Source organism: Podarcis gaigeae (assembly GCF_964106915.1).
Source record: "Podarcis gaigeae genome assembly, chromosome: 7".
NCBI lineage: Eukaryota > Metazoa > Chordata > Lepidosauria > Squamata > Lacertidae > Podarcis > Podarcis gaigeae.
In genome coordinates, this window is record NC_139683.1 from 45,890,751 (window position 1) to 46,012,646 (window position 121,896).

The window sequence follows — 121,896 nt, forward strand, 5'->3', positions numbered from 1 at the left end:
ACTGGGATAGGAATATGGGGGAGTGTCTTCTGCATTAGCTGGACCTAAATTGATATAAAGTGCTGCTTAATCTGGAAAGCTTAACATATGAAGTGCAGTAATAAATATTAACTGACACTGTGGAAGATTCCCAAGTGATAAGTGAAAATGCTTTAAAATGCACATGTGATTTTTGCCCTAAGCAAACTGACAAGGAAATAAATGCCACTGAATTGATGGAATTTACCTCTGAGTAAATATGGATAGGGTTTCACAAGAGTTGAAAATAATAAATAAATAATAATAATAAAAACATAGATCCCATATACTGTGTCCTGTGGGGATGGGAATCTCAGATCTCCAAACCAAATACCTGGTCCTCTGACCACAACAGCAATTACGTAAATGAAAGCTGAGTATGTTGGGACATCTTAACGTTCTTGCAAAAAACACCCCTGGACCACAAAAGAGTTTTCTGTTCAGCAGCTTCTTTAATGCCAGGTATACAGAATAAACATGTTCAGTTGGGCCTTAATGTTTAAAACTTCCAAATCATAAATATAAGAACAGCCACCAAGTGAATGTGGCTTCCTTTTAACTAAATGATAGGTGTATGAACTAATTAAAACAACTGATGTAAGTCAGGGGGCGGGGCGGGTAGGAGAACCAACTCAGATGCAGATGCCCTGATCCAGATAACTCATTGCATCTTCTTTTTTCCCACTGGCAGTTTTAAAAGCAACTTGAGACCCAGGGTGGAGCCAAGTTTGTTAATGATTGTCCGAATGGCAGAGGGGTAGAACTAGACAATGGAAGTGCAGGGGGACAGGATAGCAATCCTATCAAGTCAAAGTGCTGCAAGGTAAAATATACATAACACAGGCATTTGGAGAGAGACACCATGTATTTATATGCTAATGCTAGAAGCCTGGGAACCAAAATGGGTGAGCTGGAGTACTCTGATTTTAAAAGAAATCATAGGTAGAATGGTGAGAACTAGCAAGGCATGGTTAACTCAGGATACAAATTCTATTACAAGCTTTGTCAAATTGGTCTCCCCAGATGTTTTGGACCCCAGCCAGGTCCCCTTGTGTAATTTCTCTAGTACTGGGGAAAGTTCCCTGTTGTCATTAGACAACAACATTATTGTGTGTTGGTGAGATTCCAGTATTGTGTGATCTCCATATTCAGGACCAATAAGTCATAGTTGACTTCCCATGTTAGGCATGAGGTTTCGGGGGCAAAGAATCAGCAGCAACTGTATTCTTCTTTGGCAATCACTCATAGCCAAGTAACATTGTCTTCCATAAACACGGTTTTAACCGTGAGTCCGTAAGTGACTGTGGAGGCCAATTCTGGAACCGCACGTTCTTCCACAGTGGGGACATAGGTTTCTGGGCGGGAGTTGATCATGGTGAGGATTTGCCAAGCATACCTTCTTCTTAGCACATTTCTCCCTTTTGTCCTGATTACTGTACACACTCTCATTTTTTGAATAATAATAATAATAATAATAATAATAATAATAATAATAATAATATTTTTTATTTATACCCCGCCCTCCCCAGCCAAGGCCGGGCTCAGAGCGGCTTACAAGCAATAATAAAAACAAGTTGAATGATTACAACTTAAAAACAAAATTAAAATACAACATTAAAATGTTGAAATATTAAAATATTAAAATATTAAAATGTAGCCTCATCGCAGGAGGAGAAGGAAAGGAAAAAAGAAAGAGAGGGAGGGAATCAAATTGGCTCCAAGCCAAAGGCCAGGCAGAACAACTCTGTCTTACAGGCCCTGCGGAAAGAAATCAGATCCTGCAGGGCCCTGGTCTCATGAGGCAGAGCGTTCCACCAGGCCGGAGCCAGTGTTGAAAAGGCCCTGGCTCTGGTTGAAGCCAATCTAACTTCCTTAGGGCCCGGGAGAACTAGGGTTTTGCTATTTATGGACCTTGAGGCTCTCCGTGGGGCATACCGGGAGAGGCGGTCCCGTAGGTACGAGGGTCCTAGGCCGTGAAGGGCTTTAAAGGTCAAAAGCAGCACCTTAAATCTGCCCCTGTACTCTACCGGGAGCCAGTGCAGCTTGAAAAGCACTGGGTGAATATGCTCCCATGGCAGAGACCCCGTGAGGAGCCTCGCTGCAGCATTCTGCACCCTCTGGAGTTTCTGGGTCAGCTTCAAGGGCAGCCCCGCATAGAGTGAATTACAGTAGTTAAGCCTGGAGATGACCATCGCATGGATCACTGTGGCACAGTGGTCATTTTGTGACCCTTGGCAATGTCTTAATTTTTTATCATTAAAATTCAGGTAAAGAAGGGCATTTCTAAAACTTCACACACACGCACTATTTTTATGTCTACTTTTATGTTGAAAGTTCACTACAAATAGAGGAGGGAACAGCACAGGAAGGAGGAGGAGCAAGAGAGGCATTTTACAATTTTTCAATGTATGAATACCAGCACCACAATTTTTTACAAGCATTGAGGAGTAATGATGTAGTAGGCTTTTCTCTCAAATTCTAACCCGTTTCTTGCATCATTTGGGTGTGTAGAAGAAGCATGGGTTGTTGTTGTTTTTTAAAAAAGAAACAGACCCTGAAGGGATTGCCTAATCATTCCAACTGATTCTGAGTTAACTGGATTAGCTAGCAAACCAAATATTCCAGCTACTGACTAGTCAGGCTCCTAAACAAATGTTGCCAGAAATCCTGTCTTCTTGAAGCAGCCTCTTTAATCTGAAACTACAAGCACACACAAAGGACACGATAGACTGATGACAGATATGAAGAAATGTAAATAATCTATTAAAGCAAGGCGGCTGCCTTCCATGTTTTCTGTGATTAGAAGTATACAGAGGATATTTGCACGCGCTCAGGAATCTGTTTTCCTGGCGATAGAGCCTGGTTGTATCAGCTGTCATCTTTTTATGGTTTCAGTTTGGCACTAGCTTCCTTTCTGTTTCTTTACATGCATTTATTAGAAATGATAATATCAATCTGAATACATGCGAAGTAGGTCATTGCAAAGTAGAACAAGAGGAAGTTTTGGGGAAGCATTAAACTTTAGGAACGGGAGGGAGAATTATCACTGCGGCTTTAACTTTCCTTTCAGAGGTTTGAAATGATAGCTCTTAGATAGTTACACACCACTTCCTAATACAAGGATACAGTTATATATCAAGAAACATACACTCAGACGTATACATTGTTTACATTGTTGGGGTTTATAAAAGCAAAGCAAAACTGAAAGTCTGGTGTAGCATTTATGTAGCACTTTGAAAGCTAACATGTTTTAGATATTCGAAAATCCAGATTAGGTCAATACAACTTTTATTAGGCCAATTTTTGTAAGATGTACACTTATGGCTTTACCAGCAGCCAATTGCTCCACTTGTTTTCTTTACCATGTAGCCTGATAAGTCTGGAGAAGTTTAAAACTTGCATACTATTTTGTGAAATTTGAGTTGGCCTTATAAAAGTATTGTCCTAAAGAAGCTTTATTTTTCTTATGGACCAACACAGCTTCCTTTACTTGTTATCTATTATCAAGTTAACCTTACAACAACAACAACAACCTGCAGGTGCTGAAGGGAGGCTGAGCAAAAACTGTCTTGCCTCAGAACATAGGCAAACTCAGCCCTCCAAATGTTTTGGGACTACAACGCCCATCATCCCTAGCTAACAGGCCCAGTGGTCAGGGATGATGGGAATTGTAATCTCAAAACAGCTGGAGGGCCGAGTTTACCTATGCCTATGATGTAGGCAGTTAATGACATAGGTGAGATCTGAACTGGGAAATTCTGAGTGCCACTTTGCCACTACACTTCATCAGTTCATGGCACAACTAAGGATGACTACACTTCATTTAAGTCTATGGCATTTGAGTGCATTTAACTGGCTGCTGGACTGTACATATTCATGTATCGTGATACTGTTTAAAGTGGCTAGAATATCTGCCTTAATAAATGACTCTTGCTGTCTGTTTAACTGGGAATCAGTTATCCTTCCATTCAGCTTGATGAACAGATATAGGCAACCTGAAAATGCATATGTACATTACCTAGGACACCATGTAACTCATTCAGAAACCAGTAGGGCAACATTTTAATCTTCTTGGGAACTGAAAGCTGCAGTAAGAATTTCAAAGGGATTCCAGAGTGAGACAGCTGAACTGAAACTAATACACAATGAAGTTTGATTTTATTTGTCTGGGCCCAAATGGTGACATGGGACGCAGGTGGTGCTGTGGGTAAAATCTCAGTGCCTAGGACTTGCCGATCGTATGGTCGGCGGTTCGAATCCCCACGGCGGGGTGCGCTCCCGTCGTTCAATCCCAGCGCCTGCCAACCTAGCAGTTCGAAAGCACCCCTGGGTGCAAGTAGATAAATAGGGACCGCTTACAAGCGGGAAGGTAAACGGCGTTCCGTGTGCTGCGCTGGCTCGCCAGATGCAGCTTGTCACGCTGGCCACGTGACCCGGACGTGTCTGCGGACAGCGCTGGCTCCCGGCCTATAGAGTGAGATGAGCGCACAACCCTAGAGTCTGGCAAGACTGGCCCTTATGGGCAGGGGTACCTTTACCTTTACCAAATGGTGACAATGTCTTCCAATTCAAATGTTAATTTCCTCAGCTGTTCTAAGATGTTATCAGCAATGACTATTTAAATGGTCACAGAACATTTGCATACATTTAAGATTTGATTAAATTGTCAGACACTATACTTCTTGCATTTCATGGCACTTTGTGTTACTATTTTAAATTTTACACGCCCACCCCACCCATTGCTTTGGCAGAAAGGGAAGCTCACAGAAAGGCTACATTTTATCATTGTCCCCTTGTATCACGTGAATGTATACTGGCCAATTTAGGATAACACTTCAATGTATCCATTGAAATTGATTCTAGTCCATAAAAGCTTTGTTAGTGTTTAAGATGCTATAAGACTCTGCTGATTTTGCTACAATGGACTAGCATAGCACAGAAATAATTCTATATCACTTCACACAGTCAGAAGAGAATTTGGCCTTTTAATGTGCTTCTTTTTTCAGTAAACAAACAACCCATAATATATTAAGGGTAATTTAATCAGTGCAAAGCCTCCTGTCAACCAAATATTTAAAGTGGAAATGTGCAGATGTCCCACACTTTCTAGGCTAGTTTTCTGTCACTTTTCTTATCATAAAACATCAAATTTTGGGGTGGGGGGAGCAGGTGTGTTGTACAAGAGCACCAAATTCACTGTATTACACAACCTGAATTTGCAGGCATGTAACTGAATTAAGCTGCAAATCAGCAACAGTCTGAAGGAGGCTTTGGAAATACTGTATATGAAGTAATTATTTTGTTTTGTTTCAATAAAACATCTTCCTTCTAGGACAAGGAATCTCAAGGTGGCTTAGAGCCAATTAAAAATAATCAGCATCAAAAAGCATCAGCTAAAATATGCAACAACGAAAAAAACACACAAGTGCATGTCTAAAAATATTTTTTCCACCAGCTTTCTAAAAACCAACAAAGGGGTGAGTTCAATAGGGAGAGGGCAACAGCTAAGTAGGGCTTAATTTCTTACAGCTACCCACATTACATCAGAAGGTGGTTCATTTTGAGCAGGAATTCCCTGAAGGATCTTAAATCTACTGTATTTAGGCTACTAGGACAGCCTCATAGCAAGCTCCCCACTCTTCCTTATGTCAATAGAAACCTTGATGCAGGCCTGTGTTTAGAGCCCTGACAATGAGCTGTATATACCCCTAATACGCCTGTTACGTTACCCACACTTATACAGAAACTGATTGAGTAAGCAAGCCGCAACACACAACACCTGTTGCAATTAACTATATGTGTGGACTCTGTAAATGTGTTGTGTAAAACAGTATTTGAATTTTCTTTGCATTGGCCAGGCACGTAAGATATAGTCATTTGTCCAAGAACCTTGTAGCCATTTTTAGTCCATATTAGGCATGTAGGAAGCTGCTGAGTCAGACCATTGATCTCAGTATTTTCTACACTGACTAACAGCAGTTCAGAGTTTCAGGCAGGGCACTTTCCCAATGCTACCTGGGACATTTCGCATGAACAACAAATGCTCTACTACTGAGCTGTTCTTCCATTCTACACTGAAAACGAGGTCCAAGCAAAGAATGACCCGTGAGAAACCTGTTCTGGTGGGGGAAAGGGAGACTGAGTCATGCAAACAAACTCCCACATGACAGAAAGACCGGCTGGGTAAGGCACACATTAATATTGTAGAGAGGAAGCCAAGCACCTTTGCACATTGGGACTGCTTACAATGACTTTTGTTGCTGATGGCGCATGTTTGGCTCTCCTTGTTAAATGTTGTTAAGCAGGAAACAGGTTTTAAGGCAACAGGGTCCTTGGGAGTTCAAACTCCTGCCTCCAAATGTTCTTACAAGATGCACACTTGGCACCGACTTACAGGAAATATTTAATTAGAATCGGAAGGCGCTGGCTCCACTGACCTTGTATTTATATTCCCTGTGTACTCTGGGCTACAATGACTTCGGCTGATAGTTTACACGGGTGATTTATTTATATCAACCAATGGAGGGTTCTGGAGATTTGAGGAAGATGCAAGTGGACGGGGAGGGTGGGGGGGCTCAGCGAGCAGGGGATGAGGGAGACAGTCAAGGAGTCCTCTTCTAAAGGAGGGGGACCATGAATTAAACAGGGAGAGTGACATATTTATGAGTCCTGTATCAGTTGCCTGCACTGATAAGCCACGGTCATTAAAGGAAGGAAAAGTCACCTTTGTGTATATAAAATATGCAAGATACATAGCTTGAAAAGAGTGGACAGGAAAGCATTGGGTAAATAAAGGATATCCCATGAAGCATAATGTGCAAATGAAATTACCTCACCAGGCAGGAAACTTATCCATTTATGCAAAAGGCATTTAGGAAGCGAGGGGGGACCATGTCCTCTTATTATTTATTTCATTTGTATGCAGCCTTTCCTCCAAAGGAGCAAAACACAGCATTCATCTTTCTTCCCACCCATCCACCCTTTTATCCACACAACAACCGTGTAAGGTAGGTAAGGTGGAGAGGCAGTGACTGGCCCGAGGGCACCCAGCAAACTTCAGAAAACCCATAAAACAAGGGGATTTCAGCAGCCATCAAGCAGAGCAGTGAACAGCAACAGCTTCAAGCTACACAAAAACCACAACAGTTCTACAGAACAAATTAACGGAGAAGCAAAACCAATTATCACCGGAAGCCCAGGAAAATATTTGGATCAAAACAAGGAAAGCAATAGAAGATCATAGTAAAATAAATAAGCAAATAAACAGAGGGGTGAATTTTCAATGAAACATGTACTGGATTGTACTGGATTTTAGGGTATTAGCGCAAGCATACAACAAAGTTCAGTACTTTTATGTAATTTCTTGAGTTGGCATCACATTCCTGCAGTGCTCCAGAATCCCCTCTCATCTCCATTGGCATAGTGTCAGTCTGGCATATAGATAGGGAAGGATGACTAAAATAGGAGAGTAAGAACAAAGTACTGTTAAGGTTTATATACTGGCGGCATAAAAGAACAGCAGCAACACAGTTACTACATGACTCTCTATACTCCAGGACTCTCCGACTTCTTAGGTTGCATCTACTAGGCGCAGATGGTGCCAGATGGTATTGTAGGGCATCTGCTGATGGTCTAGACCTGTGTCCAGTTCTGGGCACTACACTTTAAGAAGAGAACAGTGGTACCTCGGTTTACAAACTTAATCCGTTCCGGAAGTCTGTTCTTAAACCAAAACCGTTCTTAAACCGAGGTGTGCTTTCCCTAATGAGGCCAGTGCCCTTCCACCATTCAGATTACGTTCTTAGACCAAGGTAAAGTTCTCAAACCAGGACAGTATTTCTGGTTTTGCGGAGTTTGTAAACCTAATTGTTCTTAAACCAGACTGTTCTTAAACTGAGGTACCACTGAACAGGGTCAGAGGAGGACAACAAAGACGGTCAGTGGTCGGGCAGTTAAGTCCTATGAAGAAGGTTAAAAGTAACTGGATAGTGTTTAGCATGGAGAAAATAAGACTGAAGACATGATAGCACTCTTCACATGTGGCCTGGAGGGCTGTTACATAGAAGACAGAATGTTGTTTTCCACCGCTCTAGAGGACAGGACTAAATAGAAGGGGCTTCAGTTACAGAATGGTAGTGAAAAATATATTGATGGTAAGATGAATTTGACAATGGAACCACTTTATGTAGAACAGGGCTCCTCAGAAGTTGCTGGACTACAACTCCCATCATTCCTAATTATTGGCCATGCTGGGAACTGGATTCCAGCAACATTGGAGGGCCAAAAGTTCCCTAGCCCTGACTTAGAGGGATGGTGGGCTCTCCCTTGCTGGAGGTCTTAAAGTGAAGGCTGGACAGCCATCTGTTTGGAGTGCTCTTGTTCTGGATTTTCTGCAGCGGGAAGCTGGACTTGGAGAGAGACCAGGGCCACTTCATGGCTGCTGCTGCTGCTGCTCTATTTGCAATGGGAAAGGAGATCCACTGGTAAAGTAGCTGGAAGAGAAAAGATGGATGTTAATGAAGCAGTAAATTAGAAGGCTAGATGGCAGACTCCTCTAATTCTTCTGAAGCATAGCCAGCTTAACAGTCACCACTGAGCAAACCACATTTTCATTTGGGCTCACACAAACAATGACATAAAAGGTGACTACAGGGATGACTCAAGTGCCCACTCCAGTAATCTTAGAAGAAGAACAATAGAACCTGAACCTCTAATCCTTTTCAAGAAAGAAGATAAACATTATAGCAGAGAGGACAAGCAGAAAGAACCACGACCCGTCTCTCCCTTAGCTTCTATAGAACTCTTCAGGAGGAGAGGTTGATGATTAATGTCAATTGGTGCAGTCCAGCCCTGTGGAGTATTGTCATCGATTTCAGTGGCGAAAGGATTGCGTTTATTCCACAAGGGCACGGAATTACACATTTTGCACGATCCCACTAGGTAACAATGCATCGCTTTTAGGAAACTTTAAACCACTCTCAAAAGAAAACTTCACAGCAGTTATCTGTTTGTTGCGCAAGTTGCAACTGGAACCTTATTTGAATATTCACAAACAGAATGTATATCCAGCCACATCTGAAGGGCCACAGCTTAGTCATCTCTAGTTTAGAGGCAATATCCGACCCTTCAAGAACACATTCCAGCCAGGTCAAAGCCCTTGAGGAGGGTGTCGAATAAGCTGGATGGGGGCAAGGCTGAGGAGGGAATGTGTTTCTTCTCTTTTGAAGGTGCCTCAGTGTCTGCCCTAGCCCAGGAGCAGGGTGTTTTGAATCTCCCCACCTCCTTCTCAGCATTTTCCTACTCTACCTTTCCCTCCAGTTTTCACCTTCAGCATTTGCGTATAGACACTCAAGGTCACAAACAGATAGGAGGGTTATGCCGATCAGCAATGAATTCCCCATAGTCACCTTTGACTGGACATAACCATCCAGGGGTCCTTTACCTTACCTCCCAAGAAAAAAAGGAAAAGCAAAAAACCGCATACAAGGAATCCAGGGTAATGAAACTGTGCATAAGATACACAGACACACAGTTATTGGGGAGTCTTTCCCTTGCACTTGATCCAGAAGTTGTGGTTAGTGCAGAATGCTGCAGCACAATTGCTGACAGGAATGAGACCTTATCAGCACACAGCAACTGTGTCCAGAGATCTGCACTGGTTTCTGATTTGCTACTGGGAAGGTTCAAGGTATTCCTGTTAGTATATAAGGCCCTAAACAACTTGGGACTAGTTTACCTTTGAGATTGCCTCACCCAATGTATGTCCCCCTGACCACTGAGATCCACAGAACTGGCACTGTTGTAGACACCACATAATACCCATTCCATATTGGTAAGGAATTGATATTTTAGTGTGACAGCACCTACACTTTCAAACTCCCTCCCTTCTGCTTATACGTCTTGTAGAAGTGGTATATAAATTTTATGAAACAAAAATATAAATAAATAAAGTCGCTAAATTCCTAGGCTCAAGTCCAGCTAAACAATTCTCACTGAAAGTGGTAGTTAGTTATAAGACTAATTTCAGTCCTATTTCTTTGAGTTGGATTTATATCCGACTAAGTCATAATTTGTTTTAATGGGTCTACTCTATGACTAACATTGAATGTCACCCAAAGTGACTACCTTTAGCTAGATTGGGGGCCTGATGTTTATTTTACAGGAGAAAGGAAAGTTTCAGAAGCAGAATGGAGGTAGAGGTAAATGGCATATTTTGTAACGTGCAGGTTAAGTAGCAAATGGTCAAGGGTGGTATTCAATTCTGGTCCTGCACAGAGCAGACCAACTGAAATTAATGAATCTAAGTTAGTCAAGTGCATTAACTTCAATGGGTCTACTCTGAGTAGGACTGGTGTTGAATACTACCTCAAGTATTAGAAGGTAAGAAGTAACAAGTCAAAAGATTCAAGTGCATGGACCAAGGGCAAAATAAATCACACACACGTTTTTCTTAAAACAAAACAGTGAACAGAAAAGGCTGTCCAAGCACAGGAGAGCTCTTTGTGGATATCAAATATTTACACAAGTAACCTCCCTCTGAACCATCTTGTTTTTCCTCATTCCTGGAATCTTAATGCTAATGTATTCATTGCTGAGAGGAATGAAAATTTTGAGGATTTCTTATTCGCAGCACAGAATTAACCCCCACCCAAGAAATCATAATCTAAAAGAAGGAAAAGATATACAACCACATGTTTGCAGAACAGTCATATATAAAATAAAACCATTTGATTTGATATAAATATATTCTGAATTTGGAGAAGAGAGGGTGCCAATTCTTTTAAAAATTTAAAACCACACAAATTTCTCACCAGTTTAAGAATCCAAACCTTCACCATCCCATTATAAAAAAATATTTTTCCATTTATTGTTGAAATTTATCTTGCCTCATGTCTGTCAATTTTTCCCATAACAATTAAAAAACACAGAAAGATATAACCAACCAGAGTTAAGCACTTTCAGTTTTCATTTATTTCAGTCAGAAAAGTAAGCAAGGTTATGATCCTATATAGAAATTTACCCGGGAACATTTCTGAGTTGACATATATAAGACTGCACAGAAGTCCCTTCTATTAAATTCAAAGGGACTTTAAGCTTTCTGACTTTGATTAGATCATACATATCTATTAAACAAGATATGAGTAACTGCAGCTTAAAAGTTTGGTTCTTGCCAGCTTGATCTTATTTTTCCATGCTCATACAATAAAATCTAGGGATTAAAATACTGGCAGATAATATATTTTTAACACCTATATTGGTTTCTTTGATAGTTCCATTTTTAACAGAGGATGCTTTCAAATTGTTGGGGTTGGGATGCAATCATGTACTGGCAAATTGAGGTCATGCAGGTAAAATGGATTATTATGACTTCTGACCATCTACAGTATCTTTTTATCATGCATTATTTTCCTTTTGATTTAGCAAATAGATCTCTTTCTGTTACTTTACACATGCTTTAGACATGGACGAGCACAAAAATACCTAGCCCAGGCTTACCATTGAAATGAGTGTACTGTGTTTGAAAATGTCAGAGGTATGCCATTAGACTTTGCGTAGTCCAGGGATCAGCAAACTTTTTCAGCAGGGGGCCAGTTCACTGTCCCTCAGACCTTTTGAGGGGTTGGACTGTATTTTTTGGGGGGGGGGAGAGAAAAAGAACAAATTCCTATGCCCCACAAATAACCCAGAGTTGCATTTTTTAAAAAAAGCACACATTCTACTCATGTAAAAACACGCTGATTCCTGGACTGTCTGTGAGCTGGATTTAGAAGGCGATTGGGCCATATCCGGCCCCCAGGCCTTAGTTTGCCTACCCATGCTGGAGTCCATAAAGGGATTCCAGTCTCACAGATATGACAAGGACTTTAGAATTTGGCTCAAAATGATGCTAGGAAAAAGACTGGTAAGCGTATGTCAAGCTATTCTTGAAAGGTGCCTGGAGGTTTGATTGCTGACTTCATTAAGATGTGGATTTCATTATTTTTCCCATTAGAGTCATACCTCAGAAGTCGAATGCCTTGCAACTCAAATGTTTGGGCTCCCGAATGCCGCAAACCCAGAAGTGAGTGTTCCAGTTTGCGAATGTTCTTTGGAACCCGAAGGTCCGAAGTGGGTTCCGCGGCTCCTGATTGGCTGCAGGAGCTTCCTGCAGCCAATCGGAAGCTGCACCTTGGTTTCCGAATGTTTTGAAGCATGAAGAATCTTGTTTTTTTTTATATATAATAATTTTTTATTGTTTTTACAAAACAAAAAAAAAGCAGGGAACAAGGGTATAGGAAAAACAAACAAATCACAAACAAATACATAAAACATGACTTCCCCATACCTCCCCTTCTCTGCATCATTATTTTATAATGTGTCAGCAACCCTTCAGTCAATTTCTCTATATATTCTCATTAAGTTTCCCCCTTTAATTTACGATTTACAGCTGTAGTTCTTTGTTTCTAGCCTCTCGACATCTTAACCGTCCGATATTTTACAATAGTTCTTAAGGTATACTTTAAATTTTCTCCAATCTTCCTCCACCGCCTCCTTCCTCTGGTCACGGATTCTGCCGGTCATCTCTGCCAATCCCATATATTCGATCACCTTCGTCTGCCATTCCTCCAGAGTGGGTAGTTCTTGCATCTTCCAATACTTTGCTAAAAGAATTCTTGCTGCCGTGGTTGCATACATAAAAAAAGTCTTATCCTTCTTCGGTACCAATTGGCCCACCATGCCCAGAAGAAAAGCCTCTGGTTTCTTTGAAAACGTCCATTTAAGGACTTTCTTAATTTCATTATAGATCATTTCCCAGTAGGCCTTAATTTTTGGGCAGGTCCACCAAAGGTGATAGAAGGTTCCTTCAGCTTCCTTACATTTCCAACATTTGTTATTGGGCAAATGATAGATCTTAGCAAGCTTGACTGGAGTCATGTACCACCTGTAAATCATTTTCATAATATTTTCTTTCAAAGCAGTACATGCTGTGAATTTCAAACCGGTGGTCCATAACTGTTTCCAGTCAGCAAACATAATGTCTGAAGCATGAAGAATCTTGGGAGCTGTAGTTTACCATTCACAGAGCTACAATTTCCAGCACCTTTAACAAACAAATATAGTGAAGAGTATGGGTGAAAAGCTATAATGACTGTATTCCCTGACCACTCTTTTCTTTTTTTAACTCCACATGATACTAAGGTAGCAGAATTTAAATGCAATAATAGACTACAAAACAGACTGCAAAAACTACTCAGAAACTCAGAACAAACAAACCGAAACCTTCACAACAGCAACAACGGAATCATCTTTGTTCTTTAGCAATGATTCTCCACTTTTTGGAGGTCTTCTGTCAACCGCCCCCCCTCTGCCCTGAACTGCTGCGGGGAAATGTAAGTGGAGGGTCAGAGGGATGAAGACACTGAGCAAAGCACTTGGGAGACGGAATATGTTTGAAGCCAAACCACAGGCCGCATTTGTCAAGCTCTTAAGAAACAGAAATGAAGGATCAAAGCAGGAGCCTTTGACAAATATTAACATTTGTCACCTACTATAACTTTTGATGTGCTTCTTTTTGAATTTTGTAAAGGCAGCCAAGTCCTACAGGAAAGAATCTTTGCGCATCCAGAAGAATAATATAATGGTAATGTTGCCATAATAAGGAAGTCCAAATTTAAGATAAGACACTTTATATGCTTCCCCCTCCCACCCTCCTCCGCCACCAGAAAAACAAGGCATCTATTCATTATGTCTGCGTAACGTATCTTAATATCCTACCCTAACAGATTCCTCTAATTTATTATCCATTTAAATGGAGTTTTTATAAAAAAAATAGTTTTTATTAAAGATTTACTTGTGTAACAAACAAACAAAGAAAAGTACATATAGCCTCTCCACTTTCAATTCATAGAGTCTTTTTCACTGTTTGTTTACATTTGGTATGAGACACTGTTGTCATAGACATTATGTGGTTAGGGGAAAGTGTTCTATTGCATTGCATTTGTGCAGGCGTTTTGTGCCAGGATCACGTGGGTAGGTTCGTTATTTATATATTTATTAAGGGTTTTTTTTTTTTGCACTGTAAGCAATTGGGGGGGGGGGGGTTCCAGAGTTTGGTTCGGTTGGTTGAGGTGGTTTGTTTGTATGTGTGAGGGTGAGAGGGGGCAGTTGTTGGGTCAGCTTAGCCATATTGATTCATATGCAACTGAGGGGAATAGGTCATTGTCTTGTTGTGCTGTACATGTGATAAAGGGGAGCCACACTGGGGTGAAGGCGCTTTCCTTTGTTAACCATTTTAATATTGATTAATATGCAATTAATGCTTGTTGGCTGTTGTTGAAAAGGGCATTCGGGTGTCGTTCTTAAATTTTGTATCCTGTCTAGAAAGAACCCCAGCCTGCAAAGGAGCTTACATTTTTTTTAAAAAGAAAAGAAAAGAAAAGTGAACTTTTATTATTAAATGTTTTATTATTAAATTTATTAATAAAACCAACCATTTAAATACTGCAATATTAATACCAGATTAATAGCTTTCTTTTTGACAATAGAACAAATACATTCATTCCCATGTCAATATTTTGAAAGTTTTCTCTCACCTTTTTATCTCCTAAGCAATGTTAAACAATTTGGAACAACAACCTTATCTGGTCCCTTTTCAAATCTTGAATCTAAGGTCCAATCCATACCTTGGCTTAATGTGGGTTGTGAATCCCTTATGTCTCCTTTAGTCTCTGCTTGTCCATTCAGCATTCTCCTCAAACTACTACTATCCCACACTTTCTCCTCCCTCAATCTAGAGATTCCCTATGCAATCAGTGTATCTTATGTGTTTGGATTTTCAAAGCATAGGGAATCTCCAGATTTAGGGAGGAAAGAGTAGTTGGAGGAGAACGCAGCATGGACAAGTGGAAATTAATTAAAGGAGGCAGAACAGATTGACAATCCACATTAAGCTGAGGGATGGATAGGCCCTTATCCTTAATCAATTTCCCTGCAGATCTTATTAAATGGAATTCAAATCTCTAATCTCTGAAAGCTACACGCGTCTCTGCAGCGATTCAAATCGAGGAACTGATATGCTAGAATAATTTGCATATCAATGGAAGATCACATAGCATTTCATCTTTGCTGACTTAAAGTATGTTATAGCTAGGCAGTTTTTCAACTCAAGATTGTCATATGCCTCCCCCGCCCCCCTTAAAATACAGCTCCAGTGGACACGCTGAAAAATTAGCAGAAAGGTTCAAAGAGGAATCTTCACGACTGGCTTTGTTTCAGTTTTCGAGCGGGATTTGTCAGCTACGCATTTCTTCTTCCAGCAGACTAAATAAGAGACAGAAAGCCAGATAATTTCTAGGGCCAGAGATGTGCAGAGGTTTCAACCGGCTGGGCGCCAGTTCTGTTTTCCTCACCCCCTCAATCAGGTGGCGTTCAACTCTATGCTGACATCCAGACCAGCAGAAATCCAATTTAGAAGTCTTGGCCCTGCTGCTTGTTTTATGAGCAACTTGAACCATCCTGAAAGATTTACTGGTCTAGGGCCTAGGTATTTCTCTGCATAATGTGAGATGCATAATAGTGACAATAGCTCAGCCTTAATTTAGGAAATCTAGTCACTGTCAAGTGTGGTAAATCATCTTTAAAACAAACACTCTTAACATTTTCAAGATAAAGTTCATTCCCTTGTGATGATGTGGTAGTATGGAATGCCGCGAGGATCTGGGCAGGGATTCAAAGCAGTAAAATCACATTAGGTAAGATATAGCTGCCTCTTGTTGCTGGGATTTCAGAGAATGTTGGCACCAGGGTGACAGGCCGGATAATCCTTAATGGGGCAAGTGTGTCTGATATGTGTTCTTTGTTCCAGCAGTTTCACCTTTGTATTTTAAAAATCTTTTAATAGTACACTCTTGGTTTTCCATGCAATAAATGCAAATAATTGCTATGTTATTTGTTGGGTAGTAGGGGAAAGGTTCTGGGGCCAGCCCTACCATTAAGCAGAAGGAGGTGGCAGCCTCAGGCTGTGGATGCTGAGGGGCAGGAAGTTGCAGTGACGTGTTGGAGCAGAGCTGTGTCTGTCCCACAGCTGGCTGTGCATTAGCGGGGGCAGCCGAGAACAGTGTCTTGTTGCCAGTGTTGAAATAAGATTCAACTACTAGTCCAGCTAGCTTCTGTACAGAGAATAGCTTGGGCTCTGCTTCATCTCAGGTAGCAAAATGTCTTGGTCTGGTCCTAAGAGGATTCAAATTGCTTTCCTCAAGGAAGTAATTGTGTGGCTTTATTTTCCTATACAGATATTATTATTATTATTATTATTATTATTATTATTATTATTATTATTAATTTATACCCTGCCCATCTAGCTGGATTTCTATTTTGTTACTGAGAAAATTAATATTTATTTTTGTTGGTCATAAAATATTTCCCTGCCCCATAGCTCTGGAGTAGAAGCTATTGCTATGCGGTACATGCTTATATGAGTATCAAAGGCAGCTATTGCATTGACAGCACCAGTGCCATAGTCATCTGTTTTCAAATGCTTCTCATTATTTCATACTGTCCAACTTTTCCCAATGCAAATCTGGGATGCACATCTTCCGGGACAGGCTCCCAGGTGAGTCACATGACTCATTGCTCTCACCCCCCCCAAAAAAGTGATTTTTCAGAGCAAGAGCGCAGTGCAAAAGTGCTCAAGATTGCAGCACCCAAATGGCCACTGGGATCTTGCAGGAAAAAAATTGGATGTGCCATTTTTTTCCAGTGCACCTGGAAGGTATGCTATTTATTATTATGAGGTGTATTTCATGGTTACCGTCTCAATGCAGGTCCCAGAGTGCTGAAACACACTGTTTAGAGCATCAGATTATAAAACCAGAGCTGTATGCATATTCTAAGGCACACTAGCACATTGAGGTGGGGAATGGTCACAGCAACAGATTAAAAAAAATAGCAAAACAAAGTAGTACAAATATTTAAATGCACAGCAAAAATAACAGATTCAAAAACCACCAGCAGCTGAAAAATTCTAAACGTAAATATATATTCAGAGTAGTTTGGAATAAAAAGGTATTCAAGTCTTATTTAAAAATCATCAGTGTAGGTCCCCCACATACCTGTCTAGGGAGGGAGGGAGGGAATTTCATAGGCCATAGGCTTATACTGGTGCAGGTGGTCATTCCAACAACCTGGCCCCAACTGGTATGGGCTCAAAAATGGGCCCAAAAATGCTTGTATCACTTTGTGACCATTTATAATGACATTATTGCTACTGTACTAGATAAGCACCAGTGTGAATACATTGTTAAGGCAAAAATAGCCTTTGCTTTACAATTTGGAAAGGCCCGCTATATGCAACAGAGCTTTCGGCTGCAACCATCCAATACAGTGGTACCTCGGGTTAAGAACTTAATTCGTTCCAGAGGTCTGTTTTTAACCTGAAACTGTTCTTAACCTGAGGTACCACTTTAGCTAATAGGGCCTCCTGCTACTGCCGGGCCGCTGGAGCACGATTTCTGTTCTCATCCTGAAGCAAAGTTCTTAACCCGAGGTACTATTTCTGGGATAGTGGAGTCTGTAATCTGAAGCGTCTGTAACCTGAAGCATCTCTAACCCAAGGTACCACTGTACTCCCTTACTTGGGAGTCAGCCCCTCTCAGAAATAGGACTTACTTTGAGGGATACGGGATCATGTCAACCTGTTTTGTGACTCTAATGAGAATACTTGGCTAATGCTGAAGTAAGACAAACATGTCGATGCTCTTTAAGTTATCTCATTTTGCTCAGATTCCCTTTATTAATATATGACTGGTTCTGGATGTAATCCCAGGCAAGCTAACTTCCAAGTAAACACACGGGTGATTTTGAATGAGTTCTTTATCTCTATTTTTCTTAATGAAAAGCGTAAAGGAAAGCACCATAGGTGCTTCCAACATAGTGATGGTTAGAACTGGCTCTGCAGGTTTATCCGTCTGCCTTTGCATAATGTTGCTCTTGTAAAACTTTGTACTCTAACATGTGCACTCCCAGTGCCCTCACAACATTCGGTTCATTTCCTCGATATCACAGCGAAACAGTTTCTCAGAGACTGTAAAACTGAAGGTGTAGGAAGACGTGACTCGAAAATTGTTCTCATCAAGGTGGAGAACATAATCATAAAAGTGCTTGAACGCAAATACTGTACATCAGAGGAAGTTTCTGAAAACTTGTTTCACACCTAAGCATATACCGTAAGGTGACTATGGAGCATAAAAGGCTACTTGCAATAAAACAAACTGGTTTATAACAGGGGAGTTATGCATGGATGACAATCATTGCCATCAAGAATAGCCCACAGGAACCTTGGTTGTATAGTTCTGTATTTGCCAAGATTCCTATTTTACCAGCGGCGGTGGTGGACACCTTGTAACATGAAAAATCCAAGAGGGTATAAAATCCAATACATGCTGGAATAGCCATTCTGTAAATAAAAGTGCTGTAAGAAGAAGGGGAATATGCTGGAAACACTTGAGATCAATTGTTTAGAAATGAAGTCCTTGGAATATTAACATTTGATTAACCTCATGAAGACTGTAACCAGCATAAAATGAACCAGAATAATCAGTTTACAAATATATGAAATCGCTGAAACATTTTTCTCTGATAACAATCAGGGCTATTTTTCTAGAACTCACCACAAATGCCTCCCTCGTTCTCTTAGAATAGCACGGTGCCTACCTGAGAGGTGCCAGAACTGAGTTCCAATGTGTTCTGGCTGAAAAAAAGCCCTGGTAACAATATTTTGGAAATATTAGAAGTCTGAACTGTATAGAATTCAGGTCCTGTGATCAGCAGTGGAGGAAGCCACTCAGACACCTGGGGCGGGGTGAGGGAGAGGTGAGTCGCCCATAGGGGCGGAGCACACTGCGAGGCCTCTGGAGTCTGCCTGCCTCCTCCCACTCAACTGCCCTGCAGCTGGGGGGGAGGCAGCGGGTGGACCGTTTGGGCAGCACGGAGTCTGCATGCACCCAAGCTACTGTGTCTCTCCCAGGAGAGACGCGTGGCTCAGGCATGCTGCAGGCCCTGCGGTGAGTGCCACCCGGCATTTTGTCACCCCCTCAGTGGTGACACCCGGGGCGGCCCACACTCACTGCACCCCCTTCCTCCGCCCCTGCCTGGGATAGAGCCCACTGTGGACCAGCAGCTCCCTGATGCAGATACAAGGTCCTGTAGAGAGGAAGAACATGTTGAAACATAATCTTGCCCTTGCTCTTTCCTGACCTACAGGTCTCTTAGCACAGCCTAGATGAGTTTTTAGGCACCTACCCAAAAGAAGGTCCGAAGACCTGAATTCCACCACAGGGCAACGACTAACATATTGAGCAAACAGGAATCTTTTCAGTAATAGGAAGTTGCTGGGGCTGAGGGGAGCTGGAGTCTGTCATCTTGTTGGCCACAGGCTTGCTACCCCTACTCAAGGGGAAATTTACCTCAGTGACAGAAATGCTGTTAAAGAATGGCCCAAGACCCGGATTGCTGGTACTGGGCCTCAGGTCACCTACCCCTTGGATTCCTAGAACTAGTTTTACATAGCTACTACTTTGTGGTTCTCCTGTTGTTTGAAAACCGAACCATTGATTTGTCCTTCCTGAAGAATAAATCAGGCTTCTCCCTCAGAATGCTACAGTTCCAGTAGGGTCTCCTGAAATCAGCTCGAAGGCTGAAAACCAAATAATGAAAGAGTGCAGAAAATGAAGATGGTGGGGCTCTACTGATATAATTTGTTAAAGAAATTGCAGTTGATTTACAGGTCAGGGGCCTTCATCAGTACTCTGCAGCTTTAAGACAAAATATTTCAAAAGTTACCTATCGGGGGTGGGGGATGTTTCTGCTGATCCAGGAAATGTTCTGAGGGTAATGATACATAACTGCAGGCAAGTAAAGCGATGTTCTCTTCTAAGCTGGGCAGAAGTACCTTTTGAAGGCTAACAACAGTTTACTAGGATTAATTCCTCAATTTCAAAAGTTGGGTTTCCTGAGATATTTGAGGGTGGGAGTATGGAGTTCCAACAAGAATGAGGAACTGTGGTCCTGCAGGTGTATAAGTCCAACTCCCATCAGACCCAGCCAGCATGGCCAATGCTAGGATGATGGGAGTTGTGGTCTATCAAAATCTGTAGGCTCACACATTCCTTCTTCGTCCTTGTAAATTCTACAATACAGGGACCCTCCACTTGCATCATCCCTCCACCAACTGGTTAGATACCTTTGGCACAAGAGGTTAGATATTTGTCCAGCAAGGAATGGGTCCCTTCTAAGGGAATGTTTCTCTCTTCCTCAAGGTGACACTCACCTTCCCCAAGACCCTCATTCAGGGGAGCTGTCAGTGTGCAAATGGGACACAGCAACAACGTTCCTCAAGGTTTCATCTACCACACACACTCTCTCTCTTACCTTTCCTAGTGCTGCCACCTTGGCCTCAAGGGAACGAACTTGGTACCCTGCTCCCGAAACCTCTAATGACAGCTTCTGATAGATGTTAAACAGCCTGGGTGACAAAACTGATCCTGTAGGTTAATTCCCACAGGACTGAACAACAGTCACCCAGTGCTATTCTCTGGAACTGCCCCAGGAGATAGGAGCAGGATCAAATTAATATGGTGTTCCCATTATCCATCTCTATGTAGCGGTCTAGAAGGTTACCATGGCCAATGGTCTCAAAAGCTGATGAGAGGTCAAGGAGAATCCAAACAGGGTCATGTCCCCCCATCCCCAATACAGAACATCCAGGTAATAAATTCAAAGCATTCAGGAATCTCCACAATATTGCAGTATTTGGGTGTGGGAATCATCTGCAAAACTCACACATCCCCTGTATTCAAGGCAGCACCTCAAGTAACGTTAGCTCTGCTAGCTAGGAGAAGACTCACCACTTCCTAGCACCAATCTATGGCAGCCTGGGTGCTGCAAAAATATGACCTAATAGTGTTTCTGTTAAAAAGATATGTGGCTCCTGTGGAATAAATGAGCCAAAATTCACGGTTGTGTTAACTGTTCAGAAAGGAACTCAGCAAATACCGTCTAACTGTGTAAAAGCAAATCACAAGTAACAGATATTTTATCTTGTTCAAATCTATCTAGCTCCCTTAGGCATGTAATCCAGCCTGAAAGCATTGAAACACCTTCTTATCTTTAATATATTTACACTCCCATTTGCAGATAGGGAACTCCTGGACATCATGCCCAAGGGAACACAAGTTGTATTCGGTGGAAACAATCACTGTGTGCAAGGGATGTTCAGCGAAGCTGGTGCATATTATACATGCCATAGAAAAAACCTAAGAGGTCCTGGTGGGATTTTGAAAAAATATAATCTACAGGAAACCAGAACTGGGTTATCTTCTCATATAATGAGAAAAACAAATTTGATCCCTTGTGTACACATCCTAAAAGAGGCTCCCATTTGGAGAATAACCAGCTAACCATGCAATCCTATACACACCATTACCTAGGGGTGTGCATCATGGAAAACAATAAGAATTACTTTGGAGGAGAATGGGTAGGATTGTAGCCTAAAGTGTTTTTATTCACATTCTGTTCATGCAGATGTATTTTTCTCTTTCTCCGCTTTCTAAAAATGTATATTGGTATCTTTCTTTATCCTTTAGGTAACATAACCAACCACAATCCCTGAAGCGCCAAACATCTCTTTGACATGATGAAGCAAGGTCTTCTACAGGTTTTTGTTTCCCCCCCTAAATAAGGTGGTCAAGAATTTCCCAACTGGCTCACGTCTCTGAAAAGATAACCTCTGGTCAACTGAGTCCCAATTCTTCTGTCTCCACTTTGTGATATATTTTATGATCTCAGACACAGCAGATTGTTAGCCTGCAATGTTTGGAAATAGTAGATGATTAAACCTTCTGGCCAGGTGTAAATGCAACCTTTGTCTTCCTCAAGCTATGTGAGAATTGCCTTCCTTCTCAAAATTCCCACCTGGCATTGAGCCTTACAAACAGCCTCATCATACAACCCAAACTCAACCTTCCACAATTTCTGATTTATGAACATATTAACGGAACATGTTCACTGGGTAACCCTAAGTTTTAGGGAAAGTGCTGAGCAAGCCACTAAAAAAATAGAAAGAATGTGCCCTTGGAGGATTGTGTGCCCCCCTCTTCCTCCACTAGAGAATTTTGTACCAGGTAAATAATAAAAAAGTGTAATGATTTACTAGGCTTTTAAAGTGAACTGAAGGTAAGTTTGCATTGCTGCTCTAAATATTCGCTCTGCGTCTATTTCCCCCACCTCCATCAGTGTCACATGACAGACTATTCCTAAATCCTAATGCACCCATAGTTCTTTAATAATATGACAACATTTTAAATCTTACCTTGAGTCCTAGAGTGCTCCCACCTTCTTCCGAAAGCTGAGAGAACACTAACTACACTTTGAGAAAGAGGTGGAAGGCTATAGGACCCTATCAGACCCCTCACACCTCCTTCCCAAAGCCCAGTGCCTTCCTTACTTGGTTTGGGGAGGGCAGCGTGAGGGCTGGGGGGGTCAAATTTTGGATTCACTCCCCCCCCATGTGACAAGGCAGTGTGTGGCCTGTGGGTTCCATGTCAAAGTACTCTTGTGGCCAACTAAGCAATATCCTCATATGCTGTATTTGACTTTCTCCCATCAGACTGAAGGTCTCCCATTCATTCATATAGGAAAATAATAAAGCAATATACTTATAATGGGACATGGGTGGCGCTGTGGGTTAAACCACAGAGCCTAGGACTTGCCGATCAGAAGGTTGGTGGTTCGAATCCCCGCGAAGGGGTGAGCTCCCGTTGCTTGGTCCCAGCTCCTGCCAACCTAGCAGTTCGAAAGCACGTCAAAGTGCAAGTAGATAAATAGGTACCGCTCCGGTGGGAAGGTAAGCGGCGTTTCCGTGTGCTGCTCTGGTTCGCCAGAAGTGGCTTAGTCATGCTGGCCACATGACCCGGAAGCTGTACACCGGCTCCCTCGGCCAATAAAGCGAGATGAGCGCCACAACCCCAGAGTCGCCCATGACTGGACCTAATGGTCAGGGGTCCTTATCTATACTTATAATGTAGTGAGGTGGGTAGACATTTGTTGGGTCTGCACAAACTCCACCTTCAGTCCAGTGGAGGTTGCAGAGTACAGAGGTATGGGTTGCATTTCCCTCTCCCCAGCCCCTGCACCCCTGCAGGGCTGGTCCAACCATAAGGCAAGGTGAGGCGGCAAATACAGCTTTCAAGGAATGCACCACCCATTGCTGCAGTGGAAGTGGAAATGGCAGCTGCAGCACGAAACTTGGAGGCCAGATTTGCCTCCTCCTCAGCAGCTCCCCCCCCTTTCCACCTCTGCAGTGGCCTCTTGGCAAATAGGAGGCACTGCTGGCTTCCTCACACCCTTGTTCCTCATGTAAATCTTTACCCCCCCCCCCCTTGTTCCTGATGTAGATCTTCACTCATCCCTTCTTCCCTGGCAGTGTCTTGGGCCACCCCTGTGCCACCCTGTAATAGTTAGATTCTTCTGCTGCCACTGTCCAATGTATCATCACGATAATCATTTTGCTAGTGTTAAAGAAATACTGGACAGAAGAAGCAAACATGCAGGATGGTTTTCGTCCACCCTCCAATCAAATTGTTCAGCCTGCTCTATATCTATCTTCAATGTCATTAGCAAACTCAGCCCTTTGAGGGTCACTGTCCAGAGGCCTTTTATTTGCTTTTTAAGGTAGAGTTCTCACCCACAGGCATATGATGCAGAGAGATTATTGCTGAGCAAATAATGGGCAGTAAAGGCCCTTGTCCGAGTATTTTCTCAGCACATTGGGGCTGACTACTATTCAAGGTAAAATGCAAAGGCAACAAAATGGATCTCCAAATACCTTTACTTCATTTTGGTCTCCTCCCACCTTTGGACCTCTGTTTGCTCAAACACTGTCTTCCTCAGGGTCATAAATTTTCTGACAGAAATTCTGGAGAATAGAGAGCAGGTGAAACTACTGAAAACAAGATACTCTTTTTGTCTAATTTCTGAGCCAAGAAGAGGCAATGCTCAAGTGACCAAAATGTATGATGGTGATGATGATGGTGATGATGATGATGATAAACAGTACAAGTGGTTTTGCCACCTCTTGTTCCAGAAGGTCTTCTGTGCCTTTGAAAGATGTATGGCAAGGAAAAAATGTCAATAGATAATATTTCCCTTGGTATTGAGATAAAGTGATGAGGATGGCTTGTTAAATTTCTGCATATCAAGAAGCTGCTAAAAGGTGTCTTGGCTGCTTCTCTACCTCCCAAAATCTCTTTCTAATCTCTAGTCATCTTCTGTGCAAGGTTTTTAATCCCAGAAAAATGGACAATGTTCCTTTGCCTCACAGAAGCTAGTTTACTCCATAAGCAACATTGTCCCATTATTAGGGTTGCCATATTTGAAAAAGTGAAAATCCGGACACAAAAGTTCTTGAGGGAATTCACAAAAATCTAGACTTCTGACATTGATCGACATTCATCAGTATTATCTCGGACATTTAAGAGATTTCCACCCAGACACTGCTTTGACTGCAATAATAATAATAATAATAATAATAATAATAATAATAATAATAATAATAGTTGTAATTTATACCCCGCCCTCCCCAGCCAAAACCGGGCTCAGAGTGACTAACATCAAATGTATAACACGTTAACATAAAATCAGGCAATCAGTTAAAATACATCCTAAAATCAGATCAGGATCAGAATAAAATCCAATCAGATGGCAACCCGCAGATGTTCTTCCTATATCCAGGAAATTCCGGATATATGGCTGCCCTACCCATTAACAACCAAACATTCCAAGCCACCACACCAGCCAATTTTACACATCCGTTGCACAAGCTTCACAGCCACACAGGAAATACTAAACAAACAAGAATTGCATTGTAAAATTCTGTACATATATGGAGGTTGCCCTGATAGATGTACCTACGAGTTTGTACCCCCAAGTTAAGTCTCAAAGTGGCTAATTGGAATCAGTAACAAAGGCATCAAAGTGACTCCAGTGTCATTCACTGTTCGTTCCATAATATATTTTGCGGTTCTGATTACTGTCATTTTAGCCCAATCATTTTACTCATCATTGCATGGACTTTGTGGCTGCTCTTCATAGCTGAGTGGCCAGCGCACAAAACCAAACCATTAGGCACGAGGAGCGGCGGCAACCAAGAAGTAGAATGAGCTCTGCATCTTCTCCATCCTCACAATTTACCATCTATTCTTTGCAAAGCAAACTTAACAGGAGAAATATGAATGCAGAACTGAACAAAGCAGCTGCATGAACAGTGTCAGCCAGAGGGTCAAGTGTTATGCGACTGACTGCTTGACAAAGACGGAGGATATACTCTGACCCAAAAGTGAGGAACATGAACATCCCCTACAGTTCATTTTGTCCTTGGCTCTTGTAACAGGAGTGAGGAAACTCAAGCTGAGCCAGGCAAAGCATCTGTATAGATCTATGTTAGCCTTTCCCCTCCATCTAGTCTTTGTTTTCTGGCTGTTTAACTGAGCTTAAAGCTATTTCCATTTTTCTATTTTTCTTCTTCTACCCACTTTTCTTCTCAGAACATTTCCCTCCTAATCCTTAATGCTGGGCTGGGGGCGGGGTGTGTGTGTGTTAAAATCTTTGTTTCTTAACTTCAGCCTTGGCAGCAGGCAGAGATGCTGGGAGCTGTGCCATAGTTTCATTCACGGGAATGAAATATGCACCATCCTGATAAGAATGAAACTGTGGAAAGGAAACTGGGCTGCACTATATACCTGTTGGTGAATAAAGGCAGGGTTTGTGACAAGATATTCCCTGCAGCGTCTCATGGTAGTTTTCTTCTCAGCACAAACAGCAGCCACTAGGGAAGCGATGCAAAAGTTGTTGTTGGCATCTGTCTGTCTCAAGAGACCATGGAGTGCATCTCTGGGGGAGAAGTCAAACCGCTGTGTTAGCAGCACTGAAGTGATCTCCACAGGGTGCAAGCCTGGGAAGTGCATATGGGGCCATGCACTGCCCAGACATGAGACCCCCCCCCTTGGTCTCACTAATGTGGTTTAAAGGAAAGCAGTGCAATACATTTGGCACCAGCTTGGCTGCAGGAACCGCCAGAAGGAGGCTAACAAGGCACCAGATTTGTGTAGGGTTTACTCCTTAATCTTTTCTTCTCCCAAAGATGTCCCGCAAGGCAGCAAAGGTTTAAGATCAGCTTTTTCCTTCTTCTAGATGGGCTGCTTTCCCAGGTTGATGAGACCCATCCACCTCTCACTTTCCTCTACAGCACGTGCCAACACTGCCTTCTTGACTGTTGGACCCACTATTGATCTTGTCCATTCAATCCGCCAAAGCCTGTCTTCACGTGCAGGGGAAGTCTCTAAATCACCAAGGGTTTGAGACCCATCAGCTAACCTCACCTGGATTAGCCAGCCAGTAGCAGTCATTCCAGGAGACACAGGTGAGAGCTGAGTGCAGAGTGGGGACCAAAGGTGGACAAAGTACCTCAGAAGGTGCATGGCACGCCCCCCCCCACCAGAGCTACTATCCCTCTCCTAATATACCCCCAAAAAGTATTGAATTAGCATAAGTGATGTATCTTCACTGTTAGGAGCAGAGCATTCACTATGGTTGATCTGAGATCAGAGTCTGTATAGTGTTAATGATCTGCTTCACTCATATTGAACAAAGGGAGTCTTTAACTTGGTTTTACAAAACCAAAAAGTTTGCTCTTAACCAACTTTGCTGCATCCTAGTTCTGTGGGCTGAGAGTGTCTGAGATATGTGTAGTGACACAAGTGATCCATTTTCAAGGGACAGTTTGCTCCTCCTGCTCCACTTGCCATTAGGGCTGTAAGACAAGACATATGTGGTTCAGCTGGCATTTGGCTGTCAAATTTCCCATTTATTTTGCTTATTATATTTTAAGCAATGTCTTTATCCACTTCATGGTGCCCTCCCTGTGGAACACCCTCCTTTCAGATGTCAAGGAGATAAAAAATCTCACAACTTTTAGAAGACATCTGAAGGCAGCCCTATATCGGGAGGTTTTTTTAAGGCCTGGTGTTTTTAAAATGTTTTTAGATATGTTGTAAGCCGCCCAGAGTGGGCGGATGATAATAATAATAATAATAATAATAATAATAATAATAATAATAATAATAATAATAATAATAATAATCTGCCTTAAACAATTTTTTGGGAAAAGTGAGCTTGGAAAAAAGTTCTGAAGGGAGCTATAGAGATGGATGTCTCTGGGGCGGGGGGGGGGCAGCAAAGGAGAATGCGGCAGAGGTATCTTTTATAGGAGAGTGATTGGATCAGGCCAAAGGTCCATCTGCTTCAGCATCTTGTTCTTACAATGAACAGCCGGGTGTCTATGAGAAGCGTGCAAGCAAGACCTGGGCAAAACAGCACAACTGAGAGAAAGTCAAGGTGGGGCACAGACACCCAGAAGATGAAAGAGAATTTTAGCTAAGGAGACATGCAGAGGAAGAGTCAGAAGTTTAGCACATTGCATAGGGAGAGGCAAAACGATTTGGCAATGGACTAAATATTAATTTAGTCAAATGTTTCTATTTCTCCTTTCCTGTCCCAATAACGGGATGTGCAAGACAGCTCAAATAATATTTGGATCAAGTGGGTGGGGTTTAAACATAAATACCAAGGCTATGTGCCTGGGCAACAGGTGGGTGGTGGCATTGCCAATGGAGATAAGGCAAAATCACTCATTGTAATCTGCTGTTTGTTCTGTTAGGAAATTATGCAGTGCCAACTGATCATAAAAAAACTTACTACCTAGATAGAATAACAACAACAACAATCCTTTCAGTAGCACCTTAGAGACCAACTAAGTTTGTTATTGGTATGAGCTTTCATGTGCATGCGCACTTCTTCAGATACACTGAAACAGAAGTCACCAGACCCTTGTATATAGTGAGAGGGTGGGGAGGGGTATTACTCAGAAGGGTGGTGGGAATGGGTGATTGCCTGATAGGTGTGGTAAACCTGTTGAGGACTGTTAACGACTGCAATTGGTCTTACAGGAAAAAGCAAGGGGTGAGATGGCTAAAAATAGCTTTATCATGTATAATGAGGTAAGAATCCAATGTCTCTATTCAGACCAGGTGTCTCCATGGTTTTAAGTTTGGTTATAAGTTGCAATTCAGCAACTTCTCTTTCCAGTCTATTTCTGAAATTCTTTTGTAATAAGACAGCTACTTTGAGATCTTGTATAGAATGTCCTGGGAGACTGAATTGTTCTCCTACTGGTTTCTCTGTCTTGTGATTCCTGATGTCAGATTTAATTCCTGAAGTAAGATTTAAAATGACTCTCTGTATGTAATGATTGACCTATTGAATCCAAAGTAACTGTTGAACTAAGTTCTTTTAAGTATTACCTATAATTTCACAGCTGTTGTTCTTTCTCTATATTTCACCTCCAGCTATTTTTAAACTTCCCTGCTGTAAACTCATTTGGGTACTTTCCTAACCATTGCTAGTAGTACATGTTGTTTTATGACATGTTCAGTCTGAGGCTTTTTACAGATGGCATAGTTTGTTTTTATAGTAGTTTTTTGTATCAACCAGGGTGTGTATTGGCTGGTGTTGATATGTATATAATATGTATCAATACTGATGTATATTTAGCAAAAACAGTATATATAAAATATGAATTATGTGCACATTAATGAGTCAATTACACATTATTAAGCTATCAGTGGAATTTTGCAATATAATTTAAATAAGAAGGTGGGTGAGAAATTCTGCTACTGTAACTGCTTCAATGGTTTTTTTTACTTCTAAGAGCATTAGTGGTTCTTGCCATTTCCTTATTTTTAGTGTTGAAACCTTGGGAAGATGTTATTCACTGCAGCAGCAGCAAAAAAGTAGAAACAAGATAGGCAAGGTCAGACATCTGCTGCTTTCCCCACTTTCTTATCCATGATGTCACAAACATCAAGGTCTTCTGGCTCATTTTGGCTCACATCCTCGCAGAAGACACAAAGTGACTCAATTTGCAGCCTTCTGTTTTAGTCATAATAGATGCCTACTTGTTAGAATATGAGGAATGCAATCCCGTCCCATTAGAACCAGTGGGAACCTTGCCATTTACCTCAAAGTTATATGAACTGCTTGCACCTTTGTTCTGCAGCTGAATCAAGGACACAGAGGCTGAAATTAAGAGCTATGTGCAAACACATGAAGCAGCCTGGGGCTCTTATTTATTCATTTTAGATTTATGACCCCAACGGCCTATCAGCAGATGCTGAAGACTTGACTTGTCCTAGCCTAGCCTTATAAAAGCAATGTACCAGTTTTTATATAATTGTGTGTGTGTGTGTGTGTGTGTGTACGTACGTGTGTGTACACATACTCACAAATGACCCACATGTTTTAAGATCTATTTCTAAGCTATCCCTTACCATGACCCAAAAGCACTACCGTGTGCCTGGGTGATACCATAATGAAGAAGAGAGTTTGTGACCCGGGAGCAACTACCAAGACTGTTTCTTTGCTTGCTCTTGCTACTCTAACACAGTTGTGGTGAACCTTTGACCCTCCAGGTGTTGCTGAACTTCAGGTCCCATCATGCCTTAACATCAGCCATGATTGCTAGGGCTGATGGGAACTGTAATTCAGTAACATCTGAAGGTCAAAGATTCCCCACTCCCACACTAACATGTCACAAAAATTGGCTACTCAAGGTGATCCTATCGGGTGATATAATGGAGACTGCAGACAAACACAAAGTAAGCAGGTATGAGGTTTAATGGATTCAAACCATTTAAGGCTTTGCAGATAAAAAATAGTGCATTGAATGCCCACCAGAAGCCTGGGCAGACACTGACCAGCTATGCTTCCAGTGACCAATCTACCTGTCAGGATAGTAGGCACTGTGTTTTCTACCTTCTGCTCACCATAGGATACATTAAAACAGCCCCATGTATAGTAGCCTTAGCACCTTGTACAGTAGTGTGATATATCAAAATGCTACAGCTGGAGATATGGAGTAAGAATTGAGCTCTTAGACCTGGGCCAGGTGAAAAGATACAGAGTAAATGGCATCAGATTCCATGTCTCTGTGGTTTCAGCCAGTGAACCCATATTCAATTGAAACAGTGGGAGAGACAGAATAGATACACAGGACGAACTGGTGAGTGGGAGGCAATATTGGCATTTCTCCATCATTTCCCCTGTCAATATTTTACTCACGCTGAAGAGATATTGGGAATGCCAGCAGCCATGTGGCCAATATCTGCTGGTCAAGAGTATTAAAGATTACAGAATTAACATGATCAAAAGGACCCAATTCATCCTACTTTTATTCTGAAAGAGAGATATTCTGATTTTTATCTTTATTTTTACATTTGCGCCTTATCTTTCGTCCAAGAAGTCTAGACAGAGTTCTGCCTCCATTTTGCTCTCACAACAATTCTGTAATGAAGGTTAGGTTGAGAAAGAATGAACTTCATGGCCAAATGGGGGTTCAAACCTGTCTTACTTTGACATCAGGCCTGCTATACCATCTTGGCTTATGCAAGCCACAAGCTCTGTCCCAGTATGACAAAAGCCAGGCTGGCAGAGATCTAGAGAAGTAGTGATATTCAAGTAGCCTTGAACCTGCTTTGCAGTTTTCAGCAGCTGATTCAGCAGTTTCCCTCCCAAAAGAAATCAACAGTCCACATCAAAGTTTGATTTTTTAAAAGCAACAAGAACAACAATAAAGTAGGGAGCCGGTACTCACCACCCTGAAGCCAAGTGATACATGTCATTTGGTCTGTCATTTGGTCTTGTAGACACATTTCACACGCATGAAATTACGGCACTTGATACTCAAAGCATTTTCCTGCTAGAATGACCTTCTCCACAATCCAACACATAATTAAGCACACATAACATACAGTCATAAACACACGGATATCAATCAGCATGGGCACTGCACCCCCGTGTTCGACTTGGCCCCTGTTTTTCCTTTTGAGAGATCAACACAGCTTCTAGCACTCTTGTAATTAAAATGGGAGATAAATTTTAGTTAATGTATACACACATATTTCTTAAAAAGGTAAAGGACCCCTGACAGTTAAGTGCAGTCGCAGGCGTCTCTGGGGTTGCGGCGCTCATCTCGCTTTACAGGCTAAGGGAGCCGGCGTTTGTCTGCAGACAGTTTTTCCGGGTCATGTGGCCAGCATGACTAAACCACTTATGGCGCAAATGGAACGCCAAAACCAGAGCAGCGCATGGAAACCCCGTTTACCTTCCCACCAGAGCGGTACCTATTTATCCACTTTCACTTTTTTTGGCGTGCTTTTGAACTGCTAGGTTGGCAGGAGCTGGGACCGAGCAACAGGAGCTCACCCCACTGCAGGGATTTGGGGATTTCTTGCTTTGTATTAAAACCTAAAACTGTGCTTGGTTTTTGACCTTACAGTTACAAGCATCAAGTGACGCAGCATTTTTTTATAAATATAGATCGTTCTGCTCTATTCAGTGTAAGACAGGAAGCGTGTTAAAAGTGTTTCCAAAACATTATTTAGGGGGGGGAAATCATGTCTTTGCTTTATTTTAAATTAAAACCTTGTTCTGCAACTGATAGGGTGTTTTATGACATTTCTCATGTGACAATAGCAAAGAGTCTGTTCCACTTCAGTTTTGTAATATTGCCTACCGATTGAATCAGAAGCACATGATTAAGAGCTGGCCAAAGACATTTTGGCACCAGAGGCAAATGACAAAATAGCATCTCCTCCCTGCCAGCGAAGAAGGGATGAGTGAAAATCTACATTAGGAACAAGGGAGGAACATTGGGAACGAGGGTGGGAGGAGATGGGCAGTGCCTCCTATTCACCAAGAGGCCACTGTAGAGGTGGCATTGGGGAGTGCTGCTGAGGAGAAGGGAGATCCAGCATCCCAAGAGTTGCAGCAAGGTGGGGAAAGACTACTTGTTTTCTCTAAACAAAGTTTCAGAGTAGTAATACTGGCCCAAACAAGGCCCATATCAGCATGTTACTGAAATTCAGTACAGTGGTACCCCGGGTTACATACGCTTCAGGTTACATACACTTCAGGTTACAGACTCCGCCAACCCAGAAATAGTACCTCGGGTTAAGAACTTTGCTTCAGGATGAGAACAGAAATCGTACTCCGGCGGACCGGTGGCAGCAGGAGGCCCCATTAGCTAAAGTGGTGCTTCAGGTTAAGAACACTTTCAGGTTAAGAACAGACCTCCAGAACGAATTAAGTTCTTAACCCAAGGTACCAATGTACTTTGATTCCCTACTTAATTTTTAGTGCCAGTTCCTTCCATTGTATTTCCCTGTGCTGAAATTACAAAGGAAGACAGAAACTATGTTTAAATAATAAAACCATCCATCAACTCCAAAAGGGTCAACATTTTCTTAACCACACTATTAAAAATTCAGCAAGTCTGCCCACATCTCAGCTCAGAAAGGCGGCAATGAGGCAAAAAAGAAAGAAAGAAAAAGAAGGTAAACCCGAACAGAAGGCTATAACAAAACCTTTTTGTGTTATTGGTGGAAATGAAAGAGAAGTGAAGGGGGAAAACAGCGGAGGGCTGGCTAATCTGCTTGCCATCGGAAAAGAGCCGTCACAGTGTTTTCCTTTCTACGTAACACATGGGTTGCTTAGGGTGTACAATACCAGGCCGTGCAAAGGCCTTGTAGCCTTCTGTTTCAATGGCTTGTTGACATAAGGTGGAGTTTTGGGTTACTGTGGTGGAGGCAGCTTCCTGCCACAGTTTCTGATAGCCATAAATCAAAACATTGTTACTGGCCGTTTTGTTCGCAATCATGCTAGGCAGAAGTATAAGCTTTTTACGGCCCCCGCCCCCTTATGTTATCCATAAATATCAGAACGCTTCTCCAGAGATGAAGTCCTACAACTATCTCCTTTTTTAAAAGTATTAGAAAACTCATTTGGACCTCTTTCAATCTCTTGTCTCTCTCTTGCTTTCAAAGGAACATAGGAAACTGCCTCATTCCACTTTCATGGGACAATCTTCAGCCTAGCTCGTGTGTGAATGCCTCAATACAGTGATACCTCGGGTTAAGAACTTAATTTGTTCTGGAGGTCTGTTCTTAACCTGAAACTGTTTTTAACCTGAGGTACCACTTTAGCTAATGGGGCCTCCTGCTGCTGCCGCGCCGCTGCCACACAATTTCTGTTCTATCCTGAAGCAAAGTTCTTAACCTGAGGCACTATTTCTGGGTTAGCGGAGTCTGTAACCTGAAGCGTCTGTAACCTGAAGCGTCTGTAACCGGAGGTACCACTGTAAATGGTTTCTGACCTCTGCATATGCCATAGCAGCTAACCTTTTGGAAACTGAGGTAGAGCTTATTGGAGCACACCATGTTCCTTTGTTTTTGTGGGACAAGGTATCATTCTGTGAGAGGAAAAGTGTGTTACAAAAAGGAGCTTTCAGTCAACAATGTCAGGAGAGAGAGATATCACAACCAACAACAACAAAAAAGCTAGTTCTCCACAGCACAAGTAAAAAAATTAACTGCTTCTGTTGTGGATGGAACCAGAAGTCAAACTTGCTACTCTTCCAGTCAGGGGACTCAGCTAGGTAAAGGTAACGATACCCCTGACCGTTAGGTCCAGTCACAGATGACTCTGGGGTTGCGGTGCTCATCTCGCTCTATAGGCCGAGGGAGCCGGCGTTTGTCCGATGACAGCTTCCGGCTCATGTGGCCAGCATGACTAAGCCGCTTCTGGCGAACCAGAGCAGCACACAGAAATGGCATTTACCTTCCTGCCAGAGTGGTACATGTTTATCTACTTGCACTTTGACGTGCTTTCGAACTGCTAGGTGGGCAGGAGCTGGGACCGAACAGCGGGAGCTCACCCCATCACGGGGATTCGAACCGCCAACCTTCTGATCTGCAAGCCCTAGGCTTTGTGGTTTAGACCACAGCACCACCCGCATTTCAAGTGTGTTGTAAAGTGCATTATACTATTGTGACACTAGATGGCGATGGTGAGCTATGGCAAATTTAATATTTTTTCAAAACCTTTTTTTAAAAAAAAGCATTTCCACTGTGTTTTTTTCTATGTGTCTAGATTCCACCAGGTTCTCCTAACTCTGCCTTCAAATAATGGAAATTATATTAAAGTTACTCTAAATAAATGGTATCACACCTTTCATGGTGCCGGAAAGAAGTAGGAGGGAGGCTTCAACTTCTATGGAATTCATTTGTCTGGTCAACATTGTTCTCTGGTAAGTAACTTTCAGAGAAAAGTTTCACTAAGGAGACAAAAAAACTGACAGCTGTAACTTTATATATCTAAATGTTTGCAGATACTTTGTAAACTACTCTAAGGGAAAGATCCCTTATGCTGCTTGCACTGTGACTGTGTAAAGGAGTTAATCTCTGAGGTACACAGAAGGAAAAACTCTACTGGCTTACTAGAGTCTTCCAGGGAGATTCAGCTAGAAAATTATGGAATGATAGTATACCAATGTTGCATACACACAATACATCGAAAACACATGGCTTCCCCTAAAGAATCCTGGACACTGTAGTTCAACCCTCAAAGAGGTACTGTTCTGAGCACCCTTAACAGGACTTTCTCTGACCCAAAAGATTGGACCCCACTTTGCATGTCTGAATTTCTATTTTATTTTCTTTAATTTGTTTGTCTATTGCTGTTCCAACTGGTTTTTGTTTGCATGCTTTGACAGCATATTGTGTGAAATATTAAATGGTATATAACTGCTTTAAACTAATATATATATTCTATGCCTGCATGGACTAGACAAATGAACTTGGAATGTCCAGAAGATCCCATATATGAGCGATGGCAGACCTTGGGGTCTCAAATGTCAGCGGTACCTTGTGTGACTCCAAAATTCGGTGGTGCCCCACCTCTTGCGCACCATTCTGCATCATAGTTGTGGCACCCCCAAGGCTTCGCATTCAGTGCGACCAAACCAGTAACACACCCCAAAATGCACCTTTGATATGAGTTGTAATACAAGATATAACATATTAATCATTTTGATATTTTATTCATAGTTTATTTTATACATTCTGTTGACGTATCCTACTTTAGCACGCCATCTTTATCAAGGGAACAAAAATGCATCTTAAAAGATGTAGCCACTCTGCATTAGGATCATTTGCGCCAGTCTTTTGTAACATTCCAAATTACAGTGGTACCTCAGGTTAAGTACTTAATTTGTTCTGGAGGTCCGTACTTAACCTGAATCTGTTCTTAAACTGAAGCACCACTTTAGCTAATGGGGCCTCCCGCTGCCGCCGCGCCACCGCACAATTTCTGATCTCATACCGAAGCAAAGTTCTTAACCCAAGGTACTATTTCTGGGTTAGCAGAGTCTGTAACCTGAAGTGTATGTAGCCTGAAGCATATGTAACCTGAGGTACCACTGTACAATGACACTTGGATATTATTCCTTTGAAGTGCTTGATTTATTTCAACCATAATTTTGGGATACTCCAGCAAATGAGTAGATGCTGCTGCTCTGCTCACATTTAGCACTTTTCCTGTCAATATGTTTGTGTGTGTTTCAAGTCCTGTTATAGTATCTTTCAGCTGTGGGTACCTAAACCTTCTGCTTTCTCATCACCCATGTGATAAAAGAGGCACTTGCCTATCATAGTTCATGCTATAAGAGCCTCTAATGGACTATGGGCCTTTTTGCGCTTGCTGACAACAAGATCTCTCCAAGATTATTTTATCTCTCCCTCCACCCCCCCCCCACCAGACTACTTCTACAACCATGAATCTGAGGATCAGAGTTTTTCACAGCATCTCTTTGCCTTTGCCCAGTGGGTAAACAGACAACCAAAATATCCAGATCTGAGGCAGCTTGACCTTTTAGTGACCCTTAGGCTGACCTAACACAAGTCACTCTCACCGGCCAATTTGTTTATCTTGGTTCCTTGGTGCTCTGAACCCTAAAGCATCAGCATTCCCAGTCTGTAAACTCCCAAGTCCCACTGCGACCACTTGCTGGTCACAACTTAAGTGCCTGCCGCCAGCTGAACGACAAAAGCAATTCTTAGTTTCTACTCCCATCCTTGAGATTCAAGCGGACTGGCGGTGACACAAAGTTTCCACAGACGGCGAAAGATCCCAAAGGCCTTCCAGCTTACACCCCCCCCTCTGCCATACTGTTATCTCTCTGCCTCTGATTAGCAGTCTCTTTCTCTCTCACTCTATAAATTAAACATGCATCCTCTACACAGAACTCGGTGTCAGTGCCTGGCTTCCTGACATGCTAAGTGAATACCGCAGTTGAAGTGATGCTCTGATATCAACAGAAGATGGTCACCCAATAAAGAGGTCATGTGATGTCTCTTTAACTGTTTGCAGTTTTTAAAACTTTTTTTTAAAACCCACGTATTTCTCCAGCCTTCTCCTCAAAAAAATTGGACCAAGAATAAACATTCATTCATGTAGCACCCATTCAGTTTGTTTTTATATACAGTGGTACCTAGGTTTTAGAACATCTCAATCGATGAACATTTCTGTTTTTGAACGCCGTAAACCCGGAAGTAAATGCTTCGGTTTTCGAACATGCCTCGGAAGTTGAACATGCCACACGGCTTCCGCTGAGTGCAAGATCCTGAGGCCTAGCCGTCGGCTACTGAATTTTCAGTTTTTGCATATTTCAGAACTTGAATGGCCTTCCAGAATGGATTAAGCTCGAAAACCGAGGTAGCACTGTATATATATAAAAAATGAATGGGTGCTAGATAAATGAATGCTCATTTGCACATTTTCTTCCTGTGAGGATACATGGGATGAGTCTCATTAAGCAATTTAAACATATAAACCAGGGATAGAGAACCTGAGACCAATGGGCCATATGGGTGACTGTGGGTGCCCAGAGCCATGGGTGCCATGCAGCGTGCATGGCCCAGCACCAAAATTTGTGAGTGCCTGGCCCCTTCACTGGGAATTTTGAGGGTGCTTGGGCACCCGGGGCCCTAGGGAGTTGTCACCTATGCCTCCACGCATCTCTGTCAGGCCTTCCTCAGGCCTTTCACCCTGTTTCCCAGTCGTACCTCTCACAAGCCCTACTTCACACCTCGAGAGTTTTTGCCTGGCTGGAATGTGTCCTTGAGCTATGATAATGCTTCTTGGTTATCTGGTTGGAGGAGGGAGAGGGTTGTGTGAGTGTGTGTACAAATTAGCCAACTGCACCAAGGTAAAAACTGTATTTGCTGCTCTTCCCACTTTTGCTTCTGGCACTGTCCACCTCTGACACGTGTCCCACAGAAGGATATGTGGCCATTGGGCTGAAAATGGCTCCCCACTCCTGGTATAAACAGAACTTCCTCTAGGAAAATGGCTTTGTGGTAATAGTTAATTTTTAAATAAAGAAAAGAAAAACATGTCTTATGTTCACAAGGGCATAGCCAGGGGCATAGCCCTGCATAGGTGGGGAGGGGGGGGAGCTGCCCTACCCAAATCAGGTAAATAAATAAAAATACTTAAATAAATGTAGAAATTTTAGAAACATTTTGTCAGATTTTTCTGAGCACGTGGGGTCAAAAGAAAGTACCGGTAATTTAAAACAACTGCTGTTGAGTCGTTTCATTCCAGATGTGCTAGCCTGAGCCAAACAGAGAATGAAGGCAGGTAGGTGTGCTGCTTCCACCCCAACATAAATCCAGGCTAAGCCCAATGTATGTTCATAACATTACATTGGTATTGAGCTGTGCAAGAGGAAAGAAACAAATTGCCTTTCTTCCAAGTGGGTGCATGATCCACCAGAGAACATCTGGAATGCTAATGTGCAAATTTACCTAGGAATGTAGTAAAGCACATTAGAGGTAACTTCAGATTTGGTCATTGTTCCACATGTAACAATTTCATTGAGGCTAAGTGGTTCGTGAATCCTGTTGATATCAAACAATATACATGTATAAAGAGTTCTGTGACTGTAGTACCAAGGGAGGGCTACACATTACATTCAATATGCCTGAGAACACCCGTTGCTGGGGAACAGGAAAAGGAGAGTACTGTTGCTCTCATAGCCTCAGGGTAGGAAGCTGGCTGGAAAGTGTGAGAAGAGAATGCTGGACTAAGCTGGGCCTTTGGTTGAACCTAGCAGGGTTTTTCTGATGTTCTTGCCTCCCAAACTGTAAGTCAAAAGCATTGATACCTTTCTATAAACACATAACTGTACTACTCTGGGCCAGCCAATTAGAATAACAGATTTCAGAATACAGACCAATCTTTTCCATAATGATTGTGTGAGAGAAAGTGGGCGGTGGGGGAGGGGGAGGGGGATATGTCATGCCAGGGAATGTCTCCTCTTCCAAGAGTGACTAGAAACACCCCATCTCAAATACAGGCCCATTATCAAGCCCAGCTTAAATAAACTTCACTGTGCATTCAGTGATCAACCTCCCTCAGAGCTGCTGGCTCCATTCATCACTGCCACGTTTTCAAAGTGACTGCGATGACAGCTCATGATCATTAACCTAGTAATGGTGTGCTTTACATTAAAGTGAAGGCACATCAAACAACAGGCCCTTACAATTCAAAAAGGTAACTAAATGATAAAATAGACATTCTCCAGCTAACCACATACAGATGGTGACAAAAACCTGAGGAACGAAAAAGGAGGACTTTGGGAGAGGAAGAAGAGCCAGCTATTTATGCAGCGATTGGTTGTTTACCCCCACTTTTTAGCATTATCATTGATTATTATGATTGATTTGGGAAGATGAAAATGATTAGGATTTTGAGTGATAGGGTTTTGAGTGACTTATGTCATAGGCATGCATGCTACATCACTGAAACTTTTCGTGTGACAAGATTAGAAACTCAGTTCTGGACCTGAAAACAAATTCCTGAACTGATCATGTGCTCAGATATACCACGTTCTTTAATTCTATGCCTCTCCCCCCCAGACACTATTTTGCACCTGGCTTCAGTTAATGGATCTTGGGGTAAAACCTGCAAGTCTGAAGTCTGCCCACCCTGGGATAAAGATAAAGAAGCTCATTGGGTGATCTTTGGCCTTTCACCATCTCTCAGCCTTACTTACAGTGTTGTGAAGAGCAAACAGGCAAGCGGGGGAAGGGAAGCCTTCGCATACCCCTAAGATACTAGGATAAAAGGTAGGGAAAATATGAAACAAATAAAAATAGTAAAGAAAAATGCTGCCATTCCCAGTTGAAAGAATATTAAAACTATTGTTCTTTGAGGTGAACATGGGACAGCCAAAAGCCCTCCATCATCAATACCAGCTTTTGAGATATTTACATGGACCCTCATCCAGCTCTAGCCATGGTTAGCTAGTTGGACATAATAAACTCTCAGTATGTACATTCCCATTTGCCCTGCCATATCCGCTCAGTTCAATGGCCCTTGGATGACCATGGTGAGAGGATGGGCATACACATCAGAGTTATCAGAGATATGTAAGTTAGAAGTGATAATAATAATATGTAAATCAATAATCTTTTAGTTGAAATGAAGCACTAATTTCAGTGCTTCACAGCTCAGAGATAGTGCTTCCATAACACTGGAAGTGATGTTGGTGGGGGGAAAAAGATGAGAGAAAGATCAGAGAGATGCAGCAGCCTGTCCCTTTCTCTCACCTTGCACAAGAGAACTGGCTGTGCACAATTAAATTGGGTGGTCCATTGGAATTACCTTAGATGCACCCAGACTGTGATCTGTCTTGCCACCGTATTCTAGTTGAATCTGTGACATGGTGCTCATGTAATAATTTTACCACAAGTACACTTTTTGGATCACCAAGCCGTGTTTTCTGAAAACGGTATAATAAAAAAAGGAGGCAGCAAAATTGGTCCATGGGGGGAGGGGGCAGAACCAAACTGCACAATACCTTTATTAGGACCAGCTAAGCAAAAGGTGTGAACAAGCTTTCAAGTTCATAAGGATTCTAAAGAAGAGTTCTGGTAAACTTGAAAGATCCCTTCCTGCTTTGCAACTTGTCTGTAGGTCTTAATGATTTTTTATTTTTATTTTTTTGAAAATAAACAGAGAGATCTAGTATGTTACAATAGTAAAGGTATTCATTATTTTCATTGCCATGGTCCTACACTTTGTCGAAAGGAAACTCTGCACCGGAGTAGAAATCATATATCGAACAGATGGAAAGCTCTTCAATCTGAGCAGGCTGAAAGCAAAGAGTAAGGTTACCGTAACTTCCATCATAGAGCTTCAGTATGCTGATGACAACATAGCGTGCGCACGCTCAGAGGATGACCTCCAAACTATCCTAAATATCTTTGAAGAAGCTTATGAAAAGCTTGGCCTATCACTCAACATCCAAAAAACCAAAGTGCTGCAACAAGAACAAAATAACCCCTCTGCAGTGCGACAAATCCAACTCAATGGTGTAATGTTGGAAAATGTTGATCACTTCTCCCACCTAGGCAGTTATCTTTCCACAAGGGCCAACATTGATGCCGAAATCTAGTATCACCTGAGCTCTTTCTCCCAATTGAAGTGAAGAGTGTTTGAGGACCGGGACATTCCCAGGGAAACCAAAATGTTTGTTTACAAAGCTATTGTACTACCAACCTTACTATATGCTTGTGAAACATGGACTACTTATAAACGCCATCTCCAACTCCTTGAAAGATTCCATCAGGGGTTTCTCCGAAAAATTTTACACATCACTTGGGAAGACAGGTGAACTAATATCAGTGTACTGGAAGAAGCAAAGATCACCAGTGTTGAAGCAATGATTCTTCCAACATCAGCTTCATTAGACTGGTCATGTTGTGCAGATGACTGATGATCATTTTCCAGTGATCTATTCTGAACTTAAAAATGGAAAGCATAGTGCTGGTGGTCAACAAAAGATGTTTAAAGACTGTCTCAAGGCAAATCTTAAAAAAATGTAGTATAAACACTGACAACTGGGAAACACTGGCCTGCAAGCGCTCCAGTTGGAGAACAGCCTTTACCAAAGGTGTCATGGGCTTTGAAGACACTCGAACTCAGGATGCAAGGGAGATCCACACTGTGATCAACTCCTGCCTGAAAACCAATGTCCCCACTGTGGAAGGATGTGTGGATCCAGAATTGGCCTCCACAGTCACTTATGGACTCATTGTTAAAACCATGTTTATGGAAGACAATCTTATTCGGCTACGAGTGATCGCCAAAGAAGAAGAAGAAGAAGAATGGTAAAACTAGGAGTAATGTAAGCATTATCAGAAGACTGGTTTTCAACAGTTTCAAAGCTTGGTGTACTAAGAGGGTCATGTGAATGAATGAGTTTGCTTAGAAAAACAAGTGAGGTTAGTGAGCAATGTGAACACTTAGCTCAGCACAAGTAAATATTATTCTTAGCACAATCTGTTGTTGAACAATAGAGTCTTAAAGAGCAGGAGCCCCAGCACAGAGTGACTAAGGAAAGCTATCATCCCAATTAAGTCACTGGCATTTTGCTTTTAATCCAGCAGGGCTATTTATTTGAAATACTGTATGTACATGCCAGTCTTACTTAAAAAAAAAGTCATACAATAAACATTTCTCATAAAATGTTTGTTTTTCTACAAAAAAATCAAAACAAAATCCTTCTAACAGCAGTGATAAACAAAAAGCAGTATAAAATCAGAAGAAACATAGCAGCCACCAATCACTCAAGGAATTAAAAAAAAGCCTTGACCTGTCAGCCAAATAATAAAGGTGTTGGTGTGAACCAGACCTGGGGGGGGGGGATATTCTATAGCCAGGGCACCACTACTGAAAAGGCCCCCTCCTCAGTGTTATACAGTCTAGACAGGGGTCTCAGGATGACGTAATACAGATTTCCTAATCAAGTAATGTAAAAATGTAAAATTATGTAAAAGACATGCAAAAGCATAACTGTCAACTTTTCCCTTTTCTTGCGAGGAATCCTATTCGTAATAAGGGAATTTCCCTTAAGAAAAAGGGAAACGTTGACAGCTGGGTGCAAAAGTCAGATACAGTGGTACCTCAGGTTACATACGCTTCAGGTTAGATATGCTTCAGGTTACAGACTCTGCTAACAGAAATATTACCTCGGGTTAAGAATTTTGCTTCAGGATGAGAACAGAAATCGTGCAGCGGCAGTGCAGCGGCAGCGGGAGGCCCCATTAGCTTAAGTGGTCCTTCAGGTTAAGAACAGACCTCCAGAACAAATTAAGTTCTTAACCCGAGGTACCACTGTATAAGCCTGGGTCTTCATGTCTGCAGGGAGTGGGGAGTAGGATCACAGCAGCAAGCCACACATCCCATCTCAGGAGTGAAAATTTACACATCTGCAGCTTGCCTACATGTGTGCAAACTATGAATTGGGCTCCAAGCACAGTCAGAGACCCTGCAAAACATCTAACCATGTGTAACAGTCTACGTGTGCACAGGTTTTATGTGGGTAGTGCAGATGTGCAAACAAATACACATTTGCTAGTGGACAGTGTCAGAGCCCAGCAGGGTCAGAAGAAAATGCTGTGGTCCAAGGCTGGCACAGGTCATCTGAAAGCAACAACTAAGAAGCCGAAGAGCCAGAGGCAAGCAGCATGGGCCAGAAGTGAGGTTCTACAGCCAGCAGACAAAAACTAAAAGGGCTGTAGCATAGTTGTCAAAAGACAAGCCAATGCAAGTTCTGAAACAGACAAAAAGGTATGTCTTCTTTGGCGGTTACTCATAGCCAAGTAAGATTGTCTTCCATGAATACGGTCTTAACAGTGTGTCCGTGACTGTGGAAGCCAGTTCTGGATCCACACATCCTTCCACAGTGGGGACATAGGTTTCTGGGCAGGAGGTGATCATGGTGAGGATTTGCCAAATGTCCCTTCCTTTTAGCATGTTTCTCCCTTTCATCCTGAGTTTGTGCTTCTTAAAATCCATGACACCTTTTGGTAGAGGCTATTCTCCAACTGGAGCACTCACAGACCAGTGTTTCCCAATTGTTCATGCTTATACTGCATTTTTTTAGATTTGCCTTGAGAGTGTATTCAAGCTTCTTTTGTTGTCCACTGGCATTTCACTTTCCATTCTTAAATTGGGGATAGAGTAGTTGCTTTGGAAGACAATAATCAGGAATCCAAACAACATGACCAGTCCAACGAAGATGATGTTGAAAAAGGTATGTATTGGCTTCTTGAGTGAAGAACTGCTCAGGCTGAGGAACCAGGCCTGTTCATGTCCTATATTGTCCCAGTTATATCAAATCAGAAGAGAAGAAGGGAAGAGGAGAAATGCTTGTGCAAACCTGAATAATTAAGATACTTAAAACAAATGCTCCTTGGCACACTGTATAGGCATGTAACATTTACAAAAATCAATAGCCCAGCATGCATGAATAACCCACTATTTGTGCTGCTTTGTTCCTTTGAGATCTCTCGCATTGAGTTTCAAATTGTTCCCTCATTTTATACCTCAAAGGGGTAATTTTTTAAAAAATGCATGCACACAACACACACACACTAATGAACATCACAGCTGATTTTTTTTTAAAGTGAAAGGAACATAATAATTTAAGGAAGTTACTAGTAATTATCCAGGGAGCCAACAAATAGGGGTGCATTGCTACAGGTAGAATGTGAATTTATTGGGATCAACTGTATTCCAGCTTTAAGCTTTTGGGTACAAGCTGTGTCTCTGATGTGCCTTCCACAGTAGGGGGTCTGTTCTCAGCAGGGGACAACCGACAACACTGGGTGAGGGTGGTGTTTGTTGTTTGTATTATAGTTCTCTGATATTTATTTCATTTCCCCCTCTCAGCTTCCATTGGATTAAGCCTCCCTCAGACAATAGAGCCAACTCTGGCTGTTTAGGTTAGTTTTTAAAGGTCAATAAAGTTCTTTCTTTCCCAGGAAACCCTCTTCCTTCCTCTTCAGTCCTGGGCGTTCCCTGGGTTAGAACCTCATGGTTGATTTCAGCTTCACTGGGTTTGGCTATTACCCTCCCTCCCTCCTCCTTCCAAAGTCATCTCTTTTATGCAAAGGGGGTCCTTAGATTTTGTAAATAATAGACAGATGGGGAACTGTGCCAATCAGTTACTTGGAAAATATCCAAGAGCACCTAGCCATGATTTTAAGTAGAATCTAAATGACTGTTCTGCTCTCATGTAAAGTATTGTTTCCTACACCAGTGGAAGAGGGAGGAAATCCCAAACATACCACCTTAGGCTTCCAAGAATGTGCATTTTTGCTCGCTGCCCTTGCAAGAAATATGACTAAGGCAGAGTAATCTGCTTCTCTCTTAGTGAGGGTTGCTTAGCATTGCTTATGCTGTATTTGCATCTAGTGCTTTTGGCTTTGTATGCTCTCATAGAAAGATTGCACTGTTCCTCACAGCTTTAGATATTTCAGGGTTTTTGCACACCTCTCTTCACTAGCATTCTACATGCTTACATCTAAGCACCTGTTTTTTAAAGCTACCTTTCTGTATCTTTCAAATTCACCAATTGCACAGAATATGAAAGGAACATAGGAAGCTGCTGCTTTATATTAAGTCTGACCTTTGGTCAGTCTAGGGACACAGGTGGCGCTGTGGGTACAAACCACAGAGCCTAGGGCTTGCCGATCGGAAGGTCGGCGTTTCGAATCCCAACGACGGGGTGAGCTCCTGTTGCTCGGTCCCTGCTCCTGTCAAACTAGCAGTTCGAAAGCACGCCAGTGCAAGTAGATAAATAGGTACCGCTCCAACGGGAAAGTAAACGGCGTTTCCGTGCGCTGCTCTGGTTCACCAGAAGTGGCTTAGTCATGCTGGCCACATGACCCGGAAGCTGTACGCCAGCTCCCTCGGCCAATAAAGCGAGCTGAGCGCTGCAACCCCAGAGCCGGCCACGACTGGACCTAATGGTCAGGGGTCCCTTTACCTTTACCTTGGTCAGTCTAGCTCCTTCTACAGTGACTGGCAGTGACTTTCCAGGGTTTCAGGCAAGAGTCTCTCCTAGCCTTTACATGTAGATATTGAGGTTTGAGCCAGGGACCCTCTGCATGCAAAGACCTTGCTCTACCACTTAGCTCCGGCCCTTCCCCAAAGGGAGATGAGGGGGGAAGGATCTCATTTACAAACTAGAATAGGCAAATCTTATTTTGGAAGATGATATGGAAGGAACACACCAAGCTCAGCTCACAGAAAAATCACATTACTATTGCAAAGGATAGCTGTTCCTACCAGTACGATAAATTGCAGAGCTCCATACTGGTTACACACTGGATATAATTTGGCAGTTGTTGCATACCATAATTACAAATAAAAACAACACTCCTCCTTATTATTATTTCTATGTGTACCTTTCCAAAGGCCACATGTACTCTTCCTTACATGCAGAACCATAAGGCTGGTTCAATGCACTTTTGGTTGCGAAAGAATGCTACTGCTACTGATATTTTATGAGGAATAACGACTCTGGTACTTCTGTAGTTCTGTCTTAAGTCTCTCAGTTTTGTTTTGGTTTTGTTCTTTTGCAGTGAGCCTGCCCCCCATCACAGCTTAGTGAAAACAATCTGTTCCTTGTGTTCATCAAAACACCAGTCAAGTACAGCCATCAACAAAATCACAAGATAGAGATGCCTCCTTCCCAAGTAATTATAGGATGTTCCACTGTCTTCATGGAAAACTGGAGTGGTCCACAAGTAACAAGAAGCATCAGAGAGCAAATGCCATTACAAGCAAATAGAGCTGGGGCCAGGGGCAGGGACGACTCCTGAAGTTTATTTTTAAAATTGACACATCTGGGTCGAAATAGCAAGAGAGGTACCATATCTTTGCTGCAAATGGGCATTTTGAGCCAAACTCTTTTTTTTTGCAGCGCTCTTTGTAGCCATCTGGTCCCAATCCATGTGCAACAGATTGTGTTTTAAAACACTGCTTGCTATGCCAGGATAGATAATGTAATTCATAACATTATTGTAATTAATTCACTGTTCTCAGAGTGGGAGGGATGGGGATTGGGGGAGGGGTTTTTACTCCACACCTCTTACTAAAAACCTAATGAGGAATTTGCAAGTGAATGGAAGGCCATTGCTAGCTGTTATTTTAAAACAGGGAGAGAGGTTGCAGACACAGATTCCCTGATAAACACTCCATGCAGAGCAATTTGGCTGCTGAACTAACAAAGTCTGCAGCAGTGAGAGACAGATCAATTAATTAGCCGCCACCAGTCATTACCTGTATGAGGATTGTTGAGCATAAAGCCTAGTCTGGGGTAATAATTCATGAGCACCCACTTCCAGATCTCTTAACGCCCTTCTAAGCTATAACAATGAAACTGCTACCTGATCAGCAATTAGTAGGGACCAGATGGACCTTTTAAACGCAGAGAGACAAGAGAGGTGGGCTTCCTGGTAGCATCTTGGCAAAACAGTTTTATGGTTTTCTAGGGGAGTCTTGTTGTTGTTTAGTCGTTTAGCCGTGTCCGACTCTTCGTGACCCCATGGACCAGAGCACGCCAGGCACTTCTGTCTTCCACTGCCTCCCGCAGTTTGGTCAAACTCATGCTGGTAGCTTCGAGAACACTATCCAACCATCTCGTCCTCTGTTGTCCCCTTCTCCTTGTGACCTTTCCCAACATCAGGGTCTTTTCCAGGGAGTCTTCTCTTCTCATGAGGTGGCCAAAGTATTGGAGCCTCAGCTTCAGGATCTGTCCTTCCAGTGAGCACTCAGGGCTGATTTCCTTAAGAATGGATAGGTTTGATCTTGTTGCAGTCCATGGGACACTCAAGAGTCTCCTCCAGCACCATAATTCAAAAGCATCAGGGGAGTCTACCTTCATGTTTACTAGAAGTACATGGAACTAATGTTAACAGTGATCACCTGGCTGATGGCATTTCCTTCCTCTGGTACCTGAAACACATACTTTTAATGGACTCCACCCAAGCAAGATTTAACACTGAACTCCTGTAAGGACAAACTCCACTGCCAAGTGGTACATACATACATGCACACCTCATTTTATTTCTACACCAACTTTCTGTGGTTCAAACCATGCTCCAGGCAGCTTACAACATGAAAAACACATGACTACAACATAACAAAAGTAGTCATAAATAAAACATTGAAAGACACACAACCAAGCTGAACCATTTCCACATAGATCACAAGATCTAAAAATAAAAATACAAAAAAGCCAATAACAGCTACAACAACCCCCCCCAAAAAAAACCCTAACAACACCCCAGTACAGAGGCTCCCCCTGCCCTAGTTTTTCCAGCAGATAATCGGGTTAAAATACTGGAGTGAACTCAGCCCTGGGAGTGACACATCCACCCCACCCTCACTGGAGACACACTGGCTTTATTGTTACTACACATCTTTTAGTAACTCTACCATGGCCAATATTTGGCAAGACACCTTGGAATGGCTTTCAGCATCTGATGAAATGCATCTTTTGCCAAGTGAGCATCTAGGAGAACGAAAGGATTAAAGACAGATTTTTTTCCCTTTTAATCCCCTGTAGAGGCAGGTGACCTAAGCCCATTGCACTCCTTTATATGCCACTTTACAAGTAAAACATAATGGATAATGCACCTATTGTTAACCAAAAGCAGTCATTATAGCTGCCTCCTTAGGTTATGATAAAAAGGGAAATTGCAAAACAAATTAGCCAAGGTCCATTGTCTTGATGTTTATTCATCTGCTTGACATCTAGGCATGCAATTGGTGCTGCTCAGTTTATTAAATGTTCTTCCTATTTATTTCTTCTTGAGTACAAGAGCAGGACTATTGATTATTTATTACTTATTGTATTTATTTTATCCAGCTTTTGATTTATATCCAGTTCATAATCCAGTGGATTTATATCCACCTCCCTGCCAGGATATTTTCTGTCTTCCCAAGTTATGGACTATTCTACCCAAGCACGAGAAGCTGCCATTTGGACTGCCAGGATCCAAGTTGGAGAACATAATCTCTTCCAGCAACCAAAAATAAAGCAACTGTGACTTCTCCTGCCCATTTCCTCTTTGGTTCTGTAATGTTCCCCCTCTCTCCAGCGTACTGGAATTGATCAGGGCTCCAAGTATGCCACACAGAGAGCCAGTGAGAAAAAAGGCAGGCAGTAGACATTGCTATCTTACCTCCTGCAACATTCGGAGATGTAGCGTTCTGCAATTTTGATTCTGGCAGCTGCAATGTTTAGAAGTCCACTCCATATTTTTCTAGTAGTTCTAACACTGCATAATCTGGAACAGATCCAAACTCTTGTTTCAGTCAGGACTCACACTCCCTATAAAAGCTAACTTGCTGTGAATGATTCCTGGTAGACCTCATACCATATATGTGCTGCTACTAAAATAATTTTAATAAAACCATTTTATCTGGCTTTCCTTGGCCTCTGAAGAACCATACAATAACGCTCCCCCAGATAGATATAGCAGAATTAATAACAAAGTCTACTTATATAAATGTTTACTTTTGTAAACACGGAGAGAGACACTGGAAGCAATACACAGCTTTCTGTAATGTAATCATAATGTAATACGAGATAATAAGCACCATTAGTGTGCAAGCACTGATAACATGGCGCTGTGGGACGCAGGTGGCGCTGTGGGTTAAAGCCTCAGCGCCTAGGACTTGCCGATCGAAAGGTCGACGGTTCGAATCCCTGCGGCGGGGTGCGCTCCCGCTGCTCGGTCCCAGCGCCTGCCAACCTAGCAGTTCGAAAGCACCTCCGGGTGCAAGTAGATAAATAGGGACCGCTTACCAGCGGGAAGGTAAATGGCGTTTCCGTGTGCGGTTCTGGCTCGCCAGAGCAGCGATGTCACGCTGGCCACGTGACCCGGAAGTGTCTCCGGACAGCGCTGGCCCCTGGCCTCTTGAGTGAGATGGGCGCACAACCCCAGAGTCTGTCAAGACTGGCCCGTACGGGCAAGGGTACCTTTACCTTTACCTTTACTGATAACAGTATTATACTCAAACTATATAGTCACATGCAAGTCAAACAACTGAAAACCATTTCCTACAGATTCAAATCAAATCAAAATTTTATTTACGGCCGTAGGCCCATACAATTAAAACAACACATAAATAACAACTTGTGCACGTGGGAAAAACAGCCGCTAAAACACCACTATAGCAATAAAATACAATAAGATAGAATGGCATACTACGCCTTAGTTTGCTTGTAGTGCTCCTTGGCGTCTCTTTTGGCTAAGGACAGCGACCAGGAACCTTGCCACTTTCAGGGTCGTATGAGTATCCTTATCTTGCAAGATTTGGGCGAGGTGGAATTTTGGTGGGGTACCCTCTAGTTTCTGTATGATTGGTCCCAACAAATTTGCCCGTGGCACATTGAACAGGGGGCAGGTGAACATAATGTGGTGGAGCGACTCCAGTGTCTGCTTATCACATTCGCACATGGCGGAGGCTTGGCCCTTTGAGAATCTATGTCTCAGGACATTGGAGGGAAAAACGTTGAACCTCGCTTTGGTGAAGGCTAGTCTATGGGCAACAGTCGAAAGGGAGGAGAGGTATGATGGAACGCAGTAAGTTAAAGTGATCCCGATGTTCTGGGGTGAACAAACACCTCCCCCCAGCATATAATTTCGCTGTAGATCGATGTCATCCAGTCTTTGGCGGATCAGTCTTTGAGCAGTAATTTGGTCTAGTTTTAGGGAATCTGAAGGAGAAATTCCATAACTCAGGAGTTTGGCATGAATTCTACTAGTCCAAAGGCTAGAGAATTCATCTCGCCATAAGCATTGGACAAGGTAGTGGTTTGGTAATCTATGCCACAATGATAACCAATAATTGAAGACTTGCTTCCACAGGCAAGTTTCTAAGGATGCGATCTTCAATTCTAGTCGCATGGCTGCATTGCTTACGCACAGGGGGAGCATTAGGAGCCGGCGTAGGAATTGATTTTGCAGCGTCTCAAGAGGAGCAAGATCTGTCATCACAGCCCAAAGCGGGGCAGTGTAAGCAAGCACAGCAACCACTTTTGCCTTGAACACCTTTAGGGCTGAGGGAAGTCCTACAGATTAAGAATTCACACTTTTCATCAAAACAGTTGCATTACTCTCCAAACACGTGCAAAACAGACATTAATTGACTCACCCAGATGAATTGTTTCAAAAGCAGGAATAATATCTTGCTGCTGATTTGAAATTCTGGACTAAGGCTTCTTGGATCAAATCTGGAGTTATTGTAAAGGTAAAGGGACCCCTGACCATTAGGTCCAGTTGTGGCCGACTCTGGGGTTGCTGGCGCTCATCTCGCTTTACTGGCCAAGGGAGCCGGCGTACAGCTTCCAGGTCATGAGGTGAACCAGAGCAGCGCACGGAAACACCATTTACCTTCCCGCCGGAGCGGTACCTATTTATCTACTTGCCCATTGATGTGCTTTCAAACTGCTAGGTTTGCAGCCCTAGGCTCTGTGGTTTAACCCACAGCACCACCCGCGTCCCCTGGACTTATTATATCTCATATCATATGACAAAAGCCCATTAATGTCATATTAGAAGCCCTTTGATTACATATAGTACAGGTCTAATTTCTAAACTTGCACACTGCAGAAACCCTCCCTTAACGATCAGATTCAAGGTCAGACTTCATACAAACCAAATTCAAATATGGCTAACTAGCACTTACTGAGGAGCTGTGTAGCCATTTGTCAGGGAACAACTGTTTATGCTTGCTTAGATACAACTATTGTGCATAAATTAGGGAAACGGCAGCATCATATTTAAATTGGCACTATTTAATTCCCATGTTTTTTCCATAAAAATGTAAAGGGACCCCTGACCATTAGGTCCAGTTGTGACTTGCGGCACTCATCTCGCTTTATTGGCCGAGGGAGCCGGTCATGTGGCCAGCATGACTAAGCTGCTTCTGGCAAACCAGAGCAGCGCATGGAAACACCATTTACGTTCCTGCCGGAGTGGTATCTATTTATCTACTTGCACTTTGATGTGCTTTCGAACTGCTAGGTTGGCAGGAGCAGGGACCGAGCAATGGAAGATCACCCCGTCGCAGGGATTCGAACCACCGACCTTCTGATCGGCAAGTCCTAGGCTCTATGGTTTTTTCCATAGCGCACATTAATTCTGTGCAAGGAAGAAGTTTGATTCTCTCAGTGTGCTTTGCAGATGGTGGCTTTGTGTGTTATTTCTGTCCCGCTTTTCCGTTTCATATCTAAAATGCCCAGTGCAGCTTACATTATACAATACCACGTCAATCATAAAAATACTTTTTTTAAAAAACCCAGCAAAAACTTCAAGCTAAAAGCCAAGGGCTAATAGGGAATTTTCAGCAAGTATCTTAAGACTGTCAAGGAGGAAACCATATGCTTCTCCCAGGACAGGACATTCCATGGCATGCTTGACATATAAAAGGCAATACCTGGTGAAATCCAATCTCTGTGTGTTATGTATATGTGGCAAACAAACATCACATCTCACAATTATACTTTTATATTTACAACTTTTGAAATGGGCTTATTCTAGTCATAGACAGAGATAGATACATGGAAGTTTCTTATTTTATCTGTATCAGAACTTACACCAAGCTTCTCTAGGTTTACCAGTGCAATCTTATTAATTTTTATTCAGTAGTTAGTCTCACTGACTTCTGTGGAACTTAACCCCTGGTAAGTGTGCTTAATATTGCAGCCTCAATACTGCACACCAACTATCTACTTCATCGCATGTATTTTTACAATAGGTAAATTAATTACCTGAAAGGTAATTATACCAACAGTGTGCTTAAGTTCAGATAGCATGCATGTACCCTTACAAAGAGCAAGCATGGGAAATTATTCTCCATAAATGATAAGGATTGTATACTTATTGTGATTTTTACAATGCGATGTATACCACATTGTGATTGTTATATACAAAGTGGTATAAACAGTGCTTTTTCAAATAAAAAATGTTTAGGGGTATTCTCATTTTGACTCAAGAAAATCACCATTTTATAGTTCAAATTGGGGAAAATAAATATAGTACATGGACATCGGGGTAACAACGGAACTGATGATTCAGCGTGCTAGAGAAGAAACTTCTTTAAAAAATTAGTTTCTTCTCCTGTTAGAGTCACAAAATGTTTAAGAGTATGCATACCCCTGCGTACCCCCAGAAAAAGCACTGGGTATAACAACATTTTAAAATAAATAATATATCAGTCAATTTTAGAGCTGATTCAAATTTGCAATGGTGCAAGTCTATATATTAAAAAATAGTGCATAGAACACAAATATTGAGTGATTGTTTTTAACCTTGTGTAAGTTACACAAAATAAAAACATGACATTAAAAGTAACAAAAGAAGCTATAAAACAGCAGCAGATAAAACAAAATCAGAAACACCAGATTAAAAAGCCAGACATAGCAAGCGCTAAAAACTCAAGAACCAAAATGTCTAGATATCAAAAGAAGAGGAGTTTGGTGTATCCGCTGAGAGAAAGGAATTTGAAAATCATACTGCCACCACCGAAAAGTTGTCATGGGTCAGATTTCCATCAGATTTCCATCAGATTTCATGTATGGGCAGGACCATGATCAGAGCCTCAGATGTGACCTGTACCCCAAAGGCTTTCAAGGTTAAAATCAGTGTTTGAGCAATCCCTCAAACAACAGCAATGCAATGCAAGACAAGAGTAATATGGAATGCAAAAAGCTGTCATATGCAGAAAGTGGAGTATTGGCCTCCATCTGGCAGTGACTCTCAATGCAGAATTTTCCCCCAGCCTTACCTGAAGAAGCCAAGGATTGAATCCAGGACATTTTGCTTACAACACATGTGCTCTGCCAGTGAGCGACAGCCCTCTCCGACGATTGGATGGAAGCAATAGCACAGGAACCTCCACATGAAGCAGGGAAAACCTTCTTATCTGAAGCTGCGAGTCAGTGTAGAAAATACCAGATAGAATCTGATAGAGTTAGACCAATGGTCTGGCTTTGCATAAGTAAACTATTAAAATAAAAGATTGGAAAGATACTTGGTTGTTGGGGAGTTTTTTTACGGGAAGGGGGGAACTTCCAATCAGTTGGGTGAATTAAAGCGCACAGAACCAGCACAGAAAAACATTTGTGAAAGCCTTCCAACTAATATCAGTGTTATTACCCTTCATCGTTTGGAGAAAACAAACATAATTTTACTGCCATATGAAACCTGTCACTGCATTGTTAAGTAAGCAGTTATGATAGGCTGTGATATTAAAGATAATTATGCTTGTCAATTGAGCTGAAGCAGTTAATTAGATAAACAAAACATCTCATTTTTATTTCCTCCTGAACAGCAAGAGATGGGTAGAAAGTAGCGTGTATTAATGATATTATTTTCCCTACCATGGACGAGTGTTTTAATAAACATACAAAAGCAACTTTATCGGTCCTCATAAACCTTGATTGAACACACAGTGATAAGGTCTGTTTAAAATGTCATCTTCACAATAACACACACAGAGCCAACTCGAGCCTTAGCAATGACCTGTGTAAAAGAGGCCGCTCTGGAAAGTGCAGGCCCCGTTGTGCGATGTATATCATATAAACAGTTCAAAGCTTCTGTGGCTGTTCTGTGTGTGCGATTATGGGTGGCTAAAAGGTGGGGGTTGTCAAGTGTGTATATACATTTTTGTGGCACCAGCTTTAAAGGCTATTTTCTTCCGAAGAAGTCTGGCTTTGGTAAAAGGTGAATAGCCTGAGAGGGCTGGGTCCTTTGAGCCAGAATGACCTTCAGCACTTAGATCTGCAAATAGAGACAATTTCACAGGGCTTTCTGAAGGAGAAAGGCCTCTCGTTTTAATCACCATCATTATCATCATCAATGCTAACACACAGCCTATGAAAATAACCTAATATGCATGGCAGACTATTTCAAGTCCCATGAATGGAAGGAAGTGACAGAAGAATTTTGTGGAATGAAGAGCCTTGACACTTTTAATTTTCTTTTAAAAATGCAACTAGTCGTACTAATTCCAACTCCAGTAAATTGTTGTCTTTTTCTTTCTTTTTTATAACCTCATTCTTGTCATCTGTGCCCTGGGAATATTTAAATGTTCCCAGTTTCCCAAAACCAGTGGCAACAGTGACACCCAATGGTACTAAGAAGGCAAAGCCCCAGTCAACAGATACCATAATAAATTCCAAATCTTTTTCAAATGGAGAATATTGGAATAGACAGGAACAGCATCTGAATGGAAGGGTAACACATAAGCAATTTCCTTTTGTAGTGGAGGCTTGGTTTTGATGTGGACAGTGATGTATTGGACATGTGAAGATATTGCACTTCAACACACTTTCATTACATAAGCTTTACATGGGACACCATTTTATAGCTCAGTTACATATACATTTTATCTGCATTTAGCGCTTAAAAGCTTTTGGAGTGATAACCCTTTTAAAATATTAGTGAAAAACTGCTTAAATGAAAGAGTATTATATTTCTATGATCCTATATGGTAAATTAAAACAATCCGAATGGTCACCACCATTTTATTATTATAAATTAATTTTCTTCCATCATACATAAAACAGAAATAGAAACAGAACAACAAACGTAATAATACAAAAATATCAGAAATAACTAAGGGAGGCACGAATTAATTATTGTAATTGGTCAACAAAATCTGAAGATATGAGGAGACACCAGTTAATGAAACCATTAAAAGCTCTGCATTTTCTGTGCTTGCAGCACCAAAGAGTTCTGGTACTGAATAAGAAATAATAATAAACCTTTATTGTCACTACACCACCTGTGTGCAGTGAAATTAAACGAGCCCCCCCCCCCCCAGTCTTGTTCACACTGTGTGTGCTTGTCGGAGGTCAATTGCACCGCTAGTAAATAACCCGTTGGTAAAAATAATAGAAGTCCAACCACAGTATAGAAATGTTCTGGCTCTTCTAAACTTTTGGAAACCTTTGTATTGTGGGTAATCATTCCTGTGATTGCAAGGCTACAAAAATGTTAATACTGTAGATTTTGGCAGGCTCTGTAGTCTTCGTTCATAGTGCTATTGAATATCCTAGCTCCACCATTCCCACCACCATTTTAGCTAATTGTGCCCCCCCCAATTACGGTAAATACTTTCAGTCTTGCACTTTTGATCCAAAACATTAAGGACTCGTGTTTCTTCCTCTTCTTCTTCTCACGTTCCATGGGTAATTATGGACATCGTGCTTAAATGAATAAATGCTTATTGCAAAATTATCTTCTTTTTTTAAGATCCTTGGTGCAGTATTTCCAATTGTATGGAAAGTCCATTGCAGCTCTGCTCTCAGTTTATGTTGCAAGATCAATTAGTGTTAGTAGTCATCCACCTTAAAGCAGACTTGGAGAGAAAGAACGGAAGTCTTCTAGCTCACTCTCATTTAGGCACAGATAAGATTAAACTAATAACTTTGCATTATGATATGATCTTCTTAGCAGTAAAATACATTACTGCCCCCTAGTGGACTCTCTCTCTCCCCACAGAGAGAAAGAGAGCTATCAAAGTGATCCAGGTTTCATTTCAACTACTGTACTGTCATTTCTTTCCTTGTTTAAAATGTCACCTAATCCTTAAGTGCTTTTGGACTTCGGAGATGGGGTGCATAACCTTTATTAGAGATTCATCTTTATTCAGATTTTTTTGTTTTAAAAATGTGCACTTTTTAGAAATGCTCAGATAAAGCATCAGTCAGAAAACGCTTTCTTGCTGTGACAGAACACCTAGCTCTGCTTTCATTTTTAACCCTTCCTTTGTGTCATAGGGCTGTCCTAGATAAAAAAAGGCACACGTCTAATACTGAACTCTTTATTTGCAAGAGAAACACTTACAAGCAGCTACCACGGTGCTCTGGACACGCACACATTTCTAGTCTCCAGGCATCTGTCCACAGATCTGGGCCCTATGGAGCAGTTGGAGCAACAGGGAGACCCTACTCTGCTGCTGGCTTATAAACCCTCCCCAGTCGGGTTGCATGCCCACAACCTGAGACTGTTCCTGCATGTAAGGCGCCACTTTTCTTCCCACCTCAAGATCCTCATGGTTCGAGGGAGACAAGAGGGACAAGGGAAGGTCAGCTGAACAGCCTCCTCTTCTTCCTCCTCCACATCTGACATGCCTTCCTGTCTCAGCCTGCCTTGACTCTCCCTTCTCTCCTGGCTCCGGCCTTGCGGGCAGCCAGACCCCATAAATCAGTGGTCACCTCTTCTGGGTCACTCCCCTGGTCCCCTGCCTCAGTCACACGTTCTTTGGAGCCCTGCCAGTCCCTGACACTTTGCAATTCGAAAGAGGACGCGTACCGACCTAGAAATAAGAGAATTCAATATGCCCCACTACTGCATCTTCTATACCACCAGAAGCTGACCACCCTCAGTACTCATAGTAACACTGAGTCTAGAAATACTATACTATACTGTTCTATAGTCTAGAAATACTATACTGTTAGTTGGTAAGCTGGAATTAGTCCAGTTTTAGAGCCACATTAGAGTTTATTTTGTAATCTGTTTTGACCTCTTGCCTGCTTTCCCCTACCCTTTCATTCTTAGTAGTTTCACAATTTGACCACTGAAGTGTGATTGCCAACCTCTGGATTCTGGAATCCCCACATCTAGACACTTGGAATCCATGCTACAGAAAGTTTAAGATCAGAGGCATGAGAAACCAGCGCATTCTGTTGAACTCTGCAAGAGATAAATTCAGTTTTCCACAAGCTGAAATAATTGATGTTATCCACTTTGTGACCATCTCCAATTAACCCATCTTAGAATGCATCTCTAGATGTTCATAGGACATTGTTTATATACATCATACTAAATCCTTCTGCAAAACAGAATCCTTGGGTCATTTTGTTCACTTTTGTTGGGCAGAATAATGTCTGGGTCCTCTCTTGCTAGGTTGCTCAGTGCTTGCATTTGTTGAGTTTACAGTTCTCTGAATTTGGTGCCTCCTAATGTAACAACTCAGTCTACTCAAGCAGTGGCCACAAGTGCAGGCATTTTCAACAAATGCACCATTGCAACATGGGTGTCAGGTAGCTACTTGGCTGAACCCAAGTACCGTATATTCACAAAATATTGCAAAATAGATTTGTACTCTTTTTCAGAGGTTGTGCTTCAGAGGTGTCTCCTCCAGCAGGTTATTTCAAATACGTACTTAATTTAGCTGGTACTCACTTAAGTCAATAGGAGCAGCTTAAGAACACTGCTGTTGTCCTAGTGCCCACTCAAGAACCACTCTCCTCACTTGAAGGGTGTTTCTGAGGGAGCACTAGGACAAAACCAGGACTCCACCCCCATCCCACGGCTGACCAACATACATGCAATAATTGGAGACCCAAATGTCTAGAGTGCAGCCAGTGCACATATGTATTTGTGTTATTGTGCTTTTATGGATGTTGCATTGTAATTCCTTGAGGATTAGGTATTCTTCTACATCTGGTTAGAAGCCAAACTGACTCCAAGGAAGGAGTGTGTCAAAGATTCTGTTGGCAGTGATGACATTTTCCTATCTTCAAGCAACAGGATGACTACAGCTGACTTGGTAGTTTTAGGGCCCATGTGAGAAATGTACCGTATTTTTCGCTCTATAAGACACACTTTTCCTCTCCTAAAAAGTAAGGGGAAATGTGTGTGCTCTTATGGAGCGAATGCAGGCTGCGCAGCTATCGCTGAAGCCAGAAGAGCAAGAGGGATCGGTGCGCAGCGATCCCTCTTGCTCTCCTGGCTTCAGCAATAGCCACAAGAAGCCTATTGAGCGCAGCGGGAGCACTCCTCCCTCTTCGCTCAAGAGGCTTTGCGTTGCATTCTTGTTTCTTGTTTTCCACCTCTAAAAACTAGGTGCGTCTTATACGGCAAAGAAATACGGTAGTTTCCTGCTGCTGTATTGCACAGCTGCTCTTTTCACCTATTGGCTGTGAAGTACAGTGGTACCTCGGATTACATACGCTTCAGGTTACAGACTCCTCTAATCCAGAAATAGTACCTCGGGTTAAGAACTTTGCTTCAGGATGAGAACAGAAATCGTGCTCTGGCAGTGCGGTGGCAGCAGGAGGCCCCATTAGCTAAAGTGGTGCTTCAGGTTAAGAACAGTTTCAGGTTAAGAACGGACCTCCGGAACCAATTAAGTACTTAACCCGAGGTACCACTGTAGTGTCCTACTTCCGGTGGCCCTTGGCAACCCTCCTCACCCCCAGCTGCTATACAGCAGAGGCACAGTGCAGAACATTGGAGTTAGGGCACTGGCTGCACAGCCAGAAGGGAGCACACGGCTAGTTTAGGCAGCTTATTACTGGAACACTATCCATAGGAACCCTTTTACCATAGGTGTTGGGCCCTATGCGTAGTTCTCTGATCAGGACTGCAAGTACTGTTTCTAATATAGTGCAGATTAGAATATAGTTTGACACAGTCATACACTTCAGGTTTATATTTACAGTTTAATAAAAGTATAAATTCAAGTCTCAACATCTGTCTTCTATACTATAAAGGTTTAACAAACTACTTATTAAATAAATTAAGAAAGGTTTAAACAAATGTAGTTTTCTGTTGGCTAAGGGACGTTAAAATAATTTTGTTCTCTACATTGTGAACAGAATGACATAAAATAGCATCAAAGCAACAAAAAGTAAGATTTCTAATACAAGTGCCCTACTTCCTTCTACTAGATTTGAGGTCAATGCAGCACCTCGCGTCCATTCTCTTAGACAATGAATAACTTAATTGACCTGCTTATAAGACTAGTCATGCTATGAACGTGTTTTGTAGAACGGAGAAAAGGGACAGAGGATACAAAATGATTTAATAACTTTATCATTCAACTTTTCCAGCTGTGCTAAAATAATAGAACATAGAATTACACCATTGTATACCAGAAACCCCTTTGTCACCAAAGCATTGACATTTGCCCTACCTATGACATACAACATTCTTCCTTTACTTTTCGGCATAAAATGCCTCGTTTGTTTTAGTTCCTTATATAAACTGGGTGTTCAAAATCAATGAAAAGTTCTTTGATGGCAAACTCCTGGAAAAAAAAAAACTACCTCATGTGCCACATTATTTTATTAATTATGTTACTATTAATAAACTCTCTAAGATCTTTTTTCTGTGCATATGCATGCACAATTTCAGAAGACCGTTTGTGGAAATAGTTATCCAAATTGTTCTTGGAACTAGCTATTTCACTTTTGAAATACTGCAGCAACTATACAATTAAATAGCCAGCAATTTCAAAATCAGAACAGAAACAAGTATTTTATAAATGTAAGCATGCTTGTCTAAGAAGTCAAGCAGCTCACACTTATTTAACAAATTTATACTTCATTCTAATACACAATCATATGCATCTTTTTTTGAAAGATAAATGTAAGGGATCCAAGACCCGTTTGCTTTTGTGGAACTTCCAGATGGCTGTGCTTAGGAATTGCAGCACAATCCTATATACCATGGATATTTTTATGTATGCAATGTTTCTGTACCTTCTTTCATCACAAACCATTCCTAAGACATGATTAACTTTGTTCCAGGCAATTTGCAAACTTCTGCATAAAATAAAATAAAAATCTCAACTCAAATTTATATGACACAGATTATATTTACCAAATATAGTCTATTCCTGCAAGTAATTCCCTTTGAGTAAATTTAACAGGAATCAAATTGTTAAAGGCAATTTTCTTTCTAATCTAATGTTTCACCACATGCTTATAAGAATTTGTCTGAATTGGAGTTAAATACAAATAAATGGTGTATCTGTTAATTATAAATCCAAAAATTAACTTATTCTCTGCAATCATGCACCATCTAAAATATGTGATTTAATCTTTGGGAGACTATCTACAGCCTACTGCAGAATATTCAGAGCAAGATGCTTTTCCATATCCTTGGATAGCATTTATATTAACCCATCATTGCCTTATCCTCCCTAAACAGCCCCCCCCCCCAATTTATAGAAATCTCACAGACATATCAAGCACTGTCTTGGTTATTAACTGAATGGTCCCAATGAAGTTTCAGAAAAGAAAAGTTCATGCATACTGCGAAGTCTGCACCAAAATGAGTAATATTCATATTACAGAAGCTATTGTTCCTATTTATCTTAAAACTCTCTGCTGTATATTCCCTTTTTGCAAGGTGGCATTTAAGTCCAATTACTAGACTTAAAATGTTAAATTCTAGCCTACAGATAGAATGGTTTTCTTTTGCAAGTATACAAATAATAATGTCTGTCACCATTCTAAAAACTGTTCTCTCAGTTGAAGGGATTATGGCCGAGATCCTGAAGGCCTCTCAGGCCGAAAGAAGGGCTTGCTATATTATGCAGTGCATTTTCTTTTCATTACTAGCAACAGCCTGTACTATCTTCAGCACCATCACATTGGGAGTTTTCCCCATTTGTGGAGGCGGCTTTTCAGGAGGCCAAATCTAGAAGGCACCCCTGCTATGTATGTGGAGGCTACAAGCAGCCCTTTAAAATCAGCAACTTTTGTAATAATCCTCATTCTCCTTTAAACTAATGTGGGACAATAAGACAACCATACAAAATTATAGGCTTTCAGATTTTAGAGGCATTTTGTAATACTGAAACACTATTCCTTTATTGTGCTGATTTTTAAAAATTCCTGTACTTAGCTCCGAGGCTTAGCTTGCTTTTGCAATTTATTACTGACACTACTATGAAAACGTATTTAAAACAAATACCATTTAGAGAATTAAAAATATTTATACATGAAAGCAGCTGACAGTATAAAAATCAACAGTGAAATTAGAGATCATACATATAAAATAAAAATACCAACAGGAAATTGTCCCTTTAACATAAAGGGGTTGGGGAGAAAAAGAAAGGCAAAAGATATAAAAAAGACTGCATTGTTAATTAACCTAAACTTGGTTTAGCGTTCTTGATAGGAGAGGTTGACCACTCAAATACTGATTTGTATTGTCAGTCTAAGCACTTATAATGCAACAACTCCATAGCATTAGAAATGTTTTCAGGACAAACTTTAGCTGCCACTAAAGCTTATGAAGATTCAATGAGCAAAATGTAGTAATAATATGACAAGCTACTGTAAGACACTTTATATTTTAATACAAAAGGATTCTTCGTTCAATAGCCTTTCGGCAAATAGGACATTCACTCATTCGATCGCCACAAAGCTGACATGTTCCGTGACCACAGAGAAAGATCATATTCTTTAGACGGTCCAAACACACGGGACACATGGTCTGTAAGAGACAAAAATGAAACTAAAGAACTGTCTGGAGGCAAATAATAACCAAGTATTATACCTTATTAGCTTACTACGCCTAATGTAAATACCATTTTCAGAAAGTGAGGCTGGTGAAATAAATACCATAAAAAACTCTGAAGGATACTCATCAACCACCTGCCTTAAAATAGTGTTGCTAAAATTTAACTCAGCAATTAAAAATTCTCAAAGCACTTAACATACATCTTTAGCGTTCCTCACAGAAAGATACACCAGAATCATTTTGTGTTGTATATGGGCTTAGGCCAACTTCACATTTGCTAAATACATTCAAAGTTTTGAAGCAATGCTACATTCTTCATATTTTTATTATCATGACCATCATTGCTAAGGACATAACTGTCTTTGTAAATGACATCTATTTTATACAATTAAAAGGTATAGTGAAACATGAAATAAATCTGTCACACAGAAACAGACTGTGAAGCTCATTTAAACACTTCTGAAAGTTTGGAAACACACAAACCCTTTCGGAATTTCTAATGGCAACTAAAAATGAAATCTCCATATATTTCCAGATATTATGACCCCTTTGAGTCTGTAGAACTCTGTCTGATGTGATATTAAATAAAAATGGAGGCCGTGACTTTATTAGAACGCCCAAGTGCTGTCTGTACCAAAGGAGGCCAGAAAGGAGACTGTTGGTCCTGCCTACAGGACAGAAAGGAAGGCAGAGTCTAGTTTGGATGACTTAGCTGATTTGTCCTTGGAAGGATAGACCATTCAGGAAACTCACTGCTCAGTTGGAGGATCACTGCTGTCCTGAAAATAAGTTTAAATATAAGTTTGGGGGCGGGGAGGGGAACAAACTAAAGGTGGCTTTTGGCTTTTTATCTGCGCATTCATCTTTCTCCCCTCCTTTTTAATAAAAGCATAAAAATTAGGAATGCTTTTGAAAGCAGGACTAGTAGTAGTTTCCTGTGGATTTGTTCTCTTTGGCTCTTGTTCTGTTCTCTGGTGGCAGGGGAGAAGAGACTATGGATTATATCCAGCACTGTACAAACAGTTCCACTCATGCAATGGGATTTCCCCTTCCTCTTCTCTCCCCGCGCACCCCTCTGCCGTTTACGTAAGAACCATTGCTGTTTATACTTTCTGCAGTGTTTATGCTAGAAAGTGGGCAGAGGAGAGGAGAAAGAATAAGACATGAATAGATGAGGGAGTGCCTTTGCAGTGATTGTCTTAGCAGTAGCACCCTACTGGCACTTTCTTGCTGCCCTGATTCGAGGGAGCTGAACTCAACACTACTACCTGGAACTACTCTCTTACTTTTATCACTGTTATTTATTTTTACCATCAGCTTTGTGGATAAGGGCTGGGTAACAAAATAGTGGACTAATAGATAAAGGCTGATAAAGTCCAAATAGAAATGTCATTTCTAATAAGGATTTTTTTTATTTTAAAAAAACCCTTCTACATGGCAGGGTTTCACTATTTGCAGAGGTTTAAAACCCATATTCAATCTGCCATAAAGTCTGAAGAAAAGAAATGTAATTCTTTCAAATGATGAGGCTTTTGTCCTACATTCCAATTGTTAAACATACGTGAAATGAGTTGCTTTTCCGCAACATACATCCATGCATCATTTTTTAAAAATCCAGTTTGTGTCTGTGGACATTTTATGTGAAAACAGAAGAAAGAGTACGTCCTGAATCTTTTTCCATTTTTTTATAAAATTTATTACTGAACCTAAAAGATGCTTAGGGAGATATTCTAGAGTTGATGACAATAACTGCAGCGTACAGTATGCCTACTATTTATATTCCTTTAATTGTTGTTTTAATTAGTGTAACTTGCCCCATGACGTTAAGATGAAGGATTGGTGATAAAATAAAATAACAATAATAATATTCATAACATAAACCTTTATATTGATAACTTGCATATAATGCCTTAAAAAAACAAAGCTTTCTTTTGATATTGATCATAAAAGTTATCTATTTTTTTTACCTGTTCCTTTATGTCCTGCAACTGCTGCTGCAATTTCTGTACATCAGCGTTGACATTGGTATTGTCCTTGTCTTTCTGCAGAACAGGAATGTTTCCACTTGCTACACAATGCAGAGAAAAGACAATGGTGACACGAAATACTTACAAAAGAGCTGAACCAATTTAAAAATTACTACTAGCCCCTTAATTGCATCAGAACAATGGTTCCAATGCAATCCATTTCCTGAATCAGGAAGGAGTTTGCAAATTGAAACCACTGCTAACAGAAAAATAAACTCACCAATGTCATCTGTGGAGTCTTCTGTACCTTTCCCACCACAACACATAATGAAAGGCACTCTTCGCTCTACCACTGCCCGACACTGTACACATTTTTTCATCAGGCTGGCACAATCTGGAGGGGGGGAAATTATTCAGATTGATGCAGCTTTTTTTACTTATTTAATGTAAAAGTGGAATGTAATGAACAGATTAACAAGAAAATATCGTAGGGAGCCTAGAACACATAGCACACCCGTTTTGCATAGTCCTCACCAGTGAATATTGATTCATCCATGTTAGGAACTCGAGACAGTTTTATCATCTAGCGCAAGATAGTTTCAAAAAGGTATGCTCCTCCCACCCACCAGCATGTACAATCAGTTATTCACTTTTATAAGCAAAGGGATAAATCTCACACTAATCTGGGACTAAGCTTTTCCTCTTCTCTGGTAAGGGGGTGGGCAGAACATCCCTTATACATCTGAGTGAGACAAACTCAGAAACTGACTTTTATATTTTAATACATCCATCTTCCAATAAACTCGATCTACTTCAGTAAGTGAATTTAATCATCTTATTCCACAGTACAATTGTTAGCCACCAAAAGAACTTACTTTCACAAGCACACATGTGTCCACACGGCTGAAAGAGCACAGCTGCTTTTTTGTCTGAACATACTACACATTCTTCAATCTACAAAGAAAAATTACATAGCTCTTCAACTTTTCATAAAGAAGCTTTTAGTTTCTCAATTGTAGCTTAATCAGCTTAATGTCTGTTCTGGGCACATTAGTTCAAAATATGATTAAATATAACACTATAAAGCATATAGAATAACACGTCTTGCTAGGAAGACACAATGGCTCCAGTCTCACAACATTTGATCATTCTTTGAGTGTGTCAGCACTTAGGAAAGGATGATTACCTGACATTCAGAAGACATCTTAAGGCAGCCCTGTTCAGGGAAGTTTTTAATATGTAATGCTGTACTGTTTTTAACACTGATTGGGAGCCGCCCAGAGTGGCTGGGGAAACTCAGCCAGATGGGCGGGGTATAAATAATAAATTATTATTATTATTATTATTATTATTATTATTATTATTATTATTATTATCTGATAGACACAATACGCTTGTATTTTTTTTTAAAAAAAAGCTTTTCACAAATCCCTCACAAATACTCCTGAGTTAGCTTAGCAACAGATTGGAAACTGGTTAAAAAAAAGAATGACTAAATGGACAGTCCTCACAGTGGAGTGAGGTGAGACAGGGTCCCCTAAGCAACCAGTGGTTTTTAATTTTTTCATAAATGATTTGGACTTAAAGAGGAGCAGCAAGGTGGGCAAGTCTGCAAACACCAAATTCTTCAGGGTGGTGAAAACCAAAGGAAACTGCAGAGATGCAAAAGGATGTCTCCCAAAACTGTAGACCTAGTAAAGGTGCAGAGAAAGTCGATCAACATAGTCGTGAGGGTGGAGCACATTCTGTACAAAGGAAGGTGAAAATAATAATAATAATAATTTATTATTTGTACCCTGCCCATCTGGTTGGGTTTCCCTAGCCACTCTGGGCGGCTTCCAACAAAGATAAGAGATACACTGAAATGTCACATATTAAAAACTTCCCTGAACAGGGCTGCCTTCAGATGTCTTCTGAATGTCAGGTAGATGTTTATCACTTTGACATCTGATGGGAGGGCATTCCACAGGGCGGGCGCCACTACCGAGAAGGCCCTCTGCCTGGTTCCCTGTAACTTGGCCTCTCGCAGTGAGGGAACCGCCAGAAGGCCCTCGGAGCTGGACCTCAGTGTCCGGGCAGAACGATGGGGGAGGAGACGCTCCTTCAGATATACTGGACCGAGGCCGTTTAGGGCTTTAAAGGTCAGCACCAACACTTTGAATTGTGCTCGGAAACGTACTGGGAGCCAATGTAGGTCTTTCAAGACCGGTGTTATATGGTCTCGGCGGCCGCTCCCAGTCACCAGTCTAGCTGCCGCATTCTGGATTAGTTGTAGTTTCCGGGTCACCTTCAAAGGTAGCCCCACGTAGAGCGCGTTGCAGTAGTCCAAGCGGGAGATAACCAGAGCATGTACCACTCTGGCGAGACAGTCTGCAGGCAGATAGGGTCTCAGCCTACGTACCAGATGGAGCTGGTACACAGCTGCCCTGGATACAGATTTGACCTGTGCCTCCATGGACAGCTGTGAGTCCAAAATGACTCCCAGGCTGCGCACCTGGTCCTTCAGGGGCACAGTTACCCCATTCAGGACCAGGGAATCCTCCACACCTGCCCGCCTCCTGTCCCCCAAAAACAGTACTTCTGTCCTGTCAGGATTCAACCTCAATCTGTTAGCCGCCATCCATCCTCCAACCGCTTCCAGACACTCACACAGGACCTTCACCGCCTTCACTGGTTCTGATTTAAAAGAGAGGTAGAGCTGGGTATCATCTGCATACTGATGAACACCCAGCCCAAACCTCCTGATGATCTCTCCCAGTGGCTGCATGTAAATGTTGAAAAGCATGGGGGAGAGGACAGAACCCTGAGGCACCCCACAAGTGAGCGGCCAGGGGTCTGAACACTCATCCCCCACCACCACTTTCTGAACACGACCCAGGAGGAAGGAACGGAACCACTGTATGACAGTGCCCCCAGCTCCCAGCCCCTCAAGACGGTCCAGAAGGATGTTATGGTCGATGGTATCAAACGCCGCTGAGAGATCCAGCAGAACTAGGAAACAGCTCTCACCTTTGTCCCTAGCCCGCCGGAGATCATCAACCAGTGCGACCAAGGCAGTTTCAGTCCCATGATGAGGCCTGAATCCCGACTGGAATGGATCCAAATGGTCCGCTTCTTCCAGGCGTGCCTGGAGTTGTTCAGCAACCACTCGCTCAATCACCTTGCCCAAGAATGGAAGGTTTGAGACTGGGCGATAATTGGCCATCGTGGCCGCATCTAAAGATGATTTTTTAAGAAGCGGTTTAATAACCGCCTCTTTCAGCGGGTCTGGGAAGGCTCCCTCACGGAGGGAAGCATTCACCACCCCACGAAGCCCATCGCCCAGTCCTTCCCGGCTAGCTTTTATAAGCCAGGATGGGCAAGGATCCAGGAGACAGGTGGTTGGCTTCACTCGTCCAAGCAGCCTGTCCACATCCTCGGAGGTAAAAGCTGGGGGCGGGCTTTAGCTTCAAAAGCCAACCAGTGAGAGTTGGAAAAGGTTTATAAAATTCTGCAAAGCATGCAGAAAGTGGAGAGAGATTTCTTTTCTTTTACTCATATCACCAGAACTTGGGATCATCTAATGAAAACAATTGGCAGAGGATTTAGAACAGTCAAAAGTAATTTATAAGAATATAACAGTCTGCTGCTTAGGACTATGAAACAGACTGTCATTTGCTTAAGTGTTTCTGCTGTTTGATTCTAAGAGCATCATTTAAAATGCTCGAAGTTTAAAATGGCGCGTAAACACTTATATTTTAAGGTATGTCATACTAAAATGAGCTGGAAATAAAAGCACGCACCTTTGTCCTGGATTGAACTTGTTCTTTGCAGATAAGGCATTTCTTGACTCTTGGTGAACAGAGAGAACAGGTAGCAATATGCCCACATGGACCAAATAGAGTATCTCTCTTCATATCAGAACATACCATGCATTCTTCTAAGGTTTCTGAATCATTGCTGATCATAGAAGGGCTCCGGGAACCAACCTGACCACTAAACACAAATATTCATTGAGATATTATATAAATATTCAACATAATCTGCATAGTTCACCTAACCAGCCATGTTAGTGGAAGCCGTGTACAATGACTTCCACATGCGTAACAGGGCTTTCCCCTCCTCTCCACCTCCTGCATCCCCCAAAATTAGCTTGGGATGAGAACCCCTAGAAGAGAGTACATGGGAGGGGAGAGGGGGCATCATTCCATTTGGTAAGTTGCAATGCTTTTGCAGGTTGAATGATTGGAAAAAGATGGGTGTTCAATTCCACCCTATACAGTGGACGCTCTGGTTGTGAACGAGATCCGTGCGGGAGGGACAGTCGCAACGCGCAGCACCGTGTCTGCGCACGCATGGGTCATGATTCGGCGCTTCTGCGCCGAAACCCGGAAGTAAGCCGTTCCGGAACTTCCGGGTTTGGTGCGGTGCGCAACCTGAAACACCTGTAACCCAAGGTATGACTGTATATGTAATCATTTTGCGTTATATCATACTTTGTTGTATTGCGTCAAGATTAATATTTACTCATCTGCATTGGAAATTCAGGGGAATAGTAAACAATGCACCCTGCCATTAAGGCAGAAAGAACTAGGTAGAAAAAGGTGGCTATTCTATAGTGCTTAAAATCATGCCAAGGGCAAAAAACCTTAAGCTTGGTAAGTATATTATTATTTTATTTTTTTACATTCCTCCTGGACTGTTTTAACACTTAGAGCGGCACTGACATTTAGTAAAAATGGAAAACAAATAACAGAAGAATTTCTTTAATACTTCTTAAAATGTCACAAAGTGTGCATGTAAAGCTGAATTCATCAAAACTCAATCAGGCTAGGTATTATGCAAAAAAAAACCTGACAAATGGTCTTAATAAATATATTACAGAACAGTTTCTTCTCTGAGGTTCCCCTCCCTTAACAGGAAAACATGGCTATATGCACTTTCGACTGACATTTAGTTAAATTTATGTTGGAAAACTGGCAAAACCTTGGATTATTATTTAAATATTTCAAAAACCTGTGAGGCTCACTGAAGAATAAAGAGGCAACAGCTGGGATCTAAAGTGCTGCAGACAGAGTTCAGATTGGGCACAGGAACCTTTACCTCATTCCTTCAATTGGCAAGTTTCCTAGGCAGCTCAAAAATCCAATGCATGGTCAGGGGCTTTCTACACCAATATCCCATGACACACAAGGTGCTGCCCCTGGGAGAATATTTGCAACAGTGTGTATGTGGATGGAAGAGCCGATTTTGATCATGGCTCATATTCAAAAATTCCTGACTTCCTGTGTGATCTGGAACAGGGAGCATGCATTAAGTAATTTTCTATCTCAAAGTTCTGACCAATTTCAAAATGTTGCTGAGGGCACAGAATAGCCACAGTGGACAGTGAATTCAAAATTCAAAAATGAAAACATTGTATGAAATGTTAATTAAAAGTAAATGGCAAAATAAAATAAATGATTGAAGAAAAGGCTTCCACTAGCCCTGGGGTGGAGAAAACATTTTGGCTCCAGGGGCTGATTTTTTTCAGGCCCCATCCCGCAGGACAACTTGTGGGCAGAATAACTCACCTGTGTATCACATGTCATTATGATGTCATATGGTTGTCCTGCCTGCCCATTCAAATCCCCTGCATATGGTGTACCCCAAGCATTTGAGAACCATAGCTCAAGGTACATATCTTAAGGGGCATTGCTGCCCCATGTGTTGCACCATGGGAATGAAAAGGAGAAAGTAGTCTGCACTTTGCAGGCACTGACAGCAAGTGGAACTTCTCATTGTCAATGCTTGCAAAAGGAACCTTTCTCCCCTCTCGGTCAGCCCTATGCTTGGCGCTTCTCCAAGTGTTTGACATAGGGCTAGCAAAGGCTTCTTTCTCCCCTTCTGATCAAGTGATCAGGAGCAGAGAAAGAAGCCTGAATTTTTCAAGTATTGACTGTATACAGGAGAAATCCCTCTCTCAGTCAATGCCTGCAAAATACCAGGGCTGACTGTCTTTGCAGCCAAACTGAGCTGGACTTAATCCCTTGCTTGTCAGCTAAACCAAGGATTGTATACATTAAAACATTAAGAAACTTAAATGAGAACACCACTATTCAATTTAGCTCACATGAAACTAAATATTGTGAGAATGCAAATCTACCTTAATTTTATTTGCTTCTCTTAGAATTGGGATAAACGTACTTATTTATTTACCAGGTTTATTACCCACCCTTCACCCCATAATGTCCCAGGGCAGGTTACAACATATGTGTGTGTGTGTACTTTATCAGCTGTTCTATAGCAAACAGAAAATTGGAAAGGAAATGTGGGTTAATCCTATTGCGCTGCTACAATACAAACCTGACTTTTTCTTTGTGACATTTAGCCAATGCTTTACAGAGGCTAGGATCAGGACACAAGTCAAGGGGCGACTGACCCTTCTTATTACGAATACCAAGGTCAGCTCCGTTAGCTGCCAGGAAGCAGGCAATAGATGCTGCACTCTTCTTTTCTGCTCCCTGAGTACCCAGTCCCATTATCAACTGAAAGAAAGTAAATTCGCAACTAATGATGTACCTGAAAAATAATATCTTATGAGAAAACAAAACCAACAAGACAAAACTGTATCATTAATAGATCTGAGCAAATACTAGCCCTGAAGTGTAACTTCATGCAGTTAGTTCTTTTCAAAGTTCCTTGAACAGAGTGAAAGACTGTATCTTCAGGTAGTATCAAACACTGCACGTGCAGAGTTACAGTGGCATAGTGAGTGGGACTACCAGGTTGCCTCAGAAGATGGCGGATGGTGGGTTTTGCTCCGGTTGAGCAGCTCACTTGCTGTGAGAGCTGGGGGGGGGGGGAGAACAGAGGCAATGTGTACCCCCAAAGAGAGCCCAAAGGATAAATTTGGGCATCTAACAGTCTAGCGCCATCAAGGTTTTAAAGCTCTCTCAATGCTTTCTGGATCAGGAAGTGTTGCCCTTCCTCTCCCTCTCCCCACATACCATCTAAATCTGCTCCTTAGAGTCCTCCTACCCCATGGAGCTGATTTTGAGTATGCATGGGGAGCTGCAGAGAACATGAGAAGAGGAGGAAATCCCACGGGGAAAGTCCACTGCACTAGTGGAGCACTGGTGTTGGATATGATGCATGATGTTGACAGTTCTTTTGTACCAAGTCATTCATCCCACATACCAACCCTTCATGTGCAACTCAGCACAATTCTGGCATTTGCCATATTTTTAAGTTCAACTCTAACCCCCATCTGCTGTTAACACTACTGCCATAAAAATCACATAATTTCTCTGTAGTTATTTTTTCCTATTGTTCTGCCTCAATAAAACTACTTGAATAATAAAAATTAACTCACTTTCCTAGCATATACAACCACACAGACAAATATGCTCAAAATACTATCTAAAACTTATATATAAATTCTATTGTCAGTTTCTATCGTTTAGTACAAAGCATACAACTGAAAAGTTAGAAGCCATGCATACTATAATTATTTAGCTCATTTTTGTTCTGGATTACTGCTTGTTAATTCAAATGACATTTTATGAACTTTTAAAACGAAATATAAGCTGATTACCAAAATCAGAAATATTTGGGGATTTTAAAAAAATGTTTTTCTACCAAAGTTGTCCATGATAATATGCCAAACTAATTCTCAATTGGCATTTATATTTAATGGAATATTATCTTTAAATAATTGCTTTTCAGAAAACAGAAAGCAGTCCAAAACAAAACAGGATCTTGCAACATACTGCAGAGAGAAAGTATAGTAGAGAAGAAATAAATAAATTCAAATTATTTACTGTGTTCTTCGATGGCTCCCAAGCAGTATCTACCTTGCCCACATCTTGCATGTCTTGGAGCTGACGAAGCTGTGACAAAGTATGATGCCTCAGGGCTTCATGGAGGGGTGTATCCCCGTCTTTATCCTGAATATCCAGTTTAGCACCTGCACGAACTAGAAGCTGAGGAGAAACAATTCAACATTTTGAACATTTATTTTCTCACATAATGAGTCATAGACACATTAGAAACTCTGAAGTGCACAATAGCACATAAATTTGCCATGCAAAGTCACTTTAATTATGTTCAGACTTATTTGTATCTTTTACGCTATACAGTGGTACCTCTGGTTACGAACTTATTTCGTTCTGGAGGTCTGTTCTTAACCTGAAACCATTCTTAACCTGAGGTACCACTTTAGCTAATGGGGCCTCCCACTGCCACCATGCCGCCACCACACGATTTCTGTTCTCATCCTGGGGCAAAGTTTTTAACCCGAGGTACTACTTTCGGCTTAGTGAAGTCTGTAACCAAGGTGTTTGTAACCCAAGGTGTTTGCAACCCAAGGTACCACTGTATACTTTAAACTCCGTTTTTACCAAATCTAATTTTAATCTCAAGAAATATAACTAGCATACAATTTGATATGTCAGAGTTAAGTAACAAGCTGATAAGAATGGGCTGCATCTAATAGTTGAATGGCTGGGGGAATGCAGCCAGATGGGCAGGGTATAAATAATAAATTATTATTATATTATTGTTATAGTTGCATGACCAGAAGGCAGGTCAGACAACCAAACCTGCTCTTCCTCTTTCGCTGAAGCCCTAACACCCCCTCCAAAGTCTCTCCATGGGGTTGGGGACAGGGTTCCAGAACAGTGCAGGCCACAATGTACAGGAAGAGTGAGACTGCACTGTGCAGGCTTCCCCCATCTGATTTCAGATTATTTTCCCCACCTCGCACTACACCATAGATTAGGATGATAGGAACAAGCTACAACAAGCCTTAGGAATATTTCATCCCGAATTTTCCTCTGGGACAGCCACAAGGCATAATTCAGAAGTGTTGTTGTGCAAATCAATCAATGTACCCTACTTTTCAATCTACAATAGAACTAGCGAGAATATCAAAAGCAAGTGTATATTTCATTTTTTTAATGTTAATATAGCAACAGACAATATGTGTTTGAACAGAATTTAAGCATGATATATACTAGAGAGAATGAGCAAGCATATATATTGCAGGGTCCACACAACAGGAATTGTGTGCTTGTGGCCTGGTAAAATAAAAAAGCACCAAATTGTGCAACTGTAACCTACAGTCTGAGAAACTGCCTTATGGTCTACTATTGGTACCTTACCCGCACTATTTGGGTGTGCTGTCGTTCTACAGCAAGGTGCAGTGCAGTTTGTTGATTTACATTCTGGATATCCAGGTTAGCATTGCCCTGAAAGAGATGTTTCAATTGTTACTTATTAAAATTAAAACCAACAAGAAATCCTGAACTGGACCTTTTCTTGGGACGTGCATGGGCAAGCAGTGGGGTGGACAGATGAAGCCACCTTGCCATGTTCCCAAAAGCCAAAAAATATTTCATCTACATATTAGTTCATGAGGCTAAAACCAAATGAATATCTAACTATTTATAATAGCATACATTAAATATTGATCATGTGACATGAAAACCACATTAGATCTTTCCATTAGTCATCTTTAAAACCCAATTTATACATAAGAGCATAACACTACTTGCAAATGGAATTAATGTAAGCAACAACCCTCAAAATGTCTTACTAGATTAGACATTCAGTTGGTAACTTTCCCACTTGCTTACAATAAGGACAGCTGCTTCTGAATGAGCACCTTACCAAATGCGCAACTTAAGCTGCACTGGGACTAGCTGGTAAAATGGAGTGGGGGAGCCTTTCTTCCTGCAAGGTTAACTAGTGTGCGGCGGCTGTGAAAAGTGCAAATTCCATGGTAGGGATAATTAGGAAAGGAATTAAAACTGCCAGCATTATTATGCAGTTATACAAATTTATGATGTAACCACATTTGAATACTGTTCTTGTCACCTCACCTCAAAAAGGATATTTGTAGGGGCTAGAAAAGGTTCAGAAAAAGGTAACCAAAATGATCAAGGGGATTGAGCAACTTCCTTGTGAAGAAAGGTTGCAGTGCTTGGGACTCCTTAGTTTAGAGAAAGTGGAGAAAGTGGCCTGGGGAAAGTGGGTAGATAAAAGTTTCCCCCCTCTCTTATAATTATAGAGCTCATGGACATCCAATGAAGCTCAAAGTGGAAGACTCAAGACGGATAAAAGAAAGTACTTCTTCATGCAGCACACAGTTAAACTCTGGAACTCGCTTCCTTAGGAGGCAGTGATGGCTACCAGCCTGGATGACTTTAAAAGAGGATTCAAAAAATCCTAAACAAAAACATGAGAGGGCTATCAAGGGCTACAAGCCATGATGGCTATACTCTGCCTCCACAGTTGGAGGCAGCAATGCTTCTCAATGGCAGTTACTAGAAGCCACAGGAGGGGAGAGGGCTCTTGTGTATGAATCCTGATTGCAGGTTTCCCATAGGCATCTATCTGGCCAGCCACTGTGAGAACAGGATGCTGGACTGGGTGAGTTATTGGTCTGGTCCGGCAGGCTCTTCTTATGTTCTTACAAAAATGTTAATCACTAAAAAATCAGGGTCACCGTAAAATACACTTATATAACGTAGAAAATATAACTTTGTCATATCTGAACTGGCAAAACAGATCCCTCAGAATCTGTGTGTATTCCATTGATCTACCTCTGCAAACAAACCAGTGTTGCATGGATTATGGACAGGGCAACAGCTCTCTAGAAGAATAGGTGCTTTGCGTGCAAAAGATCCTAGATTCAACTTCTGGTATTTCCACAGTTGCCTCAAGTAGCAGGCAATGATAAAGAACTTTTCCAGACACCATGGAAAGTCAGTGACAGAGTAGACAATATTCATTGTACAAATACTCATGTACAAATGATCTAACTCATTAAAAGGCAAACTGGCATAGAAAAAAAGTTTTGGAGATATCTTTTAAAAAAAATATTGCCAAAGTATATTTTTTAAAAAAACAACCCTTACCTGATGCACCAAGAGTTCTGCCACTTCCACGTGATTATTAAGTGCTGCCAAATGCAAGGCAGTATAGCCATCATCTTTTTTCTCATCTACAATCCATGGTCTTGGGAGCTTAGACAGTAACACCCTCATTGCACTGAAATAAAATATAAAGTACTGTATTGTTATCCTGTAATGGTCCAATGGTCAAGTTGCAGATATTGGGCAACATTCCTCCGGTTTCCATAACGGAAATCCATTCGTGCAAAAGGACTCCTGTTTTTCTTTGTGCCTACTCTAGTATCCACATACTCCCAAAATCTGTTGGGATTCTTTTCTAAGTAAGTTATTTTTAATCACTTTAGCGAGATTCTTTGAATTTTACTAAATTTTCATCCTAACTTTCAAGGTCAATGAGAACTATGCAAAAAGGACATTATTACATTCCAGAAGTAATAAATTATAAACAGCTTCCCAACATTTATCATGAAGATGATGCTGCACCAAAGTCCTAATTATGCAGTGATATGGGGTTGGCCTGAAGAAAGAAAATACTTTTTTTACAGAAGTACATATGTAGAATGTCTACTTCCAACCCTGCCCTCAATCTCAGCTTCTTCCCTGTGATTAAGTTACTTCACATTCCGGAATGATGTTCATGCAGCTCATGTACCACCTGGTGTGCTTCAATCTGCTAGACTGACACTACATATTTTCTTCCTATTAACTTATATGAATGGAATTCAGATACAAGATTCTATGGCAGCAACAGTGCTCCACTGCTTTTTTCTTTAGAAAATTTCCCCAGCCTTTAAACTATGATAATTTCCCAAGAACATACATGGAACCTAGTACTTTGGTTAGAACAGAAGGTGCTGCTAGGGGAGTACAGAAAGGAAATGCATGTGTGTTATACCTTACATATATTTAATTAATATATTTAAACAGTGGAGGGACCTAGGCAGGAGAATCCAAACATGGGGTGCCACCAGAGAAAATAACCATTATCTATCTAATTATCATCCATCTGAAATTTGCAGGTTGCAACATGGAAAAAGGCATGCACAGGTAATACCAAGAAATCCTTGTGATATAGCTAAGGTTAAATAATTCTTATTTGTCAATTATTTTATATTGCACTTACATATTGTATTTCTAACACATTATTCCTTTCAAATATTTTAAAACATTTAATAAGGGATGCTGTCCCCCACATCCTCTCTACCCCCTTTTCTGAACGCTGCATGTTGGGAGTTTCCTGCAACAGCAATAACTATCCTTCCCTTCAGCAGTCCTTCCATAAATGGAGAGCTGTGATTACAGGAATACTGCATAGAAATTACTTGTCCATCTGATTGGAGTCCACCCCTAATTGCTTGCAAGAAGGTATTTTATCAAGAGATGAATAGGAAACACCATCTTTTTAGCCACGTTTAATATATTGTTTTGTCTGCTGTTTTCACTATTCATAAGATATACTGCAGTATTTCCTAAGCTCAACTGCCCTTGCACCACGAAATATTTTAAAATAAAACTAAGCAGTTTTTCCATCTTGCTTATTAATAGATTTCGGTTCAATTCTTCAAATTTTAATTTTTCACACACAGAAGTATTTCTAAAATGGCATTACATTTAAATGCTGCTTATTCCTTAGTTTTTCCTCTGTATCTTTCCCCTCGTTTTGATGTCTAATGCCTCAAAACAGAGTCACAGATGCTCGAGGCTTGTGAATTCAAGATTAAAAAAATCTAGAAAAACCTAAGTAGAAAGAGAATACCTCACTTTATTTGACATTGCTAAAAACATATCAGCACAAATGACTGAGCACTGTTGGGACTGCAGGATGAACAATCAATAGAGAAAGAAAGATAGAGCCACGTTCTGCCCCTGGAACTGCAACCAACAGCCGAGATACTATTTTTTGCAATGGTTGACTAAATATGGTCAGGGAAGAGAGAGGCAGAAGAGAGTCTGTTTGCCTGGGAGTGGATGTTTTGAATGCTTAGCTGCCTATAAAGCTGAAACAGTTTTGCTCGCTCACTCTGAGAGGCAAATAGATCCAGTCGAAATAGCATGTATGTGGGAGCCCTGACCTTAACAACATCTATTCGACATCTGAAGACAGAAAATAGCTACAACAAATCTGGCTGGAAACTAAAACCCAAGGAAGAAGAGAGACGAAGCGTAACATCTGAAGTGAAGGAAGGGGGAAATACTTTATTGGGAAGGGGTGGGGGAGATGCAGGTGCATGCTTAATTTTTAAGATTTTGTGAACATTTTTTCCGTTGTTTTCAACTGACAAACAAGAAGACTTTGTCCTGCTTTGGGTTTCCTAGCAGCCTTACCCTGGATATTTTACTTTCAGTCTTGCAGCCACAAGGAACTTGTTTCCACGCATCCACATAGCAGATACCTATTAAAATGCCTGTTTACGTTTTAGATGTAACTATTTTAGAAAGTGAAATATGTATTCACTTTCACCTTCTCACTGCTCCCCCTCCCACATAACGAAGAGCTGAATCAGCGAATAGAGTGAACGCTCAAGATGAGATGGCTGCTGCTGATGTCTCTCTCTAGGTCACTACCTCTCTTCCAACTGCAAATGCTGCATGATAAGCTTACAGGTAACAGAGCATTAGAAGTCCTAAATTATTCCACATGTTTAAAGGATTCCTGTCTGCATGTATCATTTAATGGACTGTTTTTGTTAATCTCTATTGTAGTTAACACTTATTGCCAGTGTGTTTAAGTATCAAGCATCTGTAAAGAGTAAATTTGGAAAAATCCTATTTAACCTAAAACCATAGACAGGTACCTGTTTGACAAGAAATCTTGTCTTAGCTGTATTTTAGAACATTGCATCCATTGCTATCTAAGCAATTTCTAAAAGTATTAATTTTAGAGAAATGCATCACCTCGTTCTCCCTTTCAAACCACATCTAGCTAGCATTTTGTGACCATTTTATTACAGTAAGGAAAAAGGATGGCAATGCATTAATTGCACAACACTTTTACTAAAAGAGAACATTAAAGGTATTTTATTCTTAAGCATTATTACAATCCAGTTCAAATCTGAAAACAAGCAAGTTATAATTCTTATGCTGCATTGCTGTTCTTCCTTGTAGTACTGTGCTAGCTACTGCTAGGCTCTGATTTGCTCTCTATCAGCTGCACTAGCTTTTTGTCATGGGCTGCAGAAATTGAACATACATGGTTTTGCTCTTGCCTGACTACCATTTAGATGTTTTACCCAAGCTTTTCTCTAAATTAATACTTATGAGAACCTATTTCCTTGTTCAGATCACAGATCAATGTCACAAATGCAATTAAGCATCTTTCAAAACAGTTATTTATACATTTCACCTCTTAAAAATAGCTGACCCCACAAACAAATTTTATAGGTTTTTGCCACCTGATCTTGTAATTTCTATGCCACACTAACAGATTCAACAGAAAGAGATGGAATTAATTAGATGGCTAAATATTGCAATATATCTGATATAGTAAATGTAGTAAGCTGGCGAATGACTCTGTATTGCAAATATAGGAACTATTGCATGAACTTAACTATTTCCTAAGTGTTCAGTAAGGACCAGCTCACAATCCATGAACTAGAGCCAACTATAGGCCAAATCCTAACATTTAGAAGATTTCCCGTCACCCGCTTTGAATTTTGTACTCAGCATCATCTTCAATAACCCGATAAAAAAAATTGTGGGAGCTACAACAAACTACTAGCATTGGGATTTTTACAAAGAAAATATTTCCATTTCATTTGGATAATTGCCGTCAGCTTCTAGAATGAACAGAATTAAATATGGATACAGACAGCCAACAAACCAAGCTCGAAGTGGAGTACAACATCCCATTTCATGGATATAATTGGTACAGCCAACTTTTGATGAAGGCACATTATTCTTCATATGCAAGCTTAATTGACAGTAAGAAGAAACAGAAGTCCAGACAAGTACTTGAAATCCTCATAGACAAACAATGACTTTTAATATGCTTTGAACTGCTGCGCAGGTAAACTACACTGTGAATTTTAGCTTCACCAGCAGATTAAAACAAAAACCAGTTCCTGAAATTAATTGGGAACAATTATTTTGCACTTTAGGATAAAGAAAAAATGTTTTCAGTTTCAACTGGCAATTAGCAGCTGTTAAAACCTGTCCAGAGCACATACTTCTTTATGTACCCATATGCAGATACAATATTATGGAATGTAAAGAAGTATGTATTTTTGGCAGGTATGAACTACAACTAAAAGAAAACTGAACTAAGCGGATCAAAAAATGAGGAATCCACTTTAGTCGTATTTGGGTGAAAGGATCAGGTGAATAGTAGTACAATTTGTGAAACATTAACATTTGTCTAAGTGTTGCATATATCTTCATTGCCAGAGTAATATTGGTTGTAGAAGCAGACACTTCATTTCCTATCCTAAATCTATCCTAAGAAAATAAAATCAACATCTCTAGAATAAACAATAAAAACATGACACTTGTGTAAGCATGTAGGTGTGAGAATATCACTACTAATCAATTGAGGGTCATAACCTTTTTAAAAAAAAAAAATAGCTGAAAACTCAGGGTAAGTGGATTTGATATTATGGCACAATGCCATCTAAGCCATAAGGCATCATATACTTGCTTATGTTGCAAGTAGCCATCTCTAAATTCTCATTCATTTCATGTGTAAAGCTTTCATATGTCAGCAACCTTATGTCTTTAGTTCCCAAAGGCTTGTTTTCAAAAATCAGAAGAATGCTAATTAAAGTTTTGAGAAATTTAAAGATGGTAGATTAAATCTGAATATCATGAGGGAAAATTTGAACCTCAAAATATGAAATTACCTTGCTATTTGTTAAACAGGTTTTCTGATTAAGAGTTAAGAAATGAAATGCTTGCTCTACCCCTAAACTATTACTTGCAAGAACCAAGTAAAATCTGAAAAAACAAGAGCTGAAGCCTTAAAGAAACATTCATAATACATATATTAATTCAGCTCATATTAACATTTCATATATCAAACAATTCATAAGTAGTACAGATTCTCAAAAGCAAATTCTAGCTGTTACTAAATGGAGTAATGTTAAAAATATCAAAAGTTTTCAAATTCAGATTATATTAAAGATGTGAATGTTTCTTATTATATAGATTTGAAATTTAAGGTTATAGTTTTTGTGTATGTTGCAAGCACATTTTGTTTTAGCCAGCAACCAATATTTAAAGATAGTTTGTAAAGCAACACTGGTATTATAACTAACACTACAATCAACCAATTTATAATCTAAGAGAAGAATTCACTAGCAGTAAAGGAATCAAACCTTGCTTATTTCTATGAAGCACTGCTCATTTCTAGAAATAGGGCACCTGAGCAACAAATTAAAGATTAACTTTTGAAGGCTCACATTCTTAAAATTGAGCATTAACATGAGTCAGACTTTGCACCTTTTCCTGCACCAGTATTGTAAACAAGCAGCAAAACAAACCTTAGATAAAAATCGCATAGAACTCGGTAAAGTCTTGTTTCTCTTAGAACATAGCCACACTATAATGTCATCCCCATCACTTAGGTCAGCTGTTGAATTCTAGCTAAGCACAAGCTGAACTCTGGACATCTGCTGACACAGTTGTAACTCAAACATCTCAACCATTTGACTGACAAGGATAACAGATGCTGACATTATCAAATGCTACCATGCTTCTTTCCATGGTCACTTTTTATCCTGATATAGCTAGTACATGAAACTATTGCCATCCAAAAGAACACTTGAGCAGCTGGACCTGTACAACAGTTTCCATATAACTGATAAAAATAGATACCAGTTTTATTGCTGCTCAAGGTTTAAGCCAAATATTTGCCGTTTCTGTATATAAAAACAAGGAATGAGTGCATATTTACAGAAATCTCATCACCACCAGGGCACTCTGCAACAAAGCTGGCAGGATACATTTAATGTATGCATTATTAATATATAAGTTGAATATTACCCTTCCTTTCGATTGGCTCAGTGTAAGCCTTTAAATATCATATTGATTTACTGCATGTACTGACATTTCTTCAAAATCAAAAGTGTATGCACTTTTAACTCTGATATCAAGGGTTATGTATTATGATAATTGAAACAACAAGGAGAGGTAAGAACTGTTTATGTAAACACACACACACACACACACACACACACACACACACACAGAGAGAGAGATGTTCTATATTGAATGAACATTACTACAGAAAAGGCCTTATAGAACACGGAAATATGAACCAAGGTTGTTCCAAAGTACAACTATAGAAGCATTTGTCGAACACCACTAGCAAGCTAACATTGCTCCTTCTTCACCTTCCCGTAATCAGTTCTCTGTCAACAGCTGCTGTAATTAAATGTGGCAGTAGCAAACTAATATAAAAATAGTATTCTCTTTAACTGAAGTAATCCCCTTGGGAGATAAATATGATACCTGATAGCCAAGAGAAACACATTACTAGTATTAAATAGTTCAACATTCACGAGAACATTCAATTTTAAGGCCATGACTTAAAATCTTCTTTTATGAATCTTCTATTATGATTAGAAGTTACGATCACAAAAAACATACAAAGAGAACAAAATCAACTATTGCAAGCCACGAAAGTGTTTTCTCCTATTGTTTAACATTTGGAGTTTCACTTTTTTGAACTTTTTATTATAGAAAGATGAGCCATTTAGGGAAACTTTGGAAAATTGTAAATTTAAAAAGGAATATATACCGCATACAGCTCTTGTATTCACACAATAACACTTTAATGAACACAACATGGAAACAATTGTATGCCTCTTAAACTTCAATGCTTTGCTAAAGCTGGTAAAATGGAACCAAATCACTTGTTTAATGGATTTGGTCCCCTTCAACCAGCTGTAGCTATGTATTGATCACTACAGGACAAATGCTTTCATCAACAAGATATGTTAATAATGGAAATAATATTCAAGAAAAAGAAGGCTTTTTAAAAGCAGTCAAGCACATGAATGCAAACAAACTATCAAAAACTGACCACCAGCATCTATTCCTGGCAAACTTATAGTAGGGACCTCACTTCCAAACCAAAATCCACAATATTGGAAATTGTGTCTCATCCGCACATTCTTATTGTATATCAATATGAATTTGAAGTTAATAGTTCCTCTTGCTTTATGTCACTGTTTTTTTTTTTAAAGAGTAAATGTATGTCAGTTTTTATAAAATAAATGCAAAATACATGTAAATATATTTGTGCTACAATTCCTCTATTTTAATACTATCTTTGTACAACTCAAATTAAGTTTAAAGAGTAGCAAGCATTCACTAAGACCTCTTTTCTATTGTGTTCTACAAAAACTAACAAAGATGAAAATGAAACTACAGTGTTTTTTCAACACCAAAGGGCCAATACAGATATCAAGCACCACTATAAAAGCTTAAGATGAGATGAATCTATGATAGTAGTACTCTTCCACAAGGGCATTATGGGATCAAAAACTATCCTATTAAATCAGATCAAATTGATACGGTTAACATGCAACTATTATATATCAAGTCATAGTCAAAACAAAAAAAAAATCCTTCCAGTAGCACCTTAAAGACCAACTAAGTCAGTTCTTGGTATGAGCTTTCGTGTGCATGCACACTTCTTCAGATACACTGAAACAGAAGTTTCCAGACCCTTCTATATAGTGAGAAGGTGGGGAGGGGTATTACTCAGAAGGGTGGTGGGAATGGGTGATTGTTTTGACTATGGCAGACCAACACGGCTACCTATCTATATCAAGTCATAGTTTGGAGAAAGTAACTACAAAGGTACCTTGGGTTAAGTACTTAATTCGTTCTGGAGGTCCGTTCTTAACCTGAAACTGTTCTTAACCTGAAGCACTACTTTAGCTAATGGGGCCTCCTGCTGCCGCTGCCCGATTTCTGTTCTCTTCCTGAAGCAAAGTTTTTAACCTGAGGTAATATTTCTGGGTTAGCCGAGTCTGTAACCTGAAGCATATGTAAACTGAGGTAGCAGTGTAATGGCATTATTCCAGGGCTGAAGCACTAGGATCTAAAGACTGAGTTGATAAGCTTGTTAATAAATTCAAAGAAGAGCAGGGGAAAGCATTGCAGGCAGTCTAATTTTATAGTTATCACATGACTAGAAGTACAAAGTAAGTAGAATAGCTTTTACTAAAGCTTTGGGAAAGCAATCGGTGTCCAGATAAAAAGTAATTGTGTAAGCAACGGGAACAAATTAAGCAAACTTAAGTACACTGTAAACTTAAGTACATCTTTCTGGAAATAAATCCCATTGAGTTTAATGAGTTTAAGTTCTGAGCAGACATGAAGAGCATTCACTTTTAAATTAACTATGACCTGGTTTGCACATAATACTAAGACAGACTATGACTTAGCACATGAAGCGAAGACTGCAGCTGCTTTGCTTCTCTATCCAGTCATGCTGGTGCTGTGAACTAAAATGTGGTTTGGTTTAACATGTCATCTGAAACCAGGCTCATAGTTTCTCTTTCTTGACAAATCACAAGCTTCAAACCTTCAATAAACTTTGTTACAGCTCATGACTTGTATGGAACTAAGCCAAACCATGCCTAAATTCACAGCAGGAAGAAAACCAGAGGAGGAGAAAAGCAGCTACAATCTCTTCTCCAGGAACCAGCATGCAAAGCAAAGCTATACTTCTAAGAAATGCTAAGATTTATAGAAAAATATTAAATGCCAGGACTCTGGCATTTATTTAAACATCACCTTCTAGGATACAGTTATAGGACCAAAATTAGAATGGGAGAGATGAACTAATATTTCTATTGAAATACATTGTTGTGAGTTCGTGCAGCAAAGAAACAATACATTTACAACATAGTTAAAATATTGCTTTCATTTCCTCTGAACAGTAGCGCGCGCGCACACACACACACACACGAGTCATACACAAATGGTTAATATTTTTTTAATAAAAAATGAGGGCCGGACCACACAGATGCAGAGATTGCCTATGCCAAGCAAAATGACCTGAATTATTTCTTGCCCACTGGGTCCAACTATCCCAACTCTGGGCCCATAATGTAAGCATGACATTTTTACAGGGTCGATGTGCATAAAACTCAGTGAATACATAACTAATGATATAAGGATCTTGCTAGTGTAATTATTTAGCTACAGTAACTTGTGGACTATTGCAATGCACTCAATTTGGGGCTGTCCTTGAAGACAATTCAGAAACTTCAATAGGTCCAAAATGCAGCAGATTACTGGCTGGGATTCTATTTAGAAGTCTTATAACCTCTGTTTTAAAACTGCTGCAGTGGCTGCCAGTTCATTTACAAGCGCCCAATTCAAGGTGCTCATATTAGTGTTTAAAGCTCAACTAAGGGCCTTTCTTTCTACCAACCTCCATCCTTACAGACTTTTTCAGGTGTTAAGATATGCAGAGGAAGGTCTCTTTGTAGTTCTATCACCAGCTGCCATATAGGGGCATAGAATCTCCTGCTCAAGAGCAGGGCAGCAGGCCATCCAAAGCTATAAAAGTTTCCAAATGCTGTTTTGCACAGTGCAGGTCCCATATAATCTCTTCTAGTATATATTTTTCTTAGGCTGTCTTCACACTAGTTTGCAGTGGCATCTACCAACAGGTGGCACTGTAAACGACAGTGTACCTACAGCCTTCTGAGAGCTGCAGAATTATGGCAGCAGAGAGTTGTGGAGGAATGAGGTGCTGGGAAGCATTTTCTTATGCAACTCTAATACTTGGGAAATGTGTCTTTATTTCTAACTTTGAGGACCAGTGTCATGGTTTTGATACATCAGTTACTAGCTATTTCATTCCAAGGCTCTTCTATATCAATCCTCTTCATGGTTTCTATCAGCATGCCTCAAATATATCACTTCTCGACCTATTCAGTTACCTGAATTTTTAAGCAATGAGAATACAATTTCATTCTCAACACAATAATATGTTATAGCCATGTACTGGTAGCCTAAGCAGCCCCACATGATGGCTATTATCAGAGTCCAAAAAGAAGGAATTATGGTGGCAATCAGATAAACATGGGCAGCAGTTAACAACACAGGATAAAAATAAAGGATTGAGGTGGGATGGAAATACAAATGCAATTACACATGAAACATATCATAATATAAACTGCACATGTGTACACAGGCCCTGCATTGTGTCTGAATAGCAGCATATATTACAGTGGAACCTTGGTTCTCAAACTTAATTCGTTCCGGGAGTCCATTTGACTCCCGAAACCAGTTCTGCAATGCTCACTTGGGCTGCTGGGAACATTTAAACCACCTAGCAACAGAAAAGCCATAATGTACAAATGAAACTTGCATCTGAAAAAATGTATAGTCTTTCCCACAATGAAATCTATTTTTTTTTCTTGCTGAACTTTAGGAACTAACAAATGTTTACTGTACCTTGGATTTCCTCTTAGTGCAGCATGATGGAGAGCATTAAATCCATTGTTATTTGTAATAGTAACATCTGCTCCAGCTTCTAAAAGTACGGCCAAGATGTCATCACGTTTTTTACTTATTGCATCATGAAGGGGTGTGTCACCCTCAGAATCCTAAAAATAGGCATTAGTTAATTCCTGCTTATACTGCATATTTGCAGAGAAAACGTCTGATGCGAAAGTTACATTTAGTAATTTGTGTTATATAAAGATTACATTTACTGTATACAGAACATAAAAACACGAATGTTAACTTGATCAATGCAAAATGTAACTTTTGATAAAATACTATGATCTTTTAATCCCTATGTTTCAGCTGAGGTTGCTTTCCCCACTCCAATACCACCACTGGGCTATCTAAGGACTATCATGCCATGAGGGGAGAAGGAAAAGATAGAAAATACTGGAGAGCTGTCCATCATCTAGCATCTAGCTCCCTATATTTCAGCTGAAGTGGTCCTGCCTTCTCCTAAACTATTCCAGTAGGCTACTGGAATACCTATCTTGCCCTGAGGGGAGGAGAAATACAACTTTCAATATAACTTTTCCCCTTTGTAGCTTCCTTTTTGTTGCTTCATTCTACAATTTAAATTTATGCTTACTGTTTCTATGTAAACCGCTTTGTAAGGTTCATCTGAATAGCAGCATATATTACAGTGGAATGATGAAAATGTCTAATACATTTCCATCTATGTTTGAGGAATTCCAATAGTTATTTTGTCATTTGTTTGGAAATTGTATCTGTAGTATCTGTAAATACTAAGTGTAGTTTCCACACACTATTTAAAAGACACCTCTTGTATAGTGTGTTGAAATAGTCCAATGTCGACATAATCAAAGCATATACCAAAGCATGCTTCGCTACAGCCATAAACTGGCCTGCAGGAGCACAGCTGTGAATGGAAGTGTCCCCAGACTGTAAACCTGATAAAGTGATACCTATCCCATCCAGAAGAGGTTGAACACCCATTTCCAGATCAGCTTGTTCACCCTCATCCAGTTCATTACAGCCTCTCAACATTGACTAAGAGTTTTCCACTGCCTTCCTGGCATCTGATGGGAGAGCGTTGGGTGCCATCAGTATACCGATATGATTGCACTCCAGATTGCACCACAGCTCTCCAGATCTCTAGATAACATCTTGCAATGTAATACATCAACACACCATGCTATCACTGAACATACATGCACTCATTAATAAACGATGAAGCCCTTACTATCAGAGGAAACCAACTTCATTGAAATTTGAGAGATACTGTTTCAATCAATAGCAGAAGATCCCCGAGATTACAAAAGTTGTCTGTCTATGATCTAAACTATTAAACACCACAGAAGAGCAACAACTGAACTGATAGTAACATGTTCAAGTCAAATCGAAGAAATAATGGCAACAAATCAAGGTTATGATTGCATAGATCAATGTTATAATGCATGTTAAAGGTCATAATTGCATATATTTCCATATACATATCAATGTATACAACAAGAAAAACTGCTCAAATCTAACAATTATATGGAAATTTGGAGGCAGATCCCATTTTATAACTTTAATGTTATTTATGTACATTCAAAAACTCCACATTTCCATACATTTTATTGTATCAAAACAAATAATAAACAGGAGCTTAAATTACCTGGAGGCTGGGGTGGCAACCAAAGTCCAGTAATGTCTTTACTACTTGGAGATGACCTTTATTAACAGCAATATGAAGTGGTGTCTGTCTACGTTTATTGCGAGCATTAAGATCTGCACTGCCTCTGTGCAAAACTTCTATTACAGCTCCTTCATCACCAAAAGCTGCATGGTGAACAGCCCTGTCTCCATCTTTGTCCTAAATGATCAAGATTCAGTGGAATTAGTCATATTACTCTTGAACTGGACAATAACTCTGGCTCATGATTAAGCACTTTCTATACCAATAGCGGGACGCGGGTGGCGCTGTGGGTAAAAGCCTCAGCGCCTAGGGCTTGCCGATCGAAAGGTCGGCGGTCCGAATCCCTGTGGCGGGGTGCGCTCCCGTTGCTCGGTCCCAGCGCCTGCCAACCTAGCAGTTCGAAAGCACCCCCGGGTGCAAGTAGATAAATAGGGAATGCTTACTGGCGGGAAGGTAAATGGCGTTTCCGTGTGCTGCGCTGGCTCGCCAGATGCAGCTTTGTCACGCTGGCCACGTGACCCAGAAGTGTCTCCGGACAGCGCTGGCCCCCGGCCTCTTAAGTGAGATGGGCGCACAACCCTAGAGTCTGTCAACCCTAGAGTCTGTACGGGCAGGGGTACCTTTACCTTTACCTTTATACCAATAGCAAAACTGTCTTATACAGGTCTTCACAACATGAATTTCGTTATTGAACCAACCAATATCTACTGATGTTTTATTTATGTTTTATGGATACTTTTACTGTTTTTATTATATTGTACAGGTTGTATACTGCCTATATATTTCTTTTGAAAAAGAGGTTTATTAAATAAATAAATTGCCACAAAGGAAAATGCTGCAATGGTATAAAACATCACAATTATCCTAATAGTTAGAAAAAGAATAAATGAGAATACTGTATAAAGTACAGTCCATGTGACATTTTGGCAAGATGTGAACAACACAAATTGCACTACTTATGCATCACACCAGTTATTTTGCTGTTAAAATGTACAACTATTCCATGTAATAGTCTAGTGAAGTTACAATGCAATGACTAGGGCAGAACTCTATGGTTTAGTAGGGCAGCACAAGCAGCAGAACATGGGTTTTGTGCCTCTTCACTTGAAAGTGCAGTCCCTATCACAATATGGATGTCTCATCTCTTGAATGGCCGCTGTTAAACTATGTAATTATCACAATTCGTATTTTTCTGCATTTCATTTCGTTCTGACCTCACTGTTTACAATCCTCTCCCCAAGGTACAGGCATATATGTACATACCTGCAACTCAGGATAATAGGATAATACTGAATACATCAGATGAAGTGGACAATAGTCCACAAAAGTTTATTAATATGTCTGTTAGTCTTTTAAGATGCCCCAAGGCTATGGTGTTTTTGCTTAAAAAGACTGAAAACAATCAAATTAAACAGATTGCAATAAAAGGAGTCATAAAAAGTAAAAATATTCCTTAGCCAGAAACATTTATAAATGACTGATCTGAAAGTTTAAAATCAGTATGTAACACTAAGTGACTTCTATTAGTAGCATTTAGTTGACAAATTAAATATTTAAATACCTCAGCTTCTACATCCACATTCTGCTTCAGAAGCAATTTCAAAATATCAACATGCCCATTCTGACTAGCAGCTTGCATAGCTGTGTGTCCTGCACACTGCCCATTCACCTGGAAATACATGATAAATCAAGTCAAGGCAGCTTACAAATACAGCATACATTTATTATATGTACATATGCTCAAGAACTGCACCAAACTATCTAGAGAACAAATTCAATATTGAATGACAAGTAAATAATCTAACATACTTTACAAATAATGTATTGAACACATTTTAATACTTGTCATTTGATGAATTGTCTCTTCAAATTCCAGTCTCTCTTTCACTTACCAGCTTAGCTAAAGTAATGCACCCTAAAGACCTTTAAATCTACTAAAGAATTTAAGATTTAAATTAAAATTTAAAAAATTCCAAAGGATTATGGAATGGAGTGTCAATGATCATCCTTAAAGTCATTTGGCTAGCTCGAATCAAATTCTGACAAATTATTATCTATTAAAACAGTACCAATACAACTACTTTTTCAAGACATTTTAAATGTGTATCTGTAGATCCCAAGATACAGGGAAATCCAAAGCAATACAATCAGGTGAAGGCTACATGTCATAATTCCCCATTTCTTCTCTTGGATGAACCAGGGCATTCCACCCAAATCCTAGCTACTTGATAATTATAACAAATATTTCAGGATAAAACTTCCTCTTGTGAGTTGAAACAATATAAAAAGGCTTTTGACAACAATACAGTGTACAGGTAACTAATGAAAGCAACAAGCTGAAGAACACCAGAGTTGGACTGATTTTCCCTTTTAAGCACTGTACAATTAAACTTCTTCCTTTCACTCAATGCCATTATAGCTCTAGCAGCAAAGATCATGAAAGAAAGGCCTATCTTTGTTTTGACCATTGAGAAGTGCCATTTAAAAAAGAAAAACCTAGAAAGGAATTGGAAGTATCTTTTTGCATTAACAGTTAAAACATAAAGTACTCACATCCACATCTGGTCTCTTAAGCAAATCTTCCACTTTGGCTACATCTCCATTAGCAGCTGCTTTAACCAGCTCTTCATTAAGATCCCCAGACTCTTGAGTTTCAAACAGTTTCTTCAATAACTGGGACAAGCGCTCTGTGAATATTGTAACAATTTATTTTAATACAAATCACAATATCTGAATGTTGTGATGCACTTGAATGAACTTCTGTGTATTTATAACTCAAAAACACGTAAACCAAACAAATTATCTACTTAAAATGTTGCAAATTGCTCCAGAAAAAATAGCGGCAAAAACAGATCCACCACTATATTAAGAAGCATTCCCTCTAGTAGTGAACATGGGTGGGTCAAGTGCATATCCATTTAGAAGTAAAACATGGCCAGCAAACAATACAGTACCACTTCTATATATTGAGGGTATTCATATAGCATACAGAACTATAGGACTGTACATTTAAAAACACATATAGCCCTGTGAGATTCCATGACTTACAGAATGTTGAGGAAATAGAGATAAGAAAACACTCATTTCATTGAGTGTTCAGAATGAATGGCAAAGGCAGAGAATTCTGCCTTTGGCTCCTACCTTTAGGTGTGGCTGGACAGCAGCACAGTATGTATCCTCCCACTTAACTCTAAAATTATGGATTTCTCTATTCCTTTCTATGGACAGCATTCACTTCTACTCCCCAAAGACAAGAAAAGGAAGGTTCTAAAGGAACCTAAAGTTGAGCAGACTGTGAGAGTTTAGAAATAGGTGTATAGCTGAGCGCAGCTGAGACATGAAATGGCACCTGACTTGTCTGAGTTGCCAGTGGTTCACCCACAGAATTTGTCTTACCAAGATTAAATTTCAGTTTATTGGCCTTCAATTAGCCTGACTGAGAACATGCAAGGAATTACTTCCACTGAAACTGCCTACAAGCTTTCTTGCACCATCTTGTGGACTGTCTAGTGCTTACTACTGATGGAACATTTTAGGTGCATCTGACCTAGTAAGGTTGCAGTCCTACAAATGATTACCTGGAAGTAAACCCCATGACTTCAATAGGGCTTTTTCTAAGGAGGCATGTTATTTATATCCACAACCTGCTTTTTTATTCTTCTGAAGCCATTTAGAACACCATATAACAAAAGTATCTTCTAAAATCAATTCATGTATAAAGTAAAAGCACCCAATTATCCTTCCACTCTCCTCTGGAAACAGAATAATTGACAGAACTGTTTTACATTAAGAAAATTTTATTTCCCTGAAAGTTAATGTAGTACTTTCACTAAATATTTTTCTCTTAGATAACACACCTTTCATAATTTCACATCGGGTAGACACTAACTTTCTAACTTACCCCCAGATGCATTGCTTATAGCGGAGCCTGCTGATGCTACCTTTGACACAGCAGCTGGATTGTATGTCCAAGAAGTTCCACAAACCTCTACTTTTAAGTCACTATCTGAATAGATCTGCTGGACCCTTCCAACTTTACCTAAAGTCTACATTGAAGACAAGACAGTCAAACACATTTATTATGTTACAGCTTTGTAAGTACAGATTGTCACATCCCATAATATATTTTCAATCAAGCTGAATATACCCTAGCCTCCCCCAGTCTACTGTCTTCCAAAAGGTTTGGACTATGAGTTGTATCTAATGCAAGCCCAACTCAGAGTAGATGCACTGAAATTAATGAACATGACTAACTTAGGGTAGTAGACTCATGAAATTAATTGAAACGGAGTTTTTAAAGCAACTCCCCCACACACAACTCCCATCATCCCTGACTACTGGCCATGCTGTTTGTGGCTGATGGGAGTTATAGTCCAAAACTTTGATAGTACCATGTGGGAAAAGGCACCACTATTACTTGAATCGTAACAATAGGCAAAGATGAAAGCTAGAAATGTGCAGAATAATCATTAAATTAAAATCTAGTTAATTTCTGTTATGAAGTTGTTCAGAAAGACATGTTATTTTCCAATAATTCCAGGTGTTACTTATGTGGTCCTACATCTTCCAGACCATTATAGCCATTCAAGCGCCTACTGTTGGAATTTTTTGTTTCAAATACCTTAGAGCCAGAAAATTAAGAATTTCTAAGAAAATCCATTGTTACAGCATTGTATAGTTATCCAATCCTTAGCATGAACTTGATAAATGGGGAGAGGCCAGAGAATGAGAATGACAACTGTCAGTGCTCCTCTAAAAAAAGGACATGCTTTTCCACCAACTTGTCCCTTACTCGCATCACAATGGCAAATGTAAGTAAATAGCTTGAAAATACATCCAGCAAAAGACACATACTGTATTCTCCTTCCACTGGACTAATTATATGGGGATGGTGGTCTCAATTTCCATAGGAAAAAGACCTGCCACACTTTTATTTCAAAGGGTATCACAAATATCCATACAATCTCATTGAAGGTGTTGTTAACAGAAATTAATTATGTTCTGGGATAGGCTGTGGTTGTAAAAGAACAACTAGAACAATTGTCCAGAAAGAGGGAAATGACACGTCTTCTTCACATGTTGATTTAATGAGGTATCAAGACTAACATTTCACTATCAAATTCTTCTATTTCCAAGCATTAAGAGACAGATTTATAGCATTATACAGTGGTGCCCCGCAAGACGAATGCCTTGCAAAACGAAAAACCCGCAAGACGAAAGGGTTTTTTCAGTTTTTGCGTCGCTTCGCTAGACGAATTTCCCTATGGGCTTGCTTCGCAAGACGAAAACGTCTTGCGAGTTTGTTCGCTTTTTTCCTAAAGCCGCTTAAAGAGGAGCAGTTGCGACAGACCGTGCTTCACAAGACAAAAAACATCGCAAGACGAAAAGACTCGCGGAACGAATTATTTTCGTCTTGCGAGGCACCACTGTACTAGGAATTCCCATACCAGCACCACAAGACATGAGTGGACACCAGCATCCTGACACTAATACAATGGCACAATTGACACCAGCCAATTGTGTACATGAGCAAAAATGTATAAGGGTTTTTGCACCATACTATTAGCACAAAACTGAAAGGTTTCCCTTTAGCATTGAACAGTTCCTCATTTAGAAGAAACCAAACTTAGCTTAAACTTACAGGAAGCATTGCTTCAGCCCATTCGCCATGTCCTCTTTGAAGCAGCTTAATTCTTTCTAGGTCATAACAAACTTGGACAAGATCACCCACTTGAAATTGTGAGGTACCGCCTTCAGCACCTTGAGCAGCATCTCCACTTCGGACAACGTTGGCTTTGGTCAGAACAGCAGGGTTAAAAGTCCACCTGAAAAGTATCAATGGCCATGAAACATTATGATGAAGTGTTTAGTGTTTATATTAACTGTATAGCTACATTACTAACCAATCGTAACCCACATCTGCCAGTCTACAACTGGTTGATTTTGCAAGAATCCAATATGTCTCCATGGTTGTATCTAGTAGTTTAAGGGTATCCCTCAAATGTTTAAAGTAAAATGAAAAGGATTAATGTAGTCACATTTCTGTAATAAATTACTGGCCCCACGTGCTAATTCAATTTGATAACTGACTCCCATTAAGTATCCCAGGCAAGAAATAATGGCAGAATGTACCTATTGCCACTTGGATACTGAACAACAATGTCATGATCTTCATCTATGCCACAAACTGTGCCAGTAGTAGTTAAAGTTTCAAACATTCCATCAGTCCATCCTCCGTGGCCATGCTGTAAAGACTGAACAATCTCCAAGTCAAGATCAATGTTTACTAGATCACCGATCTGCAGTCCACCAGGATTTCGGTTACCGTTTTGTTCACCTAAAGTTAGAATTTTAAAAAGACAAGATAATGTTTAGGAATCCTCATTCACTCTCACAAATAACAAAACTACCAACTGGATCCGTTGCAGTGCTAAAGTTCTCATTCTGGTAGTGCAATGATTTAACCTTGGCAGAGCAGAATTCCCTCCCCTTCTCTTTCTTGTGCACCCAGTAAATCTGGGAGCTCCCTCACAACCCTGCAGAGGAGATTTGGGAAGGAGCAGGGCAAGGAGAAGAAGTAGTGTAACCAGCAAGTGGTGAAATGTATGTAGAAGTCAACTCACTAAGAAATATAGATAATAGTATCACCATTACAGCTAACAGAAAGTAGCATACAGCTAGAAATTGTTAACTATGATAAATACTAGACAAAAAAGTATTTTTACCTTGAGTGGTGTGAATTCCCTACTAGGTTATGCACACACACAAGGTTGTATCGAATGCTGCACCAGCAGGGTTCCACTGGTACAATGGGATTTCTGTTTCTCCTCCTCACCCCAATCCCAACTCTAAATCTGTGGAAGGGGGTCCACTCAACCCTTCATAACTGTTTCTGAGGATTTGTGGGAAGCTAGAGGAGACATTCCATTGCACGCACAGAATTCCACTGCATCACTGGAGCTCCAGTATTGGATACAACACAAAGACTTAGGTCAAAATAATCACAGAGCAAAATTCAAATTATGTTACATTTAACTCACCAAGCACAGGACAGTGGTCTCTGTAGAAGGACCCTCCTTTGGCATCCTGAACACATTTAAGGTCTGACTAAAATAAAACAAATGCAGAGACACAGACACAGATCTTTAGCTTTAAGTATCTGAATACTTAAATACTGAGCCAGAATTTGTATCACAGTAGTAATCGAGTATCTAGACCATTTTTGCAACATGCTTCCCCCTAATGTTCCTTACATTATATCCTTCCTTCTGTGGCCTATGGAAATTTGAAAAATAGATGACTGTGCTTTGTGACAGATACTGTTTCAAGTGCTAATTCAAGAGCACTATAAAGGGAAATGCTAGTCCTGTTGATTTGGATGTAATTTTAAATTTTATATGGCATTTTTGTGTGGTTTTATGTAGTATTGTTGTAAACCACTGATATATTTTATGAATAAAATATATGAAAATAAATTAATGCTTTCATCAATAATCCTGTTCATGTCATGCGCCCTCTCAATCAGTCAACTCACAGAAGGCTTTGTCCAACACTATCATCCTTTGTTTCACCAGTCTAATAGTACCATGTTGTATTAAAGTTTCCCAAAATAGTCTGCAAAAGCTTAACTTGTATTTTTAAAAGTGAAAATAAACTTTCTATGCACAGTAGTTAAATAGTTTTACCAAAATTTATGGTTTCTAGAATTTTGAACAAGCACACTGAAGTATTCTGGGTGCTATTTTATCCTTTACAGGATACATAAGCAACTTATTTTAAAAAGTAATCACTACTGAATATACCGTAGATAGCAGCAAATTCTAGTATGTTTCTTCTTCCCTAACTCTTGCTTTCACTATTCCTAATCCAAATAGCAGCCATCTGGTGCTATCTCTGAAGCAATTCCCATTGGGTAAAGGTCATTCAACGCATGTACACTAAAGTGTGAAGCGAACAGGAAGAGTCTTCTAATCTGTATCATCTGGAACTAGAGGAGTAAACAAAGGAACAGGTGGTGTATACGCCAGCCATGTGCTGTTCAAAAATCTTTCTCTTTCTTACTTGAGAAAAAAACGTCCCAAGTACTAAACTTGAGGTACTGGCAGATTGCATCATGAAAAGAATATGTCATCCACCAAGTTATATGAACACACACCAGAATGATCCTAAAAAATGAAAGGCTGCTAACAGATTACCTCAGAACCAGAACATTTATAAAAAAAATACCTCAAGTACAAGGCAAAACACATATGCATTCACTCACACAGCACGCTGCGATGTTACAAATATGCTTGCTATAATCTGACCCTATATTTCTAAGGATTCATTGAAATGCACTGCTCTTTTTTCACTCCTCTCACCAATTCAGTGTGATCAGAAAGAATCAAAGCATGTACATGAAAAACAAATGACTGAGCTGCTTCCAATAGCTAGACATGTCTTTGCTTAAATAGGAAGGAAGCAAAAAAAACCTTCCAAAAGAGGATTCTAGACTCAAATGATACTTTGTTTCAGAAAGTACAAGAAATGAACAATTGTTTCAAAATAAAACTATTTCCTTCAGAATTTAGGAGAAAGGTGAATTTAAATACAGCAGCCAACACATCAGGAATAAAAGTATAATCATATTTACACATTAGTTACAAAATTTTGGCATTGGCATATAGGAAACTTTTCCTGCATACGAAATAAATCGCAAGTAAGGGACAACTGAAAATGAGTAAATCACTGTTTCCAAATTGAAAAGGAGGGGTGAAGTTTGATTAGACAATATTTGTGTAAAGTACTAAGACTACTAAACGCAGTAACAGTAAACTGAGATTTTAAAAAAGGGAATAATGACTTCACAAATGTGAAGAAATACATTGGACATACTATTATAGCAGGTATGGTCATGTTTAATGAGTCCCATTTAACACATTACTTTATTCTGCTGAAACATAGCATTTCTCAGTTTGCTACATAGCATTGTGTCAAACTGGAGAAAAGTAAAAACTGTCCGAGTTTTGCCAAAGATTCTGTAGTATTATTGGAATCACATGGGAAGTTCACTTCTAAAACTTAAAATTTAGTCAAACTTCAAAGAGCACTAAAATACAATGAAACTATCCAAATGTTTACTACAGCCTAGGATGTAAATAAATTAACATTGTATTAGGGAACTAAACTCTTTTTAGCAATTTTCTCATTTATTTTGTTGTAAATAAGTATCTTATTTACAAAACTAAATGCCTCTGATTGGAATAGAAGCTAGCTCATAAGTTGTAAGTAGTTTGCATGTTTAATGAACTGAGACCAGACTTATGCATATGCATGAGTTGTCCCTACAGCTGTAGGAACAATGAAGTGGCTAATAGCATGCAAACTGACAGAAGGATATAACAAAAGAAGATAATAGCACAGCGCAAGCCATTTTTACTGTTCCCCCATGAAGCAATTTTACTCTTTGTATTGCTTTACTCCTTACCATGCCCTCAAAGCCAACTCTGTAAAGGTTTTTAGCGCCATTGTCCCATAAAACATATGCTGCACTGTGTGGACTTGATGCACTCCAGTCTTGGATTTCAGTGACCTAGCAAAGTAAAGAAGAGGAATGGGAGTATGTTGCCAAAAAAGTAAATAATCTTTATCCACAACATATAGATAAGAATGCTTCCATTTATTAATCATTTGCTTAAAACAGTTGTGCAGCACGTTTGACTTCCCAGATGTTGCTGAACAACAACTCCCACCATCTCTGACCATAGGATGTGCTTGCTAGGGATGATAGGAATGGAAGGCCAAAGGTTACTGCGTCCTAATTTAAGACATTTATGTGCTACCTGTTGAAAAAGTTCAAGACAGCCAAGAAACAAAGTTATAATATATAAATAAAAATACGAAAAACCCCAAAAAACTACAACATCATTATTTAAATACATTAAGGCAGCACCAAAAAATGGAAAGATAAACCCCTTAACAGCCAAAGGTTTTCAAAAAGGAAGCTCTTCACATGGCATCAGGGAAAGGAGTTCCAAAGCCTGGGCACTGTCCCCCCAAAGCCCTCTTCTCTGCTCTTAGAAAATTTTGGAACACACAGGAGGGTCTCTGTTGGTGACTGAATGCTTGCATATCAGCAAAGCAGCAAGCCAAGTTATGCCTCAATATTTACACACATTTAGAGGAAGAGTCTTAATTTTCAAACTAAAATCAGCTATAAGTACCATGTCTTTCCTTAGACACAAGAAAACAGACAAACCTCCTTTATGTTTTTAACCAAGTAACAAAAGTGGAGCTTTCCTTCAATTTAAACATTAGTGAAGTAAGCTTACACAAAATATAAAAACACTGGACAACCAATAAATTCACAACATAGCAAAACATAAAACAGCTTAATTTGTCTTAAAAATCTAGCATATCAAGATAAGCATGATTTTATTCAGGAAAGGCTTTAACACAAAGAGAATTTCATTAAGAAGGTGTACACCCCATGCACACATACCCGGATCCCATTCAGGGCCCAATCTGGCACTTCAAAGCAGCCTCAATCCAGCACACATCTAGACCAGAGCTAAATCAAGAGACTTGCTGACTTTAATCAGGGTTTAAAACACTAATTAATCATGCAATCATGGGGAGTAGGTGATGTATGCATCTTCTTCAACCCCTTGACTCCCCCACCTCCTTTGGATGGGCCCTGGATGCTCTGGGCAAGCACAATCCAACATGGGACGGCCTCAACCTACTCTAGCTAAATGCCAGGTCAACCCAAATTGGTCTGGGATTCAGCGTGAGCCAGTGTACAGTTCTAAATTATGTATCTGTGTGCCACTACAAAAAAAGCAGTTTCGGTACTCAAATAGGTCTGATTTAGTGAAAGGTCAGAGTCTAGAATGAAGATCCCAAATCCAGTTGGAGAGGTTCATATGAGCATAAAAGGTAAAGGGGCCCCTGACCGTTAGGTCCAGTCACAGACAACTATGGGGTTGCGGCGCTCATCTCACTTTATTGGCCGAGGGGGCCGGCGTACAGCTTCCGGGTTATGTGGCCAGCATGTCTAAGCCGCTTCTGGTGAACCAGAGCAGCGCACAGAAATGCCGTTTACCTTCCCGCCAGAGCGGTACCTATTTATCTACTTGCACTTTGACATGCTTTGGAACTGCTAGGTTGGCAGGAGCAGGGACCCAGAATCCAAAAGCTGAAAACTTGGCTCTGTCAGAGGGAGCATAATTCTATCCTGTTCAATAGAATTCCCCACTAACAGTACCTCTACCTTGTCTGGATTATGCTTCCATTTGTTTGCCCCCATCTATTCCAGTATTGCCTAACAATGGCTTGGGGTGTCTACCACCGCCCTGGAATTATCTGGTAGAAATGTATAAGCGGAGCTGCTACGGACATTAACAGCACTTCAGGTCAAACCTCTGGATGATCTCACCCAATGGCTTCCTAGAGATGTTAAAAAGCTTGAGGGACAAAAAGGAACCCTGTAGTACTCTACTCACCAAAACCATGTGGCAGAGCAGCCTTCCCCCAGCACTGCCTTCTGGCATCAACCTTCCAGAAAGGACTAGAGTGGCTGCAACACAAGTGTCCTCAAGTTCCAAGTCAGCAAGGCAAACCAGACACAATACCAAGGCTGATCCAGGAGAATCAGTAGGTACACACATACCAGACACCCAAATCTATCCCTCAAAGGACAATAAAGATATTTTCTTGGAACCAGGCCAAAAAACATATTAGGATGGATTCAAGCAATTGGCATTATTCAGTACTAATTGGAGAAACCACCAAGCATTTCAATAGCAAGTTTAAAGGCAAGTTAGAAACTGGGTGGTAGTTAAGGGTCAGTCAGTCCCTCCCCCCCCCCCATGGGTCTCAATATGTCTTCATTTACTGCATTTCCCTTAGAGAAGCATAAGTCACTTCTGTAGTCCATGGGCGGGCTCTACTTAACAATGAGGGACCAGGATCAAGAATACAAGAATATATACGTAGACTGTCCATGTCCTCAGTGTACCTAGTGTATCATCTATACTTGTAACAGTGGAAAAGTAATCACTATAACATGACTAGATGGTACACTCACTATATCCATATTTGGCTCTGCTACTATGATGAGATCCAAGTTGGTACAGATACTAGTAACTTGACCTGCAAAATGTATTGACAGCCCCTCTTCCAGAGGGGGGCGAGGGCCTCAGCAGGATTGTCAAATACCTCAGCAGAAAAATCCCCCAGACACCAAGATATTTGAATCTGTAAATGCCCACAGGTGCATCAATGCAACAGGTCCACCAATTCTGAAGAATTATTTTGTGGCCTGTATTAAAAACCTAACCAGATATTGAACTGTGCACGACAAGGGAGTTGTCATATTCTGAACTCTTACTTTGCCTCGACGTCCATTGCCGCCATCCTGATCTTCCCATTGCCAATCAACTCCTCGTACCACCCTGGCACCTGTGAAGATTCCTCTTGCAGTGATTTTCTTTGATTTACGGCGAGACTCCAGCAACACTCTAAAATTTAATATCAAATGGTAAGTTACAAGAAATATCAGATTAAAAACTAGTTGTTCAATAGCAAATCTTTAATTTTCAAGAATCAAAAGGAACTGTTTTGATTAAAACCATGGGCTCCTTTGCAAGAATGTATGGGATAGAAATTAAATAAAAATAAATTTTAACATGTCTTAAATTTCAATACATTGGACATCTCATTATCTGAGGTGGTGACAAGACCCTTCTATATCCAACACAGTCTCATGATGAGGCATTTTAATGAAAATGAGCATTTAAAACGTACCTTTCACTTCCTGGTGTGGTTATTCTGTAAAAGCGATGTCTAAGGTGATGTTTATCCCCATGATAACACACAGTGCATAAGTCATAATTGGTGCATTCTGCACATTTCCATCGAATACCAATTATTGGTTGTTGGCGACATGTATCACACATTGTTCCATCATGTTTAATTCCTGTGGAAAGGAATAGCGTTGGAACAGTATTTTGAAATGCATACATGCATATGCAATATACAAGAGCACATGCATCAATAGCAGATGCATACACAAAACAGCTTGCTAAACAGCCAAGGTTTCCCCACCACTGCTCCATGTAACTGAGAACGCTGAAAAAGCATCATAACTGGTCACTGAAGGCTCCAATACTCAGATGTAGATAGCATTAAACCACTTACCACGTTAGCTACTCTACGATACAATGGAGATAGTAATATATTATCTAAATGTGGTATCTCAATATATCAGAAAAAATTTAATCGCTAGAAATGAACTTATTTGAAAGGAAGGGGACAAAGCATTTTAACAGCACACTCCCAAGCGTGTCTACTCAGAAGTAAACCTCACTGAGATCAGGTAAGTATGCATTAAGTCAGGCTTCCTCAAAGTCGGCCCTCCTGATGTTTTTTGGCCTACAACTCCCATGATTCCTAGCTAGCAGGACCAGTGGTCAGGGATGATGGGAACTGTAGTCTCAAAACATCTGGAGGGCCGAGTTTGAGGAAGCCTGCATTAAGTACTCTCAGATAACTATGTATAGCAAGGGTAGGAAAACCTCTTTAGCTCAAGGATCATATTCCCTCATAGCAAACCTTCTAGTGGCCATGCATCTGTGATGGGCAGGACAAGAAACAAAGGTGGACAAAAGCAACCGATGTCTTACCTTTGTACAAGTTACATTCCAGCCACACAAAAATCAGTTCTTTCTATATACCCCCAACACATCGCAGCCCCAAACATTTATCACAGGCCAAAAGTACATTCCAGCCAGGCAAAAACATTCAGGGAGGTTGCAGATCAAGGCTGACAACAGGTGTGGGAGTGTTGGTCAGATACAGAGGCCATCTTGGATCCCTGGGCCTCAGCTGCAACCCCAAGACTTATCCAAGATTAAGTCCCACCAAACTCAACAAGCTTACTTCTAAGTATACATTCCACTGTAAATGTAATTTTCAAACTATTCAAAACTCTATTTTGAAATTCTATTAAAATACTTGCACATATTTTAAAGATATAATTCAACAGCAATGACTTCCACTGGACTGCTTGTGTTAAGAAAAACTTATGAAACTACTAAGGATGCTTAACATACTCATTTTAGCATGTCCAAAAAGCAACTGTCATGTATATTTACAATTCTGAAACTACCCAATTTGTCTGATACCATTTTAGTATCCATTTATTACACTACCAATTAAATTAATTAAAAAAACTTTTAGCTAACCTTTTCACAGAAAAATATAGCAATGGAAAAGTATCTGTCCCTCATCCCGAGGCACAAACTTTATTTTCTGCCCAACTTCTTGCCTAATGGGCAAGTGTGACAGTACTGATAAAATGTTAGGTGATGTTTGTAATCAGCACTGAAAATCCCCCAAGGCAATATGAATATATACATATGCATGCCCTTTACACTTTGCATGGGATGCATAAAGTGTGGAATCCCCTATAACAAAGACTACACTCTTATGCACATTTACTTGGGAGTCACATTATGTTCAAAAGGGGCTTCAGAGTAAATATACATAGAATTGGGCTCCATTATTAGTTAATATGCATAATCTGAGAAAAAAGGCTAAGAGTATTTCAATTAAAAAATTGAGCAGGAAAATGTACAAACCACCTGGTTTTGCTTGTTACTGTTTACTGAGAGGAATGTAGTTTGTTAGCAGTTTTGAAATGTCAATTATACCACAGGCACTAAAAACCACTTTGTATCTGTCAAAATAGGAACATCTGCCATTAACATTCACTTGCAAGTTTACTGCTAGAAGGAAGATGCTCAACACAGCTGCATTCACTTTCAAAGAACTCCTCTTTCAAAGTTATCACAGTCAAAGGCTACAATCCAGTGCACGCTTACTTAGAAGTAAGCACCCCTAAAGACCCGGGGGGGGGGGGCTCTTTTGGTTAAAGCAGCCAAGGATAGCCCTATAAAATCCCAGACTTAACACCAACTGGGAAAAAGTTGCAAGGAAATGGAAGACTTCCTTTCAGCAACGAACGACAAGGTTAAATTTGTAGGTCCCCATTTTCAAGAAGACAGTCGTTCCGACTGTGCTTATTGCAGTTTTATAAATATGAATTTTATTTGTGCATTTAACAAACAAACACTTATACCAAGGGCCTATGCTCAACAGAAGCAATAGTTCTACGCATTCCGGCCTGTGAGCAAGCCCACCTGCAGTCAATGAAGCCGACTTCCTAGCAGGACGAGCCCAGGGTCGCGCTTGTCGCCCCTTCTGCGCTGCGTAGCATCCCCACCCGTCCGTTTCCCCCCGAGTCACAGCTTTTTTTGGGGGGGGGGTTGTAGGAAACAGAGTTTCCATCACAGTGAGGAGCCCGAGGGCGGGCAAGCCCATCGCAGGCACCCGAGGGCCGCCGGGATGTCTACCGACTACCCAAGCCGGCGCCCCGACGACGCGACGCCAGCGACGGGTAGGGCGAAGCGACATTCCTCCACGAAGAACAATAAGCCCTCTCTCTCTCGAGCCTCGCTGGGAAGCGACCCCCGCCCCACACTCCCCGCTCGTCCCCTGCCTCCCCCTCACCGGTGGGCGCGCTGTCGAGGATGCGCAGGTCGTAGGCTCCCGAGCAGCGGTAGTTGGCGGCCGTGCCGTTGTCCCACACCACGACCACCTCCTCGGGGCTCTCGAAGCTGCGCACGGTGCCCACGTGGCCCTCGCCGCCGTCCTGCTTCCCCCACTTCCAGTCAGGCCCCCTCACGACCCGGGCCCCGACGCCCTCCACCATCACGCGGTTATTCCTCGAGTTGCTCATCCTGCCTCAGCGCTTTCGCCCGACCGCGGCCTCACGGGCCGTTAAGGCCAGTAACGGGAAAAGAGGGAGGTGGGAGGAGGGCCCGAAGGCTGCGTCCACTTCGACGCCGGGGGGCAACAAAGGCGGCGAGCCAGAGCCAGAGCCGGGCCGGCCGGTCTCTCTCACTGGAAAGGGGTGGGGTCGGACGCGGCCTCCGTCAGCGGAGCGCGACGCCTGCAGCTTTACTGGCCGGCTGGCACCCCCTTTCCTCCCCGCGATGGTCTCTCCCTCGCGCCGCTCCCTACAGGTTCCAAATGCAGGGGCGAACCCGGCGCTTCAGCTGATCCATCCGGGCACCATGGCGGCAGCGCCACCACGGCCTGGCGAATGGAGGAAGGGCGACGGGCCCTCCTGCGCATGCCCCGGTTCTGCCATTTTAGCTGCCGGGGGAGGGAATGGCCCCACTCGGAACAAAGAGGAGAGGCTCCTCAGCGCCACCTAGGGAGCCGAGACGTGTACTGCGTTTTCTCAAGGCGTTTTCTGTTTCCGCTTTTCCTTGAAAACTTTCCAAAAAGGTAAACGGGGAGCTTGTCTGAATTGGAAAGTGTTTAGGATTGTTAAGTAGAGACGTATAGATTTTCTGCTGCTGTCCAAGAGGGCTATAGATGCCAGGATCCCCATAACACTGCTGCCCCTTTTAACCGGTAAATTCTCATCACACCGAACGCGACCAAGATATTTCATCCAAAACGTCCAACTGTTTTTTGATAGTAGTAAAAATGTCCTAATGTCTTGATAGTAGTAAAAGTCATTTAAAGATGATGGCTATAAAACAAGACTATTACACACCACTCTTATGTGCTTAATAGAGACAGATGCTAGTTCCATAAAATTTATGGGTTCTTGGTACACAAAACTCTGTCCCGGATTACCGCCTGTACGTATCAGGAAAATGATACTGTATGGGCAAAGTACTTGATGCCAGCAAAGTTTTTATTAAGACAAAAATATATAACCTCAAGAAACCTGGTATTACAGGCATGCTTTACAAATAGTAATGTGTTCGTTAACTTGTTTTTGTTTTGTTTTTAAAAAAGCTTTGAAGATTTTATTATTTCATCCACTGGAATTGCATTGAAAGATATCATCCTTGCAGATATCCTTACTAATAATAGCCTGGTGATAACTTCCATAGGATTAGCTGTATGAGTCTGTTGGTGCAAAAAGCAAGCTTTTATTATGACATATATGCCTTTTTTGTACTAAGGTCCACAAGCTTTTGATTGCATGTGTCACACCAGCTGGCAGCCTTAGAAACTGTCAAACCAAATTCATTACTTTTCCCTTACCACTGAAAACAAAAAACAAGTACAATTCAAATTCCACCCAATAGATGGCAGATACTAGCCATCTAAAGTTGGGGCAGCAGGAGTGTGTGGGGGGGGGTTATTTTAAAGTGAGAAAACTGCAGGTGGCAGCCCCCATTGTTTTCTTTCAGGTCTTGGGCTTCACTGATTCCCTGAGGAAGCCCGATGCAATGTGTCCTGAGTATTAATTAGGGAACTCTATTGTTATACCCCTTCTGCCTCTTTAAAGAATAACTGGATACAAAGCTGCGTCAGTGTATAGTAGCTTCCCCAGCTGTGTGCATACAATACATTTCCTGGTACGTAACAGCACCCTTCATGCAACACATGTCCAGCTTCCATTTTCATTCTGATTACCTAGCTAACAATTTCCTTTTAATGGTGCCTTTGTTGTTTTTCCTTATTGCTTGATGGTGCCTTCCTAGCATTCCATTCCAAGCCTATTACAGCTAGCCACTATTCAAATGTGCTGGTCTCAACTTTTGATTTCTATACATGATGGAATTTTCTTTTGCTTTGCAGGTGCGTTCCATGCACCAACTGGTGGCTTAGCTTCTGACACTGAGTTTCTTTGGGGTGGGCTGGGGTGGGGTGGGTGGCTGAAGATGAGACATCATGTGACAGGAGCAGGGTTGTACAGCAAGACCAGATGTACACTGAACATTTATAATGAACTACAAAGAAGGGTCTGAGCAATGGGAGCTCATCCCGTCATAGGGATTTAAACTGCCGACCTTCCGATTGGCACTTAACTGTCAGGGGTCCTTTACTTTTACCCTTTACAAAGAAGGGTAAGTTACTATGAAACACAGTACACTCTGGATTGGATTGTAACATTTTTATTATGTTGCCCAGAGAAATCTGTTTATGTGATAGCATATACAGTATAAATGAATAAATTTGTTTACCAGAGCAAAACACTTTTATAGATTTTACGTTTTTCTTGCCTTTTACTTTCTTGGCTCATAGTCATTGTGCTTTTTGTTCCCTTAAGGTTTTTCAAGCTTTTTGGGTTGATGGCTCCCTTGACCAACTTAATTCTTTCTGCGGCACCCCTGTGGGGATCAGGAGCCCAGTTATGTCACCCCTTGCCTGCAGAGCTGGCAGCCTCTCACCCTTTTTCAAACACCCACCCTGTTGGAGCATTCCCTCAGCCTCCTCTCCCCTCTCCTTGGGAGTCCTCTGGGCAGCTGCAATTGCTGTCCAAGCCTTTAAGCTTTGCCTCCTCACACTGCCCCACAGGGGCCTGGGAAGCAACCCCTGGCCAGTCCTAGAGGTACCATTTGCCTTTAACATTTAGTCTGATGAAAAGTTCTGTGGAACTCAAAAGGTTGAGTCTGCATTTTTAACCCTGATTGGTCCTGATGGAAGATATTATTGTCAATATTTCATAAATTTATAAAGCACAGCACAGCCTGGAGCTATTAAAGTAGCATAAAATAAGCCTTCACTCACCTCCCCACTCAATCACCGTGATCCTTGTAAATGCAATTATGATACAAGCTATTCATCTTCAACCTGTAACCCTAATTTAAAAAAAAACAACAACAGAGTTCTGTGAAACCTGTTATGATTCTAGTACTTTCTCTAGGCCTAGACAGCATCTTAAAAAGCAGAGACATCACCTTCCCAACAAAGGCCCGTATAGTTAAAGCTATGGTTTTCCCAGTAGTGATGTATGGAAGTGAGAGCTGGACAATAAAGAAGGCTGATTGCCGAAGAATTGATGCTTTTGAATTATGGTGCTGGAGGAGACTCTTGAGAGTCCCATGGACTGCAAGAAGATCAAATGCATCCATTCTTAAGGAAATCAGCCCTGATTGCTCACTGGAAGGACAGATGTTGAAGCTGAGGCTCATGAGGCTCATACTTTGGCCACCTCATGAGAAGAGAAGAGAAGGCTCCCTGGAAAAGACCCTGACATTGGGAAAGATTGAGGGCACAAGGAGAAGGGGACGACAGAGGACGAGATGGTTGGATAGTGTTCTCGAAGCTACCAGCATGAGTTTGACCAAACTGCGGGAGGCAGTAGAAGACAGGAGTGCCTGGCGTGCTCTGGTCCATGAGGTCACGAAGAATTGGACATGACTAAACAACTAAACAACAACAACAACTTTCTCTAGGAAGGGAGTGGATTGTGAAAGCTGCTGAAACTCTGGGAAATTGGGGGACTCTAGTCCATTATTATCCTGAAATGGTTTAAAGGGATATTAGACTAATTGATGGAAGAGACTAGTATCAATAGTTATTTTGCCTGATAACTAAATGTAGAGGGATAACAATGTAGAGCTGTCATGGACTGGCTGGATGCATAGAAGTGGCGGGAGGCACCAGCTGAATAACCCCCAAGGGAACAGGGCTCAAAGCTAGGGGGCCAGTAGTGGGGTGATGACAAGTGGTCAGAGGAAGAAGAGGGAGCAGATTGGGAGGAGGTGTCAAAAACTGAAGATATAACAGGGTTTAGTGAGCAGGAAGAGGCTGTGGCAGAGAGCAGTCCAGAATCAGAGGCAGAAGCAGGAGAAGAGGGTTGCCAAGAGGCAGGCTGCTGAAGAATCAAGGGGTTTCCCCCCCCCCCCACTGTTCTAACCAGCTCCCCTCCCCGCTAGTCTCCCAGAACATGAAGGGGAATGAAGAGGGCAGAACAAAGAGGGACAAGATGAAGGTGCCTCAGGTTGCTGAGCAGGGACCCAGGGGAGGAGGAGCCTTAGAGTGCAGTGGACCTTCAGTCCTCATTGCAACAAGACCTACTAGGAAGAGCTGCTGTGCTCTTTAGGCCTGATCTGTTTTCTTTCTTTGGATAAATAATTAACTTTACTGACACCATGTGAGTTATTGCTGACCAGCTCCCGACCCCTGCCTTGACAAGAGCACATTCTTGGCATACAAAATGCCCTAGGTGCAATCTCCAGTTTAAAAAGATATCTAATAGCAAGTGGTGGTAAAGACCTCTGCCTGAGACCTTGGAGAGATCCTGCCAGTCTGTAGACCAGGGGTAGCCAAAATCAGCCCTCCAAATGTGGAAGAACTCCCAATAAGTTCCAGGCAGCACAGAAAATAATTGTGATGAGAGATGTAGTCTGGAAGACACCAGATTAGCTGTCTCTGCTGTAGAACATACTGGTCTGGGTAAACAAATAACCTGACCTGGTATTTTTATTTTTTCTATTTATTTCATAAAATTTATATACTGCTTGATTGAAAAAAATAGCAAACAAACTTCAAAGTAGTTCATTGTCTCCAGCAGGGGGAGCTAACATGATTACAGTGGTACCTCAGGTTAAGTACTTAATTCATTCCGGAGGTCCGTACTTAACCTGAAACTGTTCTTAATCTGAAGCACAACTTTAGCTAGTGGGGCCTCCTGCTGCTGCTGCGCCGCCGGAGCACAATTTCTGTTCTCATCCTGAGGCAAAGTTCTGAACCTGAAGCACTATTTCTGGGTTAGCGGAGTGTGTAACCTGAAGCGTATGTAACCCGAGGTACCACTGTACTGTATTTCCCATTCTGTCTGGAATTGATGGGTGTTGAGCCACAATGTGCGGAGGACCCCATGTTGACAGCCCTACCCACCTGAGAGTTGGCCACAGTTGGCTCTGGCCAATTGGCCCTGTGGACAATACTGAGCCAGATGGACCATACCTACAGTGGATGCCTATGGAGTTAAATTTGACTCTAAATAAGGCGTTTTCCATGTTCCTACGTGCTTGGGGGGTTCCTGCAGCCATCTGAGTCCTGGACTAAATGGATAATTGAGGCATTAAACAGTTAGGCATATGCTACTTTCAATGAGACTGCCACAAATCCTGATGGCTGAAAGGTACGGACAGTACTGAAAATGGGATTTGAAAATCATTAATCCGTGAAGAGATCAGTCATGCAAACCTGCAACTTCTTGCAGACACGTTGATTTCAATGTCCAGAATAACCAAAAGCATCAAAGCTAATATTTGGACAGAGGTCTTTCCAGTAGCTGCCAATATCGTGGGTTTTTTAGCGTGTGGCCTCCGCAACAAAGGCCGATCGAGCCACGTCACCAGGAAACGGATAGTGTCCGGATAACCAGCGTCACGGCCTGGTCGCCACGAGCAGCTTACCCCCAATTCAGCTTCAACGTTTGCAATCGGGATAAAGGTCGGTCTGCACAGAGAGGAAGGAGGGCCAATCAATGCCCGCGTCCTGCCGATGCCAGAAGGCCGGCTCCAGCCTCAATGCCCACCCATCCTCCCCAGGGAGAGAAGGGGGAGCGAGGGCGGAGCAGCGTGTCCTGCTATGCCCTGTGGCGAAGCAGCGACGGAGGCGGAGAGCTTCTTGCTGCTGCTGCTGCTGGTGCTGCTGCAGCCGCTGCAGGTGGCTGCTTTTCTCGGATCCTTCCGGAGGGGGCACTATCCTGCTTGGGCTCAGCCTCGACGGCAGCGGCAGCAAGACCACCAGCATCCTAGGCGTGCCGCGCGCTTCCCCGGGGCTGTGATGTAAGCTGCGGCCGCGCAGCTCGGCGGCGACTTCTGGAGAGATGAACCTGCAAGGGCTGACCCGCGGGGTGTCCTTCTATCTGGAGAGCCGCGTCCGGGAGGGGCTGCTGGCTTCCGGCGTCGGGTGGTCCCTGGTGCTGTGCTTCGGGGCCGCTTACGCCTGCTATTACCTCAGCAGCATCGCCAAGGTAGGGGGGCTTCTCGCGTCCCTGGGGAAGCGGGGCCGACCCCGGCCAATGGAGGAGGGAGCCGCAGGAAGCGGAAAAGGCCAGCCGAGGTCAGCGCCAGGCTAAGCTCATCTTTGAAATAAGCAGGGCTATTGTCCTTGGCTCACCTCGAGTGCAGAGGCGGCGGCGGAGGAAGCCTTCGCAGCGCGCGGCGCCCTATTGCAGATGGATGGCTGCTGGGCTAGTTTGAGGGGTCGGGGGGGGGGGTCCCTTTTCGTTTTCACTGGGAAGGAGTGAAATGCAGATCAGTTTGATTTTGAGTTCCCTGCTGGCTAGGCAACCTGGTGCTTCGGGATTGCGCAGCGCATATTGCAGGTGAAAAGCAAGGTGGAAGGGAACAAACAGTGAAATCTCAAACCTGGGGTAAAACGTGTAGAATTATATACACTATTTTATATAAGCAATCACACTTTACATGAGTTGACGTCTCCTTCAGGATGTGTATACTGTAGTTTTACTTTTGCCTCCTAAGAAGAACCCAGCTGGAGCAGACAGACCAGAGGTCTAGTTAGTTAGGGACCTTGTTTTGCCAACCCAATGCCTCAAGGAACCTCCATTCTCAGGGCAGGAAGGCAGTAGCTCCTCTCCTGTTCTTGTTCCTCAGCAAGGAATACTCAGAGGTATACTGTCTTTGAACCTGGAGGGTTGCGTCTGTATGCTTCATGACTAGCAGACATTGATAGACCTATCCTTTCACAACGTCTCAAATAGTTTGTGTAAAAGTACATTTCATGGTGACAAACTCATGAGTCGTACAGGCGTTTTTCAGGATTCACAATTCAACTGAGTGCAGCAAAAGGCTGTCAGCATAGAAAACTACACTGGCAGAAAATGGTAAGTGTGGACTATTTGAACCCAAAGGGGCAGTGTGTTTCCAGGCTGCAGCCCCAGAAAAGGTCCTCTCTCATTGCCACATTCTAGTTCAGAGCCCCAAACCGTGACTTGAGCTTTACCCAGGTGGCCCACAACATGTCTGTAATAATACAATTGGTGGGATGGGTTTCTGTATAATTAGGAAGTGATGAAGGGACATGTAAAGTGAGGCTGTAGTAAATTAGGAAGAACGTTCTGTGAAAATAAGTTGTTAGGAAGAACCTGAAGGAGGGGAATAGCTTGAGCAAAGAATGGATCTTGCTCCACCAAAGCCATGAATAAATGTGAGACTGCAGTATGATGTTCACTTACCTAGGAGCAAGTCCCATTGAGCACAGTGCCAACATACTTGCCTTTTTCTCGCTTTAGAAACCTCAGCTGGTGACTGGCAGCAAAGGCTTATCCTGTTTCCTACAGGACCATTGCCCTGTGGTGACAGAAACATACTATCCCACTGTGTGGTGCTGGGAGGGCCGTATCCAGACTCTCCTTCGCCCTTTCATCACATCTCGACCATCTGTGCAATACCGGAAGTAAGTGCCTCTGTCCTTCGAAACCTTTCTTCTGTGAAATATTTATGAAGGTTCAATCATATTCTTTATAGATTGGGTCTGTACTGTTACCTCTAACATAAGATCTTAGTGTGGTGTCCTGTGCTACGTTAGGCAGGAGTTGCCTTCCACATGTGTTGGGTGGAAGTTCGGTTTGAAGGGGAAAACCTATGCACATTTAGCTGAATGTGCACAGTCAGGATTGACAATTGCACATGTTCCACATTGCATAGACAAGCCTGTATGCATTCAGCCAAAATGCCCATGGGGGTGCATGGAAGTCTGAGGGCAGAGCTGGTACCAGTGGAGTCATTAGGATGGGTATGGCACATATTGCCCTGTCCCACCCCTCTTCACACCATTATGGAACATGTGGAAGGTAACTTCTGAAGGGGCAAGTGTATTCATACATATATGAGAACTGGCCACACTTCTGAGCGTCATATTGTAGTTAGTGTCTTTGAGGCTATATGCACATGACAAACCTCTGGGCTCGGAAAAGGCACCAGACTGGTGGAAGGCCGCCTATTTTCTAAGGATTCCTGAGAATTTGCTGTAATTCCAGTTAAGTGGGAAGTTTTACTTTCTATTTAAGGGGTCTCTGATATTTATTTAGCATGGGAATAAATGGCTCTTCCATTGTTAATGGGGATGTGGGTGCAAAAGAGCTATGTATTGAGCCCACTTGGCAACAGAAGTTTTTTTCCACACACTTAGTTCATACAGTATTCTGTTGCAGAAAGCAGACCTAAAACTGGCTACTAGGTTTCCTTTTCAGAGCTTTTACACTTAAGCAAAGTGGTCAGATGTTTGGTCCTCAGTAGTGGTACACAGCAGCTGCTAGACAGAAGCAGCACAGATGTTGTTATTTTGGTATCTTAGTCATGTGTTTGCTCACACTGCTCTGCTTACGCAGCAGTAAGTTTTTAGAACTGACTTAATAGTTTCACCTTGGTTGCCCTTTTTTTGCTACTGTACATTAAATTACTGTAATGCATATAGAAAGATGTTCAATCATTTTTAAATAACTGCAGACAGAAAAGCAAAGCAGATTTTTTTTTTACCTCCCTCTCCATCCCTGTATGTGCTTACTCACCTTAGTCTAACCAAGGAGTCCACTTGATGGACCGTGAGCTGGATGCACATCCACAGGCATGCCTGAATGCAGATGCTCTCTGTCTGCACTTCATGGTTTTCAGCTGAACGTGCGTTTGGATTCATGTTCTGGAGAGGGAAGCATGTTTGAATGTACATCTGAACGCATCTTCCACAAAAAGCAGTGTAATCCAGTTAGAGCACATCTGATTTAGACCTACTGTTCTTGATCTAGCCAATGATCTATGCATGGAAACCTGTTTCCTTGTGTGGAATTAATCAGGTTGGTGGACTCCATGAGACCAGTTCTAATGACAGCACATGCAGTTTCAGGAAACCAGGAAGCACCTGCTGCTCTAACAACTGCCACTGATCCTCCTCACAACTTGAGAAGAAGAGCTTCAGCAGGTTTCCTGTGGAGATTGGGCTGTGAGATTGTGCACCTTAGGACATGGGTTGAGGCTAACTCCTGATTTGAGCCATCATTGACATTGCAAGGGCATTCCAAGCCATAGTTTAAAGGATCTGGCAAAGAGAATTGGGCTCTCAGCTGCATATTATCCCAGACCAGTTCATTCCCCATTTAAAGACCCAAGCTGAAGGAAGCAAGTAGCCAGCTGTGCCTTGTCTTTCAGCCCGCTGGTTGAAGCCTCATGCCCGCCTGCTATTTTCTTCTGCCAATGTTTGGAGACAGCATGAAAGCAATGTAAATGACAGCCCTGACACCCCCCCCCCCATTTTTTAAAGCAACAACACAACTTTCTTGCATACCTTGAGGAGTTGTCCTAAGGTGGGGCCTCTCTTTTCTCCCATTCTCCTACTCCCTGTGTCCACCCATGAAACATCTGATTAATGAAGGCGGTAGAGTGATTTTTTTATTTGTTGTTGTTTTTGCAAAGCTAATCATTGTTGGTTTTTCCAGTGAGCTTATTACAGCAACCGATGGAGGGCAGATTTCCCTGGACTGGTTTGACAATCATGATAGCGTTCATTACCCAGATTCCAGCACCAGACCCACTATCCTCTTGCTGCCTGGCCTCACGGGAACTAGCAAGGAATCCTACATTCTCCATATGATTCAGGAGAGCAAAACACTGGGCTACAGGTAAAAGCAGTTTGGCTTGCTAATGTTTCTGTTTTAACCACTTGGATTAAATTTGCACAAGCGGGAAGCCACAATCATATGTAGCGGGTAGAGGAGTAGCACAGACAGCACTTGGAGACACTTTCCATCCCTTTGTTGGCCCTGACTTTCCACCCACCAGATCTGCCACATGCTCCTTTGGTAGCTGTCTCCGTGACCTACTTCCAGTCTCCACCACCACTACAGCAGACCATCTCAAAGATGGTTCCTGACGTGTTGGGGAACTTCAATCAGGGATCCATGCAGGCTTAGCTTGACTAGGGTAAAGAACTGGTGACTACCTTAGCATAGTGGCAAAGAATATGAGCTGTGAAGTCCCTGGCTGAAATCTGACCATCCATGAACTCTGTTAGTGGACCTAGGCAAGTTACTGTTACTTAGCTTCAGTCTGCCAACCCATCAGCACTAAGAGCATCATAATAATAATGAACTGCTTGGCAAGGTTTACTGAGGTTATGTATGTGAAACACTTAGGGAAAGGTCAGTATCAACCAATACCTCTGCTTGTGTAGTTCAGACACCCCAGAAACTAAATGCAGGAGTGTGTAAGACAGGGCAGGAGTGTGTGTGTGTGTGCGCGCGCGTGCGCGCACGCACGTGCACATGCATGTATCTGCAGAGGGTGGTGTATTCACATTGGCCTCAATGGTCCAAGCTATCACTACACAGGCATAAGCTTTTGTGGAGGAAAGGAATTGGTCTCAGAGGATGTAAGCTCTGTGATGAATGTCCACCAAGCCAAATCCAGCACAGTGAGAGAAAGGAAAGGGGAGAGGGAGAGAGAAAGGTTTATTTCAGCAGTGAGGGGAACTTGCCCTTCTCCACCTGGGGATGGGAATTGTTTCAAAGGATTGTTTCAGTAGAGGGAGAGACTATTATATCCCAATTCCATACCAACATTCCTTTCAACAGTGAGGAAGCATTGCTGTTTTACTCGCCCTCCCGCCACGTTAACACACTCCCTGTTTATATGTCATACGTTTGTGCAAAACAATGTGTATGTTGATGTCCCTGTTTTGAATAATTGGCAACTCTATATTTTTTAACTGGAGCAGCTTTGAAATGTACGGATCTTCACATCCAAAGACACACAGGTTAACAGTTCTGGTAAACGGTGCTCTTCTGTTTTTTTAAAGGTGTGTGGTTTTAAACTATCGAGGAATTGCTGGTGAAAATCTCTTGGTAAGAATTGCTCTTAAATTAAGTAAGAACACTGAGCAACCATAATGTTAGCATATAGCATGGGTGCGAATACCTGCAAGCATGCAACACTTCATAAGCAATTTATGGTTAATTCCATCTCTGGGAGGGTTTATTCCTCATTGACAATTGTGCCTCTTTATCTCATACAATGCAAAAATAAGAAAATAAAACAGTAAGTAAATGTCATATAAATAAGGGATCTACATCATTCATTCATTCATTCATTGATTCATTCATTAAATTAATCAGTAATTTTTCATGTTTTAATTGCGTTTAATTAATCTACTAAATGATTTATCTGCATATAAATTTATCTAACTTGGAAAACAAAATAGGGACTTCCAGATTTGTAGATTCAATTGAAACATTACTGGAGGTTTGTGCAGCGAACCCCCATAAGGAGGCATGGACAGCTGCCAAAGGAGACACTAGTTCCAGGCTGGCCTTTGTGAGAGTCTTGACAGGAGGAGGAAGAAGCGGAATGTAGAAGCACTTCTCCCTATTACTTACTGCAATAGATGGTGTTGAGTTGTAAGGCCTGGTGGTTGTCATGCTGGGGGCAGGATGAGGCTAGTGTCAAGGTCTGGCATGTTCAGGCAGCTGCCAGGCTTCAGATCTATGCTGAAAAGGGCCCAAAGTTGATCCCTGACCTCGCCACTGTGGCCACTCTTCATGCTCACTACACAGAAGGGGAGGATAGAAGCTGCTCCTTGTTACTTTCTCTTGTTGCTTGATTGCTTGCTTAAATGGTGATGGTAGTAAAGAGGAGGAGGAGCTACTGCTGTTGCTTGCTTTCTCTCCTCAAGGCAGCCGTACGGAGGGCCAGTCCGCACATTCTTGCTTCCATCGCTCCTCACTCACTCACACACCCAAAGTGTGCAAGTAGTGGTGACAACAGGGAGCAGCTCCTTGGTCACTGTTGGTGACAAATGGGCCAGTGGACCCAATCCCACTTCTGTCCAGAGGGGGAGAGGGCAGGTGGGTGAACAAACAGAGACTGCTGCTCCTCACTATGGCCTACATGTTCACTTACCCATTGGCTTTCTAAGAGATGAGATACTTACTCAAGCGTAAGGAGAAGCTCATCAAGGGCAACTTTTGCAGTACCCCAAAACCTCAAGCCAGCTCTGTAAGTAGGTTTGTAGGTAGTATGTGGAGATGCAGAAGCAGCCTTCCCTACTTGTTCGGATCAGTGACCAAACAATTTTAGGGTTTGCAAGGATTTAAGGTACCCTATAAGCCCACATGGTCCTTCTTCCTTCATTCATTTAATCTGCCTCCCCAGAAGGCGTGGAGATGCACATGCAGTGCATCCATCCTATCTCTGCAAGCTCCAAGGTGCCGTGGGCTGAGGTTGTAGAGGGGGAAGATAAAAGGGTCAAGCTCACGTACCATTGCTGCTCCATATACTTTTTGAAAGATGGCTCTTTTACTACCACTCCAGATTTATGTATTTTTGTGTTTTCATACAATAAACCCACAACTTATGTGGGCGTTATGTTCTGGGGATCGCACCTAAAGCCAAAATTGTGTCTAGTCCAAACCCATTGGGTTCAATGGTGGATGAGATTGCCAAAGTCATTCCCCCCAGAACTTCTTTTCCATCCCTTTTTTGCCATGTGTGTAAAGCTGAATGTGCACAAGTTAAATGAACTTCAGATGTGGGCTTAATATACTGTAAACAGCCCCGTGATTCTCAGATGAAGAGTGGTATAGCAATTTAATAAATAAAGTGAAATAAATTTATTTATCTTTCCCCCAGTAGCAACTAAGAAGATGGAGGAGTTTCCCCCCAAAAAAATGAGGAGTCAGTGAGAAGTTATATAAATGATTAAGGTCCTGGTCTTGTCATATAACAGCTGTTGCCAGCCTCTGGAGAGGATTTTTGCATATGAAACACAGTGCACAGTTTTACACATTTAACGTGCTGGTTTCAAAGTATGAATAATACATTCTCTTAATGAAAGAAATGTGAGAATACATTTTCAGCATACTTCTGGAGATGAATGTACAAAGCAGTTTTGTGGCACACCAAGCCCTTTTTGATTATATTTCAGATGAAGTGAAAAGATCTTTTGTTTAGCTGTACTTTGTGAAATGCCATGTAATCGGCTTTGCCTGTTTTAGCAATAAAAGGCTGTTTCCCCCAATAAACAGCTGCAGTTGTAACTCGTCCAGTGTAGAATTTTTAGCATAATGATATAAAATCCAGTCATAATGGTTCTGAAGCGATAAACAAGAAATGAGTTAAGACAAGCACAGGCACATGCAAGTAAGTTATCTTAATCCTCAGAGCACAAATAAACTCCCCCAAACAATTCAATTTTAAAGAACTAAATTACAAATAAAATACCAGAAGATTAATGGTGCAATGCTACGCACGTTTACTCTGTCCAGTGTGGCTTGCTTCTAGTTAAGCATGCAGAGGACTGTGGCTTAAGGCACACATTCCTGGTGATCAACCCCATTTAACCAAGTGGAAATTCTGGGGTAACATTCTTAGAATTGCACTGCATATTGCCAAGCAAATTAAGAGATTTTTTTCCTAATTAAATAATTTAAAGGAAGCTGAAATTTTAATGTCTCTGCTACCTGGGAGTTTAGCTTGTGGAAGAAAACAGCAGTGCAATCATATACATGTGTACTCAGAAGTAAGCCTTGCTGTTTTATTAATGTCATCCAGCAGGCAGGGAGGGCGGAGACCCATTGAGTTCAATAAGCGAGTATTAAATTTCAAGTGTAGAGTTCAGCCTAAAACATCTAATGGGGTCAGTCTGAAGAGTCATTGCATTGAAAAATCAAGGTTTCTCCCTTTTACTTAGTAGTCAGAGGCTGTTCTGCGCATACATCTGCACTGAGCACAGTACCCTTTTAGATAGATTGTATGTAAACTACCCTTAAAAAGAAAATGCTATGCCGAAGTATTCCAAATTTTGTTGATTTTGTAGCTCATCTTATAATGGACTGTGATGGATGGAGTCAGAGGGGAAAAGAAGGCAGAGCAATGGAGACAACATCAAGTGGCCATGGTTTTAACCCACCAAATGCCAATTATTAGCAGTAGTTCTTCATTTCAATTTTCAGCTAAGTCGTGGACTCACTGCTTAGGCTTGAGTGTCCCAACCCAGCATTTGCTGAACTAAAGAGGAAGATGCAGTTAACCAGCCCTGAATCAGCATATTATCCACCTGCATGCACCTCTCCTATCTGCTTCGCCTCAGCTTGACTCATTTTTTTTGTTTGTTTCAGACAGAACCCAAAAATTAAACACTTCAGGCATTTATAGGGGAGAATTTGTGCGTGTGGAAGGGGTATCCATGCTCTATTCCCCCCGGATGTTCAAGTGCCTCCTGTAGGGTCTGAAAGCCCATGTTTCCCTCAGTGTCTAAGCTCTAGATTATTTTTCATGAAAACACAGCATAATAAACTTACTTGCCTTTCAGATGCCACAAGATTCTTTGTTATTTTAGGATCTAATACCTCTTAAGCTTCACCCCGCCATCTGCATAGTAAGAATAATAATGCTGGCTTGCTTTAAAAGTTTGCTTAGAGAGGACTGTTTGCGATAATTTGAGCTTTAAAGAAAAAAGCACATTGTTTAAATATTAAATCATGTTATATGACCATTATAATAAGTCATCATGGGATATCAAGCAGTAGGCGTCAGCACCCTTACAACTTCATTGTTCCACAGGTCAAGTGGGGCAGGTCTACGCTACCTTGCTATGGCAGCAGCGATCCAGCGGAAAGCTTTTATTGGTTTATCCTAGGTTGTGGTACAAAGTGCCTTTAGGAAGTGGTACAGATGAGTTACCCACATGCTCCTTTTCTGTACAATTCTGCACTGTGCAAGGACTTTGTGCACAATGGTTTTAGTGAAGATGGCTCTTGCCAGTGTTGCTATGCTTCTGTACGCTGTTACGGTACTCTCAATCAACTTGGACACCAGTGCAACAGTTATTGCATCTAACTGTGTGCACTGATTTGTAACTGGGCTTCTAAGCCTAATTACAAATATACATCTTTTGTAGAATACATTTCCTTAACATATTGTGAGCTTAGTAGGATTTAATTGCTTTGCAAAAGTTATAGTGTAACGGGAAGAGGGAGTTTGTAAATTTTTAGTAGTGCTGCTATTAATACTAAAAGTGAATGCACTTGAAATCTTACCTCATTGAATATCATAACTTCTAGAAATGTCATTGGCGCTTGTGTTAATCTTTTTGTATTATATTGCTGTATCAACCAACCTGGTGCTGTGTTGGCCTTGGCTGAAAGGCAAAACAAGTGTTTATTGTCCTCTTTCCCACTTTTGGTTTCTTACAGACCCCAAGGACTTACTGTGCTGCTAATACAGAGGATTTGGAAACCGTTGTTCATTATGTACACAACTTGTACTCCTCAGCTCCGTTGATGGCAGCAGGTGTTTCTATGGGAGGGTAAGTATTTATGCAACATAAATCCCAGTAGTGTAACTCTGTGGTCATTAGAAACCAATTTGCAAAGGCCCTCAATAAAGATTCTGCATACACAGCACAGACTCCATGGGAAATGTACTAAGTCTAATTTTCCATCATGTTTCTACTTCTTCTTGAAAGAAAGTTTTACAGTTTTACAGGGGAAGAGTGATTTTTCTCACTGAACCTTCCACATGATATGCTTTTGTTTACCATAATCACTTACAAGTTTATTTGCTGGAACTGATGGTAACTCTCAGAAAACAAGTGACAATATTTGGCATACATGACTAGTGGGAGCTATGTTTGACCATTTAAGCAGCATTTTATTTATAAACCTCAGACCTGAATTAAAGGCATCTGCAGGATAGTAATCAGTATTTTATTATTATATACATCTTGTGTGATTGTAGGATATGATTAATATAATTAATGTAACCAGTCTTGAGAATTGTGGGATGTGACCTACATCTTTTGATACCATTTATTGTTTTGGGCCAGTCACATTCCTTCTTGTTTGGGTTTGATTATGGCAGTTGGCTTACAAGTCATTATCATAGGGTTGTAGTACCATGAGGGAGAGATGCTTTGCTGCTTACCTGAGGCAGTCAGCTCTGTGTAACTGTTTATATTCCTTAGGGATTTGCTTATTGTTAGTAGGAGACTTCTAAGACATAAACACATAATCAAAAACCTTGTACGCTAGTCTGTTTATTAAAGAATTTGTATAAAATTGTATAAAAGATTTGTATAAAAGGGAGGCAGCAAAGAAATGTCCCCCCCTACATTTTTATCTGTTTTATTGTGCATATGGACCATCAGCTGTAAACTGGAACACATTTATCCTTACCCAGTCTTTGTCGTTCTTCAAAAGAGCGGCACCAGGCCAGCTAACACTAAAAACTTTTACAAGACCTTTTCAAACATCATAGGGAAGCAAAAATGTTTGCCACATACAGTCTATATTGTATACACAACCTTACACATAAAATGGCCCCAGAGGAATGACAAAAATGGCTGCTGCTGATACTAATATGTTAGTCTCGCACAAGCAACAACAAAAAAAAAAACCCTGATTGGCTGTGATATATCTTTTGCCTGTAGAATGGGCTGTCCTTCCCATTCCTTTACACTGTAACCCCAGTGCCTTTGAAAAATTGATCCTGAGGTGGTGGAGATATTGGGGATAGTGTGGAGTATAGTGTTAAGTTGTGGGTGAACATATCAGACGACACAGCGATTCTTCAAACAGCTCTTCTTTATTCAGAGGCCAGAACAGAACTGAGCTGAAGGGCTCAGTCAGCCTGCTTATATAGAGCTCCAGTACACATAATTGTAACAATTTTCTAAAACTATCCAATCACTGAACGTCACTTTCAATCCTTCATTTGCATAACTATCTACAGTATCCCCCTGCTGGCCCAGGGTAAGAACTTCAGTACATAACATACAGTGTTGCAAACTATGGGAGGAGCAGGAAGTAGGCAGAAATTGCATCTCCATTTGTATGAGTTTTTTTTCCATAGGTCCCTACTTGTGGGAATAATATTGTTGACTACCAAGCAGAGTTTGGGCAAGAAATACTGCAATAATATATCCAAAGCACTCAGGGAAAAACACACATACGCTAATACCCACGACAGCTTTCTTCAGATTGAGTCAGATATCAATCCAGTGAGTTCAGGTAAACTTTTCATTTAGTTGGTTGAAAGTTTCAAGGTTATTATCCTTATCATAAGCCATGATGGAAGCATATTAAAATGTTTGGCCCCACAATGCCATGCACATGATGGCTAGTATTGCCTTGACTAGTTTCAGCACTTCATCTCCTACTACAAATGTTTAGGACTGAGGTATTTTCATTTGTGATTTCTTCTTCTTTTTACCTATTTGTTTATCTCTTGTTTGTAGCATGCTCCTTTTAAATTATTTGGGCAAAACTGGCAGAGAAACACCACTGAAGGCAGCTGCAATTTTTTCAGCAGGATGGAATGTTTTTGAATCAGCAGACTCACTGGAAAAGCCTGTGAACTGGCTTCTCTTTAATTACTACTTAACCAGCTGTCTACAATCTTCAATTATTAGGTGAGCCAACCTCACATCCATTGTGAAAGACCATAATATATTAGTATGAAATTCAAATTCATTGCCAGTCATGTCAAATATGTTATGGTGTGTTGAAGGAAGCAGTACCCAAGCGAAAGCTGTCATCTTCGGCTATTTTTGGTCATGTGGTTACTCTCGGATCTCTATTTATTTTACAGACATCGGGAAATGTTTGATAAGCTGTTCAATATGAACCTTGTCATGAAGGTATGAGGGTTAGCCATTTGTATTTCACTTCATGTTTTTATTTTTACTAACACTTACATAAATCCTTTACTTGAATTCTGTACTTCAGGCTAAGACCATTAGGGAATTTGATAAGCAGTTCACCTCAGTCATGTTTGGCTACCCTACAATTGAGGATTACTATGCAGATGCTAGTCCATGCCGTAGACTGAAGAGAATTGGAATTCCAGTGTTGTGTTTAAATGCTATGGATGATGTCTTCTCACCAAACCATGGTAAGTTTTCCCCCCTTTTAAGAAGATGCTGTTGGTTGACCTCTGCGATTGAGTTGTGTCCGAAACAGAATGAGAAGTTAGTACAGAACTGGGTGTGGAGTGTAATTTTCTTATGGTGTTCCACTCAACGCACAAGTCGCCAAATATTGCACCAATAAAGGGTATATAATAATAATTATGGGTGGCTTACAAAATATCTAAAAACGTAATAAAAACATCAAGCCTTAAAAACCTCCCGATACAGGGCTGCCTTCAGGTTTCTTCTAAAAGTTGTGTAATTCTTTATCTCCTTCACATCTGAAGGGAGGGCGTCACTAGCGAGAAGGTCCTCTGACTTCATAGTCAGAAAAAGAAGCCTTACATAAAGTATGTGTCATAATTCTTGATTTTTTGTTACTGTGTAACATCTCTGGCTGGCTCTATTTTTAATTATGTAAAATGAAAATTTAACCTTTAGCAACCCAGAACCCCAGACTTTTGTATGTCATAGCTCAGTTAAAACTTATATTGCCAAAACTGGTCTTCATAAAATTGATCTTTTAAAGCTGCATTCTGCTGACAGCAGAACCGTACTTCACCAAAAACATTCATTGTGTTATAGACTGAATGATAGTTATGAGAGAGAAATGTTGGGATGGGAGCTTATACTTTGTTCTCTTATTTCTTTAGCCATACCAGTAGAAATTGCAAAACAAAATCCTAATGTGGCTTTGATTCTTACTTCTTGTGGAGGCCATATTGGTTTCCTGGAAGGACTGTGGCCAAGAAGATGCACATACATGGACAGAGTCTTCAGACAATTTGTTCAAGCTGTGTTTGAGCACGGAAGCAAAATCCTTAACATATAGCAACTTATCAGAACCATGACTGCAGCACAGCAGCATATTATGATCAGGGTAATGAAGCTTAATGCACACGATTTAGCAAATAATCCAGCAAATGGATGAAATCCATTATTAGGAGCGAAATATAGTTTGCTTTGATAATTTTGCAATATAGTTACTTTTTTATTTTAACATGCCTTATAAGAATGACCTTAAATAAAAAGAATACTCTGCACACATTAAATTGCACTTAACCAAAACCATGTAAGTAAACCAATAAAAATTACTCAGGTTTTTTATTTATTTAGATAATTTATTTAGGAATCTTGCATACTTGTTCACATGCACATAACATTCAAAACCATGATTCTATTGCAATACATGAAGTGGGCTTGTCTCTAAGGGCACTTATGGAGGAAATGCTTTAGGAAGATTTTAAAAGTAATGCAAATAGGACTTTAAAAAGCCATCATTAACTTTAGCCATGGGCTACAATAGCATTACAGCACTTTAGACCCTATGGGGATTATATGTACTGCTTTTTCATTTCTGTTGATGCCATATATGTCTTACTTTTTAAACATTGTTAATTAACTTATAACATTTATATTTATACCAGATGTTTTATGTTGAAATGCAGAATGGAAATAAATTACATTTTTAAAGAAACATATTCGTTTAATTTTCTGTGCAATAGCAGGTAAAGTTTGTATGTAAAGTATGTTTCATAGAAGGAAAACTAAGCTTCTCATTAGAAAGATTAGGAAATATTTAATAAAAAGTATAATTGCCCCAGGCTGAATAGCTTCACTGGATTATTTTCAGTCTCACTCTCCATCCCACTGGGAATAGAAACAGTTTCAGGAAGAAATGTAAATATTTTTCAAGAGGTTTTGATTTTGAGACTATGCCCTGGAATGCTTTCTTACTTTGTCCCTCCGCTGTTTCCTATGTAGTGGAGTAATATTCAAGAATGATCTCCTCCTGAGTAAATACAGCACATTTCCCACATTTCCAGATACACAAATTCTTCTATTTGTATTAACAGAATGGAATAGTGAAGCAATACGAGTAAATTTGCTTCCTTCTGCATTGCTGTCTAAGGCACAGTTCCACCTCTGGTGTTCTGCTGGACAGCCCATATAGAGGACTTAACAGGGAGCTAAAAGTTGTTTGCGGTGGGTGAAGGGAGCTGCTGTTGGCCCATCCCCATTATCATGAATTATCACGCATCATCCCTAGTTTCATTGTAATAGATTCTGAAGCT

General features: G+C 41.1%; 2 protein-coding genes and 1 long non-coding RNA gene across 4 annotated transcripts; 2 read left to right on the forward strand and 1 right to left on the reverse strand.

Moving 5' to 3' along the window:
- Positions 1-58,307: 58,307 nt before the first annotated feature.
- MIB1 (MIB E3 ubiquitin protein ligase 1) lies at positions 58,308-102,319 on the reverse strand. Of its 2 annotated transcripts, XM_083748231.1 has the most exons (22): positions 101,645-102,312; positions 98,879-99,050; positions 98,463-98,592; positions 95,559-95,663; positions 93,133-93,199; positions 92,225-92,429; positions 91,734-91,917; positions 89,994-90,138; positions 88,646-88,779; positions 87,654-87,761; positions 86,072-86,269; positions 84,400-84,551; positions 73,987-74,119; positions 72,229-72,315; positions 70,888-71,049; positions 69,431-69,612; positions 66,889-67,081; positions 63,982-64,060; positions 63,387-63,500; positions 63,107-63,207; positions 61,893-61,918; positions 58,308-61,112 (listed from the first exon to the last, which is right to left on the reverse strand). In XM_083748231.1, the coding sequence occupies exons 1-22, from the start codon at positions 101,871-101,873 to the stop codon at positions 61,082-61,084; spliced, it is 2,937 nt and encodes a 978-aa protein (XP_083604357.1). In that variant the 5' UTR covers positions 101,874-102,312; the 3' UTR covers positions 58,308-61,081. The 2 variants fall into 2 exon arrangements, with proteins under 2 accessions (XP_083604357.1, XP_083604356.1); XM_083748230.1 differs by lacking the exon at positions 61,893-61,918 and having other exon boundaries at positions 101,645-102,319.
- On the forward strand, positions 74,126-83,995 carry LOC310848800. The gene is made up of 2 exons (XR_014566619.1): positions 74,126-81,528; positions 81,985-83,995. It is a non-coding gene; the product is annotated as an uncharacterized lncRNA (long non-coding RNA).
- Positions 102,320-106,948: 4,629 nt separating the features above from the next.
- On the forward strand, positions 106,949-121,298 carry ABHD3 (abhydrolase domain containing 3, phospholipase). Its single transcript, XM_083749626.1, has 9 exons — positions 106,949-107,876; positions 109,158-109,321; positions 111,357-111,539; positions 112,715-112,760; positions 117,108-117,220; positions 119,150-119,323; positions 119,503-119,551; positions 119,640-119,805; positions 120,475-121,298. Exons 1-9 carry the CDS (start codon positions 107,730-107,732, stop codon positions 120,651-120,653), a joined length of 1,221 nt encoding a protein of 406 aa, XP_083605752.1. The 5' UTR covers positions 106,949-107,729; the 3' UTR covers positions 120,654-121,298.
- Positions 121,299-121,896: the final 598 nt, after the last annotated feature.

Excerpts from the sequence above, each read along its gene's own strand:
- MIB1 (XM_083748230.1), bottom strand. The coding sequence starts at position 101,873 with ATGAGCAACTCGAGGAATAACCGCGTGATGGTGGAGGGCGTCGGGGCC. Across the intron at positions 71,050-72,228 it reads AGCACACCCAAATAGTGCGG|CTTCTAGTTCGTGCAGGTGC; the intron begins GTAAGGTACCAA and ends GTTTCTCCTCAG. Across the intron at positions 61,113-63,106 it reads TGCAGGACATAAAGGAACAG|ACCATGTGTCCCGTGTGTTT; the intron begins GTAAAAAAAATA and ends TGTCTCTTACAG.
- ABHD3 (XM_083749626.1), top strand. The coding sequence starts at position 107,730 with ATGAACCTGCAAGGGCTGACCCGCGGGGTGTCCTTCTATCTGGAGAGC. Across the intron at positions 109,322-111,356 it reads CCATCTGTGCAATACCGGAA|TGAGCTTATTACAGCAACCG; the intron begins GTAAGTGCCTCT and ends TGGTTTTTCCAG. Across the intron at positions 117,221-119,149 it reads GCAGGTGTTTCTATGGGAGG|CATGCTCCTTTTAAATTATT; the intron begins GTAAGTATTTAT and ends TCTTGTTTGTAG.